At 44.7% G+C, this 108,947-nt stretch overlaps 2 protein-coding genes, 1 non-coding gene and 1 pseudogene across 9 annotated transcripts; 1 reads left to right on the top strand and 3 right to left on the bottom strand.

Moving 5' to 3' along the window:
* Positions 1-16,194: 16,194 nt before the first annotated feature.
* Trnar-ucg (transfer RNA arginine (anticodon UCG)) lies at positions 16,195-16,267 on the bottom strand. The gene has a single exon. It is a non-coding gene; the product is annotated as a tRNA-Arg (tRNA).
* Positions 16,268-16,489: 222 nt separating this feature from the next.
* Positions 16,490-32,393, top strand: Polg (DNA polymerase gamma, catalytic subunit). Of its 3 annotated transcripts, none has more exons than XM_074061826.1 (23): positions 16,490-16,657; positions 17,346-18,115; positions 20,747-20,942; positions 21,865-22,029; positions 22,135-22,281; positions 22,424-22,503; positions 23,144-23,326; positions 23,430-23,530; positions 23,742-23,868; positions 24,670-24,906; positions 26,029-26,146; positions 26,337-26,432; positions 26,746-26,853; positions 27,292-27,452; positions 28,060-28,113; positions 28,219-28,336; positions 28,741-28,876; positions 28,980-29,226; positions 30,266-30,388; positions 30,491-30,659; positions 30,850-31,058; positions 31,668-31,828; positions 32,213-32,393. In XM_074061826.1, exons 2-23 carry the CDS (start codon positions 17,505-17,507, stop codon positions 32,287-32,289), a joined length of 3,624 nt encoding a protein of 1,207 aa, XP_073917927.1. In that variant the 5' UTR covers positions 16,490-16,657; positions 17,346-17,504; the 3' UTR covers positions 32,290-32,393. The 3 variants fall into 3 exon arrangements, with proteins under 3 accessions (XP_073917927.1, XP_073917926.1, XP_073917925.1); XM_074061825.1 differs by having other exon boundaries at positions 23,430-23,584; positions 26,337-26,423; XM_074061824.1 differs by having other exon boundaries at positions 23,430-23,584.
* Positions 31,513-108,114, bottom strand: Fanci (FA complementation group I). Of its 5 annotated transcripts, XM_074061821.1 has the most exons (39): positions 107,968-108,023; positions 106,010-106,146; positions 99,478-99,582; positions 94,672-94,744; positions 90,767-90,897; positions 90,196-90,352; positions 90,062-90,119; positions 88,861-88,902; positions 88,357-88,480; positions 87,739-87,824; positions 85,740-85,866; positions 83,027-83,119; positions 81,733-81,869; positions 76,708-76,888; positions 75,124-75,211; positions 73,000-73,130; positions 72,489-72,559; positions 71,120-71,234; positions 69,525-69,647; positions 64,099-64,167; positions 62,730-62,831; positions 61,299-61,472; positions 61,100-61,221; positions 60,212-60,376; positions 59,065-59,244; positions 57,052-57,218; positions 56,650-56,735; positions 55,639-55,755; positions 53,592-53,643; positions 52,543-52,670; positions 52,377-52,445; positions 52,105-52,198; positions 39,509-39,696; positions 38,872-38,925; positions 38,730-38,789; positions 34,875-34,943; positions 33,789-33,884; positions 33,457-33,564; positions 31,513-32,564 (listed from the first exon to the last, which is right to left on the bottom strand). In XM_074061821.1, exons 3-39 carry the CDS (start codon positions 99,559-99,561, stop codon positions 32,502-32,504), a joined length of 3,984 nt encoding a protein of 1,327 aa, XP_073917922.1. In that variant the 5' UTR covers positions 99,562-99,582; positions 106,010-106,146; positions 107,968-108,023; the 3' UTR covers positions 31,513-32,501. The 5 variants fall into 5 exon arrangements, with proteins under 5 accessions (XP_073917922.1, XP_073917921.1, XP_020021059.2 ...); XM_074061820.1 differs by lacking the exon at positions 106,010-106,146 and having other exon boundaries at positions 107,968-108,114; XM_020165470.2 differs by lacking the exons at positions 106,010-106,146; positions 107,968-108,023 and adding an exon at positions 99,672-100,053 and having other exon boundaries at positions 39,509-39,693.
* On the bottom strand, positions 103,126-105,987 carry LOC141419248 (histone acetyltransferase KAT2B pseudogene; annotated as a pseudogene).
* Positions 108,115-108,947: the final 833 nt, after the last annotated feature.

Below are 108,947 nucleotides of genomic sequence, written 5' to 3'. Positions count from 1 at the left end.
CCCGCCCCAGCACATGTTCCCCGTCACACCACTGCCAACCTGACCATCCTGGGATTATCAGGTCACTGAATCCAGGGTAAGCGTTGATGCTCAGCTCCAGAGCGTGTACACAGCACCCAGGCCTCTGATCTGCTTGTCAGCACCCAGGCCTCTGATCTGCTTGTCTTGGGAGCTGCAGAGGAGTCCTGGGCAGGCAAGGGTACCAAAGTAGGGACCATAACCCCTAGTAAGGCGCGGATAGGGGCGCAGGACACAGAGGGAGAGCGCAGGATGGTGCATGCAGCTCCCTGTACGTGGAGGAGGGAGGGAGTGAGAGGGAGGATACAGGTCTCGGATCCCCCCAGCCCGGACGAGCGAGGTGCACAGGCTTCGTGGAGCTAGCTGGGGCCTGGGTAGGTCGTACTGTGCCACCCCACTCCGCTGGGTACTAGCCTTGAAACTGGGGAACCTGAAGCCAGAGCATAAGCAAGACCTAGCCCGATCACACCAAGGTTCGTGCAGGACACAGGAGCTTTCGAAGCCTCCCACACTCCAACCTCCATCCTCCTCCTTTCCTTCCTACAACAGGACCCAGATCCTCCAGGTGGCTGTCCTGACCTAGCGACTGACGCGCGGTGGCGCGGCCCTGGGCGCTGTCCAACAGCGCCCTCTGGCGTGAAGCCTCGGAGTTGCAGGCGCGCACGACTTGAGCCTGCAGAGGTGGGAGGAGGTGGGGGGGGGGGACCACTCCCGACCTGCGAGGATGGGCGACGCCTGCTTGATGGTTAGGGACCAGGATGGAGCGCAAAGGATGCAGTAACCTAAGAAAAGCTGTGCATGTCTTTCCCTCCAGGCCCCTCTTTGCCGTTCACGCTCTACCAGCCAAGAAACATCCTCGGGCACTAGGGACACCAGGACTGAGGAATGAGGTCCTGGTACTGCAGGACCCTGTTCCCCATTTGTTTCTGTACTCTCTGTCCCAACCTCAGCGTCACTCCCTTCCCAGCTTTGCCTTCTCTGTCTCTGTGACTTTTCTTTCCTTTTCATACCTGCAGGACCTCAGAAAGTTAAGAAATAAAAAGGAAGAAATGACAGGTTGAGGGGCAATGCCTTGAACTTGAGGGGGTCTTGAGATCCCCCATCCCACATGGCCCCCCCCAATAATTCTAGTAGCAGGAGCATTTTCCCACACTCAGGCACGGTGTTCTGTTTTCTGTCTGGCCACAGTTCTGATGGGTTCATTTTTTTTTTTTACTTTATTTTGGTGGGAGTGGGATTTGAACTCAGACATTCCCGCTTGCAAAGCAGGTGCTCTATGGCTTGAGCCACAACACCTCCAGCCCTTGATGGGTTCTTGACATTCATTTATTCAACAAGTATGTGCTGAGTTCCTATGATATGCCACGCACTGTTTGTGATAAAGTTCAGAAAGGGTAAGTACCTTGTTCAAGGTCACACAGCTCGAAATCAGTAGAGCCAGGATTAGTCATGCCCTACCTTACCTCATCTCTCCTGTCTCACTTGGATGGCTGCACAAGTCTCCACCCTTAGCACTCAGTCTCCACCAGTAAATGAGCTTCCAGCTGGGGCGTGGCTCAAGTAGTGGAGCCCTTGCTTAGCAAGGGCAAGACCTTAAGTTCAAACCCCTGTCAGTAACAACAAAAAACAACAACAAAGCACCTTTGAGCTGGAGGAATGGCTCAAAGCCCTAGTTCAAATCCCAATACTGCCAAAAAGTACGTAATCCTCATCACTAATAAGAGAACCTTTTTTTTTTTTTCTTTTTTTAACAGTACTGGGGTTGAACTCAGAACTTTGCCCTTGGTAGGCAGGCGCTCTACCCCTTGAGCCAAAATCTGATCGTATCTCTTCTTTTCTTGAAATCCTCATCTCCTGAACCCATGCTGCCTTCTCAGACACTCCTGCCATTCCAGGTGTCTTCCTTCCCCCAAGGTCAGGGTCAGTCACCCATCTCTTCCTTTGTGCCCACCTCCATGTCTCTCGGGTGCAAGTCACTCCATGAAACCCTACCTAGAAATATCCATATGCTCCCCTCTCCACTAGATCAGATGGGCCTAAGTGGCCATGTTTGCATCTCTTGCACTGAGCCCCCACCCCAATCACCAGTTGGTTGAATCTGGCATGGTCACCTGGCCCAGGCTGAGGCTGCTGGGGTCTCTCCTGAGCACCGAAGGGAGTCCTGGGTAGCCTCATGGGTGAACATGAGCTTGGTCCAGGTGATGAGGGAGTAAAAGCCAGAAGAGAGGGAGAGGGATAGGGAGGGAGGAAGAGAGAGAGTGGGAGAGAGAAAGAGAGAGAGAGAGAGAGAGAGGGAGTCTGAGACTTTCTTAGATATTCCCTGTCTCCCCTGGAAGGACAGTCTTGCCCCTTTCTCTTGGCCTGCTTTGAGTGACATGTCTCTGTCTCTGACCCAGAGATGCTCCTGACAAGCTGGATTGTCCTTTTTCAAGTGCCTTCTCCAAGGCAGCACTGGGCCATGCAGCAGGATAATACAGTGGGCGCTTCCCATGGAGCCCGGCCTCTTGAAGACCTGGCCTTGGGCACATCACTGAAAGGTTTCCATCCAGACAGTGGCGGGCACGCCACCATGTGGCAGCGGTGTCAGACACAGTTTACAGTCCACTTGGAGGCCAGCCCAGAACGATGGGCTTTTTGGTAAACGTGGAAAATGTCTCAAGGTTTGCATTGCTCCGATTGTTCACAAGGTGAGATTGTGCTGGCCGTTAGCAGTTGTCGGGGGGTGTTGTGCCACACTCAGTGTTTTATCACTAATCTTTGTAGCGGGATTTATGCCATGGATGCTGTCCTGATCTTCACCCAACAGATGGGAAACCCAGGCACAGAGAGGTTAAGGAACCTGCCACAAGTCATAGCTGGTCGGAGGCTGAACCAAGATGAAAACTCAGAGTCTCATTGTGTGTGTGTGTGTGTGTGGTGCAGGGATCAAACCCAGGGCCCTGCGCTATACAAGTGTCCCACCTCTGAGCTACAGCCCTAGCTCCAGAGCCCACATTCGTTTTTTCCCCTTTTTGGTGTGTGTGTGGGGGAATAGGGTCATACTATATAGGCCAGGCTGGCCTCAAACTCAAGATCCTCCTGCCTCACTCTACTGGATGCCGGGATTACAGGTGTGTACCACCACTCCTGGCTCCTGTATTGCCTCTTAGTTATAGCTTTTATATTATGCTATTTTCAGTTTGAATAATCAAATGCCCAGAAAACCAACGTTACAGTTCTTACCAGACTCTCTCCTAAGCTGTTCTCGCCCATCTCTTGCCTCCATATGACTATGGGCCCATCAAGGGAGGAAATCTTTTCTCACTCTCCCCACCTTCCCGGCTCTTGACAGAGGACACACTCACCATTTAACTCATGGGAAAGCTGTGCCTTCCACACCTGTAGCTGTAGGAAGACCCAGCATACTTCTGTGTGTTTTCATTCGTCCCATGGAGACACCTGACACCCCACTTCCAGACACAGGAGCAAAAGCACTGGCATCATTGTACAACACCCCGTGCAGTGTACCCCGAGGTAAGTTCTGGAGAGGAAAAGAAATCTGAGTTTTCTTATGGACCACAAGTTAGTCGCAAACCAGCAATTTGATGGCAAGGACGCTGACAACACGAACAGAATGCCAGGCTGCAGTGTACAAACTGGCTCCAGACTCCCTTGAGGCTAGGACTCCATATAGGAACTGGAGGCAGTCAGCCGAAGGAGACTCAAGGGCACAGTGTGGGCAGGGGGCGTCTTTCAGCTGCCCTTGAGCAAGACACTTCAGTGTCTTGCTTTCTCAGTACTGAGAGGCAATTTCTTAGTTGGCCATGGTCCTTTTTGGACTCCTGGAGCACAGCAGTGGCAGTTTCTTTCTTTTCTTCCTTCCTTCCTTTCTTTCTTTCTTTCTTTTCTTTTCTTTTCGTTCTTTCCTTCCTTTCTTTTTTCTGTCTTTCTTTCCTCCCTCTTTCCCTCTTCCTTCCTTCCTTCCTACCTTCTTCCTCCCTCCCTCCCTCCCTCTCTACCTCCCTCCCTCCCTCTCTCCCCTCTCTCTTTCTTTCTTTCTTGGCAGTACTGAGGTTTGAACTCAGGGCTTTGTGCTTGATAAGGCAGGTGCTCCACTACTTGAGTCACACCCCCGGCATGTTTTTTTTTGTTTGTTTGCTTGGCGGTTTGGGGGTTTGAACTCAGGGCTTCCACCCTGAGCCACTCCACCATCCCTTTTTTGTGACTTTTTTTTTTTTTGAGGTAGGGGTCCTGAGAACTATTTGCCCAGGCTGACTTCAAACCGTAGTCCTCCTGAGTGGCTAAGATTACAGGCGTGAGCCACCAGCCCCCAGCTCCCCAGCTTGTTCTTGAAGTCAGCAGTTTCCTGGGCCCCCTCTTAGAATTCCTGCCTCCCAGATAGGCCAGTTCACAGCCCTCTGCCTGGCCCACACCGCCTTCTCCAGTCCTTCTAAGGGTTTAATTATCCACTTCCCTGTGTTAGATTCTACCACTGATTCCTTTCTGCCTCCTGTGCAGATAGATTCTGATCAATATCATGTTTGTTGCGTGCTTTGTTCATTTCCCAAGCATTTCTTGAAAATCTACCTCAGGTCAGACTGTGCTGGGCACTCAGGCCGTGGACTGTGCTGGGCACTCAGGCCATGCCAGCACAGTGGTGTAGCAATGGCTCCTGGGCTCTCTTTCCGGCCCATGTGCCATGTGTCACCACACTGGGGCACACCTTCAGGCTGGGTGCTGTAATGGACACTAGGGCTTCTCCCTCCAGATCCCATCCCAGATGGGTCTGTCTGTCCATCCCCAAGCACTCTTTGAGGACCAGAGCTTCGTCAGCTGCAGAGGGAGAGCTGAGTGTCCAGGAGCTGAGCCGAGGCCCTGACCCCAGGCCCTGGCAGTCTGTAGTCTTGAAGATATGGTAGAGAAAGTTCAGTCCCCGGACAGGCACTCTGTGCTGTGACTTTCACTCGGGCTCTTGATGGGCTCAGCTGAGCCTGGGGCTTTTCTGGAAGTCCCATCCTTGCTTGGCTTCTGCCCTTCCCTGCCCAGCTTTCCACCTCACCCCCTTTCCACTTCTCCTGAGTCCTTCCTTAATGTGACATGAACATGCAAATCCATGTCTTGGGGTTGCTTGGGAGGAAGCTAACTCAAGGCAGGCATCATGGTTTAGAAAGGGCACTGACCAGCTCTGAGAGGGACTAAGCCAGTGAGGAAGAGAAGGCCAGAAGAGCAGGCAGAACCGTCAGTCCTTCCAGAAGCCAGGACTGTTTCTGTGTGTGTCAACGTGGCTAGGCTATGGCGCCCATTTGTTTGGTCAAGTAGTTCAAATGTAGCTGGGAAAGAATGTTTGGCAGACACTCTACCACTTGAGCCACTCCACCAGCCTGGGAAAGAATTTTAAAGATATGCTTAACATTTAAATCAGCAGACTTTGAATAAAGCAGATCGTACTCCTCAGTTTGGGTGGGCTTCATCCAATCAGATGAAGGCCTAAAGAGAAAAGACGGAGATCTCCAGGGGAGAAGTCGGCCTCCAGGTTGTGTTCCAACTGCAAAGTCAACTCCTGTTGGGATTTCATCTGCCGATGTGCCCTGAAGACTTTAGATTGCCAGCTCCATGGTTGTGGAAGCACACTAACAAATTCTGTCTCTGCCTCTCTCCCCATCTGTCTTTCTGTCCCTCTGTCATCCAAACATCAATTCACCCATCTATCCATCTACCTATCTACCTATCATCTATTATCTATCTTTCCTTCTATCATCTATCTATCTTATTGATCTATCTATCATCTATCTATCTATTATCTTTCTGTCTATCTGTCTACCTATCCTTTATTCAGTAATGTACCACGTAAGGACATTTCAATCAATGACAAGACTGCATATATAACTCCAATAAGGTTGTAACAGAGTTGAAAAATTCCCATCTTCTTGCATTTTTACTGCACCTTTTCAGTGTCATGTTTTGACACACGAATACTCAGCATTGTGTTGCAGTCGCCTGCAGGAGTTAACACAGTGCTGCACTGTGTCACTCTGTAGCCAGGAGCCGTAGTCTATCCCAGGTGGTCTGGGTGTATGGTGGGCTGTTTGCATAAGTGCACTCTGTGAAGTCACCTAACGATGCATCTCTCAGAAAATGTCACTGTCATTAAGGGATGTGAGCCTACACACACACACACACACACGCACACACACACACTATTGATTCTGTCTCATACCCGCTCTAAGCCAGTCAGGTGGTCGGTTGCTAAGCATGAGGAAAGGCCCACCACTGAGGCAGGCAGGCCAGGGTGCTGGAGGTCTGAACTGGGATGGGGGAAGAGTGAGAACCAAAACCCCAGAGGCACATGGATTGACAGCAGGAACCCATCCAAAGGCTGAGGACAGGCTGCCACCCCAAGCCCCCACCAAGCAGCTGCACAGAGATCACGAGGCAGTGGAGCAGGACACCACTCCAGAGCCTTTCCTGGTGCCACCAAGGAGCGTGCTGGCCTCCCTGGTACCTGCCGGGGGTGGGGGTGTGGAGGTCCATTCACTCTGCTGAGGAACCTGAGCCTCTATGAAACCAGTGTTCCATATTCCCCACTCTTATCTCCACTCATTTGCTCTGGGATTTAGGGCAGCTGATAATGTTTTCATACTTCAGTTTTCCTATCTTCAAAATGGGACTGGATTCCATGGGGGTAACCGTTAGCCAGTGTTGTGGACAAGGCCTGCTCAGTGAGGAAATAGGCTTCTTGCAGGGGTAGTGAGCTGCCTGTCACTGGAGGTGTGTAAGCAGAGCCAAGGGGGTGGGAGAGCCAGGCAGGGGGTGGCCCTAGCTGTAGGTCATCTGGGGTGCCAGGAACCAAGTGAAAGCTGATGATTCTGTCTCGTCCAAGCCCCTGTGACTTGGTGCCCTCTCTTCTCTGCTGAGTGAAGGTCGCCCTGAGCCAAGGCCAGCACACACAGTTGTGCAGGTTGGGTACTGCCTAACTCCGGAAGGGACGATCACATGTGTACTGGTCCTTCTCCCAGGGGACCATGTTATAGATAGAGAGCAATTACGGGGAGAAGGGGGTCATCAGAGCCTTCAGGTGAATGAATGACATTTTTTCTTTTCTTTTCTTTCTTCTTTTTTTTTTTTGGTGTTTCTGGGGTTTGAACTCAGGGCTTCTTGCTTGCAAAGCAGGTGCTATACTACTTGAACCACACCTCCAGTCTATTTTGCTCTGGTTATTTTGGAGATGGGATCTCTCCAAAATAACTATCTCCCCACTATTTGCCTGGGCTGGTCTTGAACCTCTATCCTCCTGATCTCAGCCTCCTGGTGTGAGCCACTGGCGCCCAATTTTTTTTTTTTCTTTTACTACTCTGTGAATGTCTTTGAATGACTATGAAAGCACCCTGAGTACTGATTTTGAGGTAAATATTAGCCAGTAGGCAGGTTTGGGTACAGAATGGATGAAGAATAAATAGCAACTGTATTTTGTGAATTTTTTTCCAGTTCTGGGAAGGGAACCCAGGCCCTAGTGCACACTTGGCAAGTGCTCTACTAGTGAGCCACCTCTCCAGCTTGACTTAAGTGTATTTCCTAAAATTTCTACAGTTAATCCTTTTTGGTGTTGGCTGTCCTGGGGTTTGAACTCTGGGCCTTGTTCTTGCTAGACAGGTCCTCTACCACTTGAGTTGCGCCCCCACCCCCACCCCAGCCCTTTTCTGCTTGAGTTATTTTTCAGATAGGGTCTCATGTTTTTGGCTGGCCAACCTCAAACCTTGATCCCTCCTACCTGTGTCTCCCACAGAGATGGAATGACAGACATGTACCACTACGCCCGACCTATTTGTTGAGATGGGGAGTCTCCTCAACTTTTTGCCCAGTCTGGCCTCAAAACCTGCTGCTCCCAAACACCACCTCCCAAGTAACTGGACTTATTACAGACGTGAGCCGGGGGGCCCAGCCCCCTCTACAGTTAATCTTTTTTGAGGGAGGCTGTTTTTGGTAAGCAGCCGAGAAATACTGGTTACTGAAAAGGTGGTGTTGAGGGGAACCAGTAGCTTTCACTTCTGTTAACCTAATTACCTGCCCTGGTCCCTAGGCAGAGTTGAAGTAGCCGCAACCTGACTGCCCAGGAGGTGGCCCTTGGTGCAGGCAATAGCTCAGCTTTTCCCAAAGGTGCCCAGAATTCTGACATCTCCAGGGAGCCACACCGCATCCTCTCAGCCTTTCCAGTCTGAGGGTCACCAGCAGGGAGATAGCAAATAAGGTATTTTCTCCTTGCAGTGAGGGCATAGGGGCTCTCTGAAGTCCCCTGTGTGGGACCACGTAGCAATGGGTGGCCTAGGTCTTCCTGGGCCTTGGTGTCCTCAGTGGGACGATGGAGGATTACGGGCTCCCAGGGAGCCTGTGAGGTTTAGCCGTGGCTCAGAGGCGGCTTCCTCTGGTGTGTGCTCACCCCACGCTGAGCTGGCTGGCTCAGCAACAGGTCAGCTAATGGCAGGATAGGGCCAGAGAAGGTAGCCAGATGCCTTTTCTTCATTTGGCCCAACCTCCTCAATGCAGTGTCCTCAGCTGAACCACTCTACTTGACATTGAGGGGGATGGTCCATTTTGAGCTCCCTCTATTCTGATCTGGGGCAGCCACAGCTAGACCAGACCCTAGCTTATCCCAGGGATTGGGGACAAGAGTGTTGGAAACACTGACATCAAAGCTACGGACCCCTCCCCAAGTAGCCAGTCCTGTCCTAGTGTTTAACAGAGCAGAAGATCAAACACTTAGGGCTCGTTGGCTACGAGCACCAGAAACTGGATACAAACCAATTTTGGCAGGCAGACGGGGAATTTATTGGGACAAACAGCGAAGCTGCAGAGAAAGAAGGGACAACAGGAACCTGACGTCATCAGGGTCTTGTCTGGCTCCCCTCTCTTCTTTCTGCAGGTCACACCAGCTTTCTCTGAATCACAGGTTCCAGCAGACACAGGTCTGATGGCGGTGCATCTGACCTTCTCTTCTTGCTAGCTCTTAAAATTCCAAGCAAAGACTCTCACAGGGCCCACTGGGATCACCTGCCACCCTTAGATCGGTCCCTTTTGCTTACATGGGGTCTCCAGCTCTTTTTGGATCGCATGGGGGAGGCAGGAATTGTGTGTTTTGGATGGGGACAGTGACACAGGTGTGGCTGGCTGTGAGAGGTGGGCCTTGCTGCTCTTTTCCTTCCTTTTTCCTTTTGTACCCCCTTAGGTATTTGGGGTAAACCTAGGACTTCACGCATGCAAAGTGCTCTACCACCGAGTCATATCCCCAGCCCCTGTTGTATTGTTTTTGAACAGATGACAAGTTCCCAACTGCAAATCTGAAAGCTATAGCAGATCTAAGTGAAGGGACCCCCGACTTTGTCCTTCCACTTGGAGCCATTGCTGGCGTTTTGGGAAGGATGGAGTCTAGAGACCCCTCAGGAGTTTCAGGGTGGAGTTTCAGCCATGGAGATGATCAAGAATCAGCATTGTCTGGCTCCAGGGGGATCTGCTTCCTGATGGACTCTACCTTTCCTTCCTTGGCCTGTCTTTCCCAGCTGAGCCCTGGGGTGCCCTGGGGACCGTCCTGCTGCTCTTGACAAGGACTGGATGTGTGTCATTGACCTTTGCGATGCCTTCCCCTCTCTGGCTCCATCTGGTGGAGCTCAGGATCAGAGGTGGGACTCCAGTCTCCCCATCTCCAGGATTCCCATTGGACCTAGGACTGACAGGAGGCTAGAGAACCTTCAGGGGTCTGCGGAGGCTGAACTCTGCCAGGGTTGGATCCCTGACCCACCCAGGAGGCCCAGAGTGAGGACAAACAGGAGCAGCCAGAGTCCATTGAGGGGTAGGGGTGAGGCAGCTCCTTTTCTCTCTGACTCTCCCAGGGGGCGTGCAGTCCTCAGCAGGTTGTGTCCCTGGGTCCCTGCCTCTCATACACTGGCCACACTTCACTGGCCTTTCTGACATTTGGGAACCCCTGGGTCTCTCTGCAAACCAGTGGAGGGGTGGCTGATCCCTTTTTTCTCTTCCTGTGGGTTCCTGGGATCACATATCTTGTGTAAGCTTCCCACCCCCACTGAACTTACTGCGTGCCTGGAGCCGCCAGTCTTCATCAGTAGGATCCCTAGGGTGCCTGTGTCTGTCTGGTCCAGGCTCCCCTAGCAGACATATCTTCCGCTTTCCAGGATGCTGCTGATCTCTGAGGTGGACATGGTTCAGGTCACTGCCCCTGGCATTCAGCCTTCCTCCCTGTGGCCACTGAACTCCTGGGAGTAGGGTCGTGGGATGGTGGTGGGTTGCTGGCAGTTCAAAGGGTAGCCAGGTAGCACCTCTCTGCCTCCCTATGTCTGGGACCCCCCCGGGTAACAGAGCAGTTGGCCAGAGACATTGATGGAGCGCTTGTTCTCTGATAGGCCCTGTGCTGGGCACAGGAGGGTGAAGGTGATGAAGAGACAGTCTCTGCCCTCAGTGGTGAGTCAGTGCAAACCCTCCCACATCCACGGCCATATAGAAGACGGTGCAAATACAATTGTATAGCTGTGTCTGCTAGATACTGCCCACTGGAATTGGCCACCATTCCTATCCCCTCTTCTTTGTACAGGGACTAGAAGCCTAAGAACTACATTTCCCAGATGTCCTTGCAGCCATGGTCTGGTTGTGATGCTCACATTTGCCTATGAAGAACCCTTATGTGGCCTTGGCACAGGTCAGCCAGCTCTGGCTAGCAAGCCCAACCCCTTGTGTCACTGTGATCACTGGCTTTGTGTCGTGGTGGCAGTAACAGTAGCCTTCTGTCCTCTAGACTTTGTATCTAGATCATAGCTGTATGAACTTGAAGCAAGCCACCATCTGATGTCCACCTCCTCAGTCCCTTCAACCATCTTTATTCACGTAAAAGCTTGTGTTCCATCTGTTTTTGCTTAGTTCCTGCTCTGAACTCTGAATGATGGCATGGAGGTAAAGAAATCTGTTCTCACTGGGGAGATTCAGCGGTTCATTCGACAAATAACGACTGGGAACTTCCTTGTGCGGGCTGTGTGCAGGTAATGGGATGGAAGAGAACCCAGACTCATCTGCCTTCTGGGAGCATGTGCCAATCAGCCAGATGTGGGGTCATGTGCCTGCTATCCAAGCACCCAGGAGGCCGAGGCAGGAGGATGGCAAGTTTGAGGCCAGCTGGGGCTACTTAGTAAGACCCTGTCTCAAGGAAAAAGAAAGAAAAAGGAAGGAAGGAAGGAAGAAAGGAAAGAGGAAGGAAGAAAGAGGACGGAAGGAAGGAAGGAAGGAAGGAAGGAAGAAAGAGAAAAAGAAAGGAAGGAAGGAAGAAAAAAAGAAAGGAATAAAGAAAGAGGGTGGGGGAGGAAGGAAGGAAGGAAGGAAGGAAGAAAGAAAGAGGGTGGGGAAGGAAGGAAGGAAGGAAGAGGGTGGGGGAGGAAGGGAGGAAGGAAGGAAGGAAGGAAGGAAGGAAGGAAGAAAGAGGGCGGGGGAGGAAGGAAGGAAGAGGGTGGGGGAGGAAGGAAGGAAGGAAGGAAGAAAGAGGGTGGGGGAGGAAGGAAGGAAGGAAGGAAGAAAGAGGGTGGGGGAGGAAGGAAGGAAGAAAGAGGGTGGGGGAGGAAGGAAGGAAGAAAGAGGGTGGAGGAAGGAAGGAAGGAAGAAAAAAAGAAAGGAATAAAGAAAGAAAGAGGGTGGGGGAGGAAGGGAGGAAGGAAGGAAGGAAGGGAGGAAGGAAGGAAGGAGGAGGGTGGGGGAGGAAGGAAGGAAGGAAGGAAGGAAGGAAGAGGGTTGGGGAGGAAGGAAGGAAGGAAGGGAGGAAGGAAGGAAGAGGGTGGGGGAGGAAGGAAGGAAGGAAGGAAGGAAGAGGGTGGGGGAGGAAGGAAGGAAGGAAGGGAGGAAGGAAGGAAGGAAGGAAGAGGGTGAGGGAGGAAGGAAGGAAGGAAGGAAGGAAGGAAGAGGGTGGGGGAGGAAGGAAGGAAGGAAGGGAGGAAGAGGGTGGGGGAGGAAGGAAGGAAGGAAGGGAAGAAGGAAGGAAGGAAGGGAGGAAGGAAGGGAGGAAGGAAGGAAGGGAGGAAGGAAGGAAGGGAGGAAGGAAGGAAGGAAGGAAGGGAGGAAGGAAGGAAGGAAGGGAGGAAGGAAGGAAGGGAGGAAGGAAGGAAGAAAGGGTGGGGGAGGAAGGAAGGAAGGAAGGAAGGAAGGAAGGAAGGAAGGAAGGAAGGAAGGAAGGAAGAGGGTGGGGGAGGAAGGAAGGAAGGAAGGAAGGAAGGGAGGGAGGAAGGAAGGAAGGGAGGAAGGAAGGAAGAAAGGGTAGGGGAGGAAGGAAGGAAGGAAGGAAGGAAGGAAGAGGGTGGGGGAGGAAGGGAGGAAGGAAGGAAGGAAGGAAGGGGACAGGGGGATGGATGGGAGGAAGGAAGACAGACAGCTGCAGTGTATGTGATCACCACAGAAGGTGCAGTGGGGGCCAGAGGAGGGCCCTGGGAGCAGAGAGTGATCAGTACGAGGAGACAGGGGCCTTTTCAGATATTTTAATTAGACAATGCCCTACAGCTGGCTCTATAGCAGCCACACCTGAACCTGGTACCACTGACATCACTGCGTCTCCCAAGCACTGGGGCAGAGCTGCCTGAGCCTCCCAAGCTGGGATGACCTGCCGTGCAGCTCTGGCAAGCCTGGGCTTGTTCCCTCAGACAGGACAACCTCTGGTCCTTCTCAGCCTTCCCAAATGAAGACACAACTGGGATGCTTTGTCACCCTCATCGCCCCTGTTGGCTGATTCTCACTTCATTGTCATTTAGTCTTTCAAGTCTGACTGGCCCACAACTACCTGGGCTCTGGTTCCCTACTGGGCCCAGCCAGCTGTGGCCAAGGGAGCACCACCAGTGTCCTGGGGAGTGGGGCCTGCAGGGGTGGCAGGAGATGCCACCTGGAGCTGCAGCCCTGGTTTACGCTTCCATGATCACAGCTAACCAGTGTCACCTGAAAGTCTTTTTGGAAGAAGGCAGGGAATAAACACATATGTACAAACCAATCCAAACAGAATGGCACTTTTCGACCACCAAACAGGTCCATGGTTTTTCCCTGAAGGACGAGACAGAATCTTCTCTTCAAATTCTGAAAATTAAATGCAAAAGCAGCACTAGTCATTTGATCCAGACACAGGATGCTGGACTACAAGTTCCCCAACCTGTAAACACCTGCCCAGAAAGTGGTATCGTCAATTTTTCCTGTTGTATGAATGAGTGACCGAAGCAGTTTTTGCTCCTTGGGTGGATGGGATGGAGTCTCATTAACAGAAGGGCAAGACCATTTTCACAAACCTTCTTGATCCTGAGAGTTTAGCTCAAGCCGGTTCTCAAAGGAAATGTCTTTCTTTGCAAGACTGAAATACACGTTTCTCTCCATTCTGCTTTTACTGCAATCAGCACCGTTGGCGTTTTGAGCTGAAAACCCGTGACCTCCAAATTGCAAGAAGCCTATTTACCACCTTGGGCATGAGAAATGTCTGCTGCAGACCCAGGCAGAGACTGTAGGTCAAGGCTGTCCTCCGGCGGCACCATGCCTCCCTTACAGAGGGCACTGCTGTCTGGCTCAGCTGGGCTTTAGTAGGTCAGGACAAAACGCACAGTTCTGCAGCTGGCAAACACAGGCCCTGGCCAGATCTCGGAGCCCAAGGACATTTCAATCCTCCAGGAACAGAGGGTTCCTCCCTTCTGTTCAGAAGGATGCGTTGACTGATAACACGGCCCCTGGGATCCTTGAATTCCAGTGTCCTCATTTATGGAGACGTTTTTTCAGTAATTGGTAGAAATGTCATGTCTACACCTTGCTGGGTGTGGTGGTGCACACCTGTAATCCCAGCACTTGGGAGGCTGAGGCAGGAGGACTACCAGTTTGAGGCCAGCCTGTGCAACTCAGTGAGACCCTGCATTAAAAAAAAAAAAGCAAAAACAAAAAAGCCAATGTTTGATTAGTATGTGAATATACAAAAGTGTATCAGAGTCGACAGCTTGATAAACGTTTTTCTTTGTGTGTGTGTATGTTTTTGTTTTTTTGTTTTTGGTGGGACTGGAGTTTGAACTCAGGACTTCACACTTGCAAAACAGGCACTTTACTACTTGAGCCACACCTTCCAGTTCCTTTCCTTTTTCTTGACACAGATATGTAGTTTGAGATTCTTGGAGCATCATCAAAAAATAATTTATTTTACTCTAAGTACATGCTCTAGCATTAGCTCCAGCCCTATCAGTGGGTTTTTTAATGAAGCTGTCTTGTGCAGCATTTCATCTTTAAAGATATTCTCTAAATAGCTCCTCATTACACTGTTCAGAAACTCTCATTCTTCTGATGGAAGAATTTATGGCAGTTACGATTTTGTTTTTTAAAAAGCCCTGTCCTTGACTCCGAGGACTGAGTCGACTCCGCACTCCTGGCCAGGAGCCAGCAAAGGCGAGTGTGATGGTAGGAATGGGAACAAGAACAAGTGTCACCTCTGTGTGTCGGGTTCCATGCTAGGGACATAACAGTGGACAGGGACCAGCACCCTCCCTCAGGGGCCATCGGCATCAACCATTTTTGTCCTTTCCAGCAGACTGGTCTGAAGCAGCCTTCTGGGAAGGCTGGCTTTTGTTTGTTTGTTTGTTTTTGCAGTGCTGGGGTTTGAACTCAGGGCCTACAACTTGAGCCACTCCACCAGTCTTTTTTTGTGTTGGGTTTTTGCCAGAGGGGCTGTGAACTATTTGCTTGGGCTGGCTTCTAACCACCATCCTCCTGATCTCTGCCTCCTGAGTTGCTAGGATTACAGGTGAGCCACCGGCCCTAGCAAGGCTGACATCTTGATGGCTGCCTTCCTGAGGCTGACCCCAAGGTTTTTGGGATCATTGCACCCCACACAGGCCCAATAACAGCATCCCTTCAGATGGGACAGTCAGGCCAAACGACTTCTAACACATAAAACACACAGAATTAACTGGAAACCAAAGACACTGCAATCCTAAGAGGTACCAATGGTGACAAAATCATGCATGTGCTTTTTAGTTAACTCGTTAGATCACAGGCCCTAGTGGCAATCTCATAACCATGGGTATTTTGAAGTACAAAAAAGTATTTTGAAAAATCTGCAGTAGGTGTAATGTCCTAGGAAAATATCTGTGATTGCCACTGGGGACAAAGTGGCAGGTGTGGCTAATCCCAGTGTGGCTGCTTGATAATGAATGTACTACTTTTAGAAGTAAAGATGTTAGCCCCATCAGGGACTTGCATTTTGTAAAAATGTCAGTGGTACCGGGTCGGTGAAAACAAAATTACGTAAAATTCATAAAATGAATTTCCGGCCAAACAGGAAACACTGTATACTAAGCACACCTAGAAAAATGCATGAAAAATACACAACTTCAAAGGGAACCTTACGGAGGAATCAAGGCTCACGGGCACTTGGACGGGGTGAGCGGGGTCCTCTCTGTCCCTCCGGTGGCGGGAGCAGGTGGGGCGCCATCAGCTCACAGGGCATGAGGAGGAGATGTTTTCCGCACACCCCAGGCCTGAAAAGTGCCGGTCAGTTTCTCAAGAGCACAGGGCACAGCGTCCGGTGTCACATGCACGTCCGGTCTGTGACATGGGGTGCCTTTCAGCGAGGCCAGAATTTTGTCCCTAATCAGTGCGCGACCTCCGGTGGGTCCCAGACGTCGCTGAGCCTTCTTTCCTCATCTGTGCAGCCGGCTCTGCAGGCTCCGACCCCAGGTTCCTGCTGTGCACGCCGGCCTCAGTTTACCAGCCACGGAGCGCGGGGATCAGGAGCACCTGGGGCGGCGGCGGGGCGCGCGGACTTGGGGGCGATGCGCCGCGTGGGGGGCGCAGCCGGGCGCCAGGAAAGACCTTGGTTTTCAGCATCAAACGCTCGGGGTGCGGAGGGGCAGCAAGGAGAGAGGCTTTGCTTCAGCCGCCGGCCCCTGCTATCGCCTGTCACTGGTTGAGTGACTGCAAAGCGGGACCTGAGTCTCCGCTCGCCTCCCTCTCTATGGGCTTGGTAGTGGCTGGTGCTTTTTAAAAATGTGCCACGGTGCCCGGGACACGTAGGAGTGCCATCCCGCAGACAGACGCTGGGAGTGGTTGTTTTTCCGCAGGTCTTAAGTTTCAGAGAGGGTAGAAATACACCGCCAGTGCATACTGTTTCTGTATTCCAAATATAAGTTAAAAGTTAGAAGCCCCTCTCGACCGCGGCAGGACTCGAACCTGCAATCTTCTGATCCGAAGTCAGACGCCTTATCCATTAGGCCACGCGGCCCCCTGGTAGCTACACTGCTTTGGGTACCTTATAGTACCATTACGCTATAGGCTCGCCCGGGACCGACCCACTTGCTTCTTGAGGACGGGGATGATTGGACCTTGACTCCTAGCATTCCGCAGGGAGAGCCCACCCGGAAGTCTCTTTTCCCCCCCGCAGGCGGACCGTTCCATTGGCGGCCCTCCTATTGGTCGCGCTGGGAGGCTCCCGCCTGCCTTCTCGGGTAGCCGCGGGACGGAGCGCGGCGCAGACGGGAAGTTGCGGCTGCCAGCGAGGCGGACTGGCCGGTAGGAGGCCACACGCCACCCCGAGGCTGCTTAGGCCGTGCAGAGGGGACGTCGCGGCGTCAGCCCGGGGTCGGGGGCACCGCAGACCGGGAAGCAGCGCGAGGTCTCCGGCGGGCTCGGCGGCGTGTTGAGGGGGTGGGGAGGCCGGTCGCCGAGCAGCGGCGGGAGCGAGGCCCGGAGCAGGGCGGCGGCTCGTCCCAGAGCGCACCGCGGCGTCGCCGGGGACAGCGGGGGACCGGGCGGCCCGGCGCGCGGGGGTGGCCGCCGACGCCCCCTGCAGGGCGGCCCGCGGCCCGGGCGTGGGTGGGAGCAAACGGCGGGTTCGAATCCGAGTGCTGGCACCTCTGGGCGCTTAGGCCCTGAGGCCGCGTCGGTCGCTATGAACGGCAGCTGATAGCTGCCATCTGCCGAGGGCAGGGCCGCGCGACTTGTGCGCCCCCGTCACCCTCGGTCCAGGCCTCTGTGACAGGTGGACTGTAACTGTGACAGGTCCCCCTGTGATCCCATTTTGCAGAGTAGGAAATTGGGCATTAGGAGCTCGCCCAGGGTCACCCAGCTTTGAGAGCCAGAACCCGGGCTGAAGCCTGCGTCGTCCTACTCCAGCATCTGCGCTCTTCCAGCCCCGGCTGCAGCCGCCCCAAGTTCACCGGTGAACTCAGGTTCCCTAAGGTTGTCTGGGTTCCACAATGCCTGGCCCACTGCCTGGCATGCCGTAAATCAAGGCCTGACGGCTGTCAGATCAGCACTCACCCAGATACTAAGTGACACTTTATGTCATCTGTCTCCTGTAGGATCTGTGGGAGGAAGGCAGGCATGGTCGGCCCCACTGAAGTGACACGAACCCAGACACAGGAGGCGTCTGGCTCCAAGTTTTCCAGCCAGTAGAACAGCCAAACTGGAGCCCAAGGCCAGGTGTCCTGGCTCCCAGCGGGGGTCTGCCTGCACCAACCATGAGTCGCCTGCTATGGAAGAAGGTGGCCAGCGCCACCGTCGGGCCAGGGCCGGTTCCAGCCACGGGACGCTGGGTCTCCAGCTCCGTCCTCGTCCCCGTCCCCAGCGACGGGCAGCCGCAGCCGTCGCAAGTGCCATCCTCGGAGGGCGGGCAGCTGCGGCACAGCCCGTTGCACATCCAGATGCTGTCGCGAGGGCTGCACGAGCAAATCTTCGGGCCCGGCGGGGAGAAGCCCGACGAGGCCGCGGTGCACCGCAGCGTGGAGCACCTGCAGAAGCACGGGCTCTGGGGGCAGCCAACCGTCCCCTTGCCAGACGTGGAGCTGCGCCTGCCGCCGCTCAAGGGGGGCAACCTGGACCAGCACTTCCGCCTCCTGGCCCAGAAGCAGAGCATGCCTTACCTGGAGGCGGCCAACTTGCTGTTGCAGGCCCAGCTGCCGCCCAAGCCCCCCAGCTGGGCCTGGGCGGAGGGCTGGACCCGGTACGGCCCCGAGGGGGAGGCCGAACCCGTGGCCATCCCCGAGGAGCGGGCCCTGGTGTTCGACGTGGAGGTCTGCTTGGCAGAGGGAACTTGCCCCACATTGGCGGTGGCCATATCGCCCTCGGGCTGGTAAGTGGGGGCCAGGGACGGGACTTTAGCATGCATGGGGGCCCAGATTAATGGTTTGGTTCAGTGACATTTACTCTTTACTTACTGAGCTCCCGCTATGTGCCGGGTGCTCCGTTTGGGGGCAGCTGGTGTGGTGAACTAAGCAGGCTTCACCCTGCTTCTGTGGGGCTCACTTTCTGGGGGGAAGGTAGAGGCAGTCAGCAGATACCCAAGCAGATGTCAGGTGTTGATGAGGGCCGTGCAGAGAATCCCATAGGTTGTGTGTGAGATTTGCCGGGGACACTTGAGATTACCTTGTTTTGGTGCCTCTCCCACTTCCCTGGTAGCTTCATGAGAAGTTAGTCTGAAAGACATTTGAGCAGTGTTTCTGTTTGGGTTGTTGGTTGTTTTGGGCAGAGAAATCTCCTTTTGTGGGACTGTCCCAGGCAGTCTAAGCATCCCCCGTTTCTTCCATAAATGCGCAACCAAATTCTGCCCAACGTTTCCAAATGCTGCGTGGATGCTGTTGACCATATGCAGCTGAGAACCATTGCTTCCTTCCCCCAGCCTCTCAAGCAGGCATTTTGGTCCTGAACAGGAATAGCCAATCACTCTCTGCAATTTAAATAACTTTCTAGTGCTACCTGAGTTTCTTTTTCAAACAATGATGGCAGTACTGTTTCTCCCCCCTTTTTTATTCTTCATTCCAGGATTAAAATACTATTTACAACATTAATGCTTTCAGGCATGGCCAGCAAAAACGTTGGCAGTTTCTTTATTCCTATTGGAAGCTACATCTTTGTAAAGAAAGCTGCGAAATGTTACATATGCAGTTGAAAGTGGTGAAAGCATGGCTAAGTAGCTAAGGTAGGCATCAGTGCTGAAAGAGCAAAGCCAGATGATCGCGCATTGATTTACTTCCAGTTATAACAACAGTCCAGTGCTGCTTATGTCATGTGATGACGAGATGAAGGGGAATACCAGCCATCATTTGAAAAGATAAAGTAGCTTTGGTGGCTGAGAGAAAATTAGGAAACCAATGACAAGATTTATTTTTGGTCTGTTGATCACTTTTCAGCTAGTTAAAGTCTTTTTTTTTCCCCTCTTCCCTCTCTTCACTTCTCCTTTCTCTCCTGTCCTTCCCGTCCTGCCCTCATATTCATCCCATTCCATTCTTGACTGTGGTACTGGGGCCCTGCTCAGTGTGCCTCATGGTGGAAGTCATTGCTGACCATGGTGGGTGGGGGTGGCTGCCAGATGGTGTCCCAAGAGCAGTCCACTTTTAACCTGGCCTGCCCCTCTCACGTGGCCGTGTGTGCCTGACCAGCCCACAATTTACAGGGGGTTGGGGGAAACCTTGGACAGCTCTGAGCCTCCCACAGGGTGACTTCCCAAAGGTTGTTAAAAGGGCCTTGTCATCAGGCTAGAGGACCATCACACAGGCTTTCAGCCTTCATTTGAGAGTCACAGGAGAACTGGCATGGCTTCCAACTCATCTTAAACCCACCTAAGGTGTTTGTAGTTTGACTTTCATTTTTTGAATCACAAGTTTATTGATAAGGTGGCTTCATGCACAGCCGCGGGCCTGTATGGCTTTTTATTGTAACTAACGTCTCTGTTATCACCACAGCCTCTAATACTTGGCGTTCTTGAGCCTTCTGTGCTGTTTTTAAGGTCTTTGACATGCTGAATTAAAAAGGGAGGGGTGGCAGCTTGAGTCCCTTGTATGCCCACTGTTTGGAGGACAAATTTGATTTTGCCAGGTTTGAAGCTAAGAACCACTTTTCAGAACAGTTAGCCTGTGGTACTTGAAGTGGCTAAGGCAGGTCACTTTTGCTCCCTTCCCTAATGGTTGCAGGAGCTCCTTCACAGCTGCCTCAGTCACACATGTGGCCTGGTCATGCTGATGCTGAGAGGACCTTGACCCTTTGCCATGGTCTGTGGCTCGTGGCAGGCGTCCGCTCATTGGCCATCCCCCCTTTGGCTCCTGGGCAGGTGCAGCCTCTTCCTGAGTCAATGTCAGGCCCCTGTTAGGCAGCACTCATCTGTCTCATATGCCATCGTGGCCGGCACGTGTGCATATGTTCTCTCATTCTGGTACTTTCCCTGGGCTTTGGCTTCTATGAGGTGCATGCTTTGCTCTTTGAACTTCACAGTCTCCACAGCCATCAGGTGATTCAGCCTGTGTGCCTGTGCATTTGTCTTTTTTTTTTTTTGCCACTTTGAATTTAAAAAGTCACTCCTTTAGGTTCTGTGATTATCTTCTAACTCCTTTTCTAGCTTTCTGAGCAGTAGCTCTTGTGTTTAAAGACACAAGAGGTCAGTCATGTTCATAAAACACCTCAGAGCCAGCTGCAGACTCAGCACCAGGCCCAAATGCCTGTCTGCCTGTGGCACCTAGTACTGTAGCACCCAGCTCCCTTGTGTCTGTGGGAATCTAAAAGTAGAGAAGCTTTGTCACCCCCCCACCAACCGCCCCCCCCCCCCCCCTGCCGCCCATTGCACCGCCCTTGGGGGTGAGGAGCACCCATGGTCCCACTCGTGTCCCCAGCTGCTAGTGCAGGCCTTGGCATGTAGTGGCACTGTGCAGGGGTGACGTGCAGCAGAAGCTAATTCTCCATGGTTAACCTGCCCGCCTGTCATCTCTCTCAGGTATTCCTGGTGCAGCCAGCGGCTGGTGGAAGAGCGCTACTCTTGGACCAGCCAGCTGTCGCCGGCTGACCTCATTCCCCTGGAGGCCTCTGCTAGTGTCAGCAGCTCCACCCAGCGGGATTGGCAGGAGCAGTTAGTGGTGGGGCACAACGTTTGCTTTGATCGAGCCCATATCCGGGAGCAGTACCTGATCCAGGTAAGTCCCTGAACTGTAGTCCTGGCCAAGGATGGGATAAGGATGGTCTCAGTGGCTGGAGAAGGCATTGCTTTCCTGGCGCTTTCTCCACCCCCTCTGCAGTATCTTCAGGGGCCCTGCTGACCAGCTTCTGTCCCCTAGGCAAGTCTGGAGCCGAGAGCTGAGTTGTCACAGAGGAGTGATGGCCCGCCCCTCTGTGGTGCTTTAGAATTTAGTACAGATCTTGGAGGCTCTGAGCCACAGTCTGCTCACATTCTGCGTCAGCCACTGACGGGCAGTGTGAGCATGGGGCATCTCTAAGCCTCGGTTTCTGTGTTTGTAGAGAGCTAACAGAGGGCTGGAGGGATGGCTCAAGTAGTAGAGTGCCTGCCTAGCAAGTGCAGAGTTCCTGAGTTCAAACCCCAGTACTGCCCTTCCCCCCCTCCCCCCCCACCAAAAAAAACCAAAACAAAACACTAAGCGCTCACAGAAGCTCCATCTCAGAGTTTTTGGGAGGGTTTGAACAATGCCCATGTGTCAGACACTGAGAACTGTGCCTGGTATGACCATTCTGAATTTTATGGAAAGTGCTTTTTCATGGTGTCCTGACAGCAGCCCTAGGAGAGCACACCCTCAGCCTGCAGCTGCAGTGCTGAGGCTCAGGCAGCCTTGCTTGCACTGGCCCCAGGGCTTGTGAGTGGCGGGGTGGGGGCTTGGGGCCACACCCAGACAGAGAGCTGAAGGTAGTTTTGGCATTCTGTACTCAGTTGCTCAGAGCTGTTGCTGGAAGCTGGGGAGAGCTTGCATGTTGGGTTTGAGCAGGCCTGCGTGTTGGGGGGCGGGCCCAGGGCAGCGTGAGTGAGCTTGAGTGCTGAGGCGGGTGTCCATAGCTCTGAAGCCGTGGTGCTGGCCTGGCTGCAGCTCCCCCCCCCCCCCCCGCCAGGGCTCCCGCGTGCGCTTTCTGGACACCATGAGCATGCACATGGCCATCTCGGGGCTGAGCAGTTTCCAGCGTGGCCTGTGGATGGCCGCCAGGCAGGGCAGGCGCAAGGCCCAGCAGCCCGCACCGCGAGGCCAGAAGCCCAGGAGCAGAGCCGGCGGCCCAGCCGTGAGAGCGCCCCGGGATGGGCAGGAGAGGGATGCCCGCGGCCCCAGCCCTGGCCACCTGTCTGCTCTTAGCTGCCTTGCCATGAGCCTTGCTTTGGTTCTCCAGATTTCATCTTGGGACTGGATAGACATCGGCAGTGTCAACAACCTGGCAGATGTACACAGCCTCTACGTGGGGGGGCCTCCCCTGGAGAAGGAGCCTCGGGAACTGTTTGTCAAGGGCAGCATGAAGGACGTCCGTGAGAACTTCCAGGTATGGTGCAGAGCTCTGCGGACAAGGACTGTGGCCTACCTGCAGCTAGACTTGGGGAGGTGCTGCTGCCAGGCCTGATCCTGACAGCTGGCAGTGGGAGTGGGTGGCTGCCCCCCAGCGCCTTCCTGTCCTCTTGTGCCAGGACCTGATGCACTACTGCGCCCGGGACGTGTGGGCAACCTACGAGGTTTTCCAGCAGCAGCTACCACTCTTCTTGGAGAGGTGAGGGGGCCTGGGCAGCATCTGGTACCGGTGGGTCCTGGTACCTGGGCCCCTTGCAGATAGGGAATGCTGACTTTTTCTTACGCTGGCGCTGAGCTTTTCTAGGCTGAACGAATGGTCTGTTTAGAGGCGCGCTCGTGCTGTTGTCTAGTTTCCTGCCTGTGTTTATTAGCGAGTCAGTTGTAAAACGTGGTTGGTCAGAAGCACTGGTCAGACCTGGTTCAACCTTTGATGTCTCCTTCTCACTTGACCTTGGGCTCCATTGCCTGGTTTCTCTGAGCCACAGTCCATCGTGAACTTGTACAGACATACTTTCCTCTCCAGTTGTGAGGTCCATGATGGGCCCTTGGTGTATGTAACTGCCTGACACAGTGTTGTCACTCTAGGGTAGTCATTTCTTTGTGATCTGTCTTCCCACATCACTCCTGAAATGGATGTTATTTCCACATTATAGGTAGAGGAACTGAGGAACACGGAGTTTGGGAATGGACACAGGGCTAGGGACCTATGGGGATGACTGTGAGCCTGACTGACTTCAGAGCTGTGCCTTGGAGTGAACTTGCCAAACTGGCTCAGGGATTGGACAAAGGTCTTCCTGCCTCCTGTGGTCACTATGGTGGCCCTGGTGTCTGTCCCTTAGGTGCCCTCACCCAGTGACTCTGGCTGGCATGCTGGAGATGGGCGTTTCCTACCTTCCTGTCAACCAGAACTGGGAGCGGTACCTGACTGAGGCACAGAGCACCTATGAGGAGCTGCAGCGGGAGATGAAGAAGTCACTGATGGACCTGGCCAATGATGCCTGCCAGCTGCTCTCAGGAGAGAGGTAGTCAGGCCTTGGGCAGGCAGGTCAAGCCAGGGGACAGGCAGGCAGGAGGCCTGGCTTGTAGCTCAGTCTTAGCCTTAACCCTGGTGGACTGGCTCTGCAGGTACAAAGAAGACCCCTGGCTGTGGGACCTTGAGTGGGACCTGCAAGAGTTTAAGCAGAAGAAAGCAAAGAAGGTGAAGAGGAAGGAACCAGCCTCAGCCAGCAAGTTGCCCATCGAGGGGGCTGGGGCCCCTGGGGATCCCATGGATCAGGAAGGTGGGGAGCATGGGAGGGAGGTGGGGCAGGGTGGTCCCTGGGATGGTCCTGGGACCCAGAAAGTCATTGGAAGGGGTCGCGCCAGTCTTCTGGAGATGAGCAGGATAGATCTTCCTGAAAGTCCTTCCCCTGGTCCTGACTGTCCTCACTTGCATAGATCCTGGCCCCCCCAGCGAGGAGGAGGAGCTTCAGCAAGATGTCACGGCCCGTGCCTACCTGCAGCAGCTGAAGGGCACCACAGAGCTCCTGCCCAAGCGGCCCCAGCACCTCCCTGGACACCCTGGGTAAGCCCTGTCCCCTCTAACACACCTAGAGGCCAACTTGTGCCATCTTCAGGATTGCCCCTGTCTGGGTTGCAGTCAGTCATTCTGTCTTCCGGTGCTGGACACTTGTGTCCACTCTGACCCTGGCTTCCTCGACTCACTCAGTACATTGTACGAGGATCTGCTGCTCACAGCAGTGACATAGGTGAAGCACAGCTCCTCCTTCCCTGTGAGGAGCAGCCGTGCACAGCAGCCAGCGCAGCTGACTGTAGGTCTGTGGTGACACATGGAGTGAGCCGTGTTGAGGCCATTATGACTGCCTGGGGAAATCAGGTGGCTTTCTTGAGAGGTGACCCTTCATTTGAGCCTCAGTGTCAGAGATGAGGAAAGGGCAGCCAGAGGACCAGCAGGGTGCTGACTTTAAGAGTGAGTGCCCTGGCAAACAGCCTGTGAGAGACAGAGCCAGAAGGACCTGGTGTGTGTCTAGAGCAGTAGGAGATCTGACGGGAAGGGCAGCCCTGTCCTTGGGTTTAGAGGTTGCGTAGGAGCTTGTTAAAGCCAGCTTTGGGTTGGGGATGGTTGTCTTGCCTTCTGACTAGTTTTATGAGACTGACACGGGGTCTTTCCTTTTGAGATGTTTGAACTGTAGATTTCATGGGGATCCTGACCAAAGTGTCCCAGAGACCATGACTTGTAGGTCTTGGTCACCAGAAAGCCCAGAGGCCTTGGAGGTTGGGCAGGTACCTCATGAGAGAGAGAACCTCCCTCGCTCCCTCCTTCCCTTCCTCTCCTTGATACCGCTTTCTTCCTGGTGGGGGATAGGTGGTACCGGAAGCTCTGCCCCCGGCTAGATGACCCTGCATGGACCCCGGGCCCCAGCCTCCTCAGCCTGCAGATGCGGGTCACACCTAAACTCATGGCACTGACCTGGGATGGTTTCCCTCTGCACTACTCAGAGCATCATGGTTGGGGCTACCTGGTGCCTGGGCGGCGGGACAACCTGGCGAAGGTGCCGGGGGCCACCACCCCGGAGTCGGCTGGGGTGGCCTGCCCCTACAGGTAAGGCTCAGGCTCCAGCTCCAGGGAGGAAAGGGCTGGAGAAACCCTGTCAGCTTAGGAGAGAGCTGGTCCAGGAATCTGAGTTCTGGTTCCTTTTCCATGGCTTCCTTGACACTCCAGGCCTCAAAGCCCTGGTGGGGACATTTAAGGCCTCAGAATGGGGGGATGGAGGTCCTGCTCCTGGGCTCAGCAGCATAGCTGCCTTCATAGAAACAGGCAGAGGGAAGGTTGGCGAAGTGGTTGGGGAGGGGACTTGTTTTCTTTTAATTTCTCCTTCAGTGTAATTTGAGTGCTAAACAGGCACTGTCACTTTTGCATTGCTTACCTCAAGAGATAGGATGTCCTCAATTTCTTATTTTCATTTTTTTTGGTGGTACTGGGGTTTGAACTCAGGGCCTTGGACTTGCTAGGTAAGCACTCGATTCTTGTGCTTTTTGCCCGGGGCTGGACTCTGACTGCAGTCCTCCTACCTCTGCTTCCCAATTAGCTGGGATTATGGGCATGTACCATTATGCCTGGTCCCTAATCTTAAATTTTTTTTTTTTTGCAGTGCTGGGGCGTGAACTCAGGGCTTTGGGTATGCTAGGCAGGTGCTCTACCACTGAGCTACATCCCCAACTTGGAATCTGTGTTTTACAACTGGCATAGATCCAGGAAGTTAGTTGAGCTATCTGAGGCCTTGGCTTTTGACAGCTGAGTGTTGTGGAGAAGCGATGGCACTTGAGGTGGCCCATAATTAAGGTTCCTGGCTCCACAGGCAGGACCTGAGTGATGTGTGTGGCCTTCAGACAGAAGGTGCTGAAGTGGGCCTTGCTCCTTGGAGCCACATGTGCGTGAGTGGGCAGGCGCCAGGCTGGAGTAGGCCTTTGGTCCTGTTGCCCAAGTGCTCTGCATCCAGAGCGCTCAGAGGCAGCTCTGTGGTACCAGCTCAGTGGTCAGAAGAGTTTGGATTTAAATCAGACCAGGCTTTGAGCCCCAGCCTGCCACCAATGTGCTGTGTGCCTAAAATCAGGGAAAGCTCTGTCTGCCTCTGCCTAGAGCTGACTCTGAGGACTAAGAGGAAGGGAGTGTGGGAAGCCCTGGCAGGCTGCCCAGTCATGAGGCTACACTCCCCGATGACAGGGCCATCGAGTCCCTGTACAGGAAGCACTGTCTGGAACAGGGGAAGCAGCTGGAGCCCCAGCAGACAGGTCTGGCCGAGGAGTTCCTGCTCACCGACAGCAGTGCCCTGTGGCATACGGTGAGGGCAGGCTCTGAGCCTGAGCTCTGGGGCTGGCATCTGTGCTCCTCTTGGGGAAGGGCTGCCTTTCAGGTGGGGGGTTGGCACTGGTTGCTCACTCCAGACTGGCCTGGGCTGAGTGCCCTGCAGGGACAGGGCTGGTAGGAGCAGCCCACATAACCATTGCCTACCTCTCCCTTGGCCCATCCAGGTGGAAGAACTGGGCTGCTTAGACGTGGAGGCTGAGGCCAAGATGGAGAACCTGAGCACTGCAGTGCCTTGTAGACCCCCAGCTCTGGTGAGCAAGGTGTCTGCTCGGGTTCTCCGGGTGGATACTGGGTAACACAGTCTTCCTCTTGCTCACACAGCTCCTCCCCACCAGAGTTCCCTAGGTCTCGGGGGATGGGTTGGAGATGTTACCTGCCCCACTGCCCCATGGTCCCACATGTGTTGACAGGAGACCCAGGGGGCGGGGCGTCTCATACCTCAAGCCTTCCTGTCACTCCCCAACTGACCTGCTCAGTTTCAGGCCCTTTTCCCACCCCTACCCCCTGGCCCTTGCTGAATGCAGGTGCTGGAGCAGGGAGCAGGGCCTGATCTAGGTGTGTGGCCCCCCACAGCCTGCTGCTTGTGGTCCCAAAGGCAGCCAGCCCTCTTATCACCATGGCAACGGACCTTACAATGATGTGGATCTCCCCGGCTGCTGGTTTTTCAAGCTGCCTCACAAGGTGCGTGTCCTGGTTTGCACCTGTCCTGAGGTGTCCTCACAGGGAGATCAAGATCAGATGTCCTTTTTTTGGGAATGACAGTAGTAGCAAGACAGAGTGTCTTGGGATGGAGGTTGTCATATCTCTGAACTTTTGTTCTTCTGAGCATTGGATAGCAAGGGCTGCAGTGGTAGGATTAAATGACACAGCGCATGGCAGGTGCCTGTCCCCACATCTGGTGCATGATGGTGCTATCGCCTGATTGCTGTTAGAAGCCAGGCTTGCTTGTGTCTGTGCCTTCGTGTCTGCCTGTGTGCGTCCGAGGTGCAGTCAGGGACTTGCCTTCCACTGCTTCAGGTTCTGGGCTGGGTTGGCAGAAGCCTAGGCGCTCATGTCTGTTGATTGTCCACCCGGCAGTCTGCACCATACTTTAGCCCCTGCTTCCTTTGTCCTTTCTAGGATGGTAACAGCTATAATGTAGGCAGCCCCTTTGCCAAGGACTTCCTGCCCAAGATGGAGGATGGCACCCTGCAGGCTGGTCCAGGAGGTGCCAGTGGGCCCCGTGCCCTGGAAATCAACAAAATGATTTCTTTCTGGAGGAATGCCCACAAACGCATCAGGTGGGTCACAGTAGGAGGGCAGAGAGGCCTGTTTGTATCCTTGGTCATCTGGGACCCCTGGCTTAGCCTGTGGTCTGGAGGCTTGCTTGCTTGGGTGCCACAGACCTTGGCGAGTCTTTCCCTCTCCAGCTTCCATTTATATAAAAAGCGTGGCATTATAGGACCTTGGTGGCCCTCCCAGCTCTCACTGAACCCCTTGGTTTTTCACTACTGGAGCCATGGATGTGGCAGAGGACTCCTAAGCTCTGTTGGGAGCTGGGAGCTGGGTTTGTAATTTGGGATGGCAGTTATATTCATCAACCAAGGTGGTTGTGGCCACGTGCACTTTCTCGTGAGTAGAATGCCGTGACGGAATGGTACAGTCTGCCCTGGGTGTAGGGAGAGGGACAGAAGCTTCTTGGAGGCCTGGCTTGTTCCCAGGTGGCTCATACTCCAGGCAGTGTTGTGGGGCCCAGCCTTTGGTGAGCCAGGGCCCACCCCGAGTCAAGTTAGCAGAAGAAGGGGCAGGGAAGCCCTGAGCTGAGCAGCTGCAGGTGCTGGCAAGGCGGGATGGGGTAGATTGTGTTTCCCATGGCTGGGCTATGCTGACCAGACACTATCTCCACAGCTCCCAGATGGTGGTATGGTTGCCCAAGTCAGCTCTGCCCCGTGCTGTGACCAGGTATGTGGACTGTGGTTGGGGTGTGGGGTAGGAGAAATGAGTGGGATGGATCCTAGAGCCAAAGCAAGCTGCTGATACTCCTCTTCCCCTCCTGCCCCCATCCAGGCACCCTGGCTATGACGAGGAAGGCCGCTATGGGGCCATCCTGCCCCAGGTGGTGACTGCTGGCACCATCACCCGCCGGGCTGTGGAGCCCACGTGGCTGACTGCCAGCAATGCCCGGGTATGTATTGTCTACCTCTCTGCCCTACTGTTCTGAGGCCTGTGGAAACCAGGATTTCAGGGACCTTTGAGAATTTAGCAAGAAGCATGAAAGGGAGGTCTGGGTCAGGCAGGACTCTAGTTCACATCATGACCCTTGACCATTCTTTACCAAACGTGTTCTGGGTGCCTGTTCCTGACCAGACAATGCCCAGCCTAAGAGCCACTGGTGAAGGGCTTGGTAAACGGTGAGGCATGGAGGGTGGCGTCCTTACTTGCAGGCCCCATTGCTGACAGGTGACCGTCTCTGAACTGTGGTTAGGACACTGCTGTCTGGATTCTCTAAAGCCACGCCTTCAGGAAAGGCTCCAGGACCCCCTGGTAGGAGTGGCTATTTAGGTGGGCCTGACTTCACTCTTCCTGCAGCCTGACCGCGTAGGCAGTGAGTTGAAAGCCATGGTGCAGGCCCCTCCTGGCTATGTCCTTGTGGGTGCTGACGTGGACTCACAGGAGCTGTGGATCGCAGCTGTACTTGGAGATGCCCACTTTGCTGGCATGCACGGTGAGCAGGAGCTGTGTGTGTCTGGGGCAGTGGTGACAGCTGCAGGCACAGGTGGCCATGAAGCATGTGTTTGAGTTTCCTTCTCCCTCCTGCCTGTCCTCAGGCTGCACGGCCTTCGGGTGGATGACACTGCAGGGCAGGAAGAGCAGGGGCACCGATCTACACAGTAAGACAGCTGCCACGGTAGGCATCAGCCGCGAGCATGCTAAAGTCTTCAACTATGGTCGTATCTACGGAGCGGGGCAGCCTTTCGCTGAGCGCCTGCTCATGCAGTTCAACCACCGGCTCACGAGGCAGGAGGCGGCTGAGAAGGCCCAGCAGATGTATGCGGCCACCAAAGGCCTCCGCTGGTGAGGTCCTGGTCCTACCCACGCTCTTATCCAGGGCCTTACCCCACTGTATCACTCCCAGCTTCCCCATCTTTGCCTGTCACCTGAGCCCTCTCCCTTCAAGCCACTGGATATTTGCTGTTTCATAGCCAGTGTTAAATAGTCTGTCCTTGTGGGGTAAAGCTGTACGTTGGGAACGCTGTCAGCAGCTGTCAACCACAGCGCTGGTCACACAGCATAAGCAGTAATGTAGGAGTGTTAAACGTGAATGCCTGCAGAACAGTAAGTGGGTTGAGACGGAGCTGGCAGGAGAGTCGCATGGGAGATCAGTGTGTGGATGATGCTGATGGGAGAATGCCTGCCGGGCTTCCAGTCTCCTGTCCCAGCTCTAAGGTCTGCATCCTCTGGTGGTGTTAGAGGAAGACTTACGAATTAAAGGTTGAGCTAGTGACATGGTGTCATGTAACTGCTAAGCTAGGTGACGGGGATGCCCACTGGTTTGAGCCTGGTAGAGTCAAGGGTAGTGATGAGGAAGGACATTGGCCATGGTTAGGTGGCCTTTGAAGGCTTCACAGGTGAGTTTGCATTGTAGGCCTGGGTGGTAGGGAAGCTGAGCTCCTTCCAGCAGGTGAGTGGCATGACTCTGGACCCCTTAAGGAACAGGTCTGGCAGTGTCTGCAAGTTGGATTGGATCTGGGAGTCTCCAGATGCCTTCCCCCTTCAGGGAGCACCCCATTTTCATGCCACCAAATTTGGAGTGACTGCTGCTGGTCACAGGGTACTTCAGTGACTCAGACATAGGTCAGTGCAACCAATGATGGCTCTGTGGGAATCTGTCCTTTTTTGGGGTATCATGGTGTAGCCCAGGCTTTGGGGGCACAAAAGCCTGAGTTCCTGTCTGTGCTGCACCTTTTCCCAACTGTATGACTCCAGTTAAGTCACAGCCCCTCTGAGCCTGCTCATCTGAAGTGAAGCCTGTAGGGAACAGACATGCCCCAAGGGGGTTGGAAATAGGTATGGCACAGAGGCAGGCCCTCCCATGGTGTGACATTACTCCCAGGTATCGACTGTCAGATGAGGGCGAGTGGCTGGTCAGACAGCTGGACCTCCCTGTGAACAGGACTGAAGATGGCTGGATTTCCCTGCATGATCTGCGCAAGGTCCAGAGAGAAGCTTCAAGGAAGTGAGAGCCTTCTGTGTTCAGGATGGAGGACAGGTGCAGGCTGGCCCCAAAAGAGCTGGGGCCTTATTTTAGCCTAGAGCTGCTGCTGTTTCTGGTCCCCAGGTCACGCTGGAAGAAGTGGGACGTGGTTGCTGAGCGAGCATGGCTGGGAGGCACAGAGTCAGAAATGTTCAATAAGCTGGAAAGCATCGCCACCTCAGACAAGCCACGGACCCCGGTGCTGGGCTGTCGCATCAGCCGGGCGTTGGAGCCCTCTGCTGTCCGGGGGGAGGTATTTTGCTACTCTTGCAGCATGGAGAGAAGGGGATACAGGGACAGCAGGGCTCCCCATGGACCTCACCAGTTTGGCAAATGGGGCCAGTTTGCCAGTGGAGCACCTCTGGGGCTCCTGCACCATATTCCCCCTAGAGCTAATCTGCATGTGCTGGAGCCCCTCACCTGTACCCCTCTGTCCCCCATAGTTCATGACCAGCCGTGTGAATTGGGTGGTGCAGAGCTCTGCTGTGGACTACTTGCACCTCATGCTTGTTGCCATGAGATGGCTGTTTGAAGAGTTTGCCATTGACGGGCGCTTCTGCATCAGCATCCATGACGAGGTTCGCTACCTGGTGCGGGAGGAGGACCGCTACCGCGCGGCCCTGGCCCTCCAGATCACCAACCTCCTGACCAGGTACTCAGGGCCTGTGTCCAACCATGTGCCACGTGGGCTTTGGGTGACACCACCTAGGGCCTGGCTGAGCAGTTCTCACCCATCAACACAGAAAGTGAGAAATCCTATGCCAAGACTAGATCTCTGAGGTGGCTTAAGTCAGGGGTGGTTTGAGTAATTTTCAAACCTTTCTGTTTTGAAAAATCAAATGAGTAAACTTCTCAATTTATAATAAAAGTGACATTTTTTTTTTCCCTAAGTGCCAGAAGTAGTATTCTGACTGCTCATTGTTAATGGGGAAACTCAATACTCCAAAAATGTATTTTATTTCTTGTAAGTAAAAGTCATAGTTCATGTGGCTGAATTAAGTTATTACCATTCAATGTTGATCTGCCACTTAGAACCAGTTTGGGAACCATGATCCATCCTGATTCATGAGTAAGTAACACAGGCTCGTAACAGTCATCCCCTGGGGTTGTACTTAACAAAGTCATTTATTTCTCTAATTCTGGCCCAAGAATGTGTACACATCTGGAAAAAAATGTTTGAGCCTTTTAACTGCATTTTAGTCTCAGCAGGAGGTAGGCACTGTATGGAAATAGTGACGGAGTGAGGTTGGGTCTCTTTCAGGTGCATGTTTGCCTACAAGTTGGGTCTGAACGATTTGCCCCAGTCGGTCGCCTTTTTCAGTGCAGTCGACATTGACCAGTGCCTCAGGAAGGAAGTGACCATGGATTGTAAAACCCCTTCCAACCCAACTGGGATGGAACGGAGATACGGGATTCCCCAGGGTGAGCACGGCCTCTGTCCCTCAGCCACGTGGCATGCGAGGTCAGCAGAAGCTTGGGGCCCGGGGAGATCCACTCTTGTGCCAAATGCTAGGCTGTTTGATTTTACAAGGTGATGTTCCGATCACAAAGGGAGGTATGATTCTAGAAACTGGTTCATAAAATGAAGGGAACACCACGACTTCAAATAACCCCCCATCTATGCTTACCTCCCTCAAGCACACCAGGAATATTTATAAAGATTTATTATGTAAGTCAAAGTGCATTCTTGGGTAAAAAACACAAAACTCCCCAAACCAACCAACTACGTGCTGAAAATGTCAACGAAGTGAGCCCTTGGATACAGTTCTTGAGGCAGCACCCTAACCAGTTTACCCTGTCTTTCAGGTGAAGCACTGGACATTTACCAGATAATTGAACTCACCAAAGGCTCCTTGGAAAAACAAAGCCAGCCTGGACCCTAGCTCTGCCTGGAGGCTCTGAATTTGCTCCCGTGGAGCTTCGTGGGGGTGTAGGCTCCCAAACTCAGGCTTTCAGCTGTGCTTTCTGCAAAAGGGCTCGCCTCGGGCCACCTCTCAGGAGCTATGAAGATGCCAGCGGGGCTCTAGGACAAGGGGCACTGTCACCTGGGTACGATGGCAGCAGAAGCCCCAACGTTCACATTAACTCAGGCATTTCAGTTTTTTCTTTTCTTCTTGGCTGGTTCTGTGTCCTGTCCCCTGTGCTCTGATGCAGTGCCCTAGAAGAGAGAGTAATGCTCTATTGTGATAAACCTGCTCTACGCAGAAATAAAAACAAAACCCTTTACCTTCTCTTTAAGGCCTGGATTGGTCATGCTTTCTCCCTTTTCCACCCATGGGAGGTACCTATGTTGGGGGACCTCTACCTCCTCCCCTTTGGATTTTTGTTTTACTGAGGACATTCATGGGACAAGATTGACGAAAGGAACCTCAGGCATCAAAATGCTATGTATGACCCTCAAATGCCAAGGAGGTAAAGGGTAGGACCAGGTACATCAGGGCCTGCATCTAAAGAACTCAGGTTCAAGATTTTCTGAGAAGCCAGAAATTCAGGGCTGCAATTTTGAAATGGGAGTAGGGTCACATTGACTTGCTACTTTTTTTTTTTTTTTTTTTTTGGTGCTAGGGATTGAACCCAGAGCCAAGCACACACTGAGTCGCTACCTCTCTCTTAAGCAAACCTAAGATGATGAAAAATTTAGGTGCCACAGAAAAGGAAATCCTGGGCTCTGCTTCAAAGATGCTGCAGGGAGGGAGATGTGGCACTGTAACTGGCAGAACTGAAGGGAGAGGAACAAAGCAGGAAGTGAAGGAAGAACGCCTTACTGAGATGTTCAGAGGAAGTAAAAACTGCTTTTTGAGCTAGAAAGCTGCAGCTGGCTGTTGTCAAATGGTTCAAAAAGAAACAGGACCCACAGCAAGACACTGTTGCTGCCACTCTCTTGCTAGATGTGTCTGCAAGCCTGGACAACTTTGTAGGGGTCTGTTCAGTTTAAAACCCTTGTCTGGACATTCTTTGCCCACCACTATCTGCCCTTTCTCTGCTGGTGACTGCCCTTCTACTGATCTGTGGCTACTGTAGGTGCAGCCTGGCAGCAAGCAGACACTGACCCCCGCGCTGTCGCCCTCCCCGTCCTCCTGGAGGAGCATGTCCAGTATGCTCCCTCTGATCTTGAAGTCCCGGGAGGTGCTGACCTTCATGTGCTGCATCAGGTTCACCTGTGACAGATGGGATCGTCAGCTCTTGCTGTGACAGTGTACCTCATAAACCCTCCCAAAAGAGCACACACCCCAACCTCCCCTCCCATCACTTTCTGCATGACCTTTGGGTTGGGCTATTGGCAGAAATAGCAAAGAGTAAGGAATGGGTCATAGCTTATTCTGCTTCCCAGATCCCCCTCCCTTCCATAGAGTGAATGGCAATGGTGACTATAGCACTTCACCTTGGACTTTTTAGAAAGGTGGATGAGAAATTTTTCGTATTGTTCAATGGCAAAGATGAGGTTAGGGATTGGCTTGGTTTCCCGAAGAACTCTGGCCTAAGGGCAAAGACAGAAGACTTAAATTTCACTTTTGATGGTTTTTGACCTTTTCCCCTGGAGCTGTCATCAGCAGAACTGCACCTGACTCGGGAAAATTTGTCCACCCTCAACCAAATGCACCAACTCTTCCTATTTAGAGTTCCTGAGTACTCACCTCGAGACTGGCCGAGGAGGGCAGGGCCATTTGCAGTTTACTTGCCTCTCTGACTTCATATTCTTAAAACAACAAGCCCACTGTGGCACCAGATCTATTTTCTTTTTCTAGTTGGGTTTTCACGGGTCTTTTTCCCTCAAGTTGAATTATAAATTGTAGGCCCTTCCAAATGTTTATATGGGTATGTTTGTATATTTCAAACCACAAGTGAGGACCACTACATGCTGGTTCTTTTTTTTTTGGTACTGGGGTTTGAACACCTTGAGCCACTCCACCAGTCCTTTTTATTTGTAATGGGTTTTTTGAGATAGGATGTTGCAAACTATTTCTCCAGGTTGGCTTTGAACCTCGATCCTCCTGAGTAGCTAGGATTACAGGTGTGAGCCTCACACCTGGCTGTCTCTCATTTAAAATTTAAACAATGTCTTAAGAGATAATTCTACAGATAAGCGTCAGGTTTCTATTTTCCCATGTCACACAGTATTCTCCAGTGTAAATGCACTGTAACCTATCCAGCCAGTCCTCTGTTAATGAACACCACAGTTATTTCCGGTATTTCTCTTTAATAAAGAAGTTGTGAAGACCATCTGTACCCAGGCCTAAACAATATCTACTTGTAAAAGTGGACTTGTTATTTCCGTGTACTTCCTAAGGTTTAGTAATTAGTGCCAAACTGCCCACTTGAGGCAACACTATCATCTTTGCCTCTGCCAGCAGTGTGCACTCCTGCACCCTCACCAGTTTTACAGACCCTTCAAGGAGCACCTCTTGCCTTCACCTACTTTTCCTAAGAACAGTTTTTACTGACCAACGCTGAACGGTCAGCAGCTTACCATGGCTGTGGCAGTAGTTTTCTCCTTGTTCTTCTCTCCCGGATAACTCAGGTTGCTGCTCTTCTTATTCTAAAGAAATGGAAACACATTCTGTCATTCCCAGTATTTCTGTGTAGAGCCAACAGGCTGGTAGTAATTTTCCTACAGAGATTATAATGGGACCAAGTTTTCATGAATAGTACTGCAACAGACGCCACAAGTTTGTGATGTCAGATGATATTTATCTCCCTCCTTGGGAGGTGGCACGTGGCAACTGGTGGCAAGACAGCCATTACTGTGTGAGGCCAGCCAAGGGACTGATGGGTGAGGTACAATGATGGTTAAAATGGTGACTGTCAAGGTAGCAGAAAACAGGCATTTCCTGCTAGGCAGCTGAACCACCACCAGTTGTACAGTCGTGTGTACTGTGGCTGTCGTGCCTCCTGCCAAGGGTGCAGATTACTGGGTGATAAAGAGTTCCTGGAGAGGAAGAACTGATAAAAAGAACCAAGAAGTAAAGATACTGACAAAACAGAAGCAAGACCTGAGAAGACCTGGGCGGAAACCACCTAAGTGTGAGGTACATTAAACACAAAGCTTTTCCCTCAAAGGAAGTTCCATACCGTCTAGGACAAGAATATGCCAGGGCCCACAGTGACGGCGATAAAAGAACCATGACCTGAAAATGTAGAGGAGCTAGACCATCAGAGCCAGAGAGAAGCAGGCAGCTTGTTCCACGTGCTACGTTAAAGCCACGTTCTGGAAAAACCACTTGAGAGATCCGTATAAAGAAGTCTTATGTCTGGCCATTGAAGGCAGGGTAGAGGGTGAAGCTGCATTAAAACAAAGGAAGAAAAGCAGCCATGGACAGACCTCACCTGACCACATGGGAAGTGACCCATCTTTTTTTTGGTGCTGGAGGGTTGAACTCAGGGCCTTGCACTTGCTAGGCAGGCACACTAGCCACTTGATCCACACGGCCAGCCCTGGAGAGCCAGCTTTCCAGAGGATGTATCTACCACAGCACCTGCTGAGAGTAGACCCTGTCCACTGCCCATCCCTACTAACTCAGGTAGGACTAACACTTAAGTAACAAGACAAACAGTGGAACTAGAAGAGAAGCATCTTTAAAAATGTAGTTCTAGAAAGGAAACTTGAGTTTGGAGCTATGGTTTTCATGGCTTTCTTTTCATCAAAATCTAAGGCAGCTCTGAAAAGTGTGGCAAGTACGGCCCTCACTTCTACATGAGCTTGCACTACGAACATGGGGCTCTGGCCCAGGATCTCAAAAGTATACCTCACAAAAACAGGGAATGTTTGCCTGTGGATATAAGGCAAATATGGACAGGGGAAGAGGAAAATACCCAGGGAACTGGCTTTTATGTAAAGTTAGGAAGAGCTAGCTGTCCAGAGGTGCCTGAATCCACAGAAGCAAATGCTTGAGCATGGACCCAGAAACACACTCACCACAAGTAGCAAATACTTCGTGATGAGGGGTTAGTAAGCTGCTTCCCATAGCCAAATGCAGCCCATGACCTGTTTTGAGAGTGCTTCAAGAGAACAGAAGCACATTCGTGTCTGTGAATACTATCTACACCCACTTCACACTACAACTGCAGAGCTGAATGGCTGTGACAGACCACATGGCCAACAAAGCCTAAAACATTTACTATCTGGCCCTTTATGGAAAGCTGCTGACTCCTGTTGTTGAGTCAAACTAGCTGGGGTTAAGGGTCAGCTATGTCTCTTGCTGGCTGGCTGTTTTTGGCCATTTCAATACAGGAGTAACTTCTGATCACAAAGTATAGTTAGGATGAATGAGGTGATACTTGAAAAAAACAACACAACAGGCACAAGGTAGGGCTCTAAATGTTTGCTGTTTAATAAAATGAATAAAGTAATCTGGATTAAAACAAGGGTAAATATGGCCAGATTGCAGTGTTCTGAAGTTGTAATCTATGGAACACTATTCTGCCAAACAGTAATATTTACTATTAAAAAAACAAACAAAAATAACAGGTTTGGAAATAAGTACTGGACACACACTAAGGCCTCAGCACCTTTAATATGCTAGTGGATAACCGTGGATCTCTAAGATGAGGGCTATAGTATGAATATTTCCCACAGAATCCTCCTGTTTCAAAGACTGTGTCAGTCTCTTCAAGATCCTTTGTGAAATGTGGCCTTACAGCATCATTAAGATAATGGGGGAATTCAAACCCCAGTGGAGGAATTGAGGAATACTTCCTATTCAGACAACAGGCCTGGCATAATGGCACCCTGGAAAATGCGTAAGCTTGAACCTTAAGCATGCCTACAATCATCTGGGTGAGATACAAAGAAAGGACCAGAGATAACCGCTGATGAAAGTGGGCTGTAGACGTGGACAGAAAATGGATGATGCATTCCTGACACAGATCCCAAAACTGATACAGAGGCCAAGTTAGAGAAGGCCTCAATGTTAGCACGCTGTCAGGAGCTCCTTCAGTCAAAGCCAGATAACAGGTTACCTTGGGCCACTGATCATCAGGGCAGGGAGGAGGCATCTTTGATAAACACAAGGCACGTTACCCAGACATGATGCAGAAATCAAGAGCAGCACCCTAGCAAAGTAGTCACAACCAACTGCTTTAACAATTGGTTCTAGAATCTTGGTCAAGATAGACAACCCAGTGGGCCCATTCTCTGATACATTAATGGCAGAGACTAAGTAGCCTTAGGAGACAGGAGGTCTCCCACCATCAATGGTTCTCTACTGGGGATGATTTTGCCCAGTAAGGACACTGGACAGTTTCTGGACAATTTTTGGTTGTCACAACCACCAGGTAGATAGAAGCCATGGATACAGCTAAAAATCCTAAAGTGTACAGAACAGCCCCATAACTAAATATTACCTGGCTCAACATGTCAACAGTGGTAAGGTTAGCAGCCTCTGGCTCAGTCAGACAGTACGAGAGTCAAGAACTGTAAGAATCTGATAGCACCTACTATCAGATGGCACTTAAAATGTCTCCAAACACGAAGAGCCTTCCTTCCTCCCCTCCCTTCTCCTTTCTTTATTTTTATATTTTTTTTTGTGGTACTGGGGGTGGAACGTAGGGCCTCATGCATGCCAGGCAAGTGCTTTACTACTTGAGCCACATCTCAGCTGGAGAAAGTCTTTTTATTAATTTAGAGGGGGGAAAATAAAGGAGTCTGGGCAAATGATCCAACAAGCCTACATCCCTGCCACCTCCCTGGGAACACTGCTATTTTATCTCAGCCTTCTCCATGGACTTGCTGTTACTTCACTGGCACTCCAAAAGGATCCTCATGGCATGGGATTTCAGGCTCCCAGGAATAAACCAAGTCACTGGGCCCAAGAATACTTGTTCCTTCCCAGCCCCAGGTGCAAGCACATCAAATCCTTTCTTTCTCTAAATTAAAATGGTTTCTGGGTGATAGGAACAAATGTGATTGAAGCACATTATATATATGTATGAAAATAGCGTAATGAAACCCATTAAAAACTGGCAGAGGAGGAAGAGAGAGGGGTTAAGAGAGTAATAGAGGTGGTGAATTTGATTAAAGTACATTATATGCATATATGGAAATATAATGAAACCCCTTTGTACAGTTAGTTTATGCTAATAAAATTGTTTATCAAAGATCCAAAATAAGGCTATTAATAAATTTTAAAAATGATTTTTTTTGGTATGAATAAAGACCTGCTGCAAAGCCCTTCAAGTCTGGCTTGGTATCAGATGGGCACCATGACTTAGGGAATGCAGGGAAAAAACTTTATATCCACTTAAACTTGGGTAATCAAGTAGCCCCTGGGGTCCTAAGAACAGCTTTCTTGAAGATCTATTTGGGTGCTGCCCCTGAATCACTTACCTGTACATAAGAAATGAAAGAATAACATAGTGGGGTCAGATGAGAGCCTGACAGCTTCACCTGCAACAAAGGAGAAGGAAACCAATGTAACCGGAGCAGTAAAATCCTTCCCCCATTCTTAGGAAAGCCACTCTCAACTTACCAGCTTTTCCATATTTTTTGGAATTCTTCTGGAGCGCCGACACACCTGGAGATACTAACAAAAGATTTCTAGACTTAGACCTTCCTATGAAAACAAAGGTGACTCTTGCAGTGAGCCCATGGAGTGCAACTCATTGCTCTGACTGGAGAGGGAAAAGGAGAGTTCATAAAGGAGCTAAGGCATAGGCTGACTTGGCTATTTATCCTTTTAAAATGCCAGTGAAGAGGCTCTTTAAAAAAGCAGAGGCTCTGTCTAGGGATAGCAGCATGGCTGTCTGGCACACTGTCGGGGGGGTCTACTTCTTTCTTACTATGGGTCACTGACAGAATCTAAACTCTGTAGTTCCTAACATTTCTAAATCTGTTGAGGACCAGAGAAATTCTGAGTGCAAGAAAAGAGTTTCTTTGAAAAAGACATTCACTCTTGGTCAGGTGTTACATGCTCACATGCTGAGGAAGTAAGAGATTCTGAAAGCAGATGTAGAATTATGTCATCAACTGTTTCTGCCTGGCCTGTGAAAACCCCTGGCAATCTTCCATAACTTGCAAAGATGTGGGAAGAACTCTGTTCAGATATTCCACAGCCAGCTCACTAGGGGAGAAGGAAAGGGTGAACCGAGTGTCTCTCAGATACTCACATATCTGACAAGTGCTGTAAGGATGGTATACATTTTGCACAGGTCCTTTAGTAAGGTGTCCACACAGCTGCCTGACGGCAGGGCTGTTTGCACGAGCTCATGGAAACATGTAAGCAGAGTTCCCAGTTGCATAATGATGGCTTTCTCAGTGGGATGACTTGGTGGGGAAACTTGAGAAGAGGCTTCTTCTGAAGAGAAACAAAACTGGCTTATTTCAACCTGTCTTACTTTCTAGTAACAGTAAACAAGAATTGAAAACCAACTAAGAAGCTGGTGCAGAGTGAACGATCATTATGTAGAGCTGGACTGGGGGAGGGGCTCAAGTGATAAGAGCACCTGCTCAGCAAGTGTGAGGCTCTGAGTTCAAGCCCAACTGCGCCCCCACCAAAGATTGTCTCACTATGCAGAATGAACTGATTATTAATGCCATCATAAGCCACACGACTTTCTACTTCTTTCATCACATCAGAAATCTTGTTCAAAAACAAACACCTAGCCACTGTGTCTGGATGGGAGATGGCCACGTGAAGTGTTTATGGACTGGAGGAGGGTCTGATGTGGACCCACTGAGGAGTTTAAGCAGCTGGGAGCTTGAGCAGTGAAAGCACAGTGGTCAGTGGTCCCACTCTCTGTAGCAAAAAGAAAGGTTGATTGCCTGAGAATTACTGTGGAAACAGAGCTCCAAGCCCATAGCTGGCAAACTGCTCGGCCACTGGGAGCTGCCTCCTGGCTGCATGTAATTTGCTGCTGGGACATTCCTCCGCCAACGAAGAGATACAAAATATCACATAGTACCACTCCTCCATAAATCAACAATTGTACAATAATGGGCTCTAATGATAGTGAAGTGGATGAAATCCCAAAGAATTCAAAAGAATGACTGGAAGAATGATCAATGAAATTAAAGAGGACACAAATAAGCACAAATCAATTCAAAGAGAAGACAAAGAACTGAATGAAATAGAAAGACAATGCAGGATATGAAAGAGAAATTCAATGAAGATATAGAAATCCTGAAACAAAATCAACTTGAAATTCTGAAAATAATAATCTCAGTAAATCAAGAAAAAAAAAACCTCTAAGTCTCACCAATAGACTGGATCAAGTTGAAGACAGAACATCAGAGCTTGAAGACAAGGTAGAGCATTCAAACAATAATTAAGAAAAAGTATGAACAGAAAATATAAGACCTCTGTGACAACATTAAAAGACCAAACGTGAAAACATGAATCACGGGCACAGAAAGAGAAGAGGTACAAGCTAAGGGCAGAGAAAATACATTCACAGAACAGTAGCAGAAAATTCCCACAATCTTGAAAGAGATGGTTATCAGGTACAGGAGGCTTTTCGGAACACCAAAGAGACCAGGAAACAACCACTCCACGTTATATTATATACAGAGCAAGGAAAGAATATTGAAAGCTGTGAGAAGTGCAAGTCACAACTGATTTCTCAAAAGAAACTCTAAACCAGGCGTGGAATGATGTTATGTTAAGCCCTGAGAGAAAATAACTGCCAACTTAGATTACTGTATCTAGCAAAGCTATCCGAAATGGAGGGAAAAATCAAAACTTTCCATGATAAAAACTAAAGGAATTCACAACTACAAAGTAAGCACTCCTAAATATACTTAAAGGAATCCTACACAAAGAAGAGGAACATACAATCATGAGAATACAGGTAAGAATAAACCTCACGAGATAAGTAGATATAAGTGACAAACCAAACATTATGAAAACAACAAAGTGAAAGAAATTAGTACATACCTTTCAGTAAAAACTTCAAATGTTAATGATCTCAATTATCTCTAATTAAAAGACACAGACTGGTGGACTATATTAAAAAATAAGACCCAACTGTTTGATGCCTCTAAGAAGTGCCCCTGACTGGCAAAGACAAATTCAGGCTCAAAGTGAAAGGATGGAAAATGATATTCCAAGCAAATGGAGCCTGAAAACAAGCAGGAGTAGCTAAGCTCATATTTGACAAAGCAGACTTCAAACCAAAATTTGTCAGAAGACACAAAGACAGTCATTTCATACTGATAAAGGGGACAATTCAACAGAAGAAAACAGTTGTAAACACAGACACACCAAAGGCTGGCACATCCAAATTCATAAAACAAACACTACTGGACATAAAAGTAGACAGACCCCAACACATTAGTAGTGAGTCACTTTATACCCCATTCTCACCAACAGACAGGTCATCTAGATTTAAAAAAACTAACAAAGAAACTTCAGAATTAAATGATACTATAGATTACGTGATCTTACCAGAATATTCCACCCCAAAGCTACAGAATACACATCTTTCTAGGCAGACCACGGAACTTTCTCCAAAACAGATCATATTTTAGGACATAACATAAAGCAAGTTTTAACAAATAACAAGAAAAATGAAATAACTTCCTTTTTTTTTTTTTTTTATGGAAGTACTGAGGTTTGAACTCAGGGCCTGTGCTCCATATATATGCCTCAGTCCTTTTGCTTTAGGCATTTTCCAAACAGGTCTTCTTATTTATGCTCAGGCTGGCCTGGACCACAGTCCTCCTACTTACACTTCCCAAGTGGCTGGGATGATAGGAACCTGTACCACACCCAGCCTTTACTGGTTGAGATGGGGATGGGGTCTCACTCACTTTTGGCCTGGGCTGGCCTCAGACTGTGTCCTTCCAATATCTATCTCCAAAGTAGCTAGGCTTACAGGTGTAAGCCATCCTGACTAGCTGAGGTAACTTCCTGTATTTTATCAGACGCAGTGGAATAAAATTAGACATCAACAGCAAGAGGAACTACAGAAAATACACAAACACATACAGACTGAAAATATACCTCTGAATGACCAGTGGATCGTCAAAGAAACAAGGGGATATCAAAAAATTTCTAGAAGCAAATGAAAAGGAAAACACCACCTAATAGAACCTATGAGACAGAGTGAGAACAGTTCTAAAAGGGAAGGGTATACTATGAATGCCTGCATCAAAAAATCAGATCTCAGATCTCAAATAAATAACCTGATGATATGCCTCAGTGACTGAGAAAAATAAAAACAATTAGTAATAAAAGATTTGAGACAAAATTAATGAGACACAAATAAAAGACTTCAAGATCAATGAGCCCAAGAGCAGGTTCTTGGAAAGAGTAAGTCAGACACGAAAAAGGTGTAGTCACAGCAGATACCATAGAAATCCAGACCACCAGGAAACATTTGAAAACATACACCCCAATGAACTGGAAATGACCACCAGGAAACATTTGAAAACACACACCCCAATGAAATGGAAAATCTGGAAGAACTGGATAAATTTCTTGACACATATCATCTTCCAATAAGAAAATATACAGCCGCAGGCTCAAGCTGTTGAGCCCAGCAAGCACAAAATCCGGATTTCCAATCCCAGTACAGCTTAAAAAAAAAAGATATATAAATAACTTAAACAGATCTATAACAAATAATAAGACTGAAAAAAACAACAGAGATCTTCCCAAGGAAGAAAAGTCCAGGACTGGATGAATTCACTGTTGAATTCAAGACAAGGGCATCCAATTTCTCTACTCTTATTCAATATAGTGCTTAAATTCCTAGCCAGAGCAATAGCGCAAAAAAGAAAAAGAATACTAACAGGGAAAGAAGAAATCAAATTATCCATTTGCAGGGATATGATCCTATTTACAAAAGACCCTAAAGACTCCACCAAAAAACTCTTAGATCTGATAAACATTTTTGGCAAAGTAGCAGGATACAAAAATCAACATTCAAAACTCAGTATCTGTTCTATACACCAATAATGAACATGTCGAGAAAGAAATCAGGAAAATAATTCCATTCACAGTAACCTCAAAAACAAAAACAAAACTTAACTAAGGAGGTAAAAGACCACTACAATGAAAACTAAGACACCAAAGAAAGAATTGAAGATCGCTTCTCAGCCTTTTGGCTAAGATCAAGTGTAGAAAGAATTGAAGACATTAGAAGATGGAAAAAATTCCCATGATTCCCATTGTGAAATAGCTGTATTACCAAAAGTGATCTGCAGAGTCAATGCAATCATCAAAATTCCAGTCATTCTTCACAAATAGAAAAACCGATCTAAAGATCATACAGAAGCATAAAAGACTCCTAATAGCAAAAGCAATCCCAAGCAAAAAGAGCAATGTTGGGAGTGTCATAAAACCTGACTTCAAATTATACTGAGAGAGAATTCCAAGATGGTGGCTAGAGGTAGGAAGCAGAAAGCGACCCTCCTATAGTGAAATCTTGGAGAGACGCTGGAGACACACTTTGCAGGCATAATCACCGAGAAAAGGCATAACTGACTTCTCCACATCTCCAGCTGGTGCAGAGAATCTCCACTTCACGTTAAACGGAGAAACAGGAGGGTCCCCGGGTGGCCAGTGGCCGGCGCCCATATGGCTTAGGAAGACGCGGACCAGGTGAGCTTCACGGTACCGCGGTAGCCCCACAGACAAGCCTGGGCCAGAGCAGCATAGCCCCCTGGACAGACTGACCTCCACCGGGGAAAAAAAGAGAAACTGAGTACTAAGCAATAAGAACAGTTAAGACATGCTGGAAAGAGGGTGGGGCACCCTGAGCGCTGAAGATTGGGGGAAGGGAACCCTTCCCGGGACTGTAAATAAACGAGCCGGGCAGGCCGGAGAGGCTCTGGCGGGAGCGGGGCACGCCCAGCAACCAGGAGCGGGGACGCTTGTGAGAGGAGGGAAGACCCACTTCCCACGTGAACTGTAAATAAACACGCAGGCCTGACAACGCGGGGCAGTGGCACCTTTCCCAGTGCTTGGAAAGGGGAAAGCCTGTAGCAGAGGCTCCCGCAAAGGACAACTCTGAGCAAACAAAGCCTGTGGGACCAGGTGAGCGCTAGCTCACCCCAGAGATCTGCATAAATAACGCCGCCAGCTACAGGCTGAGAGCAGCAGGCAGGCAACCCACAGTTGCAGATACCACTCTCAGAACTGTCTCCAGATGCTTTTTTTTCTTTTTCTCCCTACCTTTGATGAGAGAACAACCAAATTACACCTGCAAGCCGAAAAACTTACTGAAACTGTATTGCATTTGAACTGGGGACACTTGGTGGGGCTTTTGTGTGTGTGTGTGTGTGTGTGTGTGTGTGTAGTTTTGTTCTATTTTATGCATCCCCTTTGATGAGACAACTACAGAACAACATCTGAGGCACCAACTCCAGGACTGGAGATTGAGACGGACATCCAAATTATTAAGACTGAAATTGCATTGCATATAAACTTGGAAGTTTTTTGGTTTTTTTTTTTTTTTTTAATTTTCTTTTTTCCATTTTAATTCATTTTTATATATAGATATTACTTTCATGTACTTATTTTTTATTTTTTTATCTTTGATTTTTCAATCCTCTGTCTCTCTAATGTCTGTTCAGCTTACTGTCGATTAGTACACTAACACTCCCTGTTTATACCTTTGAAACTCTCTTGTCTGATACCTTGTTCTGCTTTCTCCCTCTTGTCTGTATATTTGTTTTCCCCTTTTCTTTAACTTCTTGCTTTCCATGTCAGCTCACTCTTCCATTCTAAATATTACCATTGTTATTATTACAAGCTAGGAAATACTTAATTACACACAGTACAGGGACAGTAACAACACCAAGGACAATGACGGGAAGACAGAAAAAACAGGGAAACCAGTTTCCCCACAGCAAAAAATTAGTACAGGAACCAGAGGGGAATGAAGAGAACAGAAACTCAGATCCAGACTCCAACAAAATGAAGATAAACTATGCCAAAGGACCCAATGAAGCCCACAAGAATAATTTAAAAGAAGACATACTACAAGTACTCAATGAGAATTTTATAGAGATGATACTGGATAGGGTCAACCAAAATGTACAGGAGACACGCAAGAAATTCCAAGACAATAAAAATAGAGAATTTGAAAAAGCAAAAGAAGAAATAAAGGAAACCATAGAAGCACTGTATAAACACCAAAGTGAAAGAGAGAACACAATGAATAAATGGATAAATGAACTCAGGACAAAAATAGACAACAATAAAGAAGAAAACTGCCAGGATATGGAAAACCTCAGAAAAAAGAACGAAACAGAACTGCAAAACAAAACGGAAGGCCAATCCAGCAGAATAGAACAAACAGAAGACAGAATCTCAGAACTTGAAGATGAAATGGTAATTAAAGGAAAAACCAAAGAACTATTAATTAAACAACTCAAGACCTGTGAAAAGAAAATGCAAGAACTCACTGACTCCATCAAAAGACCAAACTTGAGAATCATGGGCATCGAAGAAGGAGAAGAGGTGCAAGCGAAGGGAATGCGTAATATATTCAACAAAATAATAACGGAAAATTTCCCAAATCTAGAGAAAGATATTCCCATACAGATGCAAGAGGCCTCCAGGACACCAAACAGACCAGATCAAAATAGAACTACTCCACGACATATCATCATTAAAACAACAAGTTCAGAAACTAAGGAAAGAATATTGAAGGCTGTAAGAGAGAAAAAACAAGTAACATACAAAGGTAAACCCATCAAAATCACACTTCTTAACAGAAACATTAAAAGCAAGAAGAGCGTGGGGTGAGATCTTCCGGGCACTGAATGAAAATAACTTCAACCCCAGGATACTCTACCCAGCAAAGCCATCATTCAAAATAGATGGAGCAATAAAAGTCTTCCATGATAAGCAGAAACTAAAACAATATGTGACCACAAAGCCACGATTACAAAAGATTCTGCAAGGGATCCTGCACACAGAAAGTGACACCCAACTTAACCATGAAAAGGCAGGCAGCACCAAACCACAGGATAAGAAAAAGCAAGACAGTAGAGAGTAACATCAAGTTAGGTACACACAATCAAACCTTCAAACAACTAAGATAACTAAATGGCAGGAATCACCACATACCTATCAGTACTAACACTTAATGTTAACGGACTTAATTCACCCATCAAAAGACACCGTTTGACAAAATGGATTAAAAAAGAAGATCCAACAATTTGTTGCTTACAGGAGACTCATCTCACCGACAGAAATAAGCATATGCTTAGGATGAAAGGCTGGAAGAAGATTTACCAAGCCAATGGCCCCCGAAAACAAGCAGGAGTAGCAATACTTATCTCTGACAAAGTAGACTTCAAACCTACATTGATCAAACGAGATAAAGAAGGACATTCCATACTAATAAAAGGGGAAATAGACCAAAAGGAAATAATAATCATCAATCTGTACGCACCCAATGTCAACGCACCCAATTTCATCAAACATACCCTGAAAGACCTAAAAGCATATATAAACGCCAACACAGTGGTTGTGGGAGACTTTAACACTCCATTATCATCAATAGATAGGTCATCCAAACAAAAACTCAATAAAGAAATCCAAGATCTAAAATATGCAATAGATCAAGCGGACCTAGTAGATGTCTACAGAACATTTCATCCAACCTCTACACAATATACATTCTTCTCAGCAGCCCATGGAACCTTCTCCAAAATAGATCATATCCTAGGGCACAAAGCAAGCCTCAGCAAATATAAGAAAATAGAAATAATACCATGCATACTATCTGACCACAATGCAGTAAAAGTAGAACTCAACAACAAAAGTAAAGACAAAAAACATGCAAACAGCTGGAAACTAAATAACTCATTACTTAATGAAGAGTGGATCATCGATGCAATAAAAGAGGAAATTAAAAAGTTCCTGGAAGTCAATGAAAATGAAAACACAACCTACCGGAACCTATGGGACACAGCTAAGGCAGTCTTGAGAGGAAAGTTTATAGCCATGAGTGCATATATTAAAAAGATTGAAAGATCCCAAATCAATGACCTAATGATACATCTCAAACTCCTAGAAAAACAAGAACAAGCAAATCCCAAAACAAATAGAAGGAGAGAAATAATAAACATAAGAGCTGAAATCAACGAAATAGAAACCAAAAAAAACATACAAAGAATTAATGAAACAAAAAGTTGGTTCTTTGAAAAAATAAACAAGATCGATAGACCCCTGGCAAACCTGACTAAAATGAGGAGAGAAAAAACCCAAATTAGTAGAATCAGGAATGCAAAAGGGGAGATAACAACAAACACCATGGAAGTCCAGGAAATCATCAGAGACTACTTTGAGAACCTATATTCAAATAAATTTGAAAATCTTAAAGAAATGGACAGATTTCTAGATACATATGATCATCCAAAACCGAACCAAGAGGAAATTAATCACCTGAATAGACCTATAACACAAAATGAAATTGAAGCAGCAATCAAGAGTCTCCCCAAAAAGAAAAGTCCAGGACCTGATGGATTCTCTGCTGAACTCTATCAGACCTTTAAAGAAGAACTGATACCAACCCTCCAAACACATTTTATGAAGCCAGTATTACACTTATCCCAAAACCAGGCAAAGACACCTCCAAAAAGGAGAACTATAGGCCAATCTCCTTAATGAACATTGATGCAAAAATCCTCAACAAAATAATGGCAAACCGAATTCAGCAACACATCAAAAAGATTATTCACCACGACCAGGTAGGCTTCATCCCAGGGATGCAGGGGTGGTTCAACATACGAAAATCAATAAACGTAATAAACCACATTAACAGAAGCAAAGACAAAAACCACTTGATCATCTCAATAGATGCAGAAAAAGCCTTTGATAAGATCCAACACCATTTCATGATAAAAGCTCTAAGAAAACTAGGAATAGAAGGAAAGTTCCTCAACATTATAAAAGCTATATATGACAAACCTACAGCCAGCATTATACTTAACGGAGAAAAATTAAAACCATTCCCTCTAAAATCAGGAACCAGACAAGGATGCCCACTATCTCCACTCCTATTCAACATAGTACTGGAATTCCTAGCCAGAGCAATTAGGCAAGAAGAAGGAATAAAAGGAATACAAATACGTAAAGAAACTGTCAAAATATCCCTATTTGCAGACGACATGATCCTATACCTTAAAGACCCAAAAAACTCTACTCAGAAGCTTCTAGACATCATCAATAGCTATAGCAAGGTAGCAGGATATAAAATCAACATAGAAAAATCATTAGCATTTCTATACACTAACAATGAGCAAACGGAAAAAGAATGTATGAAAACAATTCCATTTACAATAGCCTCAAACAAAATCAAATACCTAGGTGTAAACCTAACAAAAGATGTGAAAGACCTCTACAAGGAAAACTATACACTTCTGAAGAAAGAGATTGAGGAAGACTATAGAAAGTGGAGAGATCTCCCATGCTCATGGATTGGTAGAATCAGCATAGTAAAAATGTCGATACTCCCCAAAGTAATCTACATGTTTAATGCAATTCCCATCAAAATTCCAATGACATTCATTAAAGAGATCGAAAAATCTACTATGAAATTTATATGGAAACACAAGAGGCCACGAATAGCCAAGGCAATACTCAGTCAAAAGAACAATGCAGGAGGTATCACAATACCTGACTTCAAACTATATTACAAAGCAATAACAATAAAAACAGCATGGTACTGGCACAAAAACAGACATGAAGACCAGTGGAACAGAATAGAGGATCCAGATATGAAGCCACACAACTATGAGCAACTTATCTTTGACAAAGGAGCTAAAAATATACGATGGAGAAATAGCAGCCTCTTCAACAAAAACTGCTGGGAAAACTGGTTAGCAGTCTGCAAAAAACTGAAACTAGATCCATGTATATCACCCTATACCAAGATTAACTCAAAATGGATCAAGGATCTTAATATCAGACCCCAAACTCTTAAGTTGATACAAGAAAGAGTAGGAAATACTCTGGAGTTAGTAGGTATAGGTAAGAACTTTCTCAATGAAACCCCAGCAGCACAGCAACTAAGAGATAGCATAGATAAATGGGACCTCATAAAACTAAAAAGCTTCTGTTCATCAAAAGAAATGGTCTCTAAACTGAAGAGAACACCCACAGAGTGGGAGAAAATATTTGCCAATTATACATCAGACAAAGGACTGATAACCAGAATATACAGGGAACTTAAAAAACTAAATTCTCCCAAAACTAATGAACCAATAAAGAAATGGGCATGTGAACTAAACAGAACTTTCTCAAAAGAAGAAATTCAAATGGCCAGAAAACACATGAAAAAATGCTCACCATCTCTAGCAATAAAGGAAATGCAAGTTAAAACCACACTAAGATTCCACCTCACCCCTGTTAGAATAGCCATCATCAGCAACACCACCAACAACAGGTGTTGGCGAGGATGTGGGGAAAAAGGAACCCTCTTACACTGTTGGTGGGAATGTAGACTAGTACAACCACTCTGGAAAAAAATTTGGAGGCTACTTAAAAAGCTGGACATCGATCTACCATTTGATCCAGCAATACCACTCTTGGGGATATACCCAAAAGACTGTTACTCCAGAGGCACCTGCACATCCATGTTTATTGCGGCACTATTCACAATAGCCAAGTTATGGAAACAGCCAAGATGCCCCAGCACTGACGAATGGATTAAGAAAATGTGGTATCTATACACAATGGAATTTTATGCAGCCATGAAGAAGAACGAAATGTTATCATTCGCTGGTAAATGGATGGAATTGGAGAACATCATTCTGAGTGAGGTTAGCCTGGTTCAAAAAACCAAAACTCGTATGTTCTCCCTCATATGTGGACATTAGATCAAGGGCAAACACAACAAGGGGATTGGACTATGAGCACATGATAAAAGCGAGAGCACACAAGGGAGGGGTGAGGATAGGTAAGACACCTAAAAAACTAGCTAGCATTTGTTGCCCTTAACGCAGAGAAACTAAAGCAGATACCTTAAAAGCAACTGAGGCCAATAGGAAAAGGGGACCAGGAACTAGAGAAAAGGTTGGATCAAAAAGAATTAACCTAGAAGGTAACACCCACGCACAGGAAATCAATGTGAGTCAATGCCCTGTATAGCTATCCTTATCTCAACCAGCAAAACCCCTTGTTCCTTCCTATTATTGCTTATACTCTCTCTACAACAAAATTAGAGATAAGGGCAAAATAGTTTCTGCTGGGTATTGAGGGGGGGGAGCGGGAGGGGGTGGAGTGAGTGGTAAGGGAGGGGGTGGGGGCAGGGGGGAGAAATGAACCAAGCCTTGTGTGCACATATGAATAATAAAGGAAAAATGAAAAAAAAAATTATACTGAGAGCCATACTAACAAAAACAGCATGGTACTGGCACAAAAACAGACAGGTAGACCAATGCTATAGAGTACAGCACCCAGAAATAAGCCCATGAAGCTGCAGTCGTATGATTCTCAATGAAGTATGCAAATCATATGCTGGAGAAAAGACAGCCTCTTCAGAAACGGTGCTGGGAAAACTGACATACACATGTAGAAGACTGAAATAGGACCACTATCTCTCACACTGTACAAAATCAACTCAAAGTGGATGAAAGTCCTTACTATAAGAGCCGAAAGTTTGAAACTACTACAGGAAAAGAAGTGTTTTCTTGACCATGTAGGCACGGCCTTTCTGAACAGGACTCCCAATAGCTCAGGAAATAAGAATAAGTGACAGATGGAAGCACATCAGATTAAAAAGCTGCACAATAAAAGAAACAACTGACAGCCTACAGGATGGGGATGGGGACGGTGGGGGGTGCGGGTGGGGTGGGAATCTTTGCCAGATAGTCATCTGACAGAGGATAATATCCAGAATATATAAAGAAGTCAAAATGTAAACACCAAAATAATAAATAAATCAATAAATGGGCAAATGAATGGAACGCTTTTCAAATGAAGAAACAGAAACGGCAATAAAGACGTTCACCATCCCTAGCCATCAGGGAAACGAACATCAAGCACAGAGGTTCCACTGCGCCTCAGTGCAAATGACTATCATGAAGAAAATGAGTAACAATAAACATTAGTGAGGATGTGGGGGAAAAGAAATGCATATTCACCACTGGTGGGACTGTAAATTACTGCAGCCACAATGGAAATCAGTGTGGAGGTTCCTCAAAAACTAAAAACAGACCTCCCCTATGACCAGCCGTGCCATTTCTGGATACATACACAAAAGAGCCAGTCAGGTTACTATGTGCACACCTGCACATCCATATTTACTGCAGCATTGCTCCTAACAGGCAAGCTGCGGAATCAGAATGGGTAAAAGTGTGGTATATATGCACAATGGAGTTTTACTCAACCATTCAGAGTAAAATTATGTCATCTGCAGGAGAGTGGATGGTAGTGAGATCATTACGATAAGCGAAATAAGTCAGACATAAGGGCAAACACAACATGATTTTCACATTTGTGGAAGGTAGGGGAAACAACAAAAATCCAAGGTCATGAAAGTAAAAGAGGGAGGTTGAAGGGGAAGGGAAAAGAGGAATAAGAAGGAATAATAGAGGGGATGAACATGATCAAAGTGCATTATCTATGGAAATGTCCTGATAAAACCCCCTACTATGTACAATTTAATATACACCCCCAAACCAAATCAACCAACCAAGAAAAACCATAGGAAACTTAGCTCAAGCTTTATGTGGTAGTCCAATTTAGATTTTGGTTGACTTGCTCTCATCACAATTCCTGGATCTCCACATGAAGTCACTTTACCTGGTGGGATTTCTTGGCTCGCTTGTCCCTTAAGCTTGGTGATTAGCCAGTCCACTTCTTCAAGAACCTTTTCAGCCTGATTCAGGACAAGTAACTGTGAAAGAAAAGACTGCCTGGCATGGTTCTGTACACACCCACTAGGGTAACATAAGAACCATGGCTTTTCCATCCAGATCAGTTATAGGCTCAGGACAGAAGTCACTACCATGGACTCCTCACATGGAGTGGAAGGAATGACAGGCTGTATGCCATGGATTGGTATCAATACTCACACAGACAGTGGGGGCAGCTGTTCTCAAATTCACCATTGCAAAGTGGTTTGTTTTCTCCACCTCTACATCCTGGGAAGGGAAAGAGAAGTAAGACCTAACAGCAGCAGACAACTCCTGTGACCTCCACCCCCACACAGGAAGTTGTACTTGAAAGCTCCCACAGTACCTGGTCTACGTCTCCCAGCTGCCCGTGGATATCCTGGGACAAGTCACGCAGCAGAGTGACAGGACTCTTACATAAGACATGCAGACTGAAGAGCAAGTTCATCAAGCTCCTGCAAAACGAGGCATCCTCTAGGAGTGGGAAGGACACAGAATTTAAAAGGAATTATAAACCAGGCAGGTGCTTCAAGTGTGTGTGGGGGGGCCCAGGCACAATATACTAATGCTAATCTCAGATGTCAACCAAATGGCTCTACTGAAATTGTGTCTTTTTACCCATGTACCCAAAGAAGGAAGACGGTTCCCATTATTAGCCATGAACACTGGGTAACAAGCACTGACTCTCCCCCTCCTGCTTACTCACCCCAATAAAGAAACTGCTACCCCAACTTCTGACAGATTCATTTTGCCTCATTCTGGATTTTATCTAAGTGGAATCATACAGCGATTTTTTCAGCATGTCTGGCTTCTTGTATATGTGTGTGTGAGATCCTCTCCATGCTGTCTGGGTGTGGCTCATCCTCAGTGCTGTACAATGCTCTCTGTGGGATATCACACTATACTTTGCGATTCCTTTCCCCATTTGCTGAAGAACAGTTAAGGTTCACTTTTACTTGTTAAAGTAGTAATGCTATGAGAATTCTTCCACATCTTTCTGTTGGGAGCAGAATGTTCAATTTTGGTTCAATTTCAGATATTGCCAAACAGTTTTCCAGAGTATTACACCAATTTACACCTCCACTGGCAGTAAAGGAGAGGTTCAACTGCTCTACAGTCTTCTTCCTCCCCCCCTCCCACCTTGACAGACTCTGTGTACCCTAGGCTGGCCTTGAACTCATGGTCCTTCTGCCCTCAGCCTTCTGAGTCTTGGGATTACAGGCCTATGCCACCATGCACTGCTTCCAACTGTTCAACCATCTTGCGAACACTTGGAACTAAGTACCTTTATGCTGCCACTCTGGTGAATGTGTAATTTTTTTGGAGGTGGGGGGTGCACCTTTTCTTCTCTAAATGCTATTTGGTGATGATAACTGAATGTGACAGGAAACTTACCCCGGCTATTTTCCTTGCAAATCTTAGATGTCCAGGATAACATCTGCATGAACTAAATGAGAGAGCATTCAGACATTAAAGACACGAGCTAAAGACAGGTACCAGAGTCCTAGACCTTTCCAAGTCTCAGCTAATGACCTGCCTGGATTAAAGTGGGAAAGAGTGAAATAAAAATAAATCCAAAATTATTACAATTATTGACATCATTCTCATAATACAGCATGTGATGTAATTCTCTATGCCCTTATTGAGGGTCAAACGTCCTGGGGTCTGCATCTAAGTTCTTACCCCCAGGCTTCCTCTGTGGAAGGTGGTCTAGCACTAAGTCTCCTTCTTTTACTTCTCAAGATGTCTTTAAGGCTAGCAGAGGGTGTGGGAGAGAAAGATCCTGGCATGAGATCAGTAAGATAGAGAGGGTGGAAAACAGGAAAATAAACAAGAAAAAGAGAGGAAAAAAAAAAAAAAAACCAAGACAGGCTTCTTTCTCTAAGGTGAAGGAGATTTAAGGTTTGGGGACAGCCGGAGTCTAGGGTCTGAATCACCAGACACACACTCAACTTTCTGCTTCAGCAGTGTTTTCAAACAGGCTTTTAGCCACAAAGGCACTGAGGTGCAGTGTTCTTAAGTGAGGTGACTAATAAAGATTCAATTTTGATTTGTTGGGGATAAAAGGGGTAAATTAAGAGGCTAAGACTAGGCTCTCCATGAACTGGTATTAAAAAGACCCCTAGCACAGTGTGAGGGAACGGGAATAAGAATCTACATTCATGTTTGCCTGCATGGGAAACTCTTGAAAGATACTCAAGCCTTCAGGAAAAGTGACAGGAAAGCAAGTATTTTCTTATTTGGGAAGAGGAGGAAATGAAACAATGGGGGGCATGAATACAGGAGAATGTTGACTATCAGGATATTTATAACTTCTGGTTTTTAAATCATAGGACTTTATTACTCATTCAAAATACTGTAAAGACACTGTCTGAGGTTAAGGGGGAAAGCAAAACGCAATCTAATTAGCCTTTCTGAACACATTTATTTTCCCCCAAACTTCCCCCCATCCATTCTGCTTGTTTCTTCCCCAGTCTTTTTTCTCAAAAGCAAAAGTAGCAGTGGAAATTAAAGTGGGTGTGAGTTTGGAGCTGGGATAAAATGAGTTGAAAAGGGCAGTACTAGGGATTGAACCCAGGGCTTCCTCTACCACTTGAGCTATGTCCTCAGTCTTTAGTTTTTGAGAGTCTTGCTAAGTTTGCCCAGTCTGGCCTAGAACACAAATCCTCCTGCCTCCATCTCCCAAGTAGCCAGGATTACAGATGTGTGTCACCATGGCAGTCCTTTGGGCCAGGACATTAGGAAAATCAGGTCTGCTCTCCAAAGCTCAAACAGGCTACACGCAGGCTATAGTCTCCCAAAGAGTGAAGGGTTCACATGAGGAGCCTTGTACCTGAGAGCTTCGCTTGCTTCCTTATAGGGCAGGGAGTAGACGTGGTAGGTACACAGCCTTTCAGGATATTATTCCTAAAAGGAACAGACTGACCAAATGTGACTTCTTCTCTTTTGAGTGTGTGTGGATGCTCATGTGGACACACACTTCTACGAATATATACACATCTGCTGCTACTGGGGAACTGCAGTCACACCTCCTGACTTACTTGCCCTTTGAGGAAGTCTTCCCAAACTCACTACCAGGCAATGCTGACAAGTCCAACTGCAGAATGTCAGCTACCTTCTTATAACAACATTTTCACTTTAGAAAAGTCAGGGAAAACATCAAGAAAACAGGGGAAGAACACAGGTTAAGGCACCAAAGATAAACATAGTTATAGTGGCCAACAAACAAAAACAGTAAGTTCTTGGCCTTATATGGCTGCATGTATTATGGGAGAAACACTATGTAAGAAAAGACATCTTACAGTCATGTTATGAACTTGGGTGCACAACTAGATTGTATCAAATAAGGCAGACTTCAACAGGATGCTTAGCCACACACTTTTATAACGTAATAACCCTCCTCTGTGCAATGTTAAGCAGACTGAACAAGCAATCCTGGTACCTGAGGGGAGGAGGGCTCCAGCAGCTTGGACAAGTTGGTGAGCACAGCAACTAGTAGGAGAGCTTCTTTACTATGAAAACCTTCGTCTTCACCACTGAGTAAATTCAACAAGGATCTCTGTGGAAGTGAAGCAGGCACAGAAACATTAGCAGACACATTTCTTATGAAGAAGAGACATCCAACCATAAGTTCCCAAGACTGGGACAGAAACAATTCACAGCTGTGAAATTCCAACCAGATAAAATGTGAAAATAAATCAGGATTGAACAGTAAGTAGTTCCTTGTTTTCAACTACATTCTTGAGTATCCCCTTGAAAACCATGGACTTGTTCTCTTCCATCTCTGACAAGCGTGCACCAGGAATAAACGGTACGGTTTCTGGTGAGTCTCATCTTCCTGGAGATACCCACTGACCCAGGTTAGCCCGTGCCCCACACTCAGCATCCTGACACACCTTCTTTCCCATTAACTGTAATACTCTATTTTATTGTTCACTTGTCTGTCAGTGTTTCTCTATTGCAATGTAAGCTCCATGAAGACAAGAATTCTTTGCCTCTTTTGTTCCGTTATATTCCCACAACAGATCCTGACACACAGTAGGTAAGAACTTTATTTCATTAAAGAAATCCTTGTAATAGACCATCCCAATATTTTGATCACTACAAGTCAGAAATGACCAGCCTTTATTGTTTAGTCTTTACACAATTTGACAGGCAAAATCAAATTATACCCACGGACTCAAAAACACAAACTCCATACCTTGAAGGGCTCCTGGCCACCTCTTTCTGTCACCTCAAACAGTGACTTAACTTAGAGGCAACAAGTTCTACAAGTTGGAGATGGGGAGGACTAAATACATATACTCATTAGATCCTTCTAAATGTTATCACCTTTAATTCTAAGAGCTGAGTCTTGTTGCTTGGATAACCTAGAATTTCCTGTCCAACTTGCTTCTGTCTACCCTTTGCTAAAACCCTCAGGATCAGCAAGCAACCTCCCGAGATGTCTCACCTGAAACTGCCGGATCTGGAACGCAGCTCTCTGGGTGACACTGACGTCTTCAGCTTCTCCCTCTTCTCCCTCCTTATCTGTGACATCTAGAAACAGAAAAGATTTTTATCTTCTTTTAAACTGACTTTTAAAACCTAAAATTTTAGAAAGCCAAAAGGGTCTGGTGGCAGATTTAAGCGTATTTCTAAAATTCTGCAACTTCTTAATACTACATTCTGTTTTCCAGTCACTATTTGTGGTTAAACGTAAGCTGGTAAGTGCCAATCCTAAATCCACTAGCCATCACTCCTTAGTAGCATTAGGACTGTCCTCAGGTGTGCTCTGGTAGGTAAACTGCTACAACCAAGGGGCTTGATTAAGAAGAAACCCAGAATGAGCAATGTATTGACATGGAGTGCTCACCCAGAGCCCTGAGAAAGTCCTGGGTCTTGGACTGGTAGAACTGCTGCACGACACTAAGTATCTTCTGCAAACCCTCCAAGCACAGCAGCGAGATGCTCTTTCCCCTCTCTTTCTTTCCCGACTCTTCCACTGAAGTAGGAATTGAAGTATATCTCCACAGCAAAACCCTGAAGTGCGGGAAAAGGGTTTTATTTTTAAAGACTGGCTCATTAAGGTAAATTTATATATAGTAACTTTGTACCCTTATAAACCAACAGTTTTGTGAATTTTCAAAACTTGTCCAGGTGTGAAATCTCACAATTAAGAAATTTCCATCACTTCAAAAATTCCTTTGTGGTCCTTGGTAGTCAGTTTTCTCCCCCAACTCCAGGCAGCTACTGATCTAATGTCTGTCCCTGCAGTTACTTTTTATAAGCTACTGTATGGAGGTGGTATCACACAGTGCATAACCTTCTGATCCTGGCTTTCTCAACCTCACGTATGCTTCTGAAAGCTACCGATCTTGTTGTATGTATCAGCAATTAGTTCCATTTTACTGCCTAGCAGAGCTCCACTGTGTGGGTGCCAGCCTTTCTGTTCACGAGTTCATCCATCCATCTATTGAAGGACATCTGAGTTCTTTCTGGATCTTGCTGTTACTAATAAAGCTGCTATGAACCTTTGTGCACATGCCCTTACACAGATATGCTTCATTAATCTTCAGTAAACATGTAAGCATGTCACAGGTAGATCACAGATAGCTGTCACACTGTTTTCCAGAGTGGCTATACCATTTTACATTTCCACCAACAGTGTGTAAAAGCTGAAATTCCTCCACATCACACTCACAGTAATACTTTGGTTTGGTCAATCTTTAAACTTTAGGGTCTAGTAAGTGTTTAGTTATGTCTTATTATGGTTTAATGTGCATTTATCTAATCACTATGGTGGCCATCTACATCTTCTCTAGAAGTTATCTGTGCAAATATTTTACCCATTTTAAAATTTGTTTTCTTATTAATAAATTGGAGTTTTTCTTATTAGTAAATTTGAGTTCTTTATATATCCTGGTTACCAATCCCTCATATCAGACATGTGTTTTGCAAATACTGTATCCTGATCTATGGCTTGTCTTTTCATTTACTTCAAAGTTTCCTAGAGCACAGAGTTAAGAATACTTTTTATTGTATGGGTTATGCTTTGGTGTAACAGCTAGAAATCTTTGCCTAAAAGAAGATCAATACTTTTCGTATGTTTCTTTTACAAGTTTTATAAATTTGGTTTTAGATTTAAGTTTCTGGTCTACTTCAAGTTAATTTTTTGAATATTATGTGAGAAATGGATAAGTATTCCTCCTAGCTCCTTTACTTTACCACACAAATTTTAGAATCATCTTGTCAATTCTTACAATAACTAAACTTTACAGGATTTTTTTCATAGTGCTAGAGATTATTAAGCCCAGGGCCTCAACTGTGCTGAGCAGGAACTATAACACTGTGCTATGTGCTCGGTCTCTCGATAGGATTTTGTTTTTTCTTTTTTTCCTTTGCAGTACTGGAAGCTGAACTCATTTTTCACAGTCCCATGCATTTTGCCTGGACCAGCCTCAGACGCAATCGTCCTGCCTCTGTCTCTCTGGTTCCTTCCTGACTCCCTATCTACTGCTCCACTGATTGCTGAGAGAGGATTCAACATCATAATTAAGGGTTTGTCTATTTTTCCTTCAGTTTTATTGGGTTTTTTTGCTTCAAGTATTTAGACTATCATAGGATGCATACACATAGAATTTCTGTGTCCACTTGATCTATCATTAAATCATTATGTAATAACTTCCCTCCTCCATTCTGGGAATACAATTAAGATTTTACATGAGGCTAATGGTTCACACCAAAGCAAGACTAGAAAAAAGACTCAATACCAGAGACTGGACTTACATTCTGAATACATCACCCTCCCCTCTTCCCACAAACTCCTCTTCTGGGGAACTCACAGCAAGCAAACTAGCAGGCAGGTTTCTGAGGCTGAGTGGCTTACCGGGTTATGTCACAAAGGTTCTGAAAGATCTTGTCTGGGTTTTGACCATCAGGGCCACTCACACGCCCTGTCTCTTGGAGCTGCTGCACCTTCTGCAGAGCTACACTCACTGCATAGCGCATAAACTCCGTGCTGGACCTGAGAACAGACAGGCTCTCTTCGTGGCTTTGGATACTATCCCTGGAGAAAGAGGAAGGGAGAAAAAAGATACCCCTACTGCTACTGGGATCTGGAATCAGGCGTTCTAGGGACTACTCAGAACAGTAGAACGTTAGCAAGTTCTCAATGATAGACCCAGGGCAGCATGTGCCTGGTCACTGCCATGGTTGCCCTTTGACAACCACTCAGTGCTGGCACCTCATTTTCTCCCTTCCTCAATTCCTTAGCACTTCAGTAAAATTTAAATGTCAGTCTTAAGTCTTTTAGTTTTATGGGTTGTCCCTTTGTGGTTTTGGGGAGAGGGTTAATACTGGGGCTTGAACTCAGGGTTTCGTGGTTGCTAGGTAAGCACTCTACCTTGAGCCATTCCTCCAGCCTTTCTAGCTCTGGTTATTTTGGAGATAGGGTCTAACTTTTCAGGCCTATTGGCCTGGCTTGTGACTCTTCTACATTTCCCACAGTAGCTGAGATGACAACTCATCAACTACTACCACCATCATCCCAGCTTTTCCTGTGAGATGTGGCCTTTTTTGCACAAGCTAGGATCAAACTGTAATCCTCCCAATCTCAGCCTCCCAAGTACCTAGGTTTACAGGCGTGAGCCACCACACCCAGCTCCTTTGTTTTTTTAACTTAGCTTTTTCCTTTATTCCCTTTTTATTTGATGTTATGTTCAAACTACTTAGGAAGATTTTCTTTCTTTCTTTTTTTGCAGTACAGGGGCTTGAACTCAGGGCTTTCACCTTGAACTACTCTTCCAGTCCTTTTTTGTAATGAGTATTTTCAAGATAGGGTCATGTGAACTATTTGCCCGGGCTGGCTTCAAACCATGATCCTCCTGATCTCTGTCTTCTGAGCACAGGAAGATTTTCTTATAACACTATTGGAATTCATGCCTATCTTTTCATTCATTTCTTCACTGTTGCTGATTTTTGTGTGCCCCACTACTTGCTCTGATCTGTTTGTACACACTCAAGCAGAACCTTACCTGAAAAGAGCAGTGAGAAGATCAGACACAAATTTCAGGGACAAAAAACTGTCGTTTGTCTTGTTGGTCACTTTCAATTTGCCTTTACCTGTTTTTTCACTAAGGATGTCAGAGAGCTTCTTGTAACACATAAACAAGCTCAGAACCTCCTCAAATTTATTCTTACTGTAAAAAAGGAAAAAGAGACCAAGGACAGGCATCAGTATCTCATGGTTTAGTTTTAAATACAGTAATAAGGAAATGACAATGCTTCGTCAAAAGTCATGCTTTATGGATCCCATTATAAACAGACCTTCGTTTGCATGGCATTCCCAGACTACAGCAACCTATCTGGACCCTTTCCTTCTTCTCTCATTTACACCAGTCAAGGCAGAGAGCGAAGGCCAACACGGCTACCAATAGGACTTCTCTATTGAAATCAGGAGTACTCGAGTTTAGGGCCTGGGAATTTTGAATAAATGAAAACCTGCTGCACAGGCCTGACTGGCAAATACTTCAGTGCGCTTTGGAGGAAAGAACACAGTTTTCTCTTAGGCTAGATATCCATTTAAGAGATATTATGCCTGGCACCTCTGGCTCATGCCTGTAATCCTAGCTTCTTGGGAGGCTGAGATCAGGAGAATCAGGGCTCAAGGCTGACCAGGCAAACAGTTCATAAGACCCCATCTCCAAAATAACCACAGCAATAAAAACTGTATGGCTCAAGCAGTAGAGCGCTTGCTTTCCAAGTGTGAAGCCCTAAGTTCCAACCCCAGCCCCACCAAAAAAAAAAAAAGAAGAGAGATATTATAGTCCATGGTCTATTTAGTGCTTGATATGGTGCATATAGACAGGTATATAAACCGGAATATTCATCAAGCTACAAGTAAAGTCCCAGCAGTGTCTTACCTGAAATTACATATGGAGAAATTATATTCTATTAGAACCTCACAAACTCCCAGCAAGAGAAATGCACAGATATTATTTTTGACGCCGATGCCAGTGCTCTGAGAAAAATCTGCTGATTTATCCTAAAAGACATATGATACAAATTAATAGGCTGCTAAAGACTTCCATTTTTCACTACAGTTGAGTAGTTAGCAATTACCAGTTCAAAGTCTTCCAGTTCACTCTTGATCATCCTGCTAGTAATGGACTCCAGCATATCATCTAGCTCTTGGTAGAGCCCCTCTTCTTCCTCCTCTTCGTTGCCCTGTTGTAAGGGCATCACTCTGTTCTTATACCAGGCCAAACAATGCTGAGTACAACACAGCAGATAATCCTGTAAGAAAGTAAGTAAATTGAGTAAGTAAATAATATTCTTTTTTAGGGGAAGGGGGCAGTGCTGGGGATTGAATTTGGGGCCTCATGCTTGCAAGGCAAGTGCTCTACCACTTAAGACATGTCTCCAGTCCTTTTGTTTTCAGTTTGTCTTTCAGATGGGATGTACTGCTTTTGCCCTGGCCAGTTTTAGATGGCCATCCTCCTTCCTGTATCTCCTGAGTAGCTGGGATCACAGGTATGTACCACCATACCTGATTTGTTTTTTGAGACAGGGTCTGATAACTTTTCCCAGGCTGGCCTCAATCTGTGATCCTCCTCTCTCTGCCTCCTTAGTAGCTGGAATGACAGGTATGCACCACCACATCCAGTCCATTAAGTGATATTTTTGAGTATTAAGGGATAGCCTATGAAGCTGTTATCAGTAAATAGTTCTTATTGATGAAGCTTAAGTCATTTATAAGCATCACATATTAAATCCATCTGAATTAATAGAACTGAAAAACATCACTAAACTAACAAGTGCTGTTTTCTAAGCTTTTCCCAGAGGAATTGGTCTTGTAAGTAGGTGACACTTCAGAGCAAAACATCAGACGTGCCCTGTCTGCACTGATACAAACACCCTTGGAGCCAGGATATGAAGTTAAATAGCTTTTGGTTCCTGAGTCCCAAAGTTATTCTGACAATAGGCGTTTATGTTGAGGGAATCTTTGGGAGACAAACACAACATGCTAGACCTAGGCTGGGGACATCTGATGGCATAGAAGGTGTACAAATGAAGACAGAATGACAACTGAAGAACTCCTCTTTCTCCTGCAATGAGTTCTAAGTCTCGTTCCTGTCTTTCTGACGCTAGACAACAAGAGTAGAAAAGCAACCAATCCTAGATTCTGTGAAGACTCAACAGAGTGCCCTTCTAGCTCAACCTAAATCACGTACTCCCTCCAGACTAAGAGGCAGGCTCTTGGGTTAATCTCCTCCATTCTAAAGCACACTTATCATGTGTCTATAGTCAAGAATCCACAGATGAAAGAGAAAATGCTCCTGGGGGAACTGACCAATGGCTTGCTTTAGTAAAGTGCTACCATCTACCAACAGGTCGGAGGTGATAACGGATCAAAAATGACAGGTAGGGAAGACTGAAGGTAAAAGTTCACTGAGAGAACTAGAAGTTTCACAGGGAAAGGTAGCTCTGTCTGAAAATCACCCTTATTACGAATGGTAAAAGTAACATTTACAGGAGGAATAAAAGTTTTACCAGTGGTTCCTGTAGAGAGATTTGACTTCCTTGGGTCAGAACACAAGCTTCTAATTTCAGAGGCGGCAGCAGATCAGGTTTTGGCTCATAGAACTGTTTTAACTTTATATAGCAAGGGGAAAAGAAATCACCATGACTCGTAAGTACTTTTCAAACTATTCAAAGCAATGGTACCTTTAATATCTAATACCTTCTGAGACATTTCCCAACCATCAAAGAATGGCGCAGCAAAATTAGCACTGTTTTGGCTTGCCTGCGTCCTTTTGCCCTGGCTTTAGGCATAGTAATGGTAAGAATCATCTTTCCTATTTCACATCAACCTACTCCTTTTACACCAGTTCATAATCTTGCCTAGGCAATTAGCATTTTCAGGACAGCTTGGTGAATAAGAATACAGGCTCCAGAATCAGACTGGCTGAGTCTGAAATACCACTTCCAGCACTTTTTACTGATTTTGATAAGGTTATGCATATCTTGGCTCTTTATTTGCAAAATGAGTATATTGTTAATATGAGTGCTAGCTAAGGATTAAACATTACAGTATTCATAAAGTACTTCAAACACTACTTGGAAAATACAGCTGACAAAAAGTTAGCTGTCACTTATTTTCTTCCTTTTACTTCTGGTGTCTACACAATTTTACTGGTCTATATGTTAACCCAAGTCAGGAAGCACTGTTCAAAGCTTTCAAACGTGCTTTTATTCTTGTTAAATGTACAAATGTAGATTGGTTGATTGTTATAGTCTGAAAAACACAATACAGCTAACGAGGCCCAATGAAAAGTTTTCTGGATAGCAAAGGACCTTCCAGTGATGTCCACATATCTGAGACCTTAACTTCAAATGGTCCTCTTTAGAATTATCACCACACAATAGCTGAGACAGAAAGAGAGGGAGGGAGAGAGCAGGGAGAGAGGGAAGAGAGAACAGAGAGGGAGAAAGGGGGAGAGAGAGAGAGAGAGAAATATGAGAATGAGCTCAATTCTACTTCTAGCAATATGATGGCCCAGGGTCTAGATGAGACCTCTGGGTAGGGAACTCCAGACCTTTTATTTCAGAGATAAAACATAACACATACAGTTCTGACAGCCCCTGTATAAATGGGTCTTCAATTTTGAAGACCCTCCTTCTGACTTAGGATGCAGACTGTTAACTCACAGGGACAACAGTGACATGGTGGCCACATGCCTGATGAGTGATGATTGAAATAAAACAAACTGGAACCGATGACATCCCCCAAGCATGTTCACAATGTACCAGTGTACTCATTGGGAATTATTTTGTACTTTCAAAAGTCTGGAAAACATCAATTACCTCTCAGTGCCTCATTACCTGATTTCCCGAAACGATCCATAAAAATGTATTTTACCTGTGAGAGCAGAGTCTGCATGATCGAATTAGCCAGCTGAGAGTTCCTTCGAAGAACATCATAGAACCCCTAGGAACAATCATGCAGAGAGTGAGCTCTTCCTTTCTTTATCCCATTCTTTGATAAACATGGAAACCATATTTGCTAGAGGGAAGAACAACTCAGAATGTTTAGGTGATTTGTCTAAACTAAAAAAAGATATCTCCTGGGCTCGTGGAGTGGCTCAAGTGACAGAGCACCTGCCTAGCAAGTGTGAGGCCCTGAGATCAAACCCTAGTACTGCTTAAAAAAAAAAAAAAAAAAATCACTGAGAACTGAGTTAATAATCTTATCACAGTCTTCACAATTTTAAGCATAGGGTCATTCTGGCTTTGGGATTATTTTGTCCCTTCACAGCCAGCGATGTTCTAGGCCGTATTTTTATTTATTTATTTATTTATTTTTCTCAGACACTGAATTAACCGCCTTTCTTTTTAGGACATTCTTCCAGTGCTTCATGGGCCTAACCACCTGAACATGAATGATCGTGACATTCCCCCCCCCCCGATCCTGAATTTCCCAGTCTTCATCAAAAAATTAAAATCCTGTCAAGAGGTTATACAGTTCATCTCTGAGAAAAAGCAAATGAGAACTGATCAGAGAATTTTTGTTTAAAGAAAAGATGTATGTTTTTGGTGGCACAGAACCTCTTGCTTGCTAGGCAGGCACTCTTACAGCTTGAGCCACTCCACCAGCCCAAAGAAAAACTGTTGAAGGAAAATTAGCCCTAACAGGCATTAAAATATTTTACAAATGTATAACAATGATAAAAAGACCATTTGTCTTGGCACAAAAATCAACACGGATGGCATACAAATAGCAAACATAAAGCAGGCAACTAAACACCTGGTTAAGCTGGGAAAGTTAGCTCTAATATTACAGCAAATTGCAGGTAAGTTAATAAATAGTTAAATATAAAGCCAAAAGCATTAAAAGCCTTAGAAGAACATGCTAGTGAATATTCACTTAAAGAACAGACTCTATATACAAAAACTAGAAGAGGAGTTACAGTACTGTGGCTGCACATTAAGATCCTAGAAAAAAACAAAAAACTAAAAACAACAAGAAACACCAGGAGACACCTCAAAGGAAAAAACCTCAACAGATCTAATAACCTAAAACGACTACTTCTGCAGATCTGAAATGATCGTCATGCTTCACAAAAGCAAATGAAGAGCCTTTGCTGCCTCGGTTGCATGTGGTACCATTAGGCAGAGCCAGAGCAGGGCTGGTGAGGTGGCTAGAGCCAGTGGGTGGGTGCCAGTGTCCTCGCCGGTCCCCTGAGAGTCAAAGAAGTAACTAACAACGGTGCTCAATAATGTGCATAAGATGACTTATCTGCAGGAAAACACTGCCAACACCAGGAAGATCTGTGTTTTGGCTCATTTAGTCCAGGAAAAAACTACTCTTCCTGACTGCCTTATATGCAGTAATGGGATTGTCTCTAGTCACCTGGCAGGCAAGTTAAGGGACACAGACAGCAGAGAAAACGACCAGGTCTGAGGGACCACCATGAAATCCAGTGCCATCTCACTGCATTATGCAAAGAGCCAAGCTGTCCAGGCTTAAATACAGATGGAGACCTGTGACTGGCTGGAGGGCACAACCGGCAGGTCATACCTGCCCCTATCCACCAGATATATGGATTCCTTCACAAGGAACGTCAGGGGTCCTAGGACTTTGCAGGCTCACCCTAGTGTATTTCCTGGCTGGAGCCTCGTCCTGCTCCATGGCCTGCACATTAAATTCAGTCTCATTTCCTTAACCGTGCCTTGGTCAATACTAGCTTCCTATCCCAAGTGAAGATGTTACTTTAATAGGAACACTTCTAGGAATTTCTGACAGAAAGAGTCAAACGAGTGTGTGCGATGTATGTTCAGCAACAATTGCCAAAATGTTTGTACTAGTGAAAACCACGCCAACAACATAAATATCAGAGGAGGAGAGGTGAGGTAAACTGTGAGGTAAACTGTGATGTATTACGCAGCGATTAAACTAGTGCTAATCTATATGCGGTTATACAGAAAGAATGACAGATTAAGAGAGACAAAGCAAGTTACAGAATGCCTTTGTGAGATGCAAAGGTGCTTGGGTAACAAAAACACGTATGCAGATGAAGGTATCTGGAAGGATATACATCAGAATTTTTTTTTTTTTGGCAGCACAGGGGTTTGATCTTGGCCTCACGCTTGAGCAAGTCCACCAGCCCTACACATCAAACTTGAACAGCTGTGAAACTTGTACTTTTCTTTTTCTTTTTTTAATTTATTTTTTTATTATTCATATGTGCATACAATGCTTGGGTCATTTCTCTCCCCTGCCCCCACCCCCTCCTTTACCACCCACTCTGCCCCCTTCCTCTCCCCCCCACCCCCTCGATACCCGGCAGAAACTATTTTGCCCTTATCTCTAATTTTGTTGAAGAGAGAGTATAAGCAATAATAGGAAGGAACAAGGGTTTTTGCTGGTTGAGATAAGAATAGCTATACAGGGAGTTGACTCACATTGATTTCCTATGCGTGGGTGTTACCTTCTGGGTTAATTCTTTTTGATTTAACCTTTTCTCTAGTTCCTGGTCCCCTTCTCCTATTGGCCTCAGTTGCTTTTAAGGTATCTGCTTTAGCTTCTCTGCGTTGAGGGCAACAAATGCTAGCTAATTTTTTAGGTGTCTTCCCTATCCTCATATCTCCCTTGTGTGCTCTCGCTTTTATCTTGTGATCAAAGTTCAATCCCCTTGTGTTTGCCCTTGATCTAATGTCCACATATGAGGGAGAACATATGATTTTTTGTCTTTTGGGCCAGGCTAACCTCACTCAGAATGATGTTCTCCAATTCCATCCATTTACCAGCAAATGATAACATTTCATTCTTCTTCAAAATAACTATTTTTGAATTGTTAGAAAACTTTACACAAAACATTTATTTCTATAATTTGAAGAAAATACTAACAATTTATTTCCCTAAAAAAACAAAGTAACAAATGAAAACCTGGCACATACTTACAATATGATAAAAGTTGTTTATTCCAATACAGAGTTCATTGTTATTATTTTTTGGTGGCACTGGGTTTGAACTCAGGGCCTCACGCTTGCTAGGCAAGCATTCTTACCCCTTGAGCCATTCCACCAGCCCTCAATGGTTTTTTTCAAGATAGGGTCTCGAGAACTATTTCCCTGGAGCTGGCTTTAAACAGTGATCTGCCTGCTCTCTGCCTCCTGAGTAAAGCTAGGTTTACAAGTGTGAGCCACCAGCGCTGGGCTTATAAAGTTCTTTATAAACTAATGACGTACAGAGTAAGTCCTTATGAATAAACGAAATCCAATAACCTAAAAGATTTAGGTCTATGAGCCATATCAAGCTAAACCGTTTTTTGGTGGTACTAGTGGGGACAGAAGTGCAGAAGAGATAACACAGAATGTCTGAGACTGCCTATCTTTAGTCAAGCCTGCTTGCAAGGTTGGCGTTTCCAAGTTGGTGACTGGAAATCTGACTGAAAACAGATACACTAACACAAACCTTTCCCTAAACAGTAAGGAGTGGCTCACTTTGCCTAAACTGTCTGTAGAAGCGACGTGGCTTATGGTGAGCATGTTTTTCTTTAGAATTTTTGTTTGGAAGTTTTGGTGCACACTAGACAAAGGGCGGCTACACGACCAGCCCCAATAAAAGCCTTAGGGGCCAAGTCTCTAAACATCTTGCACACATCACAAAGAAATTGCTGAAGGAGTTACGTATTTCTGGTGCAACCTCTCTTGGGGGACACTTGAAGCCTGTACCTGTTTCCTTCTGACATCGCCTCCGCAGCTCTTCCCTGCTGACTTCGCTTTGTATTCTTATCCATGAGAACAAGTATGTGCTAAGTTTTGAGAGACCTTCTAGTGACATCTCAGACCTGGGGGACGCCCACCATAACGTACAACTGCCCCTTTTGTGAAACAACTACCCTTTCCCCATCAAACTGCTTTGGGATCTTTGTCAAATCTCTGCTGACCAACTTCAACTTCATACATGATCGACTGTTTTTGCAGTTCGAACTCCTTTACATCGATGTAAATTTAGAATCCTTTCCTTCTGGTTTCCTTCTCTCAGTAGTATCCGAGATCTTCCACATATTTATCTTGCATGTATTTTGATAGGTCTATGCTTAAGCGTTTTGTTTTCATTTATTAAATATTTAATTTCAAATTTTGAACTCTTCAATGTGAGCGTATAGGAGTATGACTGACTTTTGCATGGTTTATGAACTTAGAAAATGACTGTGACATGCTAGGAGATAAAATCTATATAAATTTCATTCCAATTGTGTGTGTATGTATGAGTGGTGTGATTAGAATGTTAAGGCAATTTCTTTATTCTACATATTTTCTACAATAAGCTTAAAAAATCTAGTACCTGGCAACTCGGGCTCAATAAATGTTACTTTAAGATATCAAATAAAGGTATTGCCATAGCTGCTCTCTGAAATAACTTCCATTTATTCTGCTTCTTTGATTACTTGACACTCTTCTTCCTTCCATGTGACATACTAAATGTTAGATACAGTAGTGTACCCTCCACGGCCACGCACTCCTGCGTCTACTGGCTGAGTCTCAAGTGGTAATTCTATTTGTCCTCGGTTTTAGCTAACTGCCCTATCATTTCATGATGTGATTTCATCAGTCCTATCAACACCTGAAAGCCAAGTGCAAAAATAAAAAGTAGTTGTTTGCACAGCTGAGTGCTGTGCAAAGACTTACTAAAGGAAAGTTTCTAAAGCTTAGAGACAGAGCTAAGACAAGTGTAAAGGGAAGAAACTGAACCCGTCTGGAAGGTCCCCACATGGCATCTGCATGTAAAGTATCCTGAAAGTTTTCTGTTTTTACAGCCACTTCAGCAGAACAAAAACTTAAAATTTGAGGCAATAAGTTAAGGGTGTGGTTTATATGAAAGTCAGAAAGTTACAAACGACAAACTTGGTGCTGTATTAAAATACTGGCAAGTTAATACCACATTTCAATATTTAAATTAAAATAGGTAGGTCAATATATATCAACTATTTTTTGTGTGAGTTTGAACTCACGGCTTCATGCTGGCAAAGCAGGCACTCTAACACTTAAGCCACACCTCCTACCCATGTTGCTCTAGTTATTTTGGACAAAGCCAACTATATGCCTTGGCTGGCCTTGAACTGCGATCCTCCCAATCCCAGCCTCCGAAATAGCTAGGATTTACAGGGGTGAGCCACCAATACCCAGCTATGTACCAACTATTATTTATGACTCCCACCTTAACATTGACTCGGTATCACTACCTACTAGTCCTAACTGCATAAGGGCATATGTAACTGTACTCTTATAATCAGGAAAAAAGAGAGGGATTGCTACTTTTCTTGCACTCTCCTGACTTACCTCGTAAAGCATGAGCCGAACGTCAGCCTGCTGTCCTAAGCATCTCCTCAAACTATCCATGATCTCAAGGCACAAAGTCTCATTGGCAACAGAATTGTAACGGCTGTGAATATCCACATGCACCTGAAAGGAAGAGAACCAGCTCCTGTCGAATTTACCAAAGAATTTCAGTAAGGGGTAAGACAGCCCATGTTCTGGTCAGAAACTCATGAGACTTAGCTCTCTCACGCTAACACCAAGCATGGAGGCACACACTACTTCAGTGTCATGCAGTGATATGTGTCGTTCTGGTTCTGATTTGGAGTAAGACAATTTTCAAGCATTTTAACAAAATTAACTCTTTCCTCTTCCTTAAGGCTTCCTGGACAATGTCATTTGCTTAGAAAAGGCACACTGCTTAGTTTATGCCACTAGAATTGGCAATTACAGTATGCCTGATTCTATTTAAATGACCTAAGATTCCATAGAAGAATCTAGATCTTTACTCCCACAAATTCCAGAGGTTTAAGAGTTAGGCAGTGTCTTGCTTAGAAATGGACACGACAAAGAACTGATACCCTTTGTTCAGTTTTAAATAAAATGGGAATTACAGACCAAGAATTTCCTCATCCTACCCCAGGCATCCTAATGATGTAGTTCACACCATCTGACTGTTCTACCCTTTATTGGTTAAATGACCTTGGGCAAGTTACTCAGCCTCTCTCAGCCTTAGCTTCCTTACCCTAAATAAGGTAACACGCACAAATGATCCCTACTGTTCTTAACATTTAACCTATGCTTATAAACAAAAGTTTTATATACTGTTCTACAACAATAAGGATTCCTAATGAAATTGTTAAAGATCTACATTGCTAAATGTATAAATGTTATAGTACATCATTAAATCAGCAGGACAATTTTATTGTTCTAAAGCCCAGGTGAACAAATTCTTGAAAAGTTTTATTTTTTCAGAAAACAAGGTTTAACAGATGTGCATGTGCAAAGCAAGTACACTGACTTATTTTTTTCTTTGTTAATGTTTGTTTTCTTTTATACTGACTTATTTTCTAATTGGGTATAGTAACAAAGAGAATAATGACTCTGGAGACCAAATGATAATGGATATGAAGTATTAAGTTGTGTCTAACAGTGCTATCCAACAAAGACAGTATGAACCACAAGTGCAAGCCACATACATCATTTAAAATTTTCTAGTAGCCACATTAAAAAAGTAAAATGAAACAGGTAAAGTAAGTGTTAATATTATTTAACTCAATATATCAAAATATAATCAACATAAAATAATTATTGAGATTTTTATGCTCTTATTTCACACTAAACCTTCAAAATCAGTGTGAATTTTACATGTACAGCATAACTCAATTTGTATTAGCCACATTTAAACAAGTGTTTACTTCAATAGCCACACTGAGGCTAGTTGCTACCACACTGGCTAGTACAGTGTAGTGCCCAGAAAATCTGTTATTAATAAAGACTAGTTGATATTATCATCATGAAACTTTCTTACGACCGTAACAGGAATAAAAGAAATGGCTTACATATCAGTGACTCCTGCACCAAAGCTCAGTACTGCAGTTAGTGTGAGCCATCCTTACCTGACTGAGCCCAATGGACTGACTGCACTGAGAAGAGGCCAGGCTGCCTAAAACTTTAAAGTTCTTCAGGAGCAGCAAAAACCCAGCAACCGCAGATTTTCGGGCATCAAGATGTCTAGCTCAGGAATACACAGAGAAGTTAACAAACAGCACTAACTTCAAAGGAACATGCAGAAAAATCCAGTTAACTCCACACAAAGAAGGAACATATATAAACAATGAAGCACAAAACTAACCGAATTTATATGCTCAAAGTAAGGCATCAGCTGTGCAGAGCAATTAGCAGTACAGAATTCAGTTCATTTTTTTCATTACCGACTTAACCTCATGACTCTAACTGTACTTTCTTCTCTCCTTGTCTCCAGTCTTTGTGGGGATAAGAATGGGAGTACTAAGGGGCTGCATGATGGAGTGGTAACTCAAATTTGAGTACTGTATGGCAAAAGTAGTCACTGAGTTCTGCTGTGTCTGAAGGAGAGCTTTCCTTCACCAGCTACCTTTCTACAGTATGTTGGGCTATGCATGTAAACCCTCCATCCAGAAGAATGAAAGTTGAGGCTCAATGATTAAATACATATTACGGATGATATACCACATGAGCTCAGTCTATCAGGCATTCCTTTGGGTGGGGAGTAACAAAAAAACGTCCACTCTAGAACAGAGATAAATAGCTACTTGCTAGCTGTTCCTCTGAACATCCGTAATGGATTATAATATGGTTGGTGTGATATAAACTGTGTGTCTTCTCTGCAAAGTACCTAGCACTTTCCACACACTACTGTAATACTATAGTTTTAGGAGACAGCATTATCACCTCCAGTTCATACAGTAAGCAGTAAAAAAAGAGGTCAGGAGGCACTAGATGAGCTCCGAACGGCACTCGGGCTCCTCACAATTCACTGGGTCACTAGCCACTAGACCACGATTCTGATGATCACTGAAGTGAGAGATTTTTCAAGTTTATTCTTAACTAAGGTTCTTCCCGTTAAGAACTGTTGCCAGCTCAGGTTTTAGAGAATGTGGCAATGGAACTTCTTCCTGGAGCCTATTCAAGGGGTGGCAAAGCACTTGAGATCACAAACTCTGAACTTAGATTACTTCCACCATCAATTACTGTTTGACCTTGTCTAGATCTCAGGTTTTTATCTGTAAAATAGGAACTGCAGTAATTTTCACTCCACAGGGTTGCTCTGAAGACCAAATGAAGAGAAGCACACAAAGCACTTGCCATCATGCCCACTGGATCAGAGTGCTCTGCTGGACAGGAGTTCACACCACCTCTGTGAACAGGAGACACTGGGACATGGCAGAGTAAATTGAGTCCCAACGACGGGTGCAGAATTTCTTACGACCTAAAGGAACTACTTACCTGGCAAACATGGCTTTGCGAAGGACAAGGATCAGGGAGTCTCTCAATGACATGCTGACTTTGAGAAGCGGCTAAAAGGACAATCCAGTGGGTAAAGACAGAGCGAGTTAGCTTATCAGTTTTAGCTCATTTCTACTCAATACTGCTAGCATTTGACATATATAATAATCTTTGGTTCTGTTTTACTACATGTTTCGACACTGACTGCATTCTAATAAGGGTAACAGTATACTTTGAAACAGTAAGTTGAAACTGGTTGTGAATGCCTTTGTACTCACTAATTTCCTTAGAGACATCAGTCACTTCACTAACTTGAAAATGAGTCAAAGGAGGACCATGAAATGAAGAGGGGTCAACTTGGAAAGCACTATAACTCAGTGCCCTTGACCTTTTAATACAAGCTTTTATGTTTTGGACTCAAGGGAAAAAGAATTTATTGTAAATGTACATCTGACTTCCACTAAACAGATAATCCTCAGTTTTGGCAAGTTAACTAGGTGAGAAGACTTACCTGCACTGCCTTAAGCACCCCTTGTACAGTTTGAAGGGGTAGGAAGGACAAATAGTCAAAGGTTTCTGTGATTTTAGAAGAACAGGTCTGAAGAACTAAGGGTGCATACATGATGATATCTGAAAGCAAGTCTAAAAAACAGAATCTATAATCAGTTGCTTCAAATATCTATAGGTATTTAAAGCAAACTAAATATGGGAAGATTGTAAAAAGTCTTTTTTCCTTTCTAAAATAAGTCACATATGCTTTAATTAAAATTTTCACTGCTAAGCATACATAACTTTTTTTTCCAGTCAATGTAACCAGGATACTTTAACATTTTTTGTTGCTAGTTCAAGACTACAAAATTAAGCTGTCTAAAAGAAGAAACCCATTACACTGCCAAGACAAGGAGCAAGTTTTTGTATCTCTAAGCTAAACCAACAAATATACTCATGAATTATTATTATGCAAGCATACAGTCCTATGGAACATAGAAAGCATAAAACATGGGTCATTCTTCCTTCAAGAATTTTAATCATTTAGTGCTGGGGGCATGGCTCAAGTGGTAGAATGTCTGCCTAGAGGCCCTGAGTTCAAACCCCAGTACTGCAAAAAGAAAGGGAGGGAGGGAGGAAAGAAGGGAGGAAGGAAGGGAAGACATTTAACAATTTAGTTGTAAGAAAATACATTTCAAGAGAATTAGGTAACAGAACAATACCAAATATCTAATAACACCAAACATTCACTACCTACTAAATGGTAAAGAGAGAGTTTAAGCTGTCGGAGTGGCTAAAGTGGTAGAGCATCTGCCTAGCAAGCATGAGGTCCTGAGTTCAAACCCCAGTGTCACCAGAGAGAGTGAGTTTAAGCTGGAGTTCCGAGCAAGAAGAGATCACTTTGGGTTCGTTACTTCAGAAAATCAGTGAAGAGAAAGAATGTGAACTTGGATCTGAAAGGTGAGTACCATTCAAAGCACAAAGAACCAAAAAGGCCTACATTATATAAAATACAGGAAAGGAAAGAATGGTCACATATTCAGAGGATGGTGAGGAAATCAGTAGAAGTGGGATGAAAGGTTCAGAAAAAGCAAATAATCGGAGTTAATGTGGGGAAAATACGTGAGATCAAACTGTCAAGAACCTGAAATGCAAGAAAAGAGCAGAGGTAGGCGGGCCTCAAACTTGTGATTTGCCCACCTCAGCCTACCAAATGCTACAACTGCAGGCTTGTGCCACCATGCCTGGCGAGAGCTCATGATTTATAAAAGAACATATTGATGATTTTGGAGCGACAGATACTAACCTGGTGGAAATATGCAGGTGGAACTGCTGCAGGGAGAAAAGAAGGCTGGGAAGTTAGGAAGCTGCAGCTCAGTAGACGTTAAGAGAACCACCCTCAAACCAGCCATGCTCTCTGACCACAAATGAGAATCTTCCTCAGCAGGCTGGAGAATTTGTTTTAGATTATTGTATCTTTTATATTATTACACCTGGTTATAATATTTCAAATATATCTCAAAGTTGCAAAGAAAGAAGAAAAAGTAGAATAAAGTGTTAAGTATTGAGTTTTGCAGAACACTAACATTTAAGGATAGAAGGAAGAAAGAAAAATTACTGTCACGGGAGAAAGAAAAACATGATCCCATGTAGGACAAGAGGCAAGCTAGCACAGTGGTCAGAGTACCTATCTAAAAAACTGCAGCGTGTGAACAGTGCTGGATGATAGAAAAAGTAAGGAAACTGGTGGTTTAGAAAAGGGTAGCTGAATTACACATTAGGAGATATGTATAAGACCAGAAATTAAGAGAAAAGTATTGACTTAGGAATGGAGTAGGAAACTAGGAGGTCAAAAAGTGGCAGAACAGCACTCATTTGATAAGATGGAAGCCAGGGCCTCAGGCATGCTGGGCAAGCCCTTTGCTGCTCAGCTACAGCACAGCTCTCATGAGAAGTAGTAAAGAGAGAGAACACTGACACAGAATGGGAATGCTGCCCACTCAGACAGCAAAGGAGACTTTTATGTCTTACTGGCACATAATCAAAGATACTACATTAAATTCTACTGTATCACTGAAGTTTCTTTTCTAGGACCAGGTCATTATGACACTTAAAATATTCCTAAGAACTTTTCAAAGTTTAATACCTAAGAAATGACTGATGGGAAAGGACGCCCTGTTAACAACCCTGTTGAGGACTTGCTCCAGAATTTCCTGTCGGATCATCTCGTGGATCTAAAAAGAACAGAGGGCAAAAAATATTCTTGAGTGACCTTCAGCTCATAAGTGTATCAACGCATGTTAGGCAGGAGGGGAAATTTGCTTCTCAACTGTTTACTTCACATACAAATCAGAATACCACGTGAACCATCTGGAAAAGAAAGCATCACAACTCTCCCTCATTCTGCGCTGGATTCAATCAGCAAGGCAAATACCACTTTACCAGCCCAAAAGTACAAATCACACAAAGTAACAGTGTCACCCAAAAAGAGCAAAAGTCCAAGACCCTATTTGAAGAAACACTCATTTCTCTTAAAACTCATTTTTCTTACCAAATACACTTGACTCTTGTGCCTTCCACGCCACAGCTCTAGATTAAAACACTAAATTTACACTTTGATTACCTCCAGACAGCGTTCTCAGCAGACCAGACCCTTCTGGTATACAAAGACATCAAAAGACTGCATGTGAAACAGGTAACTTAGGGACTCAGTGGGAAAGTTGCTCAGCGTCAGGTATGACCTAGTTTTTCTTCCTTTGTTGCAGAAATTAAGGTTGAGTTGATCATCATAATTTGGTAATGAGTAAAAAAAAAAAACATAAATTCTCCACTTGGATTCAAAAAACAATGAACCAATAAGTATAAGTCTTCAAGCTTGATGTTGTACAACAATCTAAAAAAATTCTATTTTGAAGGCTGGGGTACAGCTCAGTGATAGAGCACTTGCCAGCATATTCAAGGATCTGGGTTCAACCACCAGGACTGTGGTGGAAAAAAAAAATAGCATTAAAACAAAATAAAAGCAAAAGTGCTTTACTGCCTGTGGTTAACCCTGATCGTCAGATAGACTCAACTAAGAGGCTCCCAGGAGATTATAAACATTTCTGGGTGTCTGAGGGTGTTTCCAGAGTTGATTGGTACGTGAGACTGCAAGTGAGGGAGAGACTGCCCCAAATGTGGGCAGCAGCATCCAGCAGGCTGAGGGGCTGGATGGCAGAAAAGGTAAACATGAGGAAGTCCCAGGTCAGGCTTGTATGCGCTTGCTCTCATGCGGCCTCTGGCCGCCATGCTGTGACCAGACTGCTCTGCCATACTTCTGCCTCAAGTCCAAAGCAATGGAGCCAGCCAACCATGAACTGAAACATGGAAACCATGAGCCAAAACAGAGCTTTCCTCCTTTGAAATCTTTTCTCTCAGGTTTGTCCAAGTGATGAAAAGCCACCTAACACACACTGAAGGGAGAAAAGAAGACCATGGAAAAGCTATCTTACATTCAAACTTCTAAGAAATGGTCAGAAACAATAGCGGTGAGTACAATACGAGAGACGAGCATGAAGAAAGGATAAGGAAGTAAGCATTCCATCCTGGACCTGAAAAGGTTCAGTGCCATCCCAAGCGCTGAATAATACTCTACCAAATTTCCTCACCCACCAAAGGCCCCAGTAAATGTCCTGCTCTGTTTATATTTCTTAAACAAAATTAGGGTGTGGCTGTGAAACTAGAGTCTCACCTTAAAAGTTTCCAGCAGTATACTCGCTCCGAGCCTACATGCGTGCTGGTGAGGCGTTCTAGAAAGACTGGAGCTGCTTCCAGTCATTTTTCCATCAACAATCTTCTTTGAACCATATGAATCCATTAAAATGAAACCAAATTCCACCAGGCCCTGAGTTACGTGATCCCAGCTATGAACACTGAAGAAAACAAGGTTTAGTTAAAAAAAGCTTAGTAAAATACCTACCTTTACACTCACTGTGAAGTTACACATTTCTTAACCAAGATAACCAACATGCTTCACATCTGAACTTTCCCCCCATGCGTCCTTAGACAGAATTCTGAACTCCTGTTTAGAGTAATGGAAATGGTAGGCAAGTGGACTCCAAGGACAGACAGAATGCAGAGAAAAATCCAGAAACTATAGCATCTTCAAAAATACGTAGAAGAGCCAGGTGGGGTGGTGCAGCCTGTAATTTCAACACTAGGGAAACTGAGGCAGGAGGATTGTGTGTTCCAGGCCAGCATGGACTACGTAATGAGACCTGTCATAATCCCACCATACCCTCTCCCTACAAATAAATGTGTATGTGCATGGCATATAGCATATTATTTACATACAGATGAAAAAGTTAGAATATTTCAATGTGATGACTATTTGAGATTCCCATTCAAGATTCATGACCAGCTATTAAGAGTTTTTTCTATTCCCCCATAATTGACAAGACATATCACGTACAAGCTTACAAATCTTAGTCTCCCAAGAGTGATATTCTCTAGGATTGAGGCCACGGCACAGTCATATTTTGACCCACAAAGTCTAGCATAAGGCTGGTACACAGAAGGTCCTCAGTAAATATTTTCTAACAAGAACAATCTGGTTTCTTCAATAGCATGAACTAAAACTACAAACAAGCTTTTGTAAAGCAGTGCAGTCCCGGATGACTGTATCCTTAATGTTACCTCGTTTAGTAGAAGTAGTAAGTCTCTATCATTATATGTACAGGCAAACAGCACCAAGTTGCAATGCAGCACTACAGAATAAAGAAGAGGCGTGCAGAGTCTCACAATACTTTTACAGATTGAGCAATATTCACACATGGAGCTCTGGGATCAACATAAACTGTGTACACGCTCATTCTTCCCACTCCAGTATGTACAGATGACATACTCTGGTTTCTCTTCAGATTTCTGTGTAAATCTTTCCCCTTTAAATATGTGTACATACAATGTGTATGTACATATATGATATAGCACATGTATATTATGAATGCTGTGTATGTATATACACACACAATGTATAAATTGTAGAGAAAAAGTATTTTTGATTGACCAGAAATTATGAAGACTCTGTAAATGAAAAGAATGTAGGATAAATGTGAAAGAGGAAGCACAGACTATGAGGTGCCTGCTACATGCTGGGTAAGCTGGAAGCCCTGAGGCTTTGTGATGGCTGCTGGGAACTGTCACATGAGCAGTTCGGTGCCTAACTTCCAAGTCTACCTTCTCCTCCAAGGCTCCCCTGCCAAGGCCCTAGTTTATGCCAAGAAGTAAGTAATAGAGACTCGGCCCTAGATGGTATCTGCAAGTAGAGGAACTTGAGACTTGTTCTGCCTCTTTGAGAGGCAGAGCAGCACCCTTCAAGAAACAACATGCTGGAAGATTAGGAAGGTCCCACACTCAAGATTACTATCCCCAAATCAGAGGTAGATGGTGTTAAACAGATACAGTACTCTCAATCTAATGGGGAACACAATGAATAGTAAGACAATAAATAGTCACCAAATACAATGCCACCATGAAGGAGAAGCACCAAAGTCAACCAGGAGAACTAACACCTGAAGACCTGAAGGTAAAGATTAATAAAAACTTATTTTTTTGAGGGGGGTTGGTGCTGGGGATCAAACCGAGGGCCTCATACAAGCTAAGTAGGTGTCCTACCCCTGTGCTACATCCCTAGACTGGGAAAAGATTAATAGAACAAACAGAAGAGCTTAAAAGTTTAATGAATATTTTCAGAGATAAGAGAGTATATTATAGAATGAACAAAAATTCAGGTTAAAAAAATCACGAAAAACAGGGCTGAGGCTCTAACTCAATGGTAGAGTCCTGACCTGGCATGCACAGGTTCCTGGGTTTGATCCCAGCACTTCTAAATCAATCAACCAATCCATTAATCATATACACACAACAGATTTGAGGGCTGGCAGAGTAGCTCAAGTCATAGAGTGTCTGCCTAAAAAGCACAAGGCCCAAGCTCAAACCCCAGTACAACAACAAAAAAAGAAAAATAACCAGTTGAAAATTCTGGAAATGACTAACATGATTGCTGAAGTAAAAACTCAATAGATGAACCTAAGAGTAGGTTGAACGCAGCTGACAAATTAATGAAAAGAAAAGTTAGGGGATTTTCACAGAACTTTGACAGAAAGAAAGAAAAAATATGAAAAAAACCGACATGGCAAGAGACCAAGGAATTCCAACATTAATAGGTGACAGAAAGAAAGAAAAAATATGAAAAAAACCAACATGGCAAGAGACCAAGGAATTCCAACATTAATAGGTGAGAACAGAGAAGAAAGAAAATAACAGAATATTAACCATAAATGAAAGGGGCTGCCCCAAAGATCAGGCAGGAGGCATGAAAAGGAACTTAGTAACTGTGTTAAATTTCAGAACAGCAAAGATTAAACAGAAAAATCTAAGCTTCTATGCAAGAAAACAGTCATAGATGGAGAAAAGAAACTGTCAGATATAGAAAACAGATTACTACAGTAAATAAAAACAAAAAAGCAGGCAGACAGCCTGCTTTTTTTGTTTTGTTTTGTTTTTGGTCCAACTGGGGTTTGAACTCGGCTTTGTGCTTGCAAAGTTACAAAGCCAACAATCACAAAGCAGGTACTCTATTGCTTGAGCCACACCTCCAGTCTATTTTGCTCTGGTTATTTTGGAGATGGGGTCTCAAGAACTATTTGGCTGGGTTGGCCTCAAACGTCCAAACTCCCAACCTCAGCCTGCTAAGTTAGGATTACAGGTGTAAGCCACCAGTGCCAGTCATAGAGCCTGCTTTGTAAGTTTGAAGCCCTGAGTTCAAATTCCAGTATTGCCCCCCCAAAATCAGATAACCATCAGACTTTTCACAGCAATTCTAGATGATAAAGAATGAAAAATGATTATGAACTTAGAATTTTACAGCTGGCCAAACTATTGTTCAAGTGGGAGAACAAAAGAAAGGTAATTTCAGAAATGAAAAGACTCAGTTTATTCCCACAAAGCAAATCAGAAAAATTACTGCAAAATCTATGTATTTATGACATATTTACAAAAGAAAAACCTATGACTAAAAAATAGCAGTGAAGAAAGAAACCAGTAAACATCAAGTGTAGTTTAATAATCCTAACATGAAAGTGAAGAAGGAGGACTGAGGATGTAGCTTGGTGGCACAGCACTTGCCTAGCCTGCATGAGACCCTGTGTTCATTTGAAAACAGGAAGAGAACTAAGTGTTATGAGGATCCTTGTCATGGAGGGGACAGGGTTATAGGTGTACTGGTTCACAGGTGGCTCTTTTCTAATTCACTAATGCTTTGCATCTCGAAAGTCTGAATGGCAAGCTAGCACTGCTGAACACAGCAGACCATGGAAGGACACGATACAGTTCGTTGTTCCCATTACCTCGTTTCCTCCCTCATGGCCTAGTCCACAAACATACCAGTATCTCTGAAGTGTTTATTACATAGTTCTCACCAGCATTTGTGCATTTTGTCCTAACCCCCATAATTCAGCAATCTTGAAACTCCCTTCCCAGGTCACTTCAACTTGTTGCTCAAGGTAAACTTGTGCATTTATTACAGAACTTTTATGTTAAGAATATATATTATCTTTAGTGCACGGGTTACATGTCAAATATATTTTAAGTCGGTCCTACCTTATTCTCCCCACAAGGTGCTATTATTTTTAGAGTACAATTTTCTAGAACAGAAGGTTTTTCAGGAATACATTGTTTTATGGCAGAAATGCCTCTATCTGTGAACTCTAGATACTAACAAACAAATCTAAGTCTACATAAAATAAAATACTACCAAAAAATGTAGGATTTACTATTTTGAGGTTAATTAACTAACAGAGAAAAACAAATATACCTAACCGGCAAGTTATTTTAGGGGATCTAATAATGTTATCCAAGTCCTTCTCCACCAAGCTCTGATCCCACCTGGTGTCAAAAACTCACTCCAGGCTATTTATAGATGGAGCTGCCTCTACGTCCTATGGCTAACGAGATTTCTCCAGAGATGGGCCACTTTTTGGGAATCTCCTTATTACTTACTGCCTGTTTCTTTAACCCATAAACTTTAGGGTAAAGAATACCAGGTACAGAGCAGATAAAGAAGTTTTAGAGCCTACCAACTGGTGAGCACTCAGAAATAATGAGTCCCAGTTTCAAATTTGCCCTGTGTGCCAAGCTCACATAAATTCAATCTACATCAGAATTATAAGACGTGGAAGAGAACTGCCTTAAGTATGGCTTAAACTATAAAACTTTAAAATATATTTAATCCATAAACAAAGAAGGTATGATAAAATAAAGTTTGTTACAACAGCTAATGTTTATCCTAAAATTAAAATAAAAATGAGGATGGTTACTGGTGTTTTCCATGTAGTTTTAAATGAATTTTTCTAAAACAATTAATCAATAAATCAATTCCAACTTGTCAGCCCAAACTTCAAAAGTCAAAGTAATTGAAACTTTGTATTTTTTACTGGTGTAAGAAAGAAATCAGTAAAAACTCAGGCCCATGAAGAGTTGCAACATCATGGAACAAAGAAATCTACTTCAGTTTCATCTTGCTATCAAGGTGGTCAACAATCAGGCCCTGAAATGGAAGGAGTGCTCTACAAAGAAAACCCTTGCTTGACCAAATTAAGAGTTAATACCTTGATAAATGAAGTCGACAGCTGTAGTTGTTGTTTTGGGTTTTTGTGATGGGCCATAAGTAAGGCACCACACTGCATTTCTACCTTTGGAATGTGGTTTTACAACTCACCTGTTCTTCACCACTTCCAAGATTGTGGTGGACACACAACCTCTCTGAGGGACTAGATTCTGAAGAAACTTTGAGCTTTGAAGGAGCTGAAGATCCTTAAAGCTTTTCATAACCAAAGTCTTCAAAAGATCAAACACCTAACATAATCAGAGAAACAGAAAATGAAGCAAAAATCTAGTTCACGCTACAAGTCTGAACCATTTCCATGAGCTGTCCCTCACACGTATCCCCGTGACAACTGCTGAACGAGGTGGAGATGGTACACAAATTATGATTTTCAGAGTTGGAAGACAGGCTTTCCTTTGTGAGAAAAGGGCTAAAACTCAGTATGAACAATACACACAAGGCATAATGACTCATGCCTGCAATCCCTGTTATTTGGGAGGATCACAACTTTGAGGCCATCCTGGGCAACTTAGCAAGACTCTGTCCCAAAATTAAAATGGCAAAAAGGGGTGGGAGAGTAGGGAAAAATTTTCTTATCCACAATCTGGGAACCATACAATTAAAAAAAAGGCAGCCAGGCATGGCTCACGCCTGCATGCCTGTAATCCCAGCTACTCAGGAGGCAAAGATCAGAAGGATCTCAGTTTGAGGCCAGCCAGGACAAATAGTTCTTGAGACCCTATCTCAAAAAACCCTTCACAAAAATAGGGCTGGTAGAGTGGCTCAAGGTGAAGGCCCTGAGTTCAAGCCCTAGTACCACAAAAAGAAAAAAAGGCAAAGGATTTTATATGTTAGTCCCTGCATCTCCTCTATTCTCATTAACTTCAATCAACTAGGGACAATTTCTTGGCAAGCTGTAACATAATAAAACTGCTGGTGAATATCCAATTGTACTCCCCTTTCTTGCTATTTTGGGCCATTTGACATGATTCCACTCTTATTCCCACCTCACCACTGGCTTATTACACAACAGGAAATGGGAGGAATAAACCAAGTATCTAATGTCTTCCAGCAGCCCAAGAAGAGTGGAGCCTGCATATTTTTGCTGCTGGCAGGATGGGGGTGCAATTGTTTAGGAAACGTTAACAAGAAAAAGAGGAGCTGGGCATAGTGACTCACACCTGTAACACTACCACTCAGGAGCCTGAGGCAGGGGGAACATGAGTTCAAGCCAGTCTGGGCTACACAGTAAGATCCTGTCACAAAAACAACACACGCATCCAAAAACAAAAAACAACAAAACCCCCAAACAACAACAGAAACCAAATCCAAAACTCCCCAAACTGGTTCTTATATGCTTTCCTCTCATCAACTACAGAAGGAACAAAAATGTCATTAAAAACAATACCTGTTCCTCAAATCTTTGTATTCTTGTTACAGAGAGAAGAAGAGCAATGCTGAAAGGGCTCAAGTATTTGCTAGAATCTCCTTGCTGTCCAGCCTAGAATGTAAACCAAAAAAGGAGTCATTATTTACACTGTAAAAGAAAACACAGCCTACTTAAAATGAGGTGTGTGACTGGATCAGAAACCTAAATGTAAGCTATAGAACATTTAGTAGAAAATATACAGAAAATTTTTAGGACTAGAAGTGGATTTCTTAGATATAATACCAAAAGTACAATTCATACAAGAAAATTAATTTAAAAAACTGGGCAAAAGATCTGGATATTTCACCAAAAATATTAGAATAGCTAATGAGTACATGGAAACATGCTCAATTATCATCAGTCTTTAGGAAACGCAAAGTAAAACCTCTATGAGATACCATTTCACATCCCTTTGAGTGGGTACCCTAAGAAAGAGGTAGCAAGCTGGCCAAGATGGAGAACAGGAGCCCTCATACAGTGATGGTGGGACTGTGCAACAACAGCCACTTTGAAAACTGTTTGGCAGTTTGTTGAAAACGTAAACATAAATGCGTGACACAAACCAGCAAATGAGACATGTACACAAAAAAACGTGCACACTGTTTGTAACAGCATTACTGAAAACAGAAAAAAACTCATGCCCATCAACTGGTAAGTAACCAAACAAAACTGATTTATCTATATAATGAAATAAATTCAACAATAAAAGAGAAAGTAAGTACTGATATATGCTACAATATGGATGAACTCTGAAAATATTACACTAAGTGAAAACACCATACTCAAAAGACCACGAATTATATGATTCCATTTACATTAACTGTCTAAGAAAGACAAAACCTATAGAGACTGAAAATAGACTGGGGGGTTGCTTGGGACAGGCACAGAGATGATGTGAGAAGGAGTGACATTATAAGGTGATAAAAATATTCTAAGACTGGGTTACAGTGGTAGTTTCAAAATAGGTAAGCTTATGAAATGCCATTGAATTGTGTACTTATAGTGGATAGATTTTAAATTATGTAAATGTACCTCAATAAAAATTTAAAAAAAAAAAAAAGGTCTTTGAGGTCTTGAAGAAATGACAACAAAACAACAAAAGAAAAAAAGGAGGGTTGTGGTGTATGCAATTCAGTGGGAGAGTGCTTGCCTAGCAAACATGAGGCCCTGGGTTCAATCCCCAATACCAACCCCCCTCCAAAAAGAGAGAAATAAATACAAAATCCAAGATGAAAGAAACAAAAAAATATATATACAAAACAAAGTTCTTTTGAACAGGCCAAGAACAGTTACCATGAACATAAAGAGTGAGTAAACAGAGATGATAAGAGGGTTTCAAAGCCCAGATCACGGCCCCTAAATATTCTTTCCTACAAAATGGACTCAGGGCACCTTGAGAAATGGCTGGCATCAGGATGGGGAAGGAAAGTGCCAGCAATCCTTAGCTATCTTGTGCCACAAAAGTGCTTGAGGACCGATGTGGTCACATCAGAAGGACATACAAGCCAACCTGAAGGATCCAACTGGCCACTTGTAATTTTGAGCTCAAAACAGAAAACTGTAGTGAATCATGAGTACACAAAACTAAAAAAGGCTCATCAACATATAATGACATTCAAAACAATGAGAGGGAAGGCTTTTATAGAAGAAGGCCAGCTAAGAATGTATGAAGAATGACACAATTAAAATTTTCTAATTTTAATTCTACCACTTTGCAATTCCTTGAAAAACTACTGATTTAGGCCAAGAATCAATAGATGGGAAAATGTGGGCTGAAGATGTAGCTCGGGTAGACTGCTTACCTAGCACATGCAACACCTTAGGTGGGCAAACAAAAACCATCACCTAAAAGGCTGGGAAGGGACTAACGTGCACTCAAGTGGTGATCCCATACATTATTTAACTCCAAAGAGATACACGTGTCTTTAGAAATGAAGAAAACTGCTAGTCATTACCTTAGCCAGGCAGTTTGGCATCACCAGTAGGGGAGCCTTAGTACTGTGTGTCTCCTAGCAAACTACAGCCTGTCAGTCAAGTGCAGCTCAACACCTGTTTCTGCACAGCTGTGAGCAGAGTCAGTCCTACATTTTTAAATGGTTGGAGGTGACGGAGATCAAAGAATAATATTTCAGAACATGACAACTAAATATAACTCAAGTGTCAATGTCCATAAACATAAATTTTTTGGGACACAACCACACTTACTTGCGTACTATGGCTGAGTTCGTGAGTAATTGTGACAGACCGCCTAGCCTGAAAAACCTGAAATATTTGGTATCTGGCCCTTTAAGAGTTTGAGGGCCTTTGCAAGGGAGAGTAAAAACCAAGGTTGAAGGTCATGTGAAATACAGAGTTAAAATTAGATGGAGTTTCCTGCACATTCTTCAGTTTTTTTTTTCCTTCCTTAGAACAGTTTTTTTTTTTCTTTTCTTTTTGGCAGTACCAGGGTTTGAACTCAGGGCCTCACACTTGCTAGGCAGGTGCTCTACCACTTGAGCCACTCTGCCAGTCTTAGGACAGGTTTTAAAATGAAACTTTTTGGTTTGCTTGTGGGTGTGAGGACATCATATATTTTCCACTTCAAAATAAAGATCCTGTAGACTCAGAGTTCTGCATTTGTGCTTCCTGTCATTAACTGGCATAACACAGGCTGAAGCCCAGACACTGCTGTTTCATAGAGACCTGGTGCTACCTTTAACTGCTTCACAAGTTCTCGGCCTAGTTCACAGTCCAATTTGATGGCAAACACAGTGTGTAGAATGACGGTGCCTTGCACATGACGAAGTTCACCTGATGGCACAGTAACAAGATCCAGCAGCCTGGAAGATTCAACAGAAAGGTGTAAGCTATAGATGGAGTGACAAAGCGCAGGTCCTTTGCTCAACAAGGAGACCAAGTCAAGCTGAACTCACATGAGCAATGGATGGTAAAGAGAGAACCCCTGTTCTCTGCTCCTTTTTACAGCAAAATTTGCCAAGAAAATTGTATGTAGTCATTATTTCCACTTCCTTATCGCATATTTTTTCTCCTGTTCAGCTTAATTCAATCTGGCTCTGTCCTCTCCTACCCTCATTCCCAATGTCATTGACTATTCTTGTAAGGGTCACAAATGACCTCCATGTTACCAAAAACCAAAAGTCCCATCTTAATTAGCACCTCAGCAAATTTAACAGTTAACCATATTTTCCTTGAAAAACTCTTTTTTTTTGAGACAGGGTCTTGCTATTTAGCCCAGGCTGGCCTTGAACTCAAGATCCTCCTGCCTCAGTCTCCCAAGTGCTGAGATTACAGGTGTATGCCATCACACCCAGCTTCCTTGCAAAACTTTCTTCTCTCACCTTCCATGGCTCAACTGTTGTGATCTCCTCCCAATTATTTTTGGGGAGAGGAGTGTGCTTCTTTAACTTCAGGACACCTTGGTGCTCATTCTGGGTTCTTTCCCTTCACACATTCCCTGGACGATTCTACCCAGTCCCATGGTTTTTAGTCCCTTAGAATCTGTGCTTCTAGTTCAGACTTCTCCCCATAACTGCAGACCACCTGTTCCACATCTCCACAGGGGAAGCTAATATACACCACACACCTAAAGTGGTCAACACTGAGCTCATTATTTTCTTGGAAACCTGCTCCATTCTAGTCAATTTCCTAAGCCAAGTAATTAGAAATTATTAGATGAGAAACAGAGTTAGGGTGTGGATCAAGTGGTAGAGCATCTTCCTAGCAAGCATGAGGCCCTGAGTTCAAACCAGAATACTGTCAAAAAAAAAAAAAAAAAAAAACCACAAGAAGCAGTAGACTGCACTGGAGTTAACAGCTCAAACTTCTCTCCTGCCAGAATCTTGGCTTGATCACTTTCTAGCTGTGTAACTTTGGAAAATTCCTTCATTTTTCTGTCTCTTGGTTTTTACACACATAAAAAACAGGCAAAAATAGAGTTGCAAGGATTCTAGTCCTTATAGCAGCAGCTGGAACAAAACAAGCACTTTAAAATGTGTTGCTTAAGATAAAAACATAAAAACAGCAATCCTCAGCACTTGGGAGGCTAAAATAGGAGGAAACAGGAGGACTGCGAGCTCAAGGCAAGCTTGGACCACATCTCAAAAGACAAACAAACCCTCTTGTCAGCTACGCCACACTGAGCATTGCCTTGTGCCACCCACCCGCCCCAGGATGCTGTTCCTGACCTACATGTTGTGGTTCTTATAATCCAGGCTTCAGCTAAAGCAGCACCTTCCCAGGTTTCCCTTGATCCGATCTAAAGCAGCTCTGCTATCACTGCTGCAGTGCTTCTTTGAATTCTTTTCACAGCACTTTCTGCTCACTAAAACTTAAGCTCCACAGCACAGAGGTTTCATCTGATTGGTTCATCACAGCAGCCCCAAGGCCAAAGCATTACTGGTACAGTGTAGACACTTGATCAAGAGTTTTTAAGCCTGCATTTCACAGGATAATTACTGCTCTTTTCCTGGAAGGTGTAAATGAAAGAACTGGAGAGGCTGCATTATTCTCCAAACTCTACTGAGCAGCTAGGAGGATTAGAGAAGTTCCGGTTGAGGTGAAGGTAGGGTGAAAGGGAAAGTAACAATGACATAGCTAGAACACATAATGGAAGGAAGAATGTATAAAATTATCTTCACTTCTTTTTTATTTATTTATTTTTTTGATCTTCACTTCTAAACAGTATTACTCACTCATCACCACTCTGATCCTCACTGTGCTGCTGATCTAGCTCACTGAAGAAGGATATGATTCCATCCAGAACACTCTTTCTGCTTCCCTGAAAAAAACATAATAGGTTAATTCTTCCAATTAAAGGGTAAAATAACCAAACTGAATTTAAAGTACTTTCCAACTTTAAAGACTATCAGGTATTAGACTGGAGGTGTGGCTCAAGTGGTAGAGCACCTATTTTGCAAGTGTGAAGCCCTGAGTTCAAACCCCAGTCCCGCCACAAAAAAAAGAATTTTCAAGTATGGATTTAAATAAACAAGCTACAACGTGGAGCCACAGTAAGAATGTATGGAACACTTTCAAGATGAAAAAGGATTTGAAATACCTCTTAAGAGTTGGGCTTTAAGAGGCCTACAGTCCAGCTTTTCTGAGATCTTTCTATTTCTCTTACAAAGAAATTATGGTAGAAGAGATAACATGAGATAACATAGCTGAGAAGCATAAGCTTTTTACTAGATCAAATCATCATAGATGAAATAAAAACATCTATGTCTCATATGCAAAGCAACAGCACAACAAAGCTGAATGGCCACAATTGGTCATGTTATAAGAATTGAGAAAGAACTTTCTACTTATACCTTTGAGGACAAAACCAGAAGCTGATAGACTAAAGGTGGTATTTCTTGAAGATTCAACTTGGAAAACATCTTCAACACTTTTTCCACCACCAATTCCAACTCTTCTGCAGTCAAAGGGACATCCCTGTGGATCAAAGATTCTTAAAGTTTCTGTCCAGAGCTTACCAGCCTTGTTAGAAATCCATTTTAGGGTTTTACAGTAATTAAAATTCCATTAAACATTTTTTCAAGAAATAAAATTTGGAATCAGAGAACAAAGGAAGTATTAAACTTTTGCAACTATTTCTTCTGATTTTTCTCATGAAAAAAATTTAAGGAGATCAATAACCTTACCTAAGCAAAATCATCTTGGAAAATCATAGTTATACATTAAATGAACAAAGCCAAAAAGGGGATGGAAGGGAGCTCCATACAAGAAGATGGTGTTGGAGCTGGCTGTTTCGATATCCAGCAGACGAGTTCAGAAAGTAGGATATAAAGAGAAAAAGGAATGATAATACTTACTTGAACATGGAGGTGAGCTGGATTACATACTGCTGATCCCATCTGGATAAAGACAGTGAGGATGAGTTTATTTTATTTTAACTTATTTACATGTGACTTTGTAAGACCAATGAGGAGGAAAAAATTGGTCCCTTTCAAGTTTGATTTTGCAATCGTGGCAACAAGATAAAACAAATACATGAAACAATAATCAGTTTTTAACTTTTCAGATTGGCAAAATCAATTTAAAACCCAATACTGGTGAGATTATGGAAAACAAAACACACTTCACGTCCTATTTTACAGAGTGTACAGGAAGTTGGCAATGCTGTCAACCTTAAAAATGCATATAACCACAGACCCACCTAACTTACTATTTGAAACATATCCCATACACATGCTTGTATGGTCATTTAGATACATAAACACATCCATTACAATACTTTTGTAATACTAAAATATTCGAGCCAGTTATAGTGGTGCATGCCAGTAATCCCAGCACTTGGGAGTCTCAAATAAAAGGATCTTGAGTTGGAGGCCAGCCTCAACTACATATAGAGTTCAAAGACAGCCCAGGCTACATAGCAAGACCCTGTCTCAAAATTAATTAATTGATTAATTAAATAAATGAGAGAAAAGGAGGGAGGGAGGGAAGGAAGGAGAGAAGGAAGGAAAGAAGGAAGGAAGGAAGCCTAGAGGACTACATTGTTATGTTAAGATGGACAGTCAAGTAAATTGAGACTATGTAGAGTTTTACAACAGAGAATGTAGTAATTACCTCTTTCTTGAAAACTGACTGCAGACTGAATGTTTCATGGTAGGCCAGGCACCAGTGGCTCATGCTTATAACCTAGCTACTAAGGAGGCAAAGATCAGGAGGATCATGGATCGAAGCTAGCCCAGGCAAAGAGTTCATGAGACCCTATCCAGAAAAAAAACACAATACAAAAAAAACCAAAAACCAAAAAACAAAACCAGAGCTGGTGAAGTGGCTCAAGTAGTAGAGTGCCTGCCTAGCAAGGGTGATGCCCTGAGTTCAAACCCTAGTGCCACCAAAAACAAAAAAATACATACATACATAAAATGGTTTATGGTGGTATACCCTAAATGACAATAAAAGAATGGACTAAACTACAAATCTAAGTTCCTGAAATAAAGGCAGCTATTGTTTTAGCCACGTGCAGTCCTGAGGAAGTTCTACACATTCACAAGAAAGGCTCACCTGCCAGAACAGAGAGTGTTGATCAGCTGCTTCTTACATTCTTCTCCACTGGATTCACCTAGAAGTGCAAAACACACTGAGAAACACGCTGATGTGTGAAGAGAGAATGGCTACTATAACTGGAGGAAAATTACCTTTTCCATAGGCCAGATTTTCCTTCTTGGTAGCCAAGGCCGTGAGAATAATGGGCAGTAACTCCAAAGACTTTCCACTGATGAGGCTGCCCTCTTTGATAACTCCAATAAACTCATTGGCCAGTTCAACCAATAATGGTCCTGGAAAACGGTGAGCCTTAAAGTCCAAGAGATGAAGAAAATCTTACGCACGAATGCAATGTTTGAAATCTCTTTCCAAGAAGTAAGTCTTTTGCTGAAATAGTGCCATTGACACTGAGACCCAGAACTGGTACTGAGAGACTCATGGACTCTGTTCTTCTGTTACAGATGTACAACTGTGAAGGCCTTCAAAGGAAAGGCTCCATCACTTCCCTAATGTTTGCAAATTCTTCAAGGCGACATGTCCATGGTACCAGAAAAGCAAAGTGTACATCTAGGTGGTTTATAACTCATTCACCAACTTTTCTGTTTTTAATAATAGCTCTTATCCATACACAGAAAATATGGCAAGTTTGTATTTAAGCGTTCCTTCCCACAACAAATTATAGCTACCCGGAAACAAGTAGGTTGGTTCAATCTTCCATCTTACCTCCAGCATTAGTAATCCCATGATCTCAGATGCTACTTGTTTCTGTAAATCTCCTGATTCCACTAGATGGATACAACAAGTGTATATCTTATGTCTCCTAAGGACTCCATCCTCCTCAGAGCAGGGGGAGCCTTGTTGTTTGAAACAAGTGATACAGAACAAAGAAAGGGAAAAGGAAGAAGTTTTAACAAGGCTGAAGGGTAAACAGGAAAAAGAAATTTGTAATTCAATATGGAAACTGGATTATAAAACTACTGATTATTAATGGTGGACAGCAGCATGGAGGGGCTTTGAAAAAGAGATTAATTTAGCCAAAATAAAGGGACTAGAATATCATCTTTTGCTTATTAATTTTAGTAATTATATAGTACAGGAGGAGGAAACCATCTAATTTTAAGACATTTTGGGAAGGGAGTACTCAGTAATTAATGCCTTTAACACACTTCATTTCAACTGATATCAAAAGAATGACAAAGTAATGAGAACCTCTCAAAGTAATGAGAGGAAATACCTCTCTTCCATGAAAGACATGAGGACACTGTCAAAAAACAGCCAAAATCAACTTCTTTAGACCTCTGGAAACCAACTAAAGACTTCAACAACACAAGGAGTGTGTGAGACCCTGGTGGATCTCACATGTGATCCTAGTTACTGAGGAGGAGCATAGTTCCAGGCCAGTCCAGGCAAAACCATTGTGAGACCCCATCTCAATGGAAAAGCTGGACATGGCAGTGCAACCTGCCATCCCAGTGATCCTCGGGAAGTGTCAAATAAAAGGACCACACCCAGGCCAGCCTGGACGAAGTGAGATCCCCACCTCCAACATAACCAGAGCAAAAAGGGCTGGAGGTGTAGCTCAAGTACCAAAATGCCTGCCATCACAAGCACAAAGTTGTGAGTTCAAATCCTGGTACCACCAAAAAAAAAAAAGAGAGAGAGAGCATATGCGGGCAGGAGAAGTGGTGTCTGGCCCTTGCCTGTGACAGGAAGGCCTTGCTGAAAACACAACAAGTTGCGGCAGCTACACATGGTGACAGCAACACACTCACTCAGCCAGGAGCACACCCACGCTCAGGGAGCTAAGGTGGAAGCATAAAAGAGGAGAATCAGAGTCCAGGTGCCTAGGCAAAAAGCGAGACCCCATCTCCAAAATAACCAGAGCAAAAAGGGCTGGACGTGTAGCTCAAGTGAGAGAGCGCCTACCGTACAAGTTTTAAGCCCTGAGTTTAAACCTCAGCACTGACAAAGTACACCTGAATCTCAGTGAAAGCCGCAAGCTGTCTGGCATTTATCCCTAGCCCAGCCCAGCAGCCATACAAGTGACAAGACATTCAGACAGCAGTATTTCCCAAATTCATGTGTAGATTCAACACAATCTTCACTAATACATCAGCTTCTTCTGTTTTGCAGAAACTGAAGCTTATCTTAAAATTTATATGGAAGCATACAAAATCCACAATATCCAAAACAATCATGAAAAAGAAGCATTTCTTACCACAAAGTTATGGTAAGTAAGACTGTGTGGTACTGGCATAAGGAGAGACAGACAAATCAAGAACAGATCTGACAGGCCAGAAATAAACCCTTGCATTTACAGGCAATACCATATACAAAAATTTACTCAAAGTCAATCAAACACTTAAATGTCAGAGATAAACTAAGCTGCGTATGGCAGTGCACTCCTATAATCCCATTACTCAGGAAGCAGAGATGAGGATTATAAATGCAAGGCCAGCCTGGGCTATATGAGACCTTGTCTCAAAAACAAAAACAAGGAAAGAGAGCTAAAGCTATAAAACTTTGAGAACACAGGTATAAATCTTCATGATCTTGGATTAGATAATTGTTTTAGCTGTAACACCAAAAGAACAAGCAACTAAAACAACAAAACAGATGAACCGTACATCATCAAATTTTAAAACATTGTGCTCCAAAGAATGCCATTAAAAAGGCAACCCACAGAATGGGAAAGAATTTCTGCAAATTTTATGCCTAACAAGAGACCTGTGTAGGAATCAGTACAACTCAGTATTAAAAGACGGTATGATTTGGAAAGAGCAAAGGACCTGAACAGACAGTCCTCCAAACAACGGCCAGTAAGCTCATGAAAAGGTGCGTGATGTCATCAGGCACCACAGCAATGCAGATCAGACTCAGGAGACCCACTCTGCCCTCACCAGGATGGCCAAAATGAGAAAACAAACCATGAGTATTTAGAGGCTGTACAGCCACTCTGGAAAAAGTTTGGCAGCTCCTCAGTTGAACATAACCTATGACCAGCTAAGCTCCCCAGTTAATAAATGTACCCTGTGACTAGCAATTCCACTCGAGATTTACTCAAGAGAAATAAAAACTTCCCACAAACAAATACACAAATATTCAGACCAGTATTATTTATAATGGCCAGAAAGTAGCAACAACCTAAACATCCATCAATGCATAAACAAAGATGTGGCATCTCCATACAACGGAATGTCACCTGGCAGTGAAAGAAAGCCCGCTACAACACGGATGCACCTTGGGAACATGAGGTGAAGAGTCAGTCTCAAAGGACTGCGTGCGGAGGGACTCCACTTACAAGAAACGTCCAGAGTAGGCAAATGTACAGACAGAAAAAGCAGATCAGGGTTTCTTAAGGCAGGGATGGGTGGGGGCTTTAGGGAGATGACAACTAATGGTTCAGTGCTTCTTTTAGGAGTAATGAACTCTGAATATACTAAAAGCCACTAAAGTGAGTATTTTAAATGGATAAACTGTGTGATAGGTCAACATTCTCAATGTGATAACAAGAGTGTACTTTAAAAGGGTGAATATTTTATTATGTGGATTATGTCTCAAGTTTCTTTTGGTTTTTTTTTCTTTTTTTTGGTGGGGCTAGGGTTTGAACTCAGGGCTTCCTACTTGCAAAGTAGGTGCTCGATTGCTTGGGCCGCACGTCCAGTATATTTTGTTCTGGTATTTTGGAGACACTTCTGCCTAGGCTGGTCTCGAACCGAGATCCTCCTGATCTCAGCCTCCCAACTAGCTCAGATTACAGGTGTGAGGCACCGGTGCCCAGCTTGTATTCAGTCTTCACAACTATGGGTTATATACACAAGCAATTTAACAGGACTAAAATGATTTGAAGGTAGTTTCCATAAACACTTGATAATGCATGATATTTTAGGCTAGGCTTTCCAAATGTGCTTCTAACATGGTTGGTCATCAAAGTAAGAGTCGTGCTAAGTTGTCCAGGTTTGTCTGGCCAAGAAATAAACTATCCTTATCTCTTCTATTTAGTAGTGCAGATAGGCAAGTGCTGCTACTTCGTTATTTCCTTTGCTCTGCTATTTCTGAAGTATTCAGCACATTTCTAAGAAAATTGACTTGAGGGATTCTGAAGGTTCTTGTTGAAGAGGAAGAGTATTCTGTGCCCTTCCAAAGGAGACTCAATTTTTTTGTGGACCCAGTTAACATAACCATTAGGAGTCCAAAGCCACTTTTCATTTTGCTTGTAGAATTTTACACTGCTACAACTTATAAAACCACGAGTCACAATCTGAACACAGAACTGACCCTTGTTTAAGGCAGGGAAACAAACAAGACTCATTGGGAATTCAGAATCTCTATGAAGGCACACAGATATTCCATTCAACCCCAGAGCTCCTTGGCCCCTTGACAAATGAGCACAGTGAGTACTAAACATGGTTGTTCTCTTCTCCACAATTTCAAAAGCACAACTAAACCGAAACAGGCTCCAAGATCTGCACTATAATCGCTGGTAGTCACTCTACTGCTTTAGTTATTCTGTAGAATCCCCCAAGCACAGAAACGTTCCTGTGCGATTTCAACAGTAAGTAGCAGCAGTGCCCAGAGTAAACAGATCTACCAATGAAACCAGTGAGAGAAGCAAAATTAATGATTACCTTTGAAGATGGCTCTCAGGAGGGCTCCAGTGTGTTTTCCTTTCACTGCATGAATCTGAAGGAGATTAGTCAACTGCAATCAAAGAAAGAAAAAAAATCACAAGTCTCTGGAAATAGGTCCTTTACCTAAATGACCTGTACACACACATGAAAAGGCACAGTCAGGTTCCAATCACTCAGAGAACCCAAGGTTCACAAATACTTAAATTTTTATTTAGACAGACCAGAGCAGATCTTAATAGGATCCTGGGCCATCAAGACTAAAATATACTCAGAAATTCATTCGACACACACTTACTGAGTATTTAGTCAGCAATAGTTATTTTATGCTATATTTTTGGGACATATACTCATCTTTTTCCTAGGTACAATGTAAGGATGAACAAGATGGACGTGGTACTTCAGTTTATAACAGGATGGGAAAGGGTGACAAAAAAAAAAAAAAAAAAAAACACCAGAAAAAAATTTGAAAAGGAAACAAAAGAGAGACAATCACTGAAGAAAGGGAGGCAACTTCAGCTAGGGTAGTCAAAGTTTCTCAGGAGGTGACATTTAAGCAGAGACATGGAGTATGAGAAAGAGCTATTTATGCAAAAGAGAAGAGGAGACCAAGGTACTCTGTGCACAAATGCCCTGGAGGAGCGAAGAGCTTGGCATGGTTAAGCACTTGAGGTTAAAAACAGGACCAATATGGCTAGTGAGTAAGAAGGAAAACAAGGTGAGTGTGCAGCAATGGGCAAGGATCAGGCCATGAAGAAACTTTGGCCATGGTAGAAACTTAGACTTTGTCTAAGTGCAAGAGAAGTTGCTAAAGAAAAAGGAGTGAAATGATAAGACAGTAAGAATCAATCTTGCTCCTTATATAGAGAATGGGTTGTGGGGAATTTAAGAGTAAAACAGAAATACCTGTTAGGAGATGCTACTGTGTTCCAGTGAGAGAGGAAAGTGGACAAGCCCAAAAAGACAGCAGGGGAGATGCATGGGTTGTGCTGTGTCTCCCTCAAATCTCCTATGTTGAAGTTTTAACTCCCAGTACCTCACAATGTAACCTCATTTTGAAGTGAGGTTGTTGCAGATGTAATTAAGTTAAAGTTATTAGGGTGGGTCCTAATGATTGACACCCTTATAAAAAAGGAAAAATCTGAACAGACAGGTACATAAGGAAAATGTCATGTGAAGACAAAGGGAGGGAGCAGGCGAGCCAAGGAATGGCAAAGATGGCCAACAAACCTTCAGAAGCTAAGGGGTAGGCTGGGAACAGATTCCCACAGCCCTCAGGAGGAGCCAATACTACCAACACCTTGATTCTAAACTATTAGTTTCCAGAATCATGGAAAAAATCATCTTTATTTAAGCACCCCAGTTTGTGACTTTTGTAACAACAATCTTTATGAGCACACTAATATAGAAAGAGAGATTCGAGATACGTTTGAGAGCTAGATGTGCAAATTCCTCATCGTTTGGAAGTGAAGCGGGTACAACGCTAAAGGAAACAAAGATATCAAGGCAAACTCCTAAATTTCTGGCTTAAGTAAAAACTGAATGGATGGTGGTTCCACCCATCTAAATAACCTTGAGGGCTTACAACAGCCTGCTAGATCCCACCTACACTTTCTGCGTCAGGAGGTCTTTTGTGGATCTCAGAACCACCACTCTGAGATATCCAGGTAGAAATGCCAAATAGACAACTGAACATGCCAAACTAGAGGTCAGAGGAGGGTTCAATGAAAGCAGATGAGACTATCCAGACAGAGAATATAGTATGAGAAACGCCAAACATGAAGCAGCTGCCAGCAAAGAGCATTGCGAAAGTGAGACCAATAACATAAAAGGATAATCCAGGGAGACGAGTATCCCAGAAACCAAGACTAATAAAATGATAAATTTGATTTCTTCTACAACTTCCTGAGCTTGGTCTTTCTAACCCAGGTCCATGAACATGTAATAAGAAAGTTCCTGACAGCTCTTGCTCCAACCCTCCAGACACTTGGTGTAACCCTTAAGGCAGGGATTCTCAATCAGGAGTGATTTTTTTCTCCCTCAGGGCTCACTAGACAATGCCTGGAGACATTTCTGGCTATCACAATTGGAAGGATGCTACTTGAATCTAGTGGTAGAGGCCAGAACAACAGAATTATCCAGTTCAAAATGTGAATAGGTTGAAAAACTCTTATTGGAAAAGTTCATTTTCATCAGAAGGCAATAGAGCATACAAAGAAAATAAAGAAGCTGGCTCCAGAATCAGACCTGGCTGTGAACCCTGGCCAGGCCATTTACTAACTATGTAACTACAAGCAAGTTATTTAATCTGTCCTGTGGTCCATTTCCCTACCTGAAAGAACTAAAATAATGGGTACAGGACCGTCCAAGGCTTAGCACACAACATTGATTTCCTTCTCTTCCCTCTGTCCTTTCTTCCCTTTTCTCCTCCCTCTACTTACTAGATCTTCAGTCTTCTGAAGATCTGGAGGGGAGGATCAGGAGTTCAATGCCAGCCTGAGCTACACAGTGAGTTTAAGGCTAAACAACTCTCCCTTTCCAGTGTTTTCTATTTCTGTGTATGTTTTTTTCTTTCTTTTTTTTTTCTTTCTTGGTAGTCTTAGGTTTTGAACTCAAGGCCTCATACTTGCTAGGCAGGAGCTCTACCACTTAAGCCACAACCCCGGCCCTTAGTCAGCATTTATTTCTTCCTGTTTTACCTTTTTTTGTTACTATTGTAAATGTGCATGAATGAGATTGACTTTTGCGTACTAACTTGATATTCTGCTACCACAAATTCATAATTTATAGATGATTTTTATCACCAGTTCTCAAGTTTTGTAGGTATACTATCAGTTCATCTGCAAAAAGAGATGGTTTTACATCTTTTTCCTGTTCTATGCCTCCTGAGGCTAACTGCAATAGCTTGCAGACCAGATCAACATTCAATAGTACTGGAGGCAGTAGAAATCACTGCCTTGTTCCTGGACTTGGTGGAAATAGGCTAGGGCTCCCCATTAAGATGCTGACTTATATGTCGTTTATCATGTTAGCAAATACCCAGCCATTCTTACTTTCTCAAGTTTTTGTTAGGAATGGGTGCTGACTTTTGCCAAAGGCTTTCTCTGGTCAATGAAGATAACCATACGGAATTTATAGGACACATTTTCTAATATTGAGCCTTCATTATATTCCTGCTATTAAAGCCACTTTATCATGTTTTTTTATTTTGTAATATGGTGTTGAAATTTGTTCACTGATGTAAGATTTCATCACTATTTGTAAGTGGTATTAGTCTGTAGTTTCCTTTTTTTATGCTATCTTTATCAAGTTTTAGGGTATCAATGTTATGCCTGCTTCATTCAAAATCTTCTTTTTATTTATGCTCTGAGATAATTTATGTAGTATTAAGACTACCTTTCTGATCTCTAAAGATTAGAAGTCTCCTGTGAAAGTGTTTGGGTGTGGCATTTTTATTTGAAGTAATTCTTTGATAACATTCTTTTTTTCTTCATAATTGGTCTGGTTATACTTTCTATTGCAAATTGGGTCGATCTTATCAAACTGTATGTGCCAAAGAAATACATTTCCAGAACTTGGGATGTAGGTCAGTGGTAGAGGGCTTAAAACATTCCTCAAATTCCTTTTAGAAAAAGGTAGAAAACAGATTCCAAATAAATAAATAACTTAAATGCTGGTTTTAATCAACTCTGGTCTATCAAATGATTTAACTCACTCAAAGAGCTGTCTCAAAAAACTGCTACAAAACTAATCGTGGATAATTTCAAAGAAAAAAAAAGATCAAAGAGTATACCTACATAAATTCCTGGTTAGTACACTGGATAACTGAGATTAAGCTGCACCTAGTTTCAACACTAGCACTAACAATTTCCTTAAAAATACAATAATGTCCTAACTTGCTTACATATATGTTAATGCTTAAGGCTCATGTTGAAGAGGGATTCTTTTCCAGGCAGAGATCTGCATAAGCTAAGGTCATTTATCTTGAAAAAAAGGAACAAGATAGCAAGTAAGAAAATTAAGAATAAAAAGAAAGATTAGGAAAAATAAGCTAATATAATGTAATTGTTTCCTTTTTTTTTTTTTGGTGGCTTGGGGTTTGAACTCAGGGCCTCACACATGCTAGGCAAGCACTCTTACTAACGCCACCCTGCCAGCCCTTGTTTTGTGAAGTGTTTTCTCAAGATAGGGTCTCATGAACTATTTGCCGGGGCTGGCTTCGAACTAAGATCCTCCTAATCTCTGCCTCCTGAGTAGCTAGGATTACAGGCATGAGCCAAGCTATTGTTTCATTTTATAATCATGGAATTACACAGAAGACTTGGGCATTGACTTTCTCTTTTACTAATACTCTGAAAACATTTTGCTCAAGCAAGAACCCAATTCAAACCCCAGCTCCACCAAAACAAAACACATTTTCCTGCTCATGAATTTATTTCCTTTAAGGAAAAATATAAATGAAGAAGTATCAACAGCAAAACTGATGTCTCAGATCAATAACTGCAGTCTGGATATTATCCTCAAATAAGGATTGTTCTGAGGTTCTTAAAAATATGCTAATTTGCGCACACACACAGTAGTAAAAACATTCCAAGGCTCTTTCAGGTTTAAATCTAGTCACAAATGGCCTTAAACTGTCTATTTTTCTCACTCCCCCAATTTCTTTATATCTCTGAATTGTTAACAAATAAATCCTTATCTCCTCAGGAAGACTGGTGAGGTAAAGGTAGTAAAGTAAGTTCCTTCGTGCTCTTTTTGAATTTGTCACCAGGCTTGACATTTGCTTCCAGGAGAAAATGTACTCACATCATCTTCTTTCAGGGTTTGAAGAAATTCCTGCAGTTTATCTGCTGTTTTATCTGCTGCTAGAGATAAGATTTTCTGGTCCATTGCTGCTTACACCAGTTTTAACTGTAAGGGAAAAAATGCCAGAGCTGAATGAGCCTCCGAGAGTAAACAAGCTTGGTTTGTTTCCACTTCGCTACCTGAATATTTCATACCTATTATAGTACGCCCACCTTATTTACAGATTTATTACACATGGTTTTGACCAAGTACAATCAAAACATTTTTTAATTAAAAGAATGTCAAGCCAAGCACAGTGACTCAAGCTGTAATCCTAGCTGCTTGGAAGGTGGGTCGAGAGGATTGTGATTTGAGCCCAGCCTGGGCAAGAAGCTCATGAGACACCATCTCAACCAGGGCTGGGCACATGGCATGCATCTGTCACTCCAGCTACTTGGGGAAGCACAGACAGGATTTCAGCCTAGGCTAGCTGGAGAATAAAGTTCGGCCCTATCTCAAAAACAATCAACTCAAAAAAGGGCTGGCAGAGTGGCGCAGGTGGAAAAGCCTAGTAAGTGTGAGGCCCTGATTAAAGTCCCAGTACTGCCAAAAAAAAAAAAAAGTCAAAAAAATTTTAAACTGCCACATGTACATTATGTGACTCAGCTGATGTGGAGAGACCCTCACTCAGCACTGTGGTACTGTCAGCTATTGTTAAATATGCGATCTGTTGAGTGTTTTTGTGCCCTTAACTTTGTGAAAATCTGTCTCCCAAAAAGTAAATGGTATCCAAAAAAGCACGGTAAAAGTTATGGTTATCCTTCCAAGGAAAACGATCCAGCGTCCACAGCATTGCAGATAAAGAGCGTTACAATCTGGCTTTTGTTGAGGAGTAGTGACATATATATACATACAACAGTGACTTCTGTGTACTGCAGCCCACTCCAGGTGGTAGGTAAAGCTATGAATGTTCACACCTACTGTACATACAGTACAGATAAATTTGAGCACTGTGTTTCCTGGAAACACATACCTGCAGATACCAAGGCTCTGCTACAAACACTCATAGTAGGTGAACAGATTAGCAATTACCAGCTGCTATGAGAAGCTGATTCTTACCCTAACCAAAATAATCTCAAACATTCCCTGGAATTTCATTATTAGGAATCCATATTCCAATCAGGTGGTTTCACAATTTTTGCCCACATTTTTATCATCTGCTCAACACACTGCCTAAAACCAAACTGCTATTTAACTGCATATCAAATACATTATGAAAACATATACAAGAGTATATATTACAAGCATGTTAGTAAGCAAATGAGTAAACCAACAGTCCTGTAAATGCTAAATGTGAACTAAGTGGTACAAAAAAACAAGTGAGACATTAACAAGACTAAAAATGTAACTGTGTGCTCAAGTGTTAGAATATGTCCCAGCAGAGGAAAGCTTGAACTAGAACTGAGATTAAATTTAGGTAGTCAAGACAATCAGAAGGATGAGGGTATCACGATGAAAGCACGCATGAGAACTTAAGAACTTATTTGGGAAAATGAGTAAACTGATGTAGACAGAGTTCATGTAGAACGGTGAGTAAGAAGGCTAAAAGGATAAGATGAAAATAAACTGTGCAGGGTCTTAAATGCCAGGTTAAGGAACTTAGATTTTGCTCTGTAAATAACTGAGAACTATCAAATTTTCTGAGCAAAAGGGAATCTGGTAAGATTGAAACTGTTTGAAACAACTAAACCTCACATTATTGTGCAAGCTAAAGTGGGAAGGGAGAAAGGAGAAAGAGCAGAGACCAAGAGACCACTTAGAAGGCATGTTAGTGGTGACTCTGTGCATCGGAGAGGGAGATGGAGACATGCTGGGCAGACAGGAATGAGCGAGAATACAGAAGTAGAAGGAAGAAATTCACTGCTGTCCTCTGCTTTATCCCAGGTCCCCATCTCTACAATGGTACCGTCATCCACTCAGCTGCTCCGACCACAAACCTAGTTAACGTCCTTATCCACGCTGCCCTCGCTCCCCACATCCACTACCAGTCCTGCCAACAGCACCACCTCACCTCCTGCTCCTGCCTACTTCTCTCCAGCTCTAGACTGCCACATTTCTTCAAAGCCACCGTCATCTCCCGCACAACCACAACTTCCTAACTTGCCCCTCTGCACGGCAACTACAGTGATGTTTCTGAAACAAACCCAGGTTTTGTGACTTACTTTCCCTCCACCCTATTCTCATCTTAACACTCTTCCGCAGCTTTCACTACAAAAGCCTGAAGTCAGAATTCAAAAGACCTACAACATCTGAGCCATGACTATCTCCCCTTCATCGCTCTAGACAAACATAAAATGTGTTGGTACTGGGGTAGTGGGGTTTAAACTCAGGGCTTGCTAGGCAGGCACTCTACCATCTGAGCCATGTCCCCTTCCCTCCCTTCATCACTTTATATCCTAACACAATGCATTGCTTTCAGTCCTTCAGATCCCCAAGTTCCTCCAGTCACAGGCCCTTACACATAATTTTCCATCTAAAACTTCAAAATCCACCTTTCCATCCCTGCCCTCTAATCTTTCATTGTTAATTCCTACAAATGCCTCACACTGAGGCTTGAGCCATACTTCCTCAGCTCAGTCCAGATTAAATGGCCCCCTATTTCCTCTAGAGGCATTTGCAAAACCCACATTTTCTACTTCAGCTTTATCACACACTATCTAAAAGAAAATATTAACCTTCAAATCAGAAGACACAAAAATGCTTTCAGTACAGAAGAGACAATCTGATTTTGAAGACAGTACTTTCTAAGAATGTCTACTAAGAAAATAAGACTTTCCCAGGCTACCAAGCTGGACAGATGCTTCGGCAAATTTGGTTCAAAGCTGTTTAAAACCAGTCCAAAACACCTAACCCAAACGCCCGTCATCAGTCTTCACTAGAAATCTAGACAGCACTCAAGGTGGTCTTCACACTTGAAAAGATAAGGCAATTTTCAGTGCAATCATTCTCAACGCTTCTGTGTCAAAGACAATACTTCCTAGTGAGGGTCTGCTAGAGACGAGCCAGTGTGGGTTGCAGTGCACAAGTGCATGGGACCACCACTAGCAAGCTCTCATATAGCCATCTTTAGCTCAACTAGCAAAAACTCTGTCTTTCTTATTATCTCTTATGCTTTCTCTTCAACAAAATCGGAGAACAAGAGGGCCGAACAGGTTCTGCATGGAAGTGGGGGCGGGGTGGGGGGAGGAGGCCCAAGCAATGTATACACATGTGAGTAAATGTAAAAATGACAAAATATTGCAGGTTGTTTTCCTTCATGAGCATCATCTCTAGCCACTGTTTTTAACGACTATTAATCCATTTCAATTTATGCTAACAGAAAACATTAAATTTTTTTTTTTTTTTTTTTTGGGCAATACTGGGGTTTGAAATCAGGACCTCATGCTCTACCTCTTGAGCCACTCCACCAGCCCCTTTTCATGTTGAGTATTTTTGAGACAAGGTCTCACATTTGTTAATCAGGCTGGCCTCAAACCTCGATCCTCCTGATCTGCCTCTCAAGTAGCTAGGATTATAGGAGTAAGCCACCAGTGCCTGTCCTCATAAATACATTTTTAAAACCCTACCCTTTACAAAATCAGGTTACAAATTTGCATCATAAGAATCAATATCAAGACCATTAAAATGGCCTTTATCTATATGGTTAGTTAGTTGACTTTCTCAGAGACAGGTGGCTCATGTCCCACTTTTCTCTGTCGTGTAATCAGGAAATAAATCCAAGCACTAAGCTGGAACTGAATACAGGTTAATTAATATGATTGAATGATGGATTTTACTGGGATGTAACCCTGGACCTATATAGCAATGAGGGGTTAAAATACTGACAGCAAACCTCGGTGGGAACTTTATCCACCTCAGACAATAGCATAACCTAGAGACTCAAGAGGAAAGCATTCATGTACACACTCACTACTGCTGGAGTTGTACATGTCACAGAAAAGAAACACGGGTCCACCAGACTGAGACACATGGAAACCACAGATCTGTTCCTATTAAAGCATGTTCAAGCTTCTGCCTTGGTGACCTGGGAAATTACCCTCGGAACTTAAACCTGTAGAAGCCAAGCCAAACTGGTATCACATGCTTGTATAAACTATCATCGCCGTGGCTATGCACTCACCAGTTTGCTGTAGATAGAATCATCAAAATCCCAGAGGCTTACAAAAAGTTTGCACTGATTAGAATCACTTCTTGAGGAATCAAAGCAGTTACTGTTGTGGAACTGCATTTCTCAGAACTGCTCACAGAACCTCATCTACTTGAGTCATTTAAAAATAAATATAAAAAGTCTACAGGACTTCAAGCATCATTATCTCACCTTCTCTGGGCCTGTGATCATGCATCCCCTCCTTACAGTCCCTCAGCATAAAGTAAAAACGTACCCTCACATTCCACTAGGAAAGGAACGGAGATACTCATGCTCCGACATTTTTCTACATTCCCCCAAATGTTGGTACTATGTGCAATTTCTTCACACACAGGTTTTAAGGAAACCCCTGCTTACTTTTTACGGTAGTCAGCTAATGGATGTACTAGAAAAAATCGACACAAGAGCAGTAAATAGATTAAAATCCATTCTATAATACAAAAATGTTCTATGACTTCAATTTAAATACATATCAAAAGTTCTAAAAGGTTTTGTTTTCCAAAAGTGCTGATTATTAGAAGTCTCTTCAATACATTATGTCCAATTATTTTTAAAAACTAAGCCACATTGCTGACAAATATCTAAAAAGCAGGCTGAAATCACTTGTCAATTAAGCCAGCTTCCTTCATTTTACTGAGGAGTTTCTCCAGGATATTGGTGCGTTTGTACAGTCTCTCAGGGGCTGTATTCTATGCAACTGGAAAAGCTTGCTGCAAGTCTGCCATGAGTAATCTCTTAGATACATAGTACCTGTTCCCCTCATGGTTTTCAGATCCATGGGGAACCTTATACTTCATATCTCAAGTTTCTGTTCTTTTCAGATTCCACGAAGGGCCAAGCTTTGCTGGCTCTTCTCCTGCTGGAGGATGCTCTTGAGGTGAGTAAGGCTGGTCAGTCTTTAGTTCTTTACTTTTCTCCTTTCCACTCGTTTCCAGTTTGTCTAATTCCCGGAATGCTTTCTATGGGAATCTGTTGAACTCCATCTTTAAAATATAAATCAGAATAGTCTTTCCAAATCTGGGCCTGTTTTTAAACTTTTTAATTATCTCCTTCTGCTTTTTAATGACAGAAAATTCTGTGTATGGAATCCATGGATTTAGCTCACATCTCACTGAAGTGACTCCTTCATAATTCTTGATGTAGCCAACATACTTGGTTTTGGGTGTTTTGATTTCTTAAGAGAAATTCTGTTTCCTGAAATATGCAATTGCATATTCATCTCTGTGAGTAAGGAAGCTCAGGATGTCATGTTTTATATGATGTTCTTCCAAATGATTTATCAGGTGTGTTCCACAGCCCTTGACTTAATCACCTGAGGTTACAGCATAGAAAACAGTATGTGAATCCTTGAGATGGGAACATGAGGAAACAGACACCACCAGAAACACGACCATCTTTAGTTAAAGCAAAGGTTTCATATTCTGGGTGAATGCCATGTGAGATACTCATCTGGCATTGGGGCAGCTGATGGAAAAATATTCTGAAGGATGACCAGTCATTTAAAATTCTTATTTGGCTTCTGGTTCAGGGAAATACCGACCAGATGGTATTCAACTCCACTCCTGCACACTTCCAGCCTTGCAGCCTCTTCCCTGGCCAAATGTGCAGACAGAAAACTGGCCTCTTGCCTGCGCTTGGTTTCAGGGTCTGTGATGGTAGACATACCTCTTTGATCAATTCCATTGGAATAGTCCCCATAACTTGGAGTGTCGGCCTCCTCTAGAATATGACAGTCATTTATTTTCCTCTTCTCTCCAGGGTTTGTCTCAAGCCCAGAAAAGGCTTTTGCAGACAGGACTGGTGTCCCACCATTCAGCTGCTCACAAGAGAATAAGTTCGCATTGCTATGAAACTGTCCCTGCCACAGGAGGTGAACTGCTAACTGCCTTCCTAGCTGGCTGGTTCTGGCCAAAGCTGAGAGGAAATCCTGATCCCAGGTGGGAGACTCTTGACTATAAACTTCCTTTTTCAACATGGATAGAAACTTGGGGAGCTGTTTGAGGACTACAGATGGTTTCCCAGAGGCACTTTTTACCCTGTCTTTCTTGTTCCAAGAGTTGTTGTGGCATAATGGTAAAGATGAGCAAAGAATGTTCTTCCAAAAACCTTGGTGGTTTCATACCAAGGAAGACTGGCACAGAACTGTAGCACCTGCAATAAGACTGCCGCCATATATAGCACTTTTTGTATACAGAAATATCATCATTGGGAGATGGCAGTCTTCCTTGAGATGGAGCCTCCAGGTGAAAATACTTAATTCGGTTTAGGAACATCTTTGCTAGCTCAACTCTTGCTTGCCTGTTGCTGACAGGTGACTACATTTATACTGTACCAAGTTATTCACACCATGTTCAATACTGGGTCTTTCAAACAGGAGCTTCTTCTCCAAGAAGCCTTCAACCACAGGTTTTCCTCTTCATAAAATGCTTTCTCAAGAGCTTGAGGAACCAGAAATGAACTTGTTTGGTGTCTGCATCTTCTTCCTTGTACACACAGGTAAAGAGAGATTCCATATTCAGCACCATTCCTAGGAGTCTGTTTATTTCTTCCTGATACATTCTCCAGGTGAGAAACGAGCAGCTGAGGCATGAACACAACTCCTACAGGATTCCACCAGACCAACAGTTATTTGCTACAGATGGGCTCTGGTGGGAGCTGGAGAGGGACTGGGTTTTTTTTTTCCTCCAGCCATTACATTTACAGGATTCCTCATCCTTACAGGCGGAACACACTGAATGTCTCCAGTTTCCTGGCCCACTAAACAGAGTGCAGTTGAATCTTCTCGGTGATCTGTGCTGGACCACCACCTACATGTTCTTCTGTAGTGCAGTAGTGCTTATAGCACCACCACCATGGCCAGACAGCAGGTACCTGAGCCCCCAGCAGTGTTACAGGAGAGCCCGGTGTGGGCTCAGCTTCCTGGATGGTCCCCTGTCCTGCAGCTGCCCTGCCTGGCCCCCACCAGCCTCAGACATGCAGCTCCAGAGCACCACCCCATCAGGGTCTCCCTCTACATTTCAAATTACTAGGTTGATGGCTGTATCTTCCACTACACTAAACAACTAAACAACACTAAACAACACAAGTGCAGGAACTGAATCTGGTTTTGTTTATCTTCAGCACTTAGCACAGTACCTAGTTCATACTAGGTACCTAACAAATGTTTGTGGAACTGAGTAACTGAACCCCTACAATGGTCAAGATCCTGGGCTCAGCACTTTACATTCATTCATTGGATCCTCACAGCCCCGAGGCAGATGTTACCAGCCCGTTCTACTCTTTTTTTGGGAAGAGATTGAATCCAGGGCCTCATTCATACTAAGCACCAGCTCTATCACTGATCTAAACCTCCAGCCAAAGCCCCACTTTAAATGAAGATGTTTTAGGACTCAGACTAAGGAATTTCCTCCAAGGTTAGAAAATTAGTAGTACCCAAGTCTCTCCAGCTCCAGATCCCAAGATCCCATGCTGGGTGGCAAAGGATGCAAATAGGTTATAGAAACCAAAAGTGACATCTAGGCAGATGGGGAAATTTCTGATAACTGAACGTGAATAAAGCAGGCACATTTGCTAAAAATCGGCTGAACCCATTGGTGAGTACCAGACAGGTGGCTGTTAAGTCCTTTAAGTGACCTGGGAAAGTGGCAGATATTGTGTTAAGACCTGAGGACAATGAGAAGAAATGCCACCCAGGAGAAATCCTGGAGGGAATCTTTAAAAAAAACAAGGGCTGGTGGAGTGGCTCAAGTGACAGCCTGCCTGGCAAGCGTGAGGCCCTGAGTTCAAACCCCAGGAACACAAAATATTTTTAAAAACTGCTGGGAATGGAGGCTCATACTTGTACCCTGGCTACCAGGGAGGTATAGGTAGGAAAATCACGGTCTGAGGCCGGCCGCGAGCCCCTACCTAAAAATAAAGCAAAAAAGGGGACGGAGCGTAGCAAGCGCGAGGCTCTGAGTTCAAACCCCAATACGAGCCGCACCTTTTTTTTTTTTTTTTTTTTTTGCGGTACTGGGGTTTGAACTCAGGGCCTCACGCTTGCTAGGCACGCCGAACTGCACCTTGATAGAGGGGGACTGAACAGCAGGGGCTCAGGACGCGCCACGGGGTGGGGGTGAGGGGTGCGGGAAAGAAAAAAAAAAAACCCGCGCAAACCAAGGCAGGCGATGGGACGCGGCGTGCACCTCCGAACCACCGGGCCAGCTCGACGCCACGTCGGAAAGGGAGCTCTCTTGTCCTAATAGACCCTCCCCCTCCCAGCGGCCCCGTCCTACCGCCCCAGCATCGCGCCCCTGAAAAGTCACCTCTCCCAGGCCGCCGCCACAGACTTCCAAAAAGCCCGCGCCACCAAACGCCGCCGCACTTCCGGCTCTCTGAGCAACAGGTCCCGCCCCCGCGCCGCTCACTTCCGCCGCCCTGGCTACGGATGGAATGTACCATTAAGGCCGAGAGCGTGGGGGGGAGCCTGCCCGGAATTCTTGGGCGTTCCCACTCACAATCGGAGGGGGCGCAGCCTGTCCAAGTAGCTATCGGGCTGCAGAGTGAGTACGCTGGACATGGTCCGGATGGTGTCTACACGGGTTAACCTTGCCTTGTGTCCTGAAATGGAAGTAGCCAGTGAAGAAGGAGGCGAATAAAGTGATTGACAGCCTCACAGGTCTTTGCATTGGATGCATCTGGAAGGCAGAGACAGGATGTTTCTGGGACAAACACCTCTCTCCCCTTGCGTAACCCCAGTGTTTGGTGCCTAGCCTGGCAGAAGTAGTGAATGCTCTGCAAATATTTGTGAAGTGACCACCTGACAGTAGAGTGAAGAGCAATGGAGGGGTGGGCTGAGGTTCTGTTTTAGATTGAGGGACGCCCATGGACAGTTCAGCATGTGAAGGTGATCCGGGTCGGGGTGGGAGAGCAGAGGCCAGTGAGTCCCTTTCATATTGGGGGCAGTGAGGAGCAGGGGGTGCTAAGGACGTGCTTGTAGCACACTGAGTCCATGGCAGGTGAATGTCACGGAGATTGTACAGAAGATGAGTTCTGATGGGGGAGGCCTGAAGGCAGGGGCCCTGTAGCAGGCTGTAAATTGTCCCAGTGGTAGTGTTCTACACAGTGGCAGTGGAGACAGGAAGAGTGGATTGCCTGTGAAAGGGATTTAGGAAGGAGAGCGAGGCCTGGGGATGTGAGGGAGGAGTTGAGGAGTCTTCTGGCTTGAGTGACCTGGTGGGGTCAGAGGTTGGTACTGCCCGTTGGCTGTCAGGGAGCCCAGGAAAATGAGCAGATTGGGGGGAGA

This window comes from Castor canadensis, chromosome 19 (assembly GCF_047511655.1).
Source record: "Castor canadensis chromosome 19, mCasCan1.hap1v2, whole genome shotgun sequence".
In the NCBI taxonomy this organism is placed as follows: domain Eukaryota; kingdom Metazoa; phylum Chordata; class Mammalia; order Rodentia; family Castoridae; genus Castor; species Castor canadensis.
This window is presented reverse-complemented; position numbering and strand designations above follow the sequence as displayed.

Excerpts from the sequence above, each read along its gene's own strand:
- Polg (XM_074061824.1), top strand. The coding sequence starts at position 17,505 with ATGAGTCGCCTGCTATGGAAGAAGGTGGCCAGCGCCACCGTCGGGCCA. Across the intron at positions 28,877-28,979 it reads CCACTTTGCTGGCATGCACG|GCTGCACGGCCTTCGGGTGG; the intron begins GTGAGCAGGAGC and ends GCCTGTCCTCAG. Across the intron at positions 31,059-31,667 it reads ATCACCAACCTCCTGACCAG|GTGCATGTTTGCCTACAAGT; the intron begins GTACTCAGGGCC and ends GGTCTCTTTCAG.
- Fanci (XM_074061820.1), bottom strand. The coding sequence starts at position 99,561 with ATGGACCAGAAAATCTTATCTCTAGCAGCAGATAAAACAGCAGATAAA. Across the intron at positions 61,473-62,729 it reads TCTCTCTACAGGAACCACTG|GATTATCTGCTGTGTTGTAC; the intron begins GTAAAACTTTTA and ends ACTTTCTTACAG. Across the intron at positions 39,697-52,104 it reads GAGCCAAGAAATCCCACCAG|AAGAAGCCTCTTCTCAAGTT; the intron begins GTAAAGTGACTT and ends GTTTCTCTTCAG.